At 43.8% G+C, this 144,179-nt stretch overlaps 1 protein-coding gene across 1 annotated transcript; it reads left to right on the forward strand.

Annotated features, from left to right (window-relative positions):
• The first annotated feature begins 39,547 nt into the window (after positions 1–39,547).
• On the forward strand, positions 39,548–114,933 carry ddo (D-aspartate oxidase). The gene is made up of 5 exons (XM_063040768.1): positions 39,548–39,770; positions 55,051–55,225; positions 61,551–61,659; positions 73,801–73,977; positions 113,964–114,933. The coding sequence occupies exons 1-5, from the start codon at positions 39,615–39,617 to the stop codon at positions 114,535–114,537; spliced, it is 1,191 nt and encodes a 396-aa protein (XP_062896838.1). The 5' UTR covers positions 39,548–39,614; the 3' UTR covers positions 114,538–114,933.
• The last annotated feature ends 29,246 nt before the right edge of the window (positions 114,934–144,179 follow it).

Raw genomic sequence — 144,179 nt, forward strand, 5'->3', positions numbered from 1 at the left:
GATAGAGCCGAGAGCTGGACAGGTGATAGGCAAAAGGGGATATGAGAGGATCATGGGACAGGAGGTCCGGGAAGAAAGACAAGGGGGGGGGTGACCCAGAGGATGGGCAAGGGGTATATTCAGAGGGACAGAGGGAGAAAAAGGAGAGTGAGAGAAAGAATGTGTGCATAAAAATGAGTAACAGATGGGGTACGAGGGGGAGGTGGGGCCTAGCGGAAGTTAGAGAAGTCAATGTTCATGCCATCAGGTTGGATGCTACCCAGACGGAATATAAGGTGTTGTTCCTCCAACCTGAGTGTGGCTTCATCTTTACAGTAGAGGAGGCTGTGGATAGACATGTCAGAATGGGAATGGGATGTGGAATTAAAATGTGTGGCCACTGGGAGATCCTGCTTTCTCTGGCGGACAGAGCGTAGATGTTCAGCAAAACGGTCTCCCAGTCTGCGTCGGGTCTCACCAATATATAAAAGGCCACATCGGGAGCACCGGACGCAGTATATCACCCCAGTCGACTCACAGGTGAAGTGATGCCTCACCTGGAAGGACTGTTTGGGGCCCTGAATGGTGGTAAGGGAGGAAGTGTAAGGGCATGTGTAGCACTTGTTCCGCTTACACGGATAAGTGCCAGGAGGGAGATCAGTGGGGAGGGATGGGGGGGACGAATGGACAAGGGAGTTGTGTAGGGAGTGATCCCTGCGGAATGCAGAGAGAGGGGGGGAGGGAAAGATGTGCTTAGAGGTGGGATCCCGTTGGAGGTGGCGGAAGTTACGGAGAATAATATGTCGGACCCGGAGGCTGGTGGGGTGGTAGGTGAGGACCAGGGGAACCCTATTCCTAGTGGGGTGGTGGGAGGATGGAGTGAGAGCAGATGTACGTGAAGTGGGGGAGATGCGTTTAAGAGCAGAGTTGATAGTGGAGGAAGGGAAGCCCCTTTCTTTAAAAAATGAAGACATCTCCCTCGTCCTAGAATGAAAAGCCTCATCCTGAGAGCAGATGCGGCGGAGACGGAGGAATTGCGAGAAGGGGATGGCGTTTTTGCAAGAGACAGGGTGAGAAGAGGAATAGTCCAGATAGCTGTGAGAGTCAGTAGGCTTATAGTAGACATCAGTGGATAAGCTGTCTCCAGAGACAGAGACAGAAAGATCTAGAAAGGGGAGGGAAGTGTCGGAAATGGACCAGGTAAACTTGAGGGCAGGGTGAAAGTTGGAGGCAAAGTTAATAAAGTCAACGAGTTCTGCATGCGTGCAGGAAGCAGCGCCAATGCAGTCGTCGATGTAGCGAAGGAAAAGTGGGGGACAGATACCAGAATAGGCACGGAACATAGATTGTTCCACAAACCCAACAAAAAGGCAGGCATAGCTAGGACCCATACGGGTGCCCATAGCTACACCTTTAGTTTGGAGGAAATGGGAGGAGCAAAAGGAGAAATTATTAAGAGTAAGGACTAATTCTGCTAGACGGAGCAGAGTGGTGGTAGAGGGGAACTGATTAGGTCTGGAATCCAAAAAGAAGCGTATAGCTTTGAGACCTTCCTGATGGGGGATGGAAGTATATAGGGACTGGACATCCATGGTGAAAATAAAGCGGTGGGGGCCAGGGAACTTAAAATTATCGAAAAGTTTAAGAGCGTGAGAAGTGTCACGAACATAGGTCGGAAGGGATTGAACAAGGGGTGATAAAACAGTGTCGAGGTATGCAGAAACGAGTTCGGTGGGGCAGGAGCAAGCTGAGACAATAGGTCGGCCAGGACAGGCAGGTTTGTGGATCTTGGGTAGGAGGTAGAAACGGGAAGTGCGGGGTGTGGGAACTATAAGGTTGGTAGCAGTGGATGGGAGATCCCCTGAGCGGATAAAGTCGTTGATAGTGTGGGAGACAATGGCCTGGTGCTCCTTAGTGGGGTCACGATCGAGGGGTAAATAAGAGGAGGTATCCGCGAGTTGTTGCTGTGCCTCGGCAAGGTAGAGGTCAGTACGCCAGACTACAACAGCACCCCCTTTATCAGCGGGTTTAATAATAATGTTAGGATTAGTGCGGAGGGAGTGGAGAGCAGAGCGTTCCGAAGGAGTGAGGTTGGAATGGGGACAAGGTGCGGTGAAGTCGAGACGGTTGATGTCCCGTCGGCAGTTGGCAATAAAGAGATCCAGAGCAGGTCAGGTGTAGGCAAAGCTTCATTAAATATGGTTTAAAATTTGCAAATACGTTATTTAACACTACTTAATCGAGTCTACAAAACATAATGAAGAACTTGTAAAACAAGGGAACATACTTACTTTTTGCCTTTGGAAGCTCAGAAGTGCATTATTGACTTTGCAGAGTCTGTCCTGATCTGACCTTCAAGGAAATTTGCCAGTAATACCTTCAAATGCTCATATGATGTCAACATTTCAAAAAGTTTTGGATGGGCGTTCCACGTGGCCCAAACCCTCTGGAATCTCCCAAGTTATTACCAAATTAAACTTTGCATTAGTCAATCCGAAATCCTTGAGCCCTAAGTATTTGATCATTTACTTGTTAACAATGAAACAAACCATTAGTAAAACCTGGCCTGGAGTTCTTAAGAGCCAAACTGTTGTGTTTTCCTGGAGACCTTGAAGTGCTTTATTATTTATAACCAGGAATCTAGCCTTAACATATTAGGATCATAAATAAATTTCAGTTGATTAAATAAACTGGAAAAGGAATGGAATTTTAAGTATCCAGTGAGATGGGTCAGATAGATCTCCTCCTTACTGATTGATTATCAACACAGGCGCAAATTCAAGGATGTGTGCTTAGCCCACTGCTCTTCTCTCCTCTACACTCATGATGGCGTGGCTAAACGCAGCTCAAAGATCATCTACAAGTGTGCCCGTGACATCACTATTGTTCGGAGGGCCTCAGGTGGTGACGAGGCGTAAGGGAAATAGATCTGCCAGTCAAGCGGTATCGCAACAACAACCTCGAACTTAGCATTGGCAAGACCAAGGGACTGAGAGTGGACCTCAGGAAGGGGGAACACACATGGTAGTCCTCATCGAGGAGTCAGCAGTGGAAAGGGTGAGCAGCTTCAAGTTCCTGAGTATCAACATTTCTCAGAAATATTTCTGAGACTAATGCATTAATGCAATCACCTCTACTTCATTAGGATTTTGACTAGGTTTGCTAAGTCTTCAAAAACTCTTCCAAATTATGATAAGTACATGGTGAAGAGTATGGTGACTGGTTGCATCAGAACCTGGCATGGAACCTTTAGTGTACAGGATTGCAAGAGGCTGCAGAGGGTTATAACTGACAAATGAGCACATTGATAGAAAGGTAAGATTTACGCTTCTGAGTAATGTGCACCTGTTTCTTTCATTTTGGCAAATGACTGTGAAGAGCTTACAATGGTGGAAATATTGCCTGCCCACGCCCTACTGGGTTTGTGCAGTCCTGAAACTTCAAATTGACAAAAATTGAAACAAATGCTAAAAACATAGTTTTGCATTATCTTCTAGAAAAATCACTAAAAAAACAAACTTTGAAATCAGCCGGTCTTTGTTAGGAGGGGAGGCCTCCTGTTTTATTCTTACGGTGGTATGGGTTTCAGAGGGCTGCAGCTTGCACTGTGCTGCCTCTTTCTTTCACTGATCGTTCTAGTTCCTAAGGTGCCTACAAACCAAATCTTTATATGTTGGCTGTGCCATCTCATCTGCTGTGATTGAGAAAGGGAGAGCTGATTATGGACTTCAGAAAGGGTAAGACGAGGGAACACTCGGCAGTCCTCATCGAGGGATCAGAAGTGGAAAGGGTGAGCAGTTTTAAGTTCCTGGGTGTCAACATCTCTGAGGATCTATCCTGGGCCCATCATATCGATGCAGTTACAAAGAAAGGCACAACAGCAGCAATATTTCATTAGGAGTTTGTGGAGATTTGGTATGTTTCCATAGACACTCGCAAGTTTCTGCAGATGTACCATGGAGAGAATTCTAACTGGCTGCATCACCATCTGGTATGGGTAGGGCAGGGGGAGGGTGCACTGCACAGGATCAAAATAAACTGCAGAAAGTTGTGAACCAACTCAGTTAGCTCCGGTGTGGGCTCCAGCCTCACCAGCATCCAGGACATCTTCAAGGAGTCCCATTAAAGACCCCCATCACCCAAGGTGTGCCCTCTTCTCATTGCTACCATCAGAGCTACCAAAAGGGTACAAGAGCTCAAAAGCACACACTCAATGATTCAGGAATAGCATCTTCCCCTCTGCCAAGAGATCTCTGAATGAACATTGAACCCATGAAACCTACCTCACTACTTATTTAATTTAACTTTTTAGAGTATATTTATACATCTTTTTATTTATTTATTCTTTTATGGGATGTGGGCATCGCCAGCTAAGCCAGCATGTATTGCCCATCCCTAGCTGCCCTTGAGAAGGTGGTGATGAGCTGCCTTCTTGAACCCCTGCAGTCCCTGAGGTGTAGGTACACCCACAGTGCTGTTAGGGAGGGAATTCCATAATTTTAACCCAGTGACAATGAAGATGTGTTTCCAAGTCAGGATGGTGAGTGACTTGGAGGGGGATTTCCAAGTGGTGGTGTTCCCAGGTATCTGCTGTTCTTGTCCTTGTAAATGGTAGTGGTCGTGCGTATGGAAGGTGCAGCCTTAGGAACTTTGGTGTGTTGTTGCAGTGCATTTTGTAGATAGTACACACTGCTACAACTGTTCGCTCATGGTGGAGGAATTGGATGCTTGTGGAAGGGGTACCAATCAAGCGAGCTACCTCATACTGGATGGTGTCTAGCTTCTTGAGTGTTGATGGAGCTGCACTCATCCAGGCGAGTAGCGAGTATTTCATTACGCTCCTGACCTGAGCCTCGTAGATGATGGACAGGCTTTGGGGAGTCAGGAGGTGGGTTACATGCCACAGGATCCTAGCCTTTGACCTGGTCTGGTAGCCATGGTGTTTATACGGCTAGACCAGTTCAGTTTCCTGTCAATGGTAACCCCCAGGATGTTGATAGTAGGGGATTCAGTGATGGTGATGCCACTGAATGTCAAGAGATGATGGTTAGGGCCTCTCTTGTTGGAGATGGTCATTGCCTGGCACTTGCATGGCTCGAATGTTACTTGCCACTTGTCAGCCCAAGCCTGGATATTGTCCAGGTCCTGCTGCGTTTGGTATGAACTGCTTCACTATCTGAGGAGTCACAAATGGTGCAGAACATTGTGCAGTCATCTGCAAACTTCCCCACTTCTGACCTTATGACCGAAGGAAGGTCATTGATGAAGGAGCTGAAGATGGTTGGTCCTAGGACACTTCCCTGAGGAACTCCTGCAGTGATCTCCTGAGGATGAGATGATTGACTCCCAACCACCACAACCATCTTCCTTTGTGTTAAGTATGATTCCAACCAATTAGGTTTTCCTCCTAATTCCCTTTGACTCCATTTTAGCTAGGGTACCTTGATGCCATACACAGTTAAATGTTGCCTTGATGCCGTGCTGTAATTTAAAGTTTTTTTATTATTATGTAATGCAATGTACAAATTTGCTAGTGATATTAAAACTGATTCCAATTTTCTGCAGTAACAGACTATAAATCTATTCCTTTTCCTGTCCTCTATATTTTTATGTTTCTGTCAGCTCCACCTGTATAATTAGTAATATGTCATGGTAAAAAAAAATTAGAACATTGAAAAGCCTCTTAGCTCAGGAAATCTGAGAGAACAACACTATGAAAGAAGCAGGGGCACAAAATAGGAGACTTCCAAGTGTTCAGTGGTCAGTAACATCACTGACTGATATGGCTGAGTCCTGAGGTGCTCAAGGCAGATGCAGAGACTGAATCCCATTTCACAACCTCACCTATCATCATCAACATCAGTATGAGCCATGTTGCACAATGTGGGCAATCATGGTCACGACCACAATTGTACTTGGCGAATTTTTCTAGCAGTCCAGATATCAATCACTTTCTGTGTAAAAAGAATTTCCTCCTCAAAGACGTAATGTAGCTAAGCTCCTGGCCAGTGATGGCAAAGGTCAAGAGGAACAAAGTGATGGTGATGTCATTGAAGAATGCCAGTGAAAATCACTGTTTGAGCCTCAAGCTGCCTGTGGTTTGTATTGTCTAGGATTTACCATGCCAATAATGGGGTGCTGCTAATTCTGCTCTTGTGCTTTTTTTTTGTAATTTTTTTTATTGAAGTTCATCATCAAACAAAACTTTCCATAAGGTGTATTTGGTCACCAAATTACAGGAAGGATATAAATAAGGTTGAAAGAGTGCAGAGAAGGTTTACAAGGATGTTGCCGGGACTTGAAACACTCAGTTACAGGGAAAGGTTGAATAGGTTAGGACTTTATTCCCTGGAGCGTAGAAGAATGAGGGGAGATTTGATGGAGGTATATAAAATTATGATGGGTATAGATAGAGTGAATGCAAGCAGGCTTTTTCCACTGAGGCAAGGGGAGAAAAAAACCAGAGGACATGGGTTAAGGGTGAGGGGGGAAAAGTTTAAAGGGAACATTAGGGGGGGCTTCTTCACACAGAGAGTGGTGGGAGTATGGAATGAGCTGCCAGACGAGGTGGTAAATGCGGGTTCTTTTTTAACATTTAAGAATAAATTGGACAGATACATGGATGGGAGGTGTATGGAGGGATATGGTCCATGTGCAGGTCAGTGGGACTAGGCAGAAAATGGTTCGGCACAGCCAAGAAGGGCCAAAAGGCCTGTTTCTGTGCTGTAGTTTCTATGGTTTCTATGGTTTCAGATACTGTACATAAATATCATATGGTATTTCATTAACAGAGGAATTAATGAACTTTTTAAAGTCCTTTTTAAACTTTATCATTTTTTTTTACACAGCTGGACATCAAAAGCAAGATGAGCATCTCTTGCTCAACCCCACTTGCCCTTGAGAAATGGTGACACCTACGGTCTTGGACAGCTGCAGTGCAAAAAAGCTTTGTGAGGTAGGGAGTTGCAGTAACTGCGGAGGACTGGCAATATACTTCTGAATCGTGAGGGGACCCCACAGGTACATACATAGACCATAGAACAGTACAGCACACAAACAGGCCCTTCAGCCCACGATGTTGTGCAAAACTAACTAAACTAATCCCTTCTGTCTACACAATGTCCTTGTCCCTCCATCCTCCGGTCATTGACACGCCTATCCAAGAATCCTTTAAGCTCCCCATCAGAGGTCAATTAGACTGCGGATGCAGCTGGATCCTGAAGTAAGCAACTGGAAAGTCATTTAGATGGTGACTATATATCTGCAATATGGCACCACTTGGATATCTGCACTGCAAATACATTGTTTGTTTTAATTCCTTGCCTTGTAGGCAAAATGGTTGGCATCATATGCACTTCCCAACCATCCAATCATGTTCGTTAGTGCTGGTTTAATCTTAAGCAAAGTGTTTGGACAAAGATTAGAGTCAAGATCAAAATTTGGGAACAGCAAAGTTGCACTACTGCCAAGCTCCGGATTAATGGATAATTATTCGACAAATTCTAGACCTTTGATTCCATTGGAAATAACATTTCACAATATGTCTTGCAAAACCTTTTCATCATTTTGAATAATTCTTTGTCCCCTTAATTCTCAGAATCAGAATCAGGTTTAATATCACTGGCATATGTCATGAAATTTGTTGTTATGTGGCCATAGTACGTTGCAAGTTATGTAATAAAAAAGACTATAAATTACAATAAGAAATTATATATAATTATATAATATAACTACAATTTTAAATTAAATAACTAGCGCAAAAAGAGAGCAAGAAAGAAGAACAAAAATATTGAGGTAGTGTACATGGTTTCATGATCCGTTCAGAAATTTGATGGTGGAGGGGTAAACTTCCCTTGCTGACTATTGAGTGTACCTCTTCCTTTTCACTTTCCGAGGGGCCAGATCAGGCACTCATCAGGAGAGTGAACCATTGAAGAAAGGGGAGGAGAGCTCTCCTCTCCTATCAGATTCCTTCCTCGCCATCCCTCTATCTTTCCAACCCACTTGGCTTCACCAATCACATTCTAGTTATCCTCTTCCTCCCCCCCCACCCCCCATCTATTTATTCTGGTGTCTTCCTCCTTCCTTTCCAGTACTAAAAGAACGTCCTAGCCTGAAATGTTGACTGTTTATTCATTCGTATAGATGTTGCCTGACTGCTGAGTTCCTTCAGCATTTTGTCTGGGTTTCCAGCATCTGCAGACTTCATGTGTTTATACATTATCAGCTCTTGGTTTATCAATTCAACACATCACTGCCGAAATAAAATAATAATCAGAAAGATTATAAGGTACGCTCCCTTATCTGAATCACGGCCGCAACTGGTAAATTATAATTTGCATACATTTTCAATAAAATCCTGTTTGTGTTTCAAAATAATCCTGGGGTTAAAATGTAAGAACTGTAAAAATCAATGATTTCACAAGATGAGTCAATGGAAAAAACAGTGGCCTTGCTATAACTCGGGTCCAGAGGATTGTGTGTCAATAGAGAAAGCTAGGGAATATAATAATATAATATAATAATGGTTTCTGAATATATAGTGCTGTGCAAAGGTCTTAGGCACATACAGTATATATAGCTAGGGTGCATAAGACTCTTGCATAGTACTGTATTTGCCAACTTGGAGCGGACAGCGAGTTTGTAAATCTGGTGGGAGCAAAGGCTGTTGGGAATGGCGAGGATGGAGCACTGTGAGAGCAGTGTGGGTCAGGAGGCAGGGAAGGAGTGCTGAGGGTGGGGGACACGGGTGTAGACACATCCAGCCCTGAGACACCAGGCAAGGACATTTGATTCCACACAATTGGTTTATTGATCATTATAGAATGTCTCTCTGGTGCCTCTGCCCCCTCCCTTCTCCTTTCCCCTTTTACCATCCACGGATTCCCCTCTCCCTGTCCCCTTCCCACTCTCAGTCCACAATAGAGACCCATATCAAAATCAGATTTATCATCGCTCACGTATGTCATGAAATATGTCACTCCTCCTTCAGTTAGTCCTGACGAAGGGTCTCGGCCTGAAACATCGACTGCGCCTCTTCCTATAGATGCTGCCTGGCCTGCTGCGTTCACCAGCAACTTTGATGTGTGTTGCTTGAATTTCCAGCATCTGCAGAATTCCTGTTGTCATGAAATGTGTTGTTTTTTTGCAGCAGCAGTATGGTGCAATACATGAAGTTACTATGGTACTGTGCAAAAGTCTTAAGCTTCCCAGTTATATACAGTGTATGTATGTGTCAAAGACTTTTGCACAGTACTGTATGTCCCAGGCTTTAGGGTGGCCTTGAGCACAGTGCTGAGCTAGTGCTGTATTGAGAAAGGGCCTACTTGTTAGAAACGATCTTGTTAGTTCTGGAGGATATTAAAGAGAGGAAGCTAAGCCCAGAGCAGCAGGTACTCTGATGGTAAATGAACCTTGCTTCACTCAAAGAGTAAAGGACACAGTTTGTTGCCTAGCTTGTTCACAAATCTCAGTCTGTGTTAGTGTCATTGAAGTGTACAGCACATAAACAACCTCTTCAGTCTTGCCCATCCGTGTTGGCCAAGACGTCTGTCTGAGCTAGTCCCACTTGCCTGTGTTCGGCCCGCATCCCTTCAAGGCCAAGCCTTTACAACCCATGTGCCTATTAAAGACTAATTGCAGTCGTGTTCCCTGGTGACTCTCAACAGCGTCTACTCAGCTCTTTGCTGTCTCACGTGTACAGCAGCCACTTAGCTGTCACTCTATTTCAGAGTCAGTGACTAGACTTTGCTGACAAAACAAAGTAAAAAAAGAAAAGAGTAAGTGCTTGTCTTTCATTTCATACACACAGAACTTAATCTTAATAAGTGTGATGTGATACCTCCCAACCATTATCACAATTTCCACTCTCCCCTCTATCACATCACCCCCTCCAACCCCACCCCTCTCGCCTGGATCTACTGATTGCTTGCCAGCTTTTGCTTCCCCTTTTATGCGAGCCACCTCCTCTCTATCCTTCAGTCTGGGTGTAAGATCTCAACACAGAATATTGACTATCCATTTCCCTCCACGGCAACTGCCTAACCAGCTGGGTTTTTCCAGAACCTTGTGTTTTATTCTAGATTTCAGCATTGAATCTCTTGCGTCCCTCTTGTGGGTTGGAAGTACTCTGAGCTATGAAGGAGCATTAAGGGTCAGAGGGACTTGGGTGCACAAGACCAAAGATAACTGCAGGTCGTAGCACAAGTAGATAAGAGGGGTGAAGATATACAGGACATGTGCCTTCATTTGACAGGGATTATAGAGTATACAAGCAAAGATACAAATTTATAAGGCCACAGCTAGGACATTGTGTGCAGTTCTAGTTTCCACACTGGGACCAGAAGGAGGGATTTAACTGACGTTTACAAAATTATGAGAATCTTAGATAGTAAGAAACTTTTCTTCATAGCAGCAGTGTCTTAGACCAAAAGGTATAGGATTATGGTAGAGAGGAAAAGGTTTAGAGGGGATTTGATGGCTGTTGAAATCTGGGTTGTATATGGTGACATTTATTTATTTTTTGAGATACATTGTGGAATGGGCCCTTCCAGCCCTTTGAGCCACGCCGCCCAGCATTCCCTTGATTTAACCCTGGCCTAGTCACGGGACAATTTACAATAACCAATTAACCTACCAACTGCTACGTCTTTGGACTGTGGTTAGGAACCAAAGCACCCAGAGGAAACCCACACAGTCACGGGGAGGCGTACAAACTCCTTGAAGGCAGTGGTGGGAATTGAGCTCGGTTCACTGGTGCTGAGAAGTGTTGTGCTAACCATTATAGTACCATGCCACCCTGGCACAGAAACTTCTTAAAAGTTCTGAGATACTCTCACTACTTTCAAGAAGCATTTAGATGAGCATTTTAATCACCAAAGTATTGAAGACAATGGACCACGTGCAGGTAAATGGGATTGCAATAAATAAGAGCACAGGACATAGGAGGAGAATGACACCATTCAGCCCATTGAGTCTGCTCCACCATTCCATCATGGCTGAATTGATATCCCTCTCAAGCCCATTCTCCTGCCTCTTCCCGTAATCTTAGAAACCCTTGCTCATCAAGAACCTATTAACCTCCGCTTTAAATATACCGAATGACTTATCCTACACAGTCGCCTGCGGCAATGAATTCTGCAGATTCTCCAACCCCTGGCTAAAGAAATTCCTTCTCATCTCTGTTCTAAAAGGGTGCCTATTTCCTTCTGGTCCTAGACTCTCCCACTATTGAAAACATCCTCTTAAAGTCCACTCTATCTAAGCCTTTCAATATTTTGGTACTTTTCAATAATATTCCCCCCTCATTCTTCTAAACTCCAGCGAGTTCAGGACCAGAGCCATCAAACACTCCTCATATTCCCAAGATAACTCTCATAAACCTTCTCTGGACCTTCTCTAGTGCCAGTACACACTTTCTTAGATAAGGGGCCCTAACTGCTCACTGCAAGAGTGGTCTGATCAATGCCATATAAAGCCTCAGTATTACATCCTTGCTTTAAATTCTACTTCTCTTGAAATGAATAGTTATCTTTGCAATATCATCAAGGCAGCTGAGAGAAAATGATTAAATTATTTCAAAGTCGTTAATATGCTTTGAAGTGGAAAGGGACCTGGCAGGTTTAAATTCACCTGGAACTGAAGAACGGGAAATGTGAGGAGATTTTATGGTTTGTGTTAGACAGTGAACATTACAACCACTCACTCAATTGAGATGTTCGTTCTGCTTGCGTTATCTGACCTTGACTCTCTGTCAGCTTTCCATAAACTCAACTGCCCTTTCAGGTAAACGAGCCAAGGAAAGCTGACTCATTAAATGTTTGCTTAAACAACATGCCACACGGCCTCCCAAAAAAAAAATCCTCTTGCCTGCAGATGGAACACTCTCTACAAATTAGCACAGGACACCAATTCTTACTGAAAGGATCTTCCAGAGCAAATGAGCTGAGAAAAATAGGCGGTGCTGTTGTCCTGCGGAAATGTGCACAGGTCAGAATGTTTCTGCATCTCTGTCGAAGATCAAGGCTCACGTTACTCACACTTTGGGCCACATGACAACAACCTCTTACTCAATGTCAGCAAGACCACGGAGCTGATTATTGACTTCAGGAGGAGGAAACCAGAGGTCCATGAACCAGTCCTCATCAGAGGATCAGAGGTGAAGTGGGTCAGTAACTTCAAATTTCTCTGTGTTATTATTTCAGAGGACCTGCCTGGGCCCGGCATGTAAGTGCAATTGTGAAGAAAGCACAGCAGCGTCTCTACTTCCTTAGGAGTTTGTGGAGATTTGGCATGACATCTAAAACAGACAAACTTCTAAACTTCACAGTCTGGTATGGAAACACCAATGCCCTTGCATGGAGAATCCTACAAAAAGTAGTGGATATGGCCCAGTCCATCAGGGGTAAAGCCCTCTCCACCATTATGCACACCTACATGAAACACAGGAAAGCAGCTTTCACCATCAGGGACCCCATCACCCAGGACACGCTCTCTTCTCTCTACTGCCATATGGAAGAAGGTACAGGATCCTCAAGACCTACACCACCAGGGTCTGGAACAGTTATTGTCCCTCAACCATCAGGCTCTTGAGCCAAACGGGATAACTGGACTCAACTTCACTTGCCACATCATTGAAATCTTCACACAACCAATGGACTCAGTTCAAAGGACTCTTCATCTCATGTTCTCAATATTTATTGCTTATTTATTTACACAGTTTGTTGTTTTCTGCACTTTGGTTGAGCACCCCAGTTGGGCAGTCTTTCATTGATTCTGTTATGGTTATTCTATAGATTTACTGAGGATGTCTACAAGAAAGTGAACCTCAGGGTTGTATATCATGACATATATGTACTTTGATAATAAATTTACTTTGAACTTTGAACTTGCTTATACATTGCTGGTGAAGCCTCAGTGCCTCAACAAATCACACCATCTGTAGAAGAATACTGGAATCAATTGAAGAATGCTATCATCACCTCATGCAAAGAAACAATTGGGTTCAAGACGAAAAAACATCAGGATTGGTTCGAGGATAACCACAAACTACTCCAACAACTCATTGACGTAAAGAGAAAAGCTTTCGTTACCTTACAAAATGACCAACAATCGGCTACCAAAAAGAAACGCAATCAGGAATGCAAGGCTGCAGTCCAGAAGAGCACCCGAAACCTGGTGGAGGAAGGAAGCTCAGGAAATCCAACAACTAGCAGACGCCAATGACACTCGAGGCTTTTTCAATGCAACTAAAGCTATTTTTGGCCCATCCACTCATGGTCAAGCCCCTCTCAAAAGCAAAGATGGTTCAACCATCCTGAAGAGCAATGCTGACATCAATTCTAGATGGAGGGAGCACTTCGAAGATTTTCTAAATCAAACCATCTCACTTGACAGGAATGTGATTAACAACATTCCAAAACAGCCCGTTGATGACTCCCTGAGCAAAATACCATCAAATCCTTGAAAAACAACAAGGCCGTTGGACGCGATGGAATACCAGCTGAGGTCTACAAAATTGGAGGTAACCCGCTTCATTATCAACTGCATCAACTTCTCATCAAGATCTGGATAAATGAAGATGTACCAGCAGACTTTAGAGGCTCAGAAATCGTACCATCTACAAAAGGAAAGGTGATCGATCCGAATGCAGAAACTATCGTGGAATTTCCCTGTTAGCAACAGCGGGAAAGATCCTCACCCGCATCATGAACAACCGGCTCAAACCTTTAGCGGAGAAGATCTTTCCGGAGACACAGGCCCTTCGAGCCTGCACCGCCATTTATTATGATCATGGCTGATCATCCAACTCAGAACCCCGTCCCAGCCTTCCCTCCGTACCCCCTGACCCCCGTAGCCACAAGGGCCATATTTAACTCCCTCTTAAATATAGCCAATGAACTGGCCTCAACTGTTTCCTGTGGCAGAGAATTCCACAGATTCACCACTCTCTGTGTGAAGAAGTTTTTCCTAATCTCGGTCCTAAAAGGCTTCCGCTCTATCCTCAAACGGTGGCCCCTCGTTCTGGACTTCCCCAACATCGGGAACAATCTTCCTGCATCTAGCCTGTCCAATCCCTTTAGGATCTTATACGTTTCAATCAGATCCCCCCTCAATCTTCTAAATTCCAACGAGTACAAGCCCAGTTCATCCAGTTTTTCTTCATATGAAAGTCCTGCCATCCCAGGAATCAATCTGGTGAACCTTCTTTGTACTCCCTTTATGGCAAAGATGTCTTTCCTCAGATTAGGGGACCAAAACTGCACACAATACTCCAGGTGTGGTCTCACCAAGGCCTTGTACAACTGCAGTAGTACCTCCCTGCTCCTGTACTCGAATCCTCTCGCTATAAATGCCAGCATACCATTTGCCTTTTTCACTGCCTGCTGTACCTGCATGCCCACTTTCAATGACTGGTGTATAATGACACCCAGGTCTCGTTGCACCTCCCCTTTTCCTAATCGGCCACGATTCAGATAATAATCTGTTTTCCTATTTTTGCCACCAAAGTGGATAACTTCACATTTATCCACATTAAATTGCAACTGCCATGAATTTGCCCACTCACCCAACCTATCCAAGTCACCCTGCATCCTCTTAGCATCCTCCTCACTGCTAACACTGCCACCCAGCTTCGTGTCATCCGCAAACTTGGAGATGCTGCATTTAATTCCCTCATCCAGGTCATTAATATATATTGTAAACAACTGGGGTCCCAACACTGAGCCTTGCGGTACCCCACTAGTCACCGCCTGCCATTCTGAAAAGGTCCCGTTTATTCCCACTCTTTGCTTCCTGTCTGCTAACCAATTCTCCACCCAGATCAATACCTTACCCCCAATACCGTGTGCTTTAAGTTTTCACACTAATCTCCTGTGTGGGACCTTGTCAAAAGCCTTTTGAAAATCCAAATATACCACATCCACTGGTTCTCCCCTATCCACTCTACTAGTTACATCCTCAAAAAATTCTATGAGATTCGTCAGACATGATTTTCCTTTCACTGATTTGGACCATCTTGTGGAGCAACTGACATGATCTTCACAATGCCACAACTACAAGAGAAATGTTGTGAACAACTTCAACATTTGTACATGGCATTCATCGACCTCACCAAAGCCTTTGACTTGGTATCAAGGGAACTCCTATGGGATGTCCTATCCACCTATGGATGCCCTGAAGTACATTTGAATCCCGAGACTTCTCCACGATGGCATGCTTGCCACAGTCGTGGTCAGCAACAGTAACTGTGAGCCTTTTCAAGGTTAGATCAGGAGTAAAACAGGGATGCGTGATTGCCCCAACTTTGTTCACCATCTTCATTGCGACAATCATCCACATTATCAAGGACGACCTACCCCCAGGAATCAAAATTGTCTACAGAACAGATGGCAGACTTTTCAATCTTGCCCGTTTCAAGTCCAAAACGAAGACATCCACGAGTTCCCTCATCGAGTTCCAATACGCAGATGACAACAGTGTTGCAGCTCTTTCAGAAAACCACCTACAACAGATTCTGACTGCCTTCAACCGTGCATACACGAAACTTGGACTGTTCAAACTTGGAGTGTTCAATTCCATGAACACTCAGATCATCCATCAACCATCACCAATTGAGACAAATCGGATAGAACCATCAATTCAACTTAGCGAAACAACCCTGGAAAACGTGGACCACTTTCCGTATCTTGGAAGTCACCTCTCCTCCAATGTTGACCTTAATGACGAGATCCAACATCATCTTAAATGCGCTGGAACAGATTTTGGACATCTCCGAACAAGAGTCTTTCATGATCATGCCATCCAAACAGATACCAAAATGTTAGTGTACAAGGCAGTGGTAATCCCAACCCTCCTGTATGCATCAGAAACCTGGACAACATACTGACGACATCTGAAGGCACTTGAAAAGTTGCATCAACGCTGTCTTCAAAACATCTTAAGTATCAGCTGGGAAGATAGAAGAACCAATATCAGTGTGCTAAATGAAGCAAAAACAACAAGCATTGAAGCCTTTGTCATCAAGAACCAACTAAGATGGAGCGGTCATGTTGTTCGGATGAAAGACGAATGTCTGCCGAAACCAATCTTCTACTCCCAGCTTAAAGAAGGCAAACGTAAAAGAGGCAGACAACAGAAGAGATTTAAAGACATCTTAAAAGCCAACATGAAGAAATGTAACATCGACATCAACAATTGGGAAACCAATGCCAAGGACAGGAAACTCTGGCAAGCCATCATCCGAGAAGGAACAGCAACTTTCGAAGCCAACAGATGTGCAGAATTAGAAGAAAAGAGAAGAAAATGGAAAGAGAGGCAGCAACAACCAAAACCCGATCTGCCATCTGGAACTACCTGTCCTGAATGTGGAAGAACTTTCAAAGCCAAGATTGGACTCATAAGCCACTTGAGAGCCCACAAGTAGATCAACAGAACGAAGACCATCATCCTCAACCTCGAGGGATAGCCACGACGACATTGCTGGCTCTGGATTTTTATATATTTATGGCCAATTTGGGTGAGGATGGCAAATTTCCTTCCCTGAAGATCAGTAGACTGTTTTTCAAACAACTATCTAGTGGTTTCCTGGTTAACATTAATTAGACCATCTTTAATTCCAGATTTAATTACTCGAATTTAAATTCCCCAGTTGCCAAACTCATGGTCCTGAGCTCTGACTGTTAGGACAGTTATTTAACCAAAATGCCACCTTTATTCTTATATTCTTATTTTTTCTTGTGACTAGCAAGGTGCAAATAATTTGCTGTGTCCAGAGAATTTATTTCATGGTCACTGCCCTTTGCTGGAGGACTCCCTAGTGACATAGTCATCAATTCTCTGCCATTAGTCACTCTTTGAACATTAAGCTCCCACTTATATTTGTAATTAATTATACAGACTTACTGCTAAGCAAAATGTAAACAAAGGCTAAATTCTTGAATACTAGGAATTCTATTCGGCCTTAATGAGGTCTTCCCAAAAGGGAAATGTAACAACATAACATAAAAATAACATATCAAATTCTGAATTCTCCCCCCATTTAGACAATAGTGTATGTCTTTAATCCTTCTAGCAAAATGCATAACCATACACTTCCCTGCACTGTATTCCATCTGTTATTTCTTTGCCCATTCTCCTAATCTGTCCAAGTCCTTCTGCAGACTCCCTGCTTTTTCAAGCCCCTCCACCTGCAAACTTGGCCACAAAGCCATCAATTCCACCAGTTCAGTTTATTAACATAAAACATAAAGAGAGACAGACCCAACATCAACACTGTGGAACATCCCTAGTAACCACCAGTCCAACAGAAAAGGTCCCTTTACCCCAGTCTTTGCCTTCTGACAGTCAGGTCAGCCAAACTCCTGTCCACGCTGGTATCTTTCCTGTAATACCATAGGCTCATACCTTGTTGAGCAGCTTCATGTCTTTTGTCTTTCTCCCTTCTTAAAATGTGGAGTGCATTAGCAATCTTTTAGTCCTCCAGTACTAGTGATTCTTGAAAGATCACTTAATGTCTCCTCAATCTCTTTTGCTACCTCTTTCAGAACTCTGGGCTGTCATCCATCTTGTCCAGGCGACTTATCTACCTTCAGACCTTTCAGCTTCCCAAGCATCTTCTCCTTAGTAATAGTGACTACACTCTCTTCTGCCCCCTGACACTCTCGAATTTCTGGCATGTTGCTGGTGTCTTCTGCAGTGAAGACTAATGCAAAACGCATCTTCAATTCATCCGCCATTTCTTATTTCCCCATTACTACCTCTGCGGCATCATTTTCCAGCAGTCTGATGTCTACTCTCGCCTCTCTTTTACTCTTATTTGCCTGAAAAACATTTGGTATACTCTTTTGTTTTATTGATTACCTTTTCTTCATATTTCATCTTTTCTCTCTTGTTGCTTGTTTAGTTGCCTTCTGTTGTTTTATTAAACTTCCCAATCTTCCAACTTCCCACTAATTTTTGCTTTATTGTATACCCTCTCTTTAGCTTTTAAGCTGACTTTGACTTTGATGTTACCTCATCTTCCCTTCAGTATCCTTCTTCTCTGCAATGAACCAATCCTGCATCTTCTGAATTATTTCCAGACAGTTCAACTATTGCTGTTGTTTATTGCATGCCTACTACAATCTCCCTGTAACTTGTGCCCTACATTCTAGCTACTGTTTGGAGACTATATAACCCGCACCAAGGTATTTTTACCCTGGCAGTTTCTTAACTTTACCTGCAAGAAGTCTTCTGATCTGTTGTCACATCATTCCAAGGACTTGATTTGATTTTTTTTTAACCAACAGATCCACCCATCACCTCTGTCTGCCATGATGGAGCTGACAAATTTAACAAGTTTCTGCAACTTACTTTGATCTTGTGCAGTAACCACACCCCCCCCCCACCCCCGGCCACCACTCCATACCAGACAGTAATGCAGCCAGTCCGAATGCTCTCTACAGTACATTTGAAGATGTTTTCTAGTGTTGACAAATCTAATCTCCTCAAACTCCTAATGAACTATAGTCGCAGCATCGTCTTCTTCATAGTTGCATCAAAATGTTGCGTCCAGATTAGTTCTTCTGAGATATTGACACCCAGGAAGTTGAAGTTGCACACCCTCTCCACTTCTGATCCCTCTTTGAGGATTGGTTTGCAGTTTGTCGCATAGAAAGGTGCACGTTGCCTACACGCACAACCAGGTTCATGCGCTTCTGTAATGTTGTTACAAATTAGATATAGAACCTGTTTAGTCTCAAGGGTGAATTCATCTTGAAGACTTCCTGCAAATGAAACTGGATTGATGATTTATTATTTAGTCTCTCAAATCTGCCAAACTTTGCCGCTCATTGAGGTTTCTTTAAGTAGAAAAGTGGCAGATGGAGTTCAACCCAGATAAGTGTGAGGTGGTTCATTTTGGTAGGTCAAATATGATGACAGAATATAGTATTAATGGTAAGACTCTTGGCAGTGTGGAGGATCAGAGGGATCTTGGGGTCCGAGTCCATAGGACACTCAAAGCTGCTGCACGGGTGTCATAAGGAGGTGGCTAGGAATGGACCCAAGTGCAAGACACAGACACTGAAGTACTAGGGACAGGACTAGGATACAGGGTGAGAGCAAGGACATGACCACAAAACTGGGAACCAGGAACAGGACTGGACAAGAGACCTAGGAGCCCGGGCTTGGACTCCGAGCCAGAGACTGGACAAGGACCCAGTACCTGGGTCTTGCCTCTGGCTCGGACCCCAGAACTAGGCAAGGATGAGGCTTGGCAGGCAGGCAGGATGAGGCTGGAGTCTTCAGGCTTGAGGCTAGAGGCTAGGCTTGGCAGGAGGCAGGAGGCTGGAGTCTTCATGCTTGAGGCTAGAGGCTAGGCTTGGCAGGAGGCAGGAGTCTTCAGGCTTGAGGCTAGGCAGGAGGCTGGAGTCTTCAGGCTTGAGGCTAGGCAGGAGGCTGGAGTCTTCAGGCTTGAGGCTAGGCAGGAGGCTGGAGTCTTCAGGCTTGAGGCTAGGCAGGAGGCTGGAGTCTTCAGGCTTGAGGCTAGGCAGGAGGATGGAGTCTTCAGGCTTGAGGATAGGCAGGAGGCTGGAGTCTTCAGGCTTGAGGCTAGGCAGGCTCCTCCTGGGCAGGGAGCGGTATTCCTGGGCAAGGCACGGATCATCAGCTGACGGAGGCAAGGGACAGGAAGGGACAGAACCAACCGTAGGTAATGGCAAGACGGCCTGGCTTACCTGATGGTGGCAAGGGACAGGAAGGGACAGAACCAACTGCAGGTAACGGCAAGATGGCCTGGCTTACTGGACGGAGGCAAGGGACAGGAAGGGACAGAACCAACTGCAGGTAACAGCAAGACGGCCTGGCTTACCTGACGGAGGCAAGGGACAGGAAGGGAGCTAGGTACGGGGTGACTCCAGGACAAGACAGCAAGACAAGGCAAGGCTGCAGGCAATGCAGGGCAAGACAGAACTTCAGGCGAGGCGAGAGTTACCGGCAAGATAAGGCAGGAATTCAGGCATTGCAGGGCGAAACGAGAACTTCAGGCGAGGTGAGAGTTACCTGCAAGGCTTCAAGCGAGGATCAGAAGGCAGAGGAAGGGATACAAGGAGTGAGGACAAGAACAATCCAGCAGCCACGCCCTGGTCCCTGAAGGTATTTATGCAACCAGCCCCAACGAGCATCAGCTGCCTCAATTAGAGCTCAACAAGAACAGAACAGGGTAGACAGGAAGACCTGGAGCAAGGGTCGATGGACCGGATCGTGAACTGGAATACGGACTTCACGGACCGGACCATGACAGCAGGTTGATTCTGTGGTTAAGAAAGCATACAGTGCATTGGCCTTCATCAATCATAGGATTGAGTTTAGGAGCTAAGAGGTAATGTTGCAGCTATATAGGACCCTGGTCAGACCCCACTTGGAATACTGTACTCTGTTCTGGTCGCCTCACTATGGGAAGGATGTGGAAACCATAGAAAGGGTGCAGAGGAGATTTACAAGGATGTTGCCTGGATTGGGGAGCATGCCTTATGAGAATAGGTTGAGTAAACTCAGCCTTTTCTCCTTGGAGCGACAGAGGATGAGCGGTGACCTGATAGAGGTGTATAAGATAATGAGAGGCATTGATCATGTGGATAGTCAGATGCTTTTTCCCAGGGCTGAAATGGCTAGCGCGAGAAGACACAGTTTTAAGGTGCTTGGAATCAGGTGCAGAGGAGATGTCAGGAGTAAGTTTTTTACGCCGAGAATGGTGAGTGCGTGGAATGGGCGGTCAGTGACAGTGGTGGAGGCAGATCTTTTAAGAGACTCCTGGATGGATACATGGAGATTAGTAAAATAGAGGGCTATGGGTAAGCCTAGGTAGTCCTAAGGTAGGGACATGTTTGGCAGAACTTTGTGGACCGAAAGGCCTGTATTGTGCTGTAGGTTTTCTATGTTTCTATATTTCTATGAACCAACTGGCACAACCCTAATCATTGGTTTAGCAACACAGTGATAACTTTGAATGAAAATTGACTTTTTTCTTGTTGCAATTGTGTTCTTTCTTGTTAAGACTAAATATACTGTGTGCGGATGCAGCTATATGATGCTATGTGCCTGTGATGCTGTCCATGCACCTGTGCGCACACGTACTTGTGCAAATGTACTATGGACATGTGGTCGATGTTTAGAGATCTCGTGCGGGATGTTAGGAATAAATTTGTCCCAGTGAGGAAGATAAAGAATGGTAGGGTGAAGGAACCATGGGTGACAAGTGAGGTGGAAAATCTAGTCAGATGGAAGAAGGCAGGTTACATAGGTTTAGGAAGCAAGGATCAGATGGGTCTATTGAGGAATATAGGGAAGCAAGAAAGGAGCTTAAGAAGGAGCTGAGAAGAGCAAGAAGGGGGCATGAGAAGGCCTTGGCGAGTAGGGTAAAGAAAAACCCCAAGGCATTCTTCAATTATGTGAAGAACAAAATGTTGACGGGGTGAAGGTAGGACCAATTAGAGATAAAGGTGGGAAGATGTGCCTGGAGGCTGTGGAAGTGAGCGAGGTCCTCAATGAATACTTCTCTTCGGTATTCACCAATGAGAGGGAACTTGATGATGGTGAGGACAATATGAGTGAGGTTGATGTTCTGGAGCATGTTGATATTAAGGGAGAGGAGTTGTTGGAGTTGTTAAAATACATTAGGACGGATAAGTTCCCGGGGCCTGACGGAATATTCCCCAGGCTGCTCCACGAGGCGAGGGAAGAGATTGCTGAGCCTCTGGCTAGGATCTTCATGTCCTCGTTGTCCATGGGAATGGTACCGGAGGATTGGAGGGAGGCGAATGTTGTCCCCTTGTTCTAAAAAGGTAGTAGGGATAGTCCGGGTAATTATAGACCAGTGAGCCTTACGTCTGTGGTGGGAAAGTTGTTGGAAAAGATTCTTAGAGATAGGATCCACGGGCATTTAGAGAATCATGGTTTGATCAGGGACAGTCAGCATGGCTTTGTGAAGGGCAGATCGTGTCTAACAAGCCTAATAGAGTTCTTTGAGGAGCTGACCAGGCTGTGACAAAAGAGGGTTACAAAAGTACACATAGACTAAGATGTTAACTGCCCTGTGCTAGCACCAGTGGGATCAACAGTTGATCTGCCACCTGTCTTCAGGAGAGAGAGATAAGTAAGACAATGGAGCAGCATTTGGAAATGTTAATGAAGAGACGAGAGAGTTTAACGGAAGGAGACACCGGTCTGAGTATTGTCAAGACCGGCTGCTTTGAACCCTGAACTGTTTGAAGTCTGATGGACAGGCGATACCCCAGAAGGGGGGATAAAAAGGGACAGGTTCGCTAAGGCAACAGACACCACTCACGACACCACGAGGTAACGAGACCCTGGAAGCGGTGTGCCCCCACAAGTTGGTGGAAGTTTTGGAGGTCTGATCGCAGGACCAGCCATAGACGCACAGGGTGGAAAGATACGGTCGGCGGGAACTTGTTGTGTGTGTCCGCCCTTGCCTGGGTGCCGGGTTCACCGCAGAAGAATGATCGTATCTGCAACGGAGGGGTCACAGTTGGTGACCTCAGAAGACATTACAAAGGGCTTGCCCGAAAGCTAACTGCGAGGAATATCGAAGGTCTGTTTGGAATCCGATTTGAATATTCATTCGTTCTCTCTCTCTTCAACGGCACTACAGCGATTACTGCGAACTGAACTAAATTGAACTCTGTCACTTGTGATTGATCATTTTACCCCTAGACTGCGATAGACCTTGATTGACCCTATTATCCTAGTTCTGTGTACATGTGTGTGTTTATTCATTGCTAACCTGTTGCATTTATATCCTTACTATTAGAGTACTGTGTTGCTTATTTCTTTAATAAAACTTTCTTAGTTCCAGTAATCCAGACTCCAACTGAGTGATCCATTTCTGCTGGTTTGGCAACCCAGTTACGGGGTACATGACAAGGCATATAGATGAGGGTAGTGCAGTGGATGTGATCTACATGGATTTTAGTAAGGCATTTAACAAGGTTTCACATGGTAGGCTTATTCAGAATGTCTGAAGGCTTGGGATCCAGGGAAGTTTGGCTAGATGGATTCAGAATTGGCTCACCTGCAGAAAGCAGAGGGTCGTGGTGGAGGGAGTACATTTGGATTGGAGGGATGTGACTAGTGGTGTCCCACAAGGATCAGTTCTGGGACCTCTACTTTTCGTGATTTTTATTAAAGACCTGGATGTGGGGGTAGAAGGGTGGGTTGGCAAGTTTGCAGACAACACAAAAGTTGGTGGCATTGTGGATAGTGTAGAGGATTGTCAAAGATTGCAGAGAGATATTGATAGGATGCAGAAGTGGGCTGAGAAGTGGCAGATGGAGTTCAACCCCGAGAAGTGTGAGGTGGTACACTTTGGAAGGACAAACTCCAAGGCAGAGTACAAAGTAAATGGCAGGATACTTGGTAGTGTGGAGGAGCAGAGGGATCTCAGGGTACATGTCCACAGATCCCTGAAAGTTGCTTCACAGGTGGATAGGGTAGTTAAGAAAGCTTATGGGGTGTTAGCTTTCATAAGTCAAGGGATAGAGTTTAGGAGTCGCGATGTAATGGTGCAGCTCTATAAAACTCTGGTTAGGCCACACTTGGAGTACTGTGTCCAGTTCTGGTCGCCTCACTATAGGAAGGATGTGGAAGCATTGGAAAGGGTACAGAGGAGATTTAGCAGGATGCTGCCTGGTTTAGAGAGTGTGCATTATGAGCAGAGATTAAGGGAGCTAGGGCTTTACTCTTTGGAGAGAAGGAGGATGAGAGGAGACATGCTAGAGGTGTACAAGATATTAAGAGGAATAGATAGTGGACAGCCAGCGCCTCTTCCCCAGGGCACCACTGCTCAATATAAGAGGACATGGCTTTAAGGTAAGGGGTGGGAAGTTCGAGGGGGATGTTAGAGGAAGGATTTTTACTCAGAGAGTGGTTGGTGCGTGTAATGCACTGCCTGAGTCAGTGGTGGAGGCGGATACACTAGTGAAATTTACGAGGCTGCTAGACAGGTATATGGAGGAATTTAAGGTGGAGGGTTATATGGGAGGCAGGATTTGAGGGTCGGCACAACATTGTGGGCCAAAGGGCCTGTACTGTGCTGTACTATTCTATGTTCTATGTTCTATGACAATAATTTATTTCTATTTGTCTATTTATTTATTTAGTGAGACAACACAGGGTAGGGCCTCCTGGACTTTTGACCCACACCGCACCAGCAACCCCTGACAAACCCAGTTTAACCCTAACCTAATCACAGGGCAATTTGCAATGGCCAGTTAACCTATTCGGTTAACTTGGACTGGACTGTGTGAGGAACCCAGAGCGCACATTCCACGTCCAGAGACTCCTTACCTAAACAGTGCTGGAAATGAACTCCAACCTCCGGAATTCCCCGGGCTCCATTACACCACCATGGTACCCCTCTGACTTTGACTTGGCACCACCGTCGTGTCTCTTCCAGGACGAGGCTTTCTGTCGTCCCTCTTCTTCAAAGCATGGGGGTTTCCCTTCCTCCACCATTGTTGCAGATCTCGCCTGCATCTGCTCCAGTTCCCTGGCATCCGCACTCACCCTATCTTCCCGCCGTATGAACAGGGATAAGGTGCCTCTTGTCCTCACCTACCACCCCGCGAGTCTCCGCAAGCAGCACATCGGTCTCCGCAGCTTCTGCCGGCTTCAATGGGGCCCTGTCACCAAACACACCTTTACCACCCCCCACTCTCTGCTTTCTCCCTCCGTGATTCCCTCGCCCAATGTCCCTCCCCACTAACCTCCCTACTAGCACCTACCCCTGCAAGAGACTGAAATGCTGCACCTACTCATTCACCTCCTCCCTCACCTCCATTCGAGGTCCCAAACAGACCTTGAGGCAACACTTCACCTGCGAATCTGTCAGGGTCTTCTACTGTGTCCAGTGCCCCCAGTATTGCCTCCTCTGTACTGGTGAGACCCGGCGTAAATTGGGGGGCCAATTTGTTGAGCACCTTTGCTTCATCTGCAAGAAGCAGGATTTCCCAATGGCTGACCACTTTAATTCCGGTCCCCATTCCAATTCCTGCATGTCAGTCCATGGCCTTCTCTGCTGCCATGATGAGGCCACTCTCGGGTTGGAGTAGCAACGCCTCCTATTCCATCTGGGTAGCCTCTAACCTGATGGAGTGAACATCAAATTCTACAACTTCCTGTAATTTAACTCCCAGCCCCTTCCTTCTTTTTCAATTCCCCACTCTGCCCCCCTTTGCCTCGTCTCTCCTTACCTGCCTATCATCTTCTCCAGTGCCCCTCCTCCTTCCCTTTCTCCTGTCCTATCAGATTCCTTCTTCTTCAGCCCTTTACCTTTTCCACCAATCACTTCCCAGCTTCTCACTTCATTCCCCCCTCCCCCATTTGCCTGGCTTCACCTATCACCTTCCAACATGCACTCCTCCTCCTCATCCCCACCTTCTTATTCTGGTTTATGCCCCCTTCCTTTCCAGTCCTGAGGAAGGGTCTCATCCCAAAACATCGACTGTTTATTCATATCCATAGGTGCTGCCTGAACACTGAGGTGAGCTCCCTACTAAAAGTCCAGGACGCTGCCTTCAAGCCGTTGAAAGAACAGCTCCTCAAGCAGCCAAAAGAACCCTCAATTTAGGCATTAAGAGGGCAAAGACTGCCAATGCACGCAAGATTCAGGACTGGCTGTCAGATAATGACCTCCTGCGTATGTGGCAGGGCATCAAGGGTATTATTGACTACACAAGGGGAAAACAGCATTGACTGTACCAGCGTTGCTTCCCTCCCCGATGCTCTAAATGACTCTTTTTGCATGCTTTGAGCTCTGCAACACAACACCAGTCACAAAAGCTACTCCCCTCCCCGGTAAGTAGCCAGTATCTGTGACAGCAGCAGAAATGAGAAGGACTTTGCAAGAGTCAATCACCGTAAGGTGGCCGGGCCAGGTTACATCCCAGGCCGAGAACTAAGGGAGTGCGCACACCAGCTCACCGACATCTTCATGAGCATCTTCAACACTTCCCTCATTCAGGTTTTAAATCAACTATCATCATCCCTGTTCCAAAGAACTCTAACACCTTCAGAATGAACTGACTGGAGCTCAGTGGCACTGACGCTAATCATCCTGAAGTGCTTTGAATAGCTGATAATGTCACACATTACAAACTTCATTCCTGCCACACTGGACACTCCAATATGCTTACCGACAGAACCACTCTACGACAGATGCCATGGCATCTGTCACTCACCTGGTCCTGGCACATCTAGAAAACAAGGACAAGTGCCAAAACGCTGTTTCTGGATCTCAGTTCAGAATTCAACACTACCAGCCCACTTACCTTGGTGATCAAACTCCCAGTCCTCGGTCTAAATACACCACAGTGCAATTGGGTGCTGGTCTTTCTAACCGAAAGACTTCAGATAGTCAGGACCCTCAACCGCTCCTCCCTCCCCATCATCCCCAACACGACTGTCCCCCCAGGGCTGTGTGCTGAGCCCACTGCTGTACGCTCTGCTCACCTGTGGCTGGACAGCCAAACACCTGAGCAATCCCATTGCCAAGTTCGTTGATGACACAACAGTGGTGGGCCCCATCACCAACAACGATGAGGTGGCCTACAGAGAGGAGAAGGAAGAGGTTGAGGCCTGGTGCCAGGAAAATTACCTCTTCCTTATTGTCAGCAAGACAAAGGAGATGGTTATGGACTTCAGGAGGACTTGCACCATTCACACCCCACTTTACATTGGCGGCACAACAGTTTCAAACTCCTGGGAGTGAACACCTCACACACAACCTCTCATATTCCCAGAACACAGTTCAGAAAGATCACCAACACCTCTACTTTATAAGGAGGCTGAAGAGAGCTGGACTTTGCACATCCATACTCACGTTATTCTACACCACAGCTTGGTATGGAAACTGCACTGCAGCAGACAGAAGGACTCTCCGACGGGTAGTCAAAACTGCCCAGTGCATCACTGGCACCAGCTTGTCTGCCATCAAGGACAGGTATACAGAAAGGTGCTGGAAAAGGGCCAGTAACATCATAAAGGATCCCACCCACTCTGCTCATTGACTGTTTGTCCCACGCCCTTCAGGGAAGAGGCTAAACAGCGTTCGCACCAAGACCACCAGCCTCAAAAACAGTCACTTTCCCCAAGCAGTAAAGCTGATCAACACCTCCACCTCCAATTTGATATTTCTCATCCGTCACTTTATATAGCACCTGGTGTCTCTATTTGGACATATAATCAATCTTCGTATATAATCTGTCTTAGGTATTTATATTTTTAGTGTGTATTTTGATTGTATTCTTTGTATTGGATCCAGATTAATGATTATTTTGTTCTCCCTTACACTTGTGGATGGGAAATGACATTAAGCAATCCTGAGTCTTCAATCTGCTGAGTTCCTCCGACATTTTGTGTGTGTGTGTGTGTGTGTGTGTGTGTGTGTGTTGCTTTGACTTTGAACATCCCGTGGTGTGATGTGTGGTGAGTTTTGTCATTGTTTTGCAGTTCATCTACAACTAAATGAAAATTTAAAACACAGGAAAGAATCCCTTCATCATATTCTCTGAAAATGCAGTCCAGATCTCCAACATAAATGTACTAAACCTCCCACATTAGCAGAATTTTCACTCCTTTTGTTGTAAATTTCCATGACTCACATTGTCATTTCTGTTCAGATCATTTCAGTCAGAACTGCTACATGTTGGCTTTCAATGTGGCACTGATATCATAAAACATAGTTCAGTACTTCTCAGGAACCTGCCCTTCGACCCTGGATCTTGTGCCAAACTAATTAAGCTAAGGATATTTTATCTTTCTGCTGGTGCTGGGTGCTGGTCTTTCTAACCGAAAGACTTCAGATAGGCAGGACCCTCAACCTCTCCTCCCTCCCCATCATCCCCAACACGACTGTCCCCCCAGGGCTGTGTGCTGAGCCCACTATCCCGCCGCTGTCTGCACATTCATGGGCCTTATCTAAGAGTTTCTAAAATGCACCACTCTTTTCAAACAAAACTTGCCCTACACATCTCCTTTGAACCCCCACCCCCAATCACTTTAAATCAGAATCATGTTTAATATCACCAGCATGTGTCGTGAGATTTGTTAACTTTGCGGCAGCAGTACAATGCAAAACATGATATATAAACCATCAAAACTGAATTAAAGGAAGTATATATACGGATGTATGTTAAATAGTTCAATTAAGATAAGTAGTGCAAAAACAGAAATTACAAAAAAAGTAGAGAGGTAGTGTTCACGAGTTTGATGTTCATTTAGAAATCGGATGTCAGAGGGGAAGAAGCTGTTCCTGAATCACTGAGTGTGTGCCTTCCAATGAGAAGAGGGCATGTCCTGGGTGGTGGGGGTCCTTGTTGATGAAAACCGCTTTTCTGAGGCACCACTCCTTGATGATGTCTTGGATACTACGTAGGCTAGTACGCATGATGGAGCTGATATTTTTACAACTCTCTGCAGCTTACTTCAGTCCTGTGCATTAGACACTCCCCCCCACCCCCATACCAGATGGAGATGCAGCCAGTCAGAATGCTCTCTGAGGTACACCTGTAGAAGTTTTCAAATGTTTTAGGTGACAAATCAAATCTCCTCAAACGTCTAAAGAAATGTAGACACTGCCTTGTCTTCTTTATAGTTGCATCGATATGTTGGGACCAGGTTAGATCCTCAGAGATATTGACACCTGGGAACTTGAAATTGCTCACTCTTTCCACTTCTGATCCCTCTATGAGGACTGGTTTGTTTTCCCTCATCTTACCCTTTCTGAAGCCCACAATCAGCTCTTTGGTCTTGCTGACAATGAGTGCACAGTTGTTGCTGTGACACCACTCCACTAAGTTGGTATAAATCGCTCCTGTACGCCCTCTCGTGTCCGTCTGAAATTCTGTCAACAATCAGAAAATTGATAGATGGCATTTGAGCTATGCCTAGCCACACAGCATGCTCACTTGTATTTGACTCCAGGAAAAGGATACCAGCTATGCTTCTCATAATCCTGTAAATTGTCTATCGGTTCTTCCCTCAGTCTCTGCCTTAGGTTCTGTCCAAAATCTTAAATAAGATGTAAAACTGTAATTTTTACTAAGGATGTGATTGCCTCCTGCTCCTCTGCTTTAATCATCACTTTTTTCATCATAAAACATAGACAAAAGATTAAAATGCTGGAAACACTAAACAGGTTAGTCAGCTTAAAAGGAGAGAAAAATAGGGTTAATATTTTGAGTCTGGGAATTATTCTTCATAACTGGGAAACAAAGAAAACAAGTTTGTTTAAGTAGGGCAAAAAATGAGGGTCTCTCCCACCTAAAAATAACTTTTATTTCACTTAATGGTTCGACAATGCTTGACAATTCCATTGAATATAAAGAGAAGGATTTTCGGAAGTTTCATGATTCCACCCAGGGTATGTTATCTTGTCCAGGCATTTTCCTCCCTGCTGATTAAAACAAACGAAGAATCCAGAAAAAACAATTTCTCAGTCAAAGCCATAAAAAAGAACAGAAAGCAATGATTAGTGACATTGAGTTTGGAATAATATTTTTACAAGAAAGTCAAACAAGTTATATGAATCTATGTTTTGAGGTAACCTTCTACTTGTGAACACTATGAATGTGGCAAAAAGGAGGCATTTTCAGGACATGAAAGGAACTTAAGGGAAGTACTGGCATTAAATTATATTGCCAAAGTGGAGGAAGGGGAGAATACTTCTAACAAAAAGAGAAGGTGTGTGGGAATTCTGATCAAAGGCAGAGATAAATTGCCTCTCAAAGTTCAAAGTAAGTTTATTATGCAAATACATATATGTCACCATTTACAACCCTGAGATTCATTTTCTTGCAGGCATACTCAATAAATCCATAACAGAATAATAACCATAATAGAATCAACCATTGGCTGCATCAAATTGGGCGTTCAACCAGTGTGCAAAAGACAAACTGTGCAAAAAAGAAAGAGATGATAATAGTAATAAAAAATAAATAAATAAGCAATAAATATCGATGGTAAACCTCCTTTGGCAGCCTGCCCGAAAGACTAGGGAGAGGGATAACTTAGATCTAGAATAATAGTAGGTTAGTCAGCCACTGAAATTGTCCCTAGTGTGTAGGTTCTTATAATTTGTAACTCCAAAGCATAAAACTGATCAAAAGAAAGACACGGGAGCTTGGGGATAACGTGATGCTCCACTTATGCTTTAGTGAGCTACACACATTGTGGCGTAATGACGTATGGCATTCACATATAATTGACTTGTAACCCACAATTAATTATCTAAGCAAAAAAATGCTTAATTAAACAATATATTTACAATATTATTCAAATGCTAAATACACAACACTACACCCTGCTTAGCTATGAACTTGAACTCAATGTAGAATGCATCTCAACTTATATATATGGTGTGTGTGTGTGTGTGTATATACGTATATACCGTACACACACAGTATGCTATGTAATACAACTACTATATGGACATCCACAGCATGGTCAATTTTCATTTGTCCCATTTAGGCCTGAAGACATAGTCCCTGTGGAGGATTTCTTACTCTTGTCGGATGACTTATTTTCTGACAGGTGTGGGTGTGGGGGGATCACTCTGTTTGGCAGGTGGGACTTGTGGCTCTGAAACTATCTCAGATTCTGGGACCTCCACCGTGGTGGTTGTGGGAGTTGACTCTGGGACTGGAAGAAGTGCTTCTGACAGCTCTGGACACCCATCTTCTCCAATAATTGACTCCACTCTCCTCAGCTGATCGATGTTTCGTCTCCAGATGACATCAAGTGCAGTCCCCACTGTGTAGGATAGTGGCCCACTTCTGCATTTACCCACTTTTAATCACCTCCGTAGTCCCTTGCCAGGAATGTTTGTCCAAGAATGAAATACAGAACCTCCTTGTTTGAGGAGCCCTTAATTTCTCTCAGTTGCATATTCCTTCTAAGATTGGGTTTGAAAAGATCCCAGTATGAGCTCAAGGGATAATCCAGGAACAGCATAGCTGGTGAGTAGTTGGTTGTGGAGTGTGCTGCATTATGATATACAAGGAGGAAATTGGTGAGCTTCTGATTTGGTGTCATTGTAGTGTGCTCTGCTGACATCCTTGCAATTGTTCTTTAGACTTCAGACAAATCTTTCCACCAAGCCACTTGACGCTGGGTAGTATGGTGCACGTGTAATATGTCTTCTTTCATTCATTTTCAGGAATGACTGAAACTGTTCCCCCACAAACTGCGGTCTATTGTCACTGATTAAATGTCTGTAACACCAGACCTTGAGAAGAGGCTTCTCAGCACATCAGCAGTATGCGAGGCTGTAGTGGAGGTCATTGGGAAGCACTTCTGGCCGTTTTGTAGCTGCATCACCTACTACCTAGAAATTTATGCCCATGGATGGTCTGGCAAAATCCATATGAATCCTCTGCCTCTAGGGGCACTGCTCTTGGCATCTTCTGGACATGCTGGCATCCCAAACAGTGCAGGGCAAGCTGCTTGATCCGTTATCTGTCCCAGGCCACCAGACAAAGCTACAAGCCAACGCTTTCATTTTGACCACGCCTAGATGACTTTCATGTGGCTCCTCCAACACTTTGGCTCTCAGCTTGGATGGTACAACAACTCTCAATCCCCATATAAGGCAACTCCCATCAAGTGCAAGTTCGTCCTGGCACTGGTAAAAATGGAGTAATTGGGATTTCTGCTGCACATTTCAGCCATCTTGGGCTGCTACGTAGACCTGAGACAGTGTGGAGTCTTTCCTAGTTTCCCTTCAGATCGTCTCTGCTGTAACAGGGAGAATTTCGATTTGCGTTAGGGAGAATATGTCAAGAGGAGTGTCCTCTTTTATAAATTTTTCAGGTATTGCCTTTTCCAATGATAAACAGAACACTCCATATAACCATATAACAATTACAGCTTGGAAACAGGCCATCTCCGCCCTTCTAGTCCGTGATGAACTCTTACTCTCACCTAGTCCCACCGACTTGCACTCAGCCCATAACCCTCCATTCCTTTCCTGTTCATATATCTATCCAATTTAACTTTAAACAACACCATGGAACCTGCCTCAACCACTTCTGTTGGAAGCTCGTTCCACACAGCTACCACTCTCTGAGTAAAGAAGTTCACCCTCGTGTTACCCCTAAACTTTTGCCCTTTAACTCTCAACTCATGTCCTCTTGTTTGAATCTCCTCCACTCTCAATGGAAAAAGCCTATCCACGTCAACTCTATCTATCCCCCTCATAATTTTAAATATCTCTATCAAGTCCCCCCTCAACCTTTTACGTTCCAAAGAATAAAGACTCAACTTGTTCAACCTTTCTCTGTAACTTAGGAGATGAAACCCAGGTAACATTCTAGTAAATCTTCTCTGTATTCTCTCTATTTTGTTGACATCTTTCCTATAATTCGGTGACCAAAACTGTACACAATACTCCAAATTTGGCTTCACCAATGCCTTGTACAATTTCAACATTACATCCCAACTCCTATACTCAATGCTCTGATTTATAAAGGCCAGCATACCAAAAGCTTTCTTCACCACCCTATCCACATGAGATTCCACCTTTGGGGAACTATGCACCATTATTCCTAGATCCCCCTGTTCTAAAGCATTCTTTAATGGCCTACCATTTACCATGTATGTCCTATTTTGATTAGTCCTACCAAAATGTAACACCTCACATTTATCAGCATCAAACTCCATCTGCCATCTTTCGGCCCACTCTTCTAACTGGCTTAAATCTCTCTGCAAGCTTTGAAAGCCTACTTAATTATCCACAACTGCACCTATCTTAGTATCATCTGCATACTCACCCATCCAATTTACCACCCCATCATCCAGATCATTAATGTATATGACAAGTAACATTGGACCCATTACAGATCCCTGAGGCACACCACTAGTCACCGACATCCAATCTGACAGTTATCCACCACTACTCTCTGGCATCTCCCATCCAGCCACTGCTGAATCCATTTTACTACTTCAATATTAATACCTAACGATTGAACCTTCCTAACTAACCTTCCATGTGGGACCTTGTCAAAGGCCTTACTGAAGTCCATAGACAACATCCACAGCCTTACTCTCGTCAACTCTCCTAGTAACCTCTTCAAAAAATTCAATAAGATTTGTCATGCATGACCTTCCATGCACAAATCCATGTTGACTGTTCCTAATCAGACCCTGTCTATCCAGATAATTATATATACCATCCCTAAGAATACTTTCCATCAATTTACCCACCACTGACGTCAAACTCACAGGCCGATAATTGCTAGATTTACCCTTAGAACCCTTTTTAAACAATGGAACAACAAGAGCAATACGTCAATCCTCCGGCACCATGCCCATTTCTAATGACATTTGAAATATTTCTGTCAGAGCCCCTGCTATTTCCACACTAATTTCCCTTAAGGTCCCAGGGAATATCCTGTCAGGACCCGGAGACTTATCCACTTTTATATTCCTTAAAAGCTCCAGTACTTCCTCTTCTTTAATCATCATAGTTTCCATAACTTCCCTACCTATTTCCCTTATCTTACACAATTCAATGTCCTTCTCCTTAGTGAATACCGAAGAAAATAAATTGTTCAGAATCTCCCCCATCTCTTTTGGCTCCACATATAGCTGTCCACTCTGATTCTCTAAGGGACCAATCTTATCCTTCACTATCCTTTTGCTGTTAATATAATGGTAGAAACCTTTGGGATTTATTTTCACCTTACTTGCCAAAGCAACCTCATAGCTTCTTTTAGCTTTTTTAATTTCTTTCTTAAGATTCTTTTTACATTCATTATATTCCTCGAGCACCTCATTTACTCCATGCTGCCTATATTTATTGAAGATCCCTCTCTTTTTCCAAACCAAGTTTCCAATATCCCTTGAAAACAATGGCTCTGTCAAACTTTTAACCTTTCCTTTCATCCTAACAGGAACATAAAGATTCTGTACTCTCAAAATTTCACCTTTAAATGACCTCCATTTCTCTATTACATTATTCCCATAAAACAAGTTATCCCAATCCACTCGTTCTAAATCTTTTTGCATCTCCTCAAAGTTAGCCTTTCTCTAATCAGAAATCTCAACCCTGGGTCCAGACCTATCCTTCTCCATAATTATATTGAGAATAATAGCATTGTGATCACTGGACCCGAAGTGCTCTCCAACAAGTATCTCTGTCACCTGCCCTATCTCATTCCCTAACAGGAGATCCAACACTGCCCCTTCTCTAGTTGGTACCTCTATGTATTGCTGCAAAAAACTATCCTGCACACATTTTACAAACTCCAAACCGTCCAGCCCTTTTACAGTATGGGCTTCCCAGTCTATGTGTGGAAAATTAAAATCTCCCACAATCACAACCTTGTGCTTACTACAAATATCTGCTATCTCCTTACAAATTTGCTCCTCCAACTCTTGCTCCCCATTTGGTGGTCTATAATACTACCCCATAAGAGTTATTACACCTTTCCCATTTCTCAGTTCCACCCAAATAGCTTCCCTAGATGAGCCCTCTAATCTATCCTGCCAAACCACCGCTGTAATATTTTCTCTGACAAGCAATGTAACACTTCCCCCTCTTGTCCCTCCGATTCTAACACACCTGAAGCAATTAATTCCAAGAATATTTAGTTGCCAATCACACCTCTCCTGTAACCATGTTTCACTAATAGCTACCACATCATACTTCCAGGTATCAATCCATGCTTTAAGCTCCTCCACCTTTCTTATAATGCTCCTAGCATTAAAATAAATGCATTTAAGAAATTTTCCACCTCTTACTCTCTGTTTATCACTAATGGTGCAAACAAGTTTACTATTTTCTTTTTCTTCCTTCTTCCCTACATCTGTTCCTACACTCTGGTTCCCTTCTCCCCTCGTATCTAGTTTAAATCCACCGGAGCCTCTCTAGCAAATCTACCTGCAAGAATATTTGTCCCCCTCCAGTTCAGATGTAGACTGCCCCGCCGGAACAGATCCCACCTTCCCTGGAAAACTGCCCAATTATCTATAAATCTGAAGCCCTTCCTCCTGCACCATGTCTTCAGCCACGTGTTGGGCTGTGCTATCTTACTATTTCTAAACCTGCCTGCACGTGGCACTGGTAGCAATCCTGAGATTGCTATTCTGGAGGTCCTGTCCCTTAACTTGGCGCCTAACTCCCTAAACTCACCTTTCAGGACCTCCTCACTCTTCCTACCCACGTCATTGGTCCCTACATGGACCACGACATCTGACTGCTCACCCTCCCTCTTGAGAGTACTGAGGACTCGATCCGAGATATCGTGGACCTTGGCACCAGGGAGGCAACAGACCATCTGGGACTCTCGATCTCTTCCACAGAACCTTTTATCTGTCCCCCTAACTATCGAAACCCCTATCACTACTGGTCTCCTCTTTTCCCTCCTTCCCTTCTGAGTTGAGGGTCCCATCTCGGTGCCAGAGACACAACCTCTGCAACTTGTCCCTGGTAGGTCATCCTTATCAACAGTATCCAAAACAATGTACTTATTATTGGTGGGAACGGCCACAGGGGTTCTCTGCTCATTCTGTCTATTCCCCTTCCCTCTCCTGACAGTCACCCAGCTACCTGTCTCCTGACCCTTAGGGGTGACTATCTCCCTGTAACTCCTCCCTATTTCTGCCTCTGCCTCACCCCATCAGCATTCCCATGATTAGTCGTCCTCTTGAATTCCATCTTGTAACTGTGTCCTCCAAGAAACAGAGCCCATCTCTGCATTTGTGCTGTTCAGTTAGCGGGACGCCTTTCTGTGGATTAAAAATGGACACTAGTGATTGATGATCAGTAATGAGGGTAAACTCTCTCCCAGACAAGTACTGGTTGAAATGTTCTACACCCCAAATCAGACTTAAGGCCTCTCTGCAATTCTGTGTGTATTTTTTTCTCTGCATCTGTAAGCCAGTGTCTGCAAAGGCTATGGACCATTCACTTTCATCATGCACAACATGAGACATGACTGCACCATTATCATAAGGTGAGGCATCACAGGCAAGCTTCACTGGATGATGTGGATCATAATGTGTGAGTACAGTCTCTGATATCACCATTTCCTTTCCCTTTTTGAAAACCACCCCACACTGCTTTGTCCATTGCTATTTCTTCCCGATCAGTAGAAATTAGTTCAAGGGGTAGAGTACAGTAGCCAAATTTAGCGGGACAAGTCCTAAAAAGGACTGCAACTGTGACATGTCCTTTGGCCTTGGGGCATCCACCACTGCTTGAATTTTCTCTGCACACTTGTGTAATTCTTGTGCATCAATGGTGTGACCCCAGCAAGTGATGCTTGGTTTACAGGATTCACAATTATTGCATCGTGCTCTAAGGCCACAAGACTTTAATCTTTTTAACACCATCTTGAGATTTTGGAGATGGTCTTTGTCATCCTCATAGGTAACAATGGTAACTGAGCATCTGAGCAACCTTGCAGTACCTGGTCTATAGCTTTCTGCCAGAGGGCAGGTGCAGATTCTGCTCCAAAAAATAAACCTATTATAGCAATAAACCCCTTTGTGAATGTTTATGGTGAGAAGCACTTTGGACTCTTCTTCCATTTCCATCTGTAAGTCCACTCTGCTGAAGTGTTTCCCTTCATAAAAGTTTGCAAAGCTACCCTCTATGCTGGGCAGAGTGTATTGATCTACTCTCAGTACTGGGTTGATGGTGACCTTATAGTCACCACAGAACCCCACAGACCTACTCTTCTTAACTAGTGAGACCACTAGTGTTACCCATGGCCTCCATTCAACCTTGGAAGAAGTTCCTTTCACCTCCATGTGGTCCAGCTCACTGACCACCTTATCAAAGATGGTACAGTATAAGGAACTGGATGGGCTTTGCAGAACTTGGGTGTGGCATTTTCATTTAACTCTATGTTATCCTTGTTGGCTAGAAGAAACTACAGTTTACAAATAGACTGTACTTGATTTGATGACTCAAGGGCAGGGAATGCAGATAAATGTTGGTTGTAACCCTGGACAAGAACCAGTAAGGAGGTGATCCAGCTAGGTCAGGTGGCCTTGAGCCAATAGAATGGCGATCCACCAGTTCAACTGACAGGGAACATGAGAAGAGTCAGCAGCTCCAAATACGTAGGGGCAATAACTCTCCAACAACCAGAGACCAACCATTGCAGATAAGGAGGACCCCACAGACACGTGGAGATCAGGACTACGAGGAATGCCTGGCCAGCATAGACAACTTACCCGAGTAATACCTTTTCTCTTCATTCACTGATCATGGAGGGCCAGAGATTCTAGTGCGGTGCCCAGAGGTAGCTGGTTTGTGAACCCACATGCTTTTAGTTGAGGTAATAAAGGTTCCTTGTTGGTAAATACAGATTCTCTGTGCCTCACTGATCATTATTACTTGGACTGATTCTTATAAGACCCTTAATACATTTGAGTTTTTCAGTGCCAACCTTGGACACTTCTGTGGTTTCATCCAGTCTTTCTTAAGTCACTTTCAGTTGACTCTACTGCAGGGGATGTGATATTTGCATGGATGGATTTCCAATCAAGTTGTAGTTGTCTCTGCAAATCATGGCCCCACATTAGTGGCCCACCTGTTTCTTACCACATACAAGTCCAATGTGACTTGTTGGTTGTTGTATTTCACTGTTATGAATGTCATTCCCACCCACAGGAGTTATCATTTCTTCACTATAAGTTCTCAGTTGGATTTCTGCAGGCTACATACAGTTCAGTATCTTTTGAAATGCCTTTCAAACACATTTTGTGGAATGGCTAAAATAGCTGAACCAGTATCTAGTTCCATTTAAATTAATTTGCCGTTCACTTTTGGTAAACGCTCCTACGTATTGATTGTCTCTTGCTAGTTTTCACATCATAGATCTCAAGGCTACTCAGTCCTGTGTCACTCTCATCATTATCAGATTTTTCATCAGTAGCATGCCAATTAGTGCTCTTTTTGAAACTACATCTTGACTTTTTATCTTTTTCTCTTCCCTGTGCAGTCCATTAATTTTTCTCTGCCTGACATGCTCTATATATGTATCCTACTTTGTTGCATTTTCTGAAAGTTTCACCTTTAAACCTGCAGTGGTCTGGTGTACATGAGCCCCTGCCATGATGGTAACACAATTTCTTCAACCAGGCTGGTTTCTGATTACATGTTGTAGTTTTGTTCACGCTCACTTTCATTCCTGACTGCATCTCACTTTCATCTCTGTCTGCCTTTTCCACTGATACAGCTATCTCAACTGTTCTTTTAAATGTGAGTTGTGCTTCCGTTAGGAGCCATTTTGAATGCTTTCTTGTAAGATTCCATAAACTAAACGATATCTCAGTGCATCATTACTGAACTGACAATGCTCAGACAACTTGTTCAATTCAGACACGTGCACTGGAATGGACTCCTCTTCTTTTTGATTCTGCTTATGAAAGCTAAAGTGCTCTGCCATCAGCAATGGTTCCGGCTCTCAATGTGTCTGTATTACTTGCATGATACCAACAAAGCTCATTTCGGTTGGATTGCTTGGAGTACAGTAGTCAAACTTCTAAGCAAACTGTATGCCTTTCCACTCATTGCACTCAGCAGAACTGGCTCTCATCTTTCTTTAGCTTCAAAATACTGCTCAATTCACTCAGTATACAATATCCAGTTATCTCTTGTGCAATTGAATATGTCTATCTTCCTAATGTAGCTATTTCTACTTTTCTAAAATTTATTATTATTATAAGATATAGGAGTAGAATTAGTCCATTTGGCACATCGAGTCTGCTCTGCCATTTTATCATGGCTGATCCATGTTCCCTATCAGCCTCAGTCTCCTGCCTTCTCCCTGACTAATCTACAGGGGCGCAATTGAGAGCATCCTGACTGGCTGCATCACTGCCTGGTATGAGAACTCTGCAGAGAGTGGTGCGGACAGCCCGGCGTATCTGTAGATGTGAGCTTTCCATGATTCAGGGCATTTTACATGGACAAAGTGTGTAAAAAGGGCCCGAAGGATCATTGGGGACCTGAGTCACCCCAACCACAAACTGTTCCAGCTGCTACCATCCTGGAAATGGTGCCGCAGCATAAAAGCCAGGACCAACAGGCTCCGGGACAGCTTCTTCCACCAGGCCATCAGACGGATTAACTCATGCTGATACAACTGTATTTCCATGTTATATTCACTATCGCGTTGTACATACCATTTATTATAAATTGCACGTTTAGACGGAGACGTAACGTAAAGAGTTTTTACTCCTCGTGTATATGAAGGATGTAAGTAATGACGTCAATTTAAATTCAATTCAATTCAAACAACATAGGTGGGTGGAGAACACTGGAGGGAAGTTGATGGGAGTGTGGGGAGAATAAAATGGGTGTAGTGTAAATAGGTCAGCACACACTAGATGGGCCGAAGGACCTGTATACGTTGCCTGTGAGTGCAAGAGGACTGCGGCGACAGTCAAAGGCACATGACATAGCCGCACACCCGTGCCAGACCTCCAGGAACTATAAATGGGATGAGCTGGGGAGTACTCTGGGGCACAGCGGCGCAGCTTGGCGCTGGGCCGAGATCGGACCATTTCGGCTCAAGGTTCTTGGCGCTGGGCCGGGCCAGGACGGGACCATTTCGGCTCCACGGTTCATGAATGCGTATGCGACAGTGAGCAAAGTAATAAACTGCCGTGGGCGGAAGGTCAGCGAGAGGAACACCGGAACCCGGAAACTTCTGCGGGAGCAAGGATTCATTCGTCCGCGAAGAGAGGCACGTCTGTGGAAGCTTCGACTCTACGGTGCAGAGGTTTGTCTCTCCTGGTTGGCGGGATACTGAGAAGAGTGTGCAATCAGAAATTAACGCATTAGAGGAACTGAGCTAAACTTCTCCGAACTCCACTGTTTACATTATCAATGTCTCACATCGCTTCCTTAATTTGATTAACAATTACTGTATTGTCAAACATCTCTGCGTGTTCATAAAGGCTTATTTGTAACCCGCGTGTTGGGGTCTTCTCAGAGAGGGCGAGGTTTGAGACATCAGGTGTTCAAGGTGCTTTTCCTCTCGGGTAGCAAAGTCCCTAGTGAACTTTGCATCGTTGTTGAGTATGTGGTTTCTCCTATAGCTTTTCTTTTAAAGTTGCGAACTAGTCCAGATAAGGAAACGTCGATCAGAGCAGGAAAACCCCAGAATACTTTATTTTCTTTTAAACAGTTTATTAAAACCTGGCCACGTTGCCACAAACAATATTATACAAATACAAGACGCGCGCACACACACACACCCCTCCGGAGGATCTCAGTTCAATTCTGATGAAGGGTTCCCCTTCTCCCTCCCCCCAGCTCTGGCATCTTCCCTCTTCCTTTCCTGTCCCGAAGAAGGGTCTCGGCCCGAAACGTCGATAGTTTACTCTTTTCCATAGACGCCGCCTGACCTGCTGAGTTCCACCAGCATTTTGTCTAATGTCTTGTGTTGTGCTGCGGAATCTCTAGTGTTTATAAAGACAAGCATTACCAAAGATGTCATGTCATATAAAATTACCGAAGGGAAGGTGTTATATTTTGTTTTGCAAACTATCGTATTTTAATAGGATCTCCGTGTACCTTGCACAAGTTAACACCAAATGATAGCTAGAAACTATAATTGGCCCACCGGTGGCCAATCTAATTTGAAGTTGCCTTTTACCTTTATAGAACACATATCTCAAAAACTAGATAGTTTTAGACAGAACGTGTTACATTGACTGTTCAGGTTATCCTCCAACTTCTTGCAAGGATTCCTCTGCAACACTTCAACCCTTAACTGTATCTGCTTCTCTCTCACTTAATTGTAACTTAAAATTTCAAATGAGGGAATTTAATTAACGTAATCTTTCCCTTTTAATTGAGCCGTCTTCTGTCCTGAATGACTGATAGAAATATTTGCTGTCACAGCAAAGACGTTTTAATAGAGGAACTTTTTAGAAAAAAACTTATCAGCTATCGAAAACTTACGAAATGTTTCTACAAACATACATGTCTGCATGGGTCTGATAAGGACAGAGTAAGCCGCGCTGGAATCGCCCTGTTATTTATGCGATGGCTAGTGTCTTTTGCGACTTTGTCGAACAGTACGGGTCCAGGCAAAAATGCATCAGTATTTTCTTTGCAGTTTTTACAGGCTATTTGGGAAGTTCAGCTCTGACACATGATCCCGGGATAGGAATTTCAGTTAACATTTTGGTCGGTTTTCCATTCTTGCAGCGGACGCTTTACAAAGCTGTGCTTAATGCGGTTTTTAAAAACGGCTTTCAGGGTCTTGTTCCTGCCGTGTTAAATTTTGACTGTTCGTGCGACTTGCAGTATCTGGTATCAATTGAGTTTGCGTGCTTCTCATTCAATATTAGTGTTATCTTGCCGATTTTTTTTTCCTTCCCAGCTTAGCTCTGTCTCAAACAATATATAGGTTGCAGAGCTGGTGCAAAGATAAGACCAAACAGATTATTGTTATGCCAATTGCGAAGTTCATGGTCTAACTACTGTATAGTAACACATTCAAAATGCTGGAAGAACTCAGCAGGTCAGGCAGAATCTGTGGAAGTGAATAAACAGTCGACGTATTGGGCTGAGACCCTTCTTCAGGAGGGGAAAGGAAGGTGCCAGAATAAAATGGTGGGGGGAGGGGAAGGAGGATAGCTGGAAGGTGATGGGTGAAGCCAGGTGGGTAGAGAAGATAAAGAGCTGGAGGAGAAGGAATCTGATAGGAGAGGAGTGTGGACCATAGGAAAAAGGGAATGAGAAGAGGATGGTGGGGGGGGGGTAAAGTAATAGGCAGGTGAGAAGAGTTCAGAGTCCAGAGTGGGGAATAGAAGAAGAGGGGAGGGGGGATTTTTTTTTACTGGCGAGGTGAAATTTATGTTCATGCCATCAGGTTGGAGGGTACCCAGATGGGATACAAGGTGTTGCTCTGGCACCCTGAGGGTGGCCTCATCTTGGCACAAGAGGAGGCCATGGACTGACATGTTGGAATGGGAAAGCGAATTGGAATTAAACTGTTTGGCCACTGGGAAGTTCTGGTTTTGGAGGATGGAGTGGAGGTGCTCAATGAAGCTGTCCCCCAATTTAAGACAAGCCTTCGTGGTCTCACCAATGCAGGGGAGGCTGCACTGGGAGCACCGGACACAATATATAACGCCAGCAGATTCGCAGGTGAAATGTTGCCTCACAGGTAAGGACTGTTTGGGGCCCTCTGAATGGAGCTGAAGGAGGGTGTGAACGGGCAGGTATAGGTGTACTAAGCTCTTCCTTTACTCTCTGTATACCCATGACTGTGTCACCACCCACAGCTCCAATCTGCTAATTAAATTTGCTGATGACACTACACTGATTAGCCTAATCTCAAATAATAATGAGGCAGCCTACAGAGAGGAAGTCATCTCCCTGATACAGTGGTGTCAAGAAAACAACCTTTCCCTCAACTTTGCAAAAACAAAGGAGCTAGTTGTGGACTACAGGAGGAATAGAGACAGGCTAACCACGATTGACATCAATGGATCTGGGGTTGAGAGGGTGAACAGCTTTAAATTCCTCAGCATAAACATCACCGAGGATCTCATGTGGTCTGTACATACTGGCTGTGTGGTGTAAAAGGCACAACAGTGCCTCTTCCATCTTAGACGGTTGAAGAAGTTTGGTATGGGTCCCCAAATCCTAAGAACTTTTTATAGGGGCACAATTGACTGGCTGCATCACTGCCTGGTATGTGAACTGTACTTCTCTCAATCGCAGAACTCTGCAGAGAGTGGTGCAGACAGCCCAGCGCATCCGTAGATGGGAACTTCCCACTATTCAGGACATTACAAAGACTGGTGTGGAAAAAAGGCTCAAATGATCATTGAGGATCCAAATCATCCCAACCACAAACTGTTCCAGCTGCTACCATCTGGAAACAGTACCACAGTATAAAAGCCAGGACCAACAAGCTCCGGGACAGTTTCTTCCACCAGGCCATCAGACTGATTAACTCATGCTGACGCAACTGTATTTCTATGTTATATTGACTATCCAGTTGTACATACTATTTATTGTACACGTTTGTACATTGTACATTTAGGCTGAGATGTGACAAAGATTTTTAGTCCTCATGTATATGAAGGATGTAAATAATAAAGTCAATTCAATTCACTTAGGCTGCTAACAGGGATAATTATCAGGAGTGAGATTAGTGGGGAGGGATGAATGGATAAGGACAGAGGGAGCGAGAGTGGAGGAAGTAAAGACGTGTTTGGTCAGATCCCTTTGGAGACGGTGGAGCTTGTGGAGGGTGATGTGTTGGATGTAGAGGCTCATGGAGTGGTAGGGGAGGGCAAGAGGAACTATCACTGTTAAGGCAGCAGGAAGATGGGGTGAGTGTGGATGTGCGGGAAATGGAATCAGAACCAGCTTTATTATCACCAGCATGTGACCTGAAATTTGTTAACTTGGCAGCAGCAGTTCAATGCAATACATAAGCAGAGAGAAAAAAAATAATAAATAAAACAAAAAATAGTAATAAATAAGTAAATCAATTATGTATGTTGAATAGATTTTAAAAAGTGGAAAAACAGAAATACTGTATATTTTTTTTTAAGTGAGGTAGTACTAAGATGTGGTGGAGGAAGGGAAACCCTTTTCTTTGTAGAAAGGGGACATTTCTGATGTCCTGGTAAGGACAGCCACATCCTGAGAACTGATGCATGGAAATGAAGGAACTGAGAAAAAGTAATTGCATTTTTACAGGAGACAGGACGGGAAGAGGTCTAGTCATGATAACCGTAGGAATCAGTAGGTTTATAAAAGATGTCGGTCGACAGTTTGCCTCCAGAGATGGAGGTAGTGGGATCGAAAAAGGTAAGGGAGGTGTCAGAAATGGGCCAAGTGAATTTCAGCCAATCCATCTGTCTTTGTTTAATATAGGAATAATGTGAATGTAAACCTCTTATCACCCAGTTCTCCCAGTTACCCTGATGGTTTTGCCTTTACTCACTGGAATTTAAAAGAATTGGGGGTGGTGGGGTGGTGGAGTCTCATTGAAACCTATCGAATGTTGAAAGGCCTAGATAGATTGCATGTGGAGAGGATGTGGGAGAGTCTAGGACTAGAGGGTACAACTTCAGAATAGAGGGATGTCCCTTTAGAATGGAGATGAGGAATTTCTTTAGCCACTGAGTAGTGAATCTGTGGAATTCATTGCTAGAGGTAGCAGTGGAGGCCAAGTCGTTAGGTGTACTTAAGGTTGTGACAAAAAACCAAGTTATCAGAAGATTGATGCTGATGAGAGAGATAAGGGAGACAAATGGAGAAATGTTCAAAATGTTAATGAGAGAGGAGAGAGATAACGAAAAGAGACACAATTCAGAGTATTGACAGACCGGTTGCTTTGAAGCTGAACTGTTTGAAGTTTGATGGACAGGTGATACCCCAGCAGGGGGATAAAAAGAACAGGTTTGCTAAGGCACGACACACACCACGAGATCACAAGATAACGAGACCCTGGAAGAGCGGTGTGCCCCCACAAGTTGGTGCGAGTTTGGAGGTCTGGTTCAAGGGAATCGACCATAGACTGACAGGGTGAAAAGGGACGATCGGCGGGAACCTGGTGTGTGTGTCCGCCCTTGCCTGGGTGCCGGGTTCACTGCGGAAGAATGGTCGTATCCGGAACGGAGGGGTCACAGTCGGTGACCACAGTGGGATAGAAGACATAAAAGAGTCCGCCCAAAAGCCAACTGCGAAGAACATCAAAGGTCTGCTTGAATCAAAATTTGCATTTCTCTCTCTCTCTCTCTCTCCAACAGCACAACAGCGATTACTGCGAACTGTACTAAGCTGAACTGATCATTTAACCCCTAGACTGAGATAGAGCTTGCTTGATTCCTATTACCCTAGTTCTGTGCACATGTGTGTTTTATCATTGCTAACCTGTGGCATTTATATCCTTACGATTAGAGTACTGTGTTACTTATAAGTAGGAGATTAGGATTGAGAGGGTAATGAATTGCAAAGGAGGATATATCCTAATTAGAACATAGACCATAGAACATAGAATAGTACAGCACAGTACAGGCCCTTCGGCCCACAATGTTGTGCTGACCCTCAAACCCTGCCTCCCATATAAGCCCCCACCTTAAATTTCTCCATATACCTGTCTAGTAGTCTCTTAAACTTCACTAGTGTATCCGCCTCCACCACTGACTCAGGCAGTGCATTCCATGCACCAACCACTCTCTGATTAAAAAACCTTCCTCTAATATCCCCCTTGAACTTCCCACCCCTTACCTTAAAGCCATGTCCTCTTGTATTGAGCAGTGGTGGCCTGGGGAAGAAGCGTTGACTATCCACTCTATCTATTCCTCTTATTAACTTGTACACCTCTATCATGTCTCCTCTCATCCTCCTTCTCTCCAAAGAGTAAAGCCCTAGCTCCCTCAATCTCTGATCATAATGCATACTTTCTAAACCAGGCAGCATCCTGGTAAATCTCCTCTGTACCCTTTCCAATGCTTCCACATCCTTCCTATAGTGAGGTGACCAGAACTGGACACAGTACTCCAATTGTGGCCTAACCAGAGTTTTATAGAGCTGCATCATTACATTGCGACTCTTAAACTCTATCCCTCAACTTATGAAAGCTAACACCCCATAATCTTTCTTAACTACCCTATCCACCTGTGAGGCAACTTTCAGGGATCATGTACCTCCAGATCCCTCTGCTCCTCCACACTACCAAGTATCCTGCCATTTACTTTGTACTCTGCCTTGGAGTTTGTCCTTCCAAAGTGTACCACCTCACACATCTCGGGGTTGAACTCCATCTGCCACTTCTCAGCCCACTTCTGCATCCTATCAATATCTCTCTGCAATCTTTGACAATCCTTTAAACTATCCACAATGCCACCAACCTTTGTGTTGTCTGCAAACTTGCCAACCCACCCTTCTACCCCCACATCCAGGTCTTTAATAAAAATCACGAAAGGTAGAGGTCCCAGAGCTGATCCTTGTGGGACACCACTAGTCACATCCCTCCAATCCGAATGTACTCTCTCCACCACGACCCTCTGCTTTCTGCAGGTGAGCCAATTCTGAATCCACCTAGCCAAACTTCCCTGGATCCCAAGCCTTCTGACATTCTGAATAAGCCTACCGTGTGGAACCTTGTCAAATGCCTTACTAAGATCCATGTAGATCACATCCACTACACTACCCTCATCTATATGCCTGGTCACCTCCTCAAAGAACTCTATCAGGCTTGTTAGACACGATCTGCCCTTCACAAAGCCATGCTGACTGTCCCTGATCAAACCATGATTCTCTAAATGTCCGTGGATCCTATCTCTAAGAAGCTTTTCCAACAGCTTTCCCACCACAGATGTAAGGCTCACTGGTCTATAATTACCCGGACTATCCCTACTACCTTTTTTGAACAAGGGGACAACATTCGCCTCCCTCCAATCCTCCTGTACCATTCCCGTGGACAACGAGGACATGAAGATCCTAGCCAGAGGCTCAGCAATCTCTTCCCTCGCCTCGTGGAGCAGCCTGAGGAATATTCCGTCAAGCCCTGGGAACTTACCTGTGCTAATGTATCTTAACAACTCCAACACCTCCTCTCCCTTAATATCAACATGCTCCAGAACATCAACCTCACTCATATTGTCCTCACCATCATCAAGTTCCCTCTCATTGGTGAATACCGAGGAGAAGTATTCATTGAGGACCTCGCTCACTTCCACCGCCTCCAGGCACATCTTCCCACCTTTATCTCTAATCAGACCTACCTTCACCCCGTCATCATTTTGTTTTTCACATAATTGAAGAATGCCTTGGGGTTTTCCTTTACCCTACTCGCCAATGCCTTCTCATGTCCCCTTCTTGCTCTTCTCAGCCCCTTCTTAAGCTCCTTTCTTGCTTCCCTATATTCCTCAATAGACCTATCTGATCCTTGCTTCCTAACCCTCATGTATGCTGCCTTCTTCCACCTGACTAGATTCTCCATCTCACTTGTCGCCTATGGTTCCTTCATCCTACCATTCTTTATCTTCCTCACCGGGACAAATTTATCCCTAACATCCTGCACGAGATCTCTAAGCATCGACCACATGCCCATAGTACATTTGCACATGTACGTGTGTGCACAGGTGCATGGACAGCATCACAGGCACATAGCATCATATAGCTGCATCCACACACAGTATATTTAGTCTTAACAAGAAAGAACACAATTGCAACAAGAAAAAAGTCAATTTTCATTCAAAGTTATCACTGTGTTGCTAAACCAGTGATTAGGGTTGTGCCAGTTGGTTCATAGAAATATAGAAACATAGAAAACCTACAGCACAATACAGGCCTTGCGGTCCACAAAGCTGTGCCAAACATGTCCTTACCTTAGGACTACCTAGGCTTACCCATAGCCCTCTATTTTTCTAATCTCCATGTATCCATCCAGGAGTCTCTTAAAAGATCCTGTCATATCTGCCTCCACCACTGTCACTGACCGCCCATTCCACGCACTCACCATTCTCGGCGTAAAAAACTTACTCCTGACATCTCCTCTGTACCTGCTTCCAAGCACCTTAAAACTGTGCCCTCTCGCACTAGCCATTTCAGCCCTGGGAAAAAGTCTTTATCCACACGTTCAAAGCCTCTCATCATCTTATACTGTACACCTCTATCAGGTCACCTCTCATCCTCCGTCGCTCCAAGGAAAAAAGGCTGAGTTCACTCCACCTATTCTCATAAGGCATGCTCCCCAATCCAGGCAACATCCTCGTAAATCTCCTCTGCACCCTTTCTATGGTTTCTACTTCCTTCCCATAGTGAGGCGACCAGAACAGAGTACTGTATTCCAAGTGGGGTCTGACCAGGGTCCTATATAGCTGCAACATTACCTCTTAGCTCCTAAACTCAATCCTACGATTGTTGAAGGCCAATGCACTGTATGCTTTCTTAACCACAGAATCAACCTGCTGTCATGGTCTGGTCCGTGAAGTCCGTATTCTGGTTCACGATCCAGTCCATCGACCCTTGCTCCAGGTTTTCCTGTCTACCCTGTTTCTGTTCTTGTTGAGCTCTAATTGAGGCAGCTGATGCTCATTGGGTCTGGCTGTATAAATACCTTCAGAGACCAGGGCATGGCTGCTGGATTGTTCTTGTCCTTACTCCTTGTATCCCTTCCTCTGCCTTCTGATTCCTCGCCTGAAGCCTTGCCGGTAACTCTCACCTTGCCTGAAGTTCTGTCTTGCCTTGCATTGCCTGAAGCCTTGCCTTGTCTTGCTGTCTTGTCCTGGAGTCACCCCATATCTAGCTCCCTTCCTGTCCCTTGCCTCCGGCAGGTAAGCCAGGCCATCTTGCCATTACCTGCCGTTGGTTCTGTCCCTTCCTGTCCCTTGCCTCCGTCGGGTAACCCAGACCATCTTGCCATTATCTGCGGTTGGCTCTGTCCCTTCCTGTTCCATGCCTCTGTCGGGTGGTGATCCGTGCCCTGCCCAGGGGGAGCCTGCCTAGCCTCAAGCCTGAAGACTCCAGCCTCCTGCCTAGCCTCAAGCCTGAAGACTCCAGCCTCCTGCCTAGCCTCAAGCCTGAAGACTCCAGCCTCCTGCCTAGCTTCAAGCTTCTTTTTTTAATATAATTTTTATTAAATTTTCAAAAAGAAAACATGAAAAGATAAAATCTACCCACCCCCCCTTAACCCTCCCTCCCCCATATATAGTCCTCTAGCCTCAAGCTTGAAGACTCCAGCCTCCTGCCTAGCCTCAAGCCTGAAGACTCCAGCCTCCTGCCTACCCTCAAGCCTGAAGACTCCAGCCTCCTGCCTAGCCTCAAGCCTGAAGACTCCAGCCTCCTGCCTACCCTCAAGCCTGAAGACCAGCTTCCTGCCTAGCCTCAAGCCTGAAGACTCTAGCCTCCTGCCTCCTGCCAAGCCTCGCCTCTAGCCTCCTGCCTAGCCTCAAGCCTGAAGACTGACATCTCCTCTGCACCTGCTTCCAAGCACCTTAAAACTGTGCCCTCTCATGCTAGCCAGTTCAACCCTTGGAAAAAGTCTCTATCCACACGTTCAAAGCCTCTCATCATCTTATACTGTACACCTCTATCAGGTCACCTCTCATCCTCCGTTGCTCCAAGGAAAAAAAGCTGAGTTCTCTCAAACTATTGTCATAAGGCATGCTCCCCAATCCAGGCAACATCCTTATAAATCTTCTCTGCACCCTTTCTATGGTTTCCACTTCCTTCCCATAGTGAGGCGACCAGAACAGAGTACAGTATTCCAAGTGGGGTCTGACCAGGGTCCTATTACCTCTCATTACCTCTCAGCTCCTAAACTCAATCCTACGATTGATGAAGGCCAATGCACTGTATGCTTTCTTAACCACAGAATCAACCTGCTGTCATGGTCCGGTTCATGAAGTCCGTATTCCGGTTCACGATCCGGTCCATCGACCCTTGCTCCAGGTTTTCCTGTCTATCCCATTTCTGTTCTTGTTGAGCTCTAATTGAGGCAGCTGATGCTCGTTGGGGCTGGCTGTATAAATACCTTCAGAGACCATTCTGCTCCTATATTTTATAGTCTTAAGGTCTTTCCTGTTAAACTGCCAGCCTTCCCTTTCATGTAGATCAGGTTTATTCATCCTGCCTTCTCATCTGTTAATGTAGCAAATGCTTCCCTTCTAACTCCTACCCCCGCTTCGAACAATGAAGACAATATGATTGCTAATGTTTCCTAGGCCTGTCACAGGGGTAATCTTTTTCTATTCCCATTACCTCAGGGTTGCTTGTTGACACAGACATCTTTCCTTCCCTTCCTGTTGGCAGTGGCCCTAGACCAGGGGTTCCCAACCTTTTTCATGCCATGGACTCCTACCATTAACTGAGGGGTCCGTGGATCTCAGGTTGAAAACCCTTGGACATCAGTCTCTGGGCAATGAGAGGATTCAAGGAGTTTCAAGTTGAGAGTAAACGTGTTCCCCCAAAGAAAAATGATTGGATTGACAAAACTAGAGCATTTGCATTAGAAGGTGCTCAGAGAGTATCATCAGATATCTTAAAAAAAAACACCAGCTTATACCAGTCACCAAATGCCTAACACTGCAGCAAACATCAAAGTTTAGGAAGTGTAGAGTAGAAAGTACAAATGTAAGAAATAAAATTGGGAAGTAGAGGAAGAATATGAAAAATTACTGTTGTCAAATTACAGCCTCCTGCACAGAATTACAGAACCTGGCCTCCTCTGCACTGAAGAAGACAAATGTAGACTGGGTGATTGTTCCCTGGAGCTCCTTTATGCAGAGCGTAGGAATGACCTTGAACTTGCTGTTGACCTGATCTGATCTTACTATGTCATTTCCTGCACTGCCACACCAACATCCAATGCAAGCTCAAGAAACATCACCTCGAGCCTTCCAGACTTGATATTGAATTTGCTGTAACTTTAGATATGCTCCATCTTTCAGTCTGAATAACAACCAAGATGAGGCAACCCTGTGTCTGGAGGAACCACTCCTTATATTCTGTCGTCTGGGTAGCTTCCAACCTGATGGCATGAATATCAATTTCTCTTCCCACTACAAAAATTCTTCCCTCCCCACTCCTCTTCTATTCCCCACTCTGGCATCCTACCCCTTTTCACCTGCCTATCACCACCCCTGGGCCCCCTCTGCCTTCCCTTTCTCCTATGGTCCACTCTCCTCTCCTATCAGATTCCTTCCTCTCCAGCCCTTTATCTTTCCTACCCACCTGGCTTCACCTATCATCTTCTAGCTAGTCTCCGTTCCCTCCCCCCCACCTTTTCATTCCGGCATTTCCCCCTTCCTTTCCAGCCCTGAAGAGGGGTCTCAGCCCGAAGTGTCAACTGTTTATTCATTTCTATCGATGCTGCCTGACCTGCTGAGTTCCTCCAGCATTTTGCACGTGTTGCTCTGGATTTCCAGCATCTGCAGACTTTCTCATGTATATAGCCACCATATTTTTGTCTGTCTGCCTTCTTTCTTTCCCTCTCTGTGCATGCTCTGGCCTGCTGGACATGTCGCTGTAGACCAGAACCATATTAGCAACATATTACACAGGCCTAGCAGCTTAACTTTATCTCACCTACCTTGGAGAAATTTTACAGGATTTGTGAGCAGGGAAACAGGTTCACCAAATCTGTGCTAACCATCAAGTAATATTTTCGTTAATCCTGCACCAGCCCAATGTTGTTCACCTAGGTCATTCCTACGGTCTGCGTGAAGGAGCTCCAGGGAATGATCACCCAGTCTACATTTGTCTTCTTCAGTGCAGAGGAGGCCATTTTGTGAACACTGAATTATCCTGGGCTGGAAGGAGCACAAGTACATTGCTGTTTTGCCTGGAAGGAGTGTTTGTGTTCTTGGTTTGTGGGGAAAAAAAGAGGTAGAAGGACAAACTTGACCTCTTGTAATTGCATAGAAAATGCCACATATTGATAGGGAGGGATAAGAGCAGATGACAGAGCCATGAACAGAGTGATTCCTGTGAAATTTTGAAAGGGGAAGGGTCTAATAGTGGAATCTTATTGGAGCTTGTGGAAATTGCCAAAGATGACTGTTGAATGCTCAGGCTGTTGGCATTGATGGCAAGTACTAGGGAATCTCTGTCTCCTGTTCTTGTTCTGCCTGAGGGAGAATGGGTGAGAACAAAGTTGGGGGAAATCAACAAGGCTCGGTCAAGGGCTCTGCAGGGGAATGTCATGATTCAGGATGAAGGAAGACAATTCAGAGTCATTTATGTGAAGATTGTTATCATTGGAGCAAGTTTAGCCTGCTTGGACAGTCTGTCTATCTTGCCATTCGCAAGTTGTTACACAGACTAGAAATATGAATGTATCATAGCATGAAAATGGGTCCTTCTGACTAGTCCTGCTCTCCTAATCCTAGTTGCCCATGTTTGGCCCATAACCCTCCAAGCCTCTCTCCTCCGTGCACCTATCCAAACCCCTCTTCAGGGTTGCAATTGAACCTACCTCAACTGCTTCCGCAGGCAGCCCATTCCAGCTACTCACTATTCTCTGTGTAAATAAGTTACACAGAAGTTTGTTTGTTTTTTTGTTGTGTCCTATGCCACTGCTGTAACTTGCCTCGTACACGGTTCCCCACTACGTCAGAAAGGCGTGGAGGGAAATCGTCCACTAACTGGAGAAACTCCGGATGTGACGTACCTTTCCTTTTCCATATGACATGGGCAGTTGTGGTCTTTCCATCACCGTGGTTGTTCTGGCAAATGTTTCTACAGAAGTGGTTTGCCATTCTCTTCTGAGAGAAGTGGAAGGAGTTTTAAATCTCTTTGCTCTTATTTTGTATATGTATCCTGGGGGAAAGACCCCTCATGTTTTTATAACCTTCTGCGGTCATCCCTCATTCTCCTACTCTGCAGAGAATAAAAATCCAACATGGTCAACCTTTCACCGTAACTCGGGCAGAATCGTTGCACGCCTGAATATACTAATACTATCGATGATTCTCATGATCAGTGTTAACCAAGGTAATAAACACAAGTGACATTCCATACCTACACTGTGTAGCCCAGAATGAACTTGTGGTGCAGCGATGACTTAATATCAATAACGATAAACATAATACTTCCTTCAGAATGTTCCTACTAAATGTTTACCAACACTGAGGAAGCTTAAGGCTCACAGATATTGCTGCTTCAAGCGCAAATAAAGAGTGGATGGCGATGGATGTCTTTCTACCGTGTTTGCTCCGAGTCGAAATCCAAAATAATCTGCACGGGAATGCAGTATACAGTGATGTAAACAGCTTATGAATAGAAAGTGATGTTTGTACAAAACTAATGGTGCCTGTAGAGGCAGAATAGTCTATGAGAGCACTACTTTTGATGTAGTGTGTGTGGATTTTAAAAAGGCTTTTAAGGTCCAACATGACAGGTTGCTTAAATAAAATAAAGACCATTGGAGCCGGTGGGGTGTAGCAGATTGGATCCAAAGTTGACTCAGTGACAGGAAGCAAAAGATAATGGTTGACACTTTTTATTACTGCTAGTGAGGTTCCATGGAACTCAGTCCTCAGGCCCTTACATATTATAGATCAGTTGTTTAGCGCGGCAGGCACAGTGACATGATAGAGCAATGACAAGATAAAAGCTTTATACGACAGGGAGACTCAAAGTTCAAAGTATATTTATTATCAAAGTCTGGATGCAGTATACAATCCTGAGATTTATCTTCCTGCAGACAGCCACAAAACGCCATGAAACCCTTTCAAAGAAAACATCAAACACCCACTGCACAAAAAAAAAGAACAAATCATGTAAATGGCAAAAAAAAAAGGGAAAAACACATGGAATATTAAACATCAAACCACAGAGTCCTTGAAACAGTCCAGGATTGTTCAGTTTAGTTCGGTTCAGTTTAGTGCTGTGTCCTTCATTGACTGCAGAGTCAGCCCGCCCTAGAAAATCGCGCAAAATTGCAATAAAAAAAAGAGTAACCAGAAACACATAACATGAACTGCAGAGTCCTGAAAGTACGAGCCCAAACTGAAAACCGTGCCGATTACACCTTCCCCAAGACTCCTGCACCTTCTTCTGGCAGCAGCAAGTGAGAGGGAGAGGGGAGACTGGACAAACGCAGCAAGATGGAGATTCAAAGATTCAGACTGTGCTGAACACCTGCTTGCCTTCTGCTCTCGTCCTCGTTGTTGTCAATCTTGCTCGGCGGGTCGGTCGAGAATTGGAGCCAATCGTGGGTTCATGCTCCGACATTACACCGCACCCTCTGTTCTCAACCTCGCCGAATTCCCTGGGACACAGCGAAAGCGCCAGATTGCTCAGTTGGCCCCAACACACAATGATGAAAGTGTAAATTACAGGTTCCAGTTGCACACAGATTAGTGGTAGAAGTGTATTTAAAAGAAAAAGATGTGGAGAGTTTGGCAGCGGAGTAGCAAATGAGATTTAGTCTGGAGAAGAGAAGTGTGAGTGAGTGAATGCACTGAGGTGCCCAGTGAGGCAATACGTGGAGGAACAGAATGGATGTCCACACATCCTTAGAAGTATCATGGCAGGTTGGAAGGGTGGTTAATGTGAATGCTGGAAGTGTTCAGTTCTATGAGCTGAGATGGCTGAAAGGCTGTGGCAGAACTTGAGGATGCTGAAACAGTTTTCCAATGACCTGCTTTTGTTTGGTGTGTTTGCTGTCATTCAGTGCTTTCATAAATGCACCATAATCAAGTGAATGGTGCTGTTGTTTGAAGTAATTTCACCCCACATTAGGGGCACAGTAAGTTAGTGGGCTAATAGCTATGTGTATTTTGGAGCACGCATTGAGGTTGTTGTGTAATGAAAGGAATGTACCACTTCACAAGCAATCTTTCCACCCAGCACTTGCCCCAACTATGAGGGAGTCTGCGGCGACCATATTGGCTTTATCAATTGCTTCAGAAGGCACAGAATGGAAGCAGGCTGTCCTTGATGCGAAGTGACTGCCCGTGAAGTCGGGCCGATTTCGCTCGCTCTCCCGCTATGTTCGATCCTCCCTCTGCAGCACTGAGGCTGTGAGACTGTCCTGGCTGCTGTGCTTCGTGTCTGCGTGCTTTGTGGCGATTTGACCCACTGATATGATGAACTGAGACCAAGGCTTTGGGCCTGCTCTGGAGTTTTGGATCTAAGGACTCAATTTGTTTCGGAATGCTGTTGCTCACTTCCTTTGCTTGCATGATTTGTGATTTTTCTCTGCACGTCTGCATGGGTCTTTTTTTTTAATTGGGTTCTTTCAGATTTCTTGCTTTGTTGCTGCAAAGCAAACAAATCTCAATGTGTATAATTTATATGTACTTTGATAATAAAAGTAAAAGCACTTTGAAGGAATAACAATACCTTGACCAGTGGTCCAGAACTAAAAATTATTAAATAGATAATTATTAAATAGGGCATTAAATAAAATCTAGTCAGTAACTGGAGCCACAGATCAATTAGATTGTTGAATGAATGAATTCATGTTTCAGATTTGCAATTTATTATTGGATTGCTTTTATTCTTGTTGTAATTCTGATTCTTGCAGGGAATATTTATGCTGTGGTATGCTTTCCCTCTCCCCCCTCCAGGTCATGGATAACATCCAGGTTGCTGTGATTGGAGCCGGTGTAATCGGATTGTCCACTGCTTTGTGTGTTGCCAAGGCTGTGCCTAACTGCTCTGTCACTGTGATTGCAGAGGAGTTCTCTCCATACACGACCAGCGATTTGGCTGCGGGAGTCCTTAACCCTCACTTCTCTCCTGGTGAGTTCACAAGGAATGACTCCAAGCCGCTGGGTTTTGGTGCAAAGTAATTGATGGGAATTAAGAAATGGTAGATTTCTTAGGAACTGAATAAACTGTGTGGTTGCATAAGGGAACAGCAACCACAAATTACATCTGTGTACTACCTTGAACATCTAGAGAAAAAAAAATCCAGAGCAGAAGGGGGCTGCTGAATAAAATTTAACACTAGGCTATCTAAGCAAGTATTAGGAAAGGTGGATCAGGTATATTATCACTGGCATATGTCATGAAATTTGTTATTTTGTGACAGCAGTAGAGTGCAATACATAAAATGAAAACTGAAAATTACAATAGGAAATGTATATTAAAAATTAAATAAGTAGTGTAATAAGACAGCAAAATAACAAAAAAAATTGAGGTCGTGTTCATGGATTCATTGTCCTTTCAGAAATCTGATGGTGGAGGAAGGAAAAAGCTTTTCCTGCAACATTGAGTGTGTGTCTTCAAGTTCCCATACCTCCTCCTTGATGGTAGCATGAGAAGAGGGCATGTACTGGGAGATGGTGGATATCATCTTTTTGAGGCATCACTTTTTGGAGGTGTCCTCGATGCTGAGGAGGCCAGTGTCCATGATGGAGCTGACTGAGTTTGCAACTTCCTGCAGCTTTTTCCAATCTCGTGAAATGGCCCCTCCGTTCCAGACGGTGATGCAACCAGTTAGAATGCTCTCCACTGTACGTCTGTAGAAATTCGCGAGTCTTCGGTGACATACCAAAACTCCTCAGACTCCAAAAGAAATATAGCCGCTGTTGTGCCTTCTTTCTAATTGCATCGTTATATTGGGTGCAGGTTAGATCCTTGGAGATGCTGACATCCAGGAATTTGGAACTGCTGACCCTTTCCACTTCTGATCCCTCAATGAGTTCCTTTGATTTCCACTTCTTGAAGGCCACGATCAATTCCTCGATCTTACTGATTTTGAGGCAAGGCTGATTGGAGAGCCAGTGAGATTGCTGTAGATCCATAGTGGGGATGGGCAAATAGCAGCAGATTCAGGCAGGAGTTGATTCTGGCCATGACCAACCTGTCAAAGCACTTCATCAAAGTAGACATTAGGGCAACTGGGCAATAGTCACTAAGGCATCTTGCCCTTCTCTTCTTGGGCACTGGTACGATTGTCACCCATCTGAAGCAGATAGGAACCTCTGATTGCCGCAGTGAGAGATACAAAATGTAATTGAACACTCCTGCCGGTTGGTTGCAGGGATTCGCACAGGTGTAGTTTTATTCTCAACTTTCAAAATGTGCATAAAAGGCATTGAGCTCATCTGAGAGTGGATCATCACTGCCATTCATGATGTTAAGTTTTGCCTTGTAGGAAGTAATGGCCTGCAAACCCTGTCAGAGTTCATGTGCATCAATTCCGTCTCTAACTTCAATTGGAATTATTTTATTTTTGCCCTTAAGATAGCCTACCATAGGTTGTACCTGGACTTCTTGTAGTTCTGGATTACCAGTATTGAATGCCACAGATCTAAATCCCAGCAGATTCCGAATTTCCTGGTTCATCTACGGCTTTTGTTTTGCGTATGTTGGGTATGTTCTCGGAAGCACGCACTCATCCATACAGGTCTTGATGAAGTTGGTGACATCTGTGGTGTATTCATTCAGATCCAAAGATGAATCCATGAATATTTCCAGTCCACCAAACTCAAAGCAGTTCTGTAAGTGCTGTTCTGCCTGCCTTGACCTTTCACCTCACCACTTGTGCTGCGGTCCTTGGTCTCTGCCTGTACGCTGGGAGCAGAAGTACAGCCATGTGATCAGACTTGGCAAAGTGCCGCCGTGGGATAGCCCGGTAAGCGTTCTTGATGGTGGTGCAACAGTGGTCAAGTGTGTTGGCTCCTCTGGTTGCACAGGTGATACACTGGTGGAAGTTGTTTGGAGACTTCCTCAAGCTAGCCTGCAATGATAAGGGTGGCAGCAGGGGGCGCTGTTTTGTGACTGCTGATCACGGTGCTCAGCTCCTCCAGTGCCTGCCTGGCACTGGCCAGGGATGGAACATACACCGCTACCAGGACGATGGCGGAAAAGACCCTCAGCAGAAAAATGGACGACACTTGACCACTTGGTGTTCCAGGCCGGGTGAGACAGAACCAGCATGTCTGTGCACCACGATGATGGCCTGTCTGTTATCATGACTGGTAGCCTGATTGGGGGTTTCAGAGGCATTGGAACAAAGGTGATATGGGACTGAAATCCCAGAACTTTGGGTCACCACAGCCGAAGGCGTGGGAATGGAAATCAGATTGCTTAAGATGCCAGAATTGATCTCAGAAGATTATTGGAAGGGAGGAGCAGACAAGGCCATGGGAGGGTTAGTCTATATAAACCAGATGACGAGAGAACATGGCCGCTCTGAAAGGAGACATTCGGAAGGGCTGGTGTGTCAGGAGTATGCCACCCAGGAGAGTGTGCCTTGTGGCTGCACGTCACCCGTGGGTGAGCAGCGTCTCTGGCCACCAGGGACAACTTTACAACAGCAAGTGAAGTGCAGAGCCCAAGTAATCACATTTCAGAGTAATTAACTGCCTGGGAAACTTGTCCAGGTTCCGTGGTTTTAAAGAGGACTCATGCTCCTGCAAGCCTCGTGTACCAGATCTACTTCTGACAAGGAAAGGGATAGAACTGGGAAACTGAGCTGATGACAGAAGACAAAGATCGTGTTCTTATATTTTCTCGTGACGTTAGAAGGAGACCATTCAGCCCATCAAGACTGTGCAGCTCTCAGAGCAATCCTATTTCTCCCCTTCCAACACCTATTTCTCTGCTACCTACCCACCACGGTAGCGTGGTGGTTGGTGCGACGCTGTTACAGCTTGGGGCGTTCCAGAGTTTGGAGTTCAATTCCGGTGCTGGTCCGTAGGGAGTCCTCGCGGTGCAATGCGTGGCTTTTCCTCTGGTGCTCCAGTTTCCTCCCACAAGTCCAAAGACGTATCAGGTAGGCTAGTTGGTCATTGTAAATTGTCCTGTGATTAGGTTGGGGTTAATTGGGATAGACAGTCAATGTGCCTGAATTAAATGAAATCATCTGCAATGCAAGGAGGATGTTGTTGCAAAGATACAAGGCAATAATCTAGCAACTTGACTTTAGTTCTAGACCTGTAGATTTTAAGACTATTGGATATTACTCTTATTAACACTCAAGCACACTTTTCTGTTTTTTTTGCATCTTATGCAATAATGCAATTTCCTAGGGAGCTCTGCAAGTTTAAATGGAGTTAGGAAACATGCAAGTTCTTTGGACCCCGACTTTGGCAAACCTATCCACTTTCCTGACACAAGCATTCTGGATCCCATCACTGATTCTGGCTGTACACCTGACCCATAATCGCAACTCCCGTACGCACTGTGAACCCTCAGCTCTCACCACACATCTTGTGTACCTTTCAGACCCCCAGCTGTCATTTATGAGTGATGAGTAAGCTAGCAGGGCTTCTGAACTTTGGATGCCAGATTAATCATGGTTTTATTGTATTGAATAATTCACAAATAACGTTACTGAACAGACTGTTTACAAACATTAAGCCTTAACTTTATTTCTCTGGTCTTATTTGCCTTGCTGGTTTATATCTAACTGTACCTACCATGCACCCAATGAACTTTGCATTCATTTTCGCCTTTCACCCTGTCATAAGATGTTAAAATGAAAATCAGATGCCATTGGCAAGTAAGTTTAGCCAGTCCAAGACATTGCACAATCTAGTGAAAACTGTTGCCTTTTGAAACTTGCATTTCCACTTCTATAGTATTCCAACACAAAGTGGTTAGTTTTACATTCATTAATGAAGAATATCTATTTTTGAAAAGCCTGGGCTTTGTCATGATGGCAAGATGATCAGAATTTGCTGTTTAATATGTTTCTGATAATTCTGCTGTCTGCGTTGGTTTGGGATATAACTGGTTTTCCATTTTAAGGTTATAGAGTACAGAAACAGGCCATTCAGCCCATCGCCCGTGCTGACCAAGATTCCCATTTGCCTATATGCCTCTGAACCATTCCTATCCACGTACCTGTCCAAATGCCTTTTAAACATTGCTAATGTATCTGCCTCTGGCAGCTCATTCCATATACAGGTATCCCCCGCTTTTCGAACGTTCGCTTTACGAAACCTCACTGTTACGAAAGACCTACATTAGTTATCTGTTTTCGCTAACAGAAGGTGCTTTCACTGTTAGGAAAAAGCAGCGCGCGCCCTGAGCAGCCGCTCTCCCCCAGATTCGGAACTGCAATCTCGCCGGCATTGCTTATACATGTGCCTGTGAGCAGCCGTTAGCAAGATGAGTTCTAAGGTATCGGAAAAGCCTAAAAGAGCTCGTAAGGGTGTTACACTTAGCATAAAACTAGACATAATTGAGCATTTTGATTGTGGTGAACGATGTAAGGACAAAGTGCGTTTGGCTTGTGGAAGTTGACGAAGATGATGTTGAAGAGGTTTTGGCATCTCATGACCAAGAACTGATAGATGAAGAGCTGATGCAGTTGGAAGAGGAAAGGATAACAATCGAAACCGAATGCAGTAGCGAAGAGACCAAAAGTGAAGTCATCCAGGAACTGAACGTGAAGCAACTGCATGAGATTTTTGCTGCAATTGACAACGATGATTGCAGAAAAGTACGACTTTTATTTTGAAAGGGTACGTCGGTTTAGGGCATATTTGCAAGATGGTTTGAGTGCTTACAAAGAACTATATGATAGAAAAATGTGTGAGGCTAAGCAGTCAAGCAAGCCTTCCACATCAGCCACAGCAGACGATGAACCTCGACCTTCAACATTGAGGCAGGCAGACATAGAAGATGACCCGCCTGCCCTAATGGAAAGAGACGACGATAAGATGACACCCCAGTGTCTCACCACCCCAGCCCCTGGGCCACGGACCGATACATTGCTGCGGAGAATGCAGCGGTAGCCGGGACGCACCCTGCACATCTTTAAGAAAAAAGCTGAAATAAGCAAGCTAATTAATTAGGTGCCGCCTGGCACGTAAAAGTCGGCCCAGATCAGAGGCAACGCAATCGGCAATCGCCTCTGATCTGGGCTGACATTTACATGCCCGGCGGCACCTAATTAATTAGCTTGTTTATTTCGGCTTTTTTCTTAAAGATGTGTTGGGTGCGTCCCGGCTACCGCTGCATTCTTCGCGGATTGGTATTGGTCGCTGCCCAGAGGGTGGGGGCCACTGCACCACCCCAGCCTCCAACGACTCAGCCTAACATACCATCATCAGTGTGCTCAATGTCTTCCCGATTCCCATAAGTGATATTACACTGTACATACATTATTTCTACGTTATATAGGCTGTGTATTTTTATGTGTTATTTGATATGATTTGGCAGCTTCATAGCTTAAAGGTTACTGGAGAGACAAGAGAGTGTTTCTGCTGAGAGCGCTTGCATGAGATTTTCGCTACGGAGAACAGTGTGGCAATGATTGTAGAGAAGTATTTCTACTTTATATAGGCTGTGTATTTATCATATCATTCCTGCTTTGACTATATGTTACTGTTATTTTAGGTTTTATGTGTTATTTGGAATGATTTGGTAGGTTATTTTTGGGTCTGTGAATGCTCACAAATTTTCTCCATATAAATAAATGGTAATTGCTTCTTCGCTTTACGACATTCCGGCTTACGAACCGTTTCACAGGAACGCTCTACCTTCGGATGGCAGGGGAAACCTGTACCGACCATCTTCTGAGTGGATGACGTCCTGTGGTGAGAACTTCGTAACAAAATGGAGGCAGACACGTCACTGAGAGTGTGCTAGAGCACTTGTAAAAGCCAGCAGAAGAAAGAGCTGATGTGTGGATAAATCAGAGATTCAAAAGTCATAGGGATATTAGGAGGGATCCCCACAATGTGAAAGGGCCAAACAAACTGGTATTTTAAAATATATATCTAACTAAACTTTTAGATGCAGTATGTTGGGTTGAGGGTGGCTAAGTTCCCAGGGCTGATGAGATGAATCCCAGGCTCACGGGAGTGAGAGAGGAAATTGTCAGGCTCTGACAGACTTTTAATCTTTGCTGGCTGCAGGTGAGGTGTCAGATCAACTGTGGTATCTTTATTCAAGAAGGGAAGCAGGGATCTTCACTGAGGTGTGTTGAGTTTTTCACAGTACTGTATTCTCTTCTTTTGGATTATCATAGGCTTTTGTCTACCCTCATAGATCCTGGCCTTTTCCTATGTGACAAGACACATATTTGTGACTGCGGAACATGTAGGCATGCTTGGGTTTGACTGATACTGCTTTTTAAAAATGTTTATTACCTTGTTGACTTCAGAGACACCGATTAGTCGTCAGAGGCGCTGGTTTGAGGACACTTATGCCCACGTCTACTCCATTGCCCAGTCTGAAGAGGCCTCTGAAGTTGGTGTACAGTTTGTGTCTGGGTAAGGAGGCAATTTTCATTACATTAGTAACTTGCTGCAGCTTGAAGCAAGAGGTGCCCTGAAGATGCTGGTGAGCCAGAGGGAGAGGGAGGTGCATGGGGGAGCAAGGGGTGGGAGGTGGAGCTCGTGTGCAGATACTGAATGGGACACTTATTTGTCAGAAGTACTGTTTAAAATTCAATGTTCAGGTCGGATTAATCCAGATAAGTTATTAATGTTAACATAGTCAATTGACAGAAAAGGGAGATTTGCATTTAAACAGCATATTTCAAGTTTATAATTTTGTGAAACGTAGTCCTAATGTCAGAAGGAATTACGGGTAGGTAAGATTCATCCCATCCTTTAAACTTGTGAGGAACATCCTCCAGCAGAAATTGCTGCCTAATTGGGCAGTATGACCAGGGCTTTCTTTCTTTTTAAATCTTTTTATTGAATAAGTATACAAAAAGGTAAGCCATAAAGGCACTAATACATTGTTAGAATATAATAAAATTACAGGAGATATTAATACAAAAAAAATGATACAAACAATGTAATTTAAACATAACATACTAAGGTAACATAATAGTATACTAATTTTATATATATATACCAATAGAGAAAAGGAAAAAAAAAACCCAAAAAAAACCCATCGTGCAACTAAACTAAAAGCAAAGCAAAGCAATGGGCTAACTAGGAACCAAGCAGAGTTAAAAAACTTAAAATCACGTCCTCAATCCCGACCTCCATTAAAAACAGTAAAAAAAAACAAGAAGGGTATATAAATATGGAGCAAAAAAAGAGGAGAAAAAAAATTACATTAAATGAAAATATTGAATAAAAGATCTCCAGGTCTGTTCAAATTTAAGTGAGGAATCATAAAGATTGCTTCTAATTTTCTCCAAATTCAAGCATAATATCGTCTGAGAAAACCAAATAAAGGTAGTTGGAGCATTAAGCTCTTTCCAATGTTGTAAGATACATCTTTTCGCCATTAAAGTAAGAAATGCAATCATTCTACGGGCTGAAGGAGAAAGATTACTGGAAATTTTAGGTAGTCCAAAGATAGCAGTAATAGGGTGAGGAGAGATATCTATATTCAATACCTTGGAGATAATATTAAAAATGTCTCTCCAAAAAGTTTCCAGAGTAGGACAAGACCAGAACATATGAGTTAAAGAGGCTATCTGCCCCGGACATCTATCACAAAAAGGATTAATATGAGAATAAAAGCGAGCTAATTTATCTTTGGACATATGTGCTCTATGAACAACTTTAAATTGAATTAGGGAATGTTTAGCACAAATAGAGGAAGTATTGACTAATTGTAAAATCTGCCCCCAGTCATCCACGGAAATGATAGACCCCAATTCCTGTTCCCAATCTACCCTAATCTTATCAAGTGGAGCTTTCCTAAGTTTCATAATAATATTATAAATCATAGCCGATGCACCTTTCTAACATGGATTAAGGTTAATTATAGTATCTAAAATGTACGTAGGAGGAAGCATTGGAAAAGAAGAATGTATAGTACTTAGGAAATTTCTAACTTGTAGATATCTAAAAAAATGTATTCTTGATAAATTATATTTATTAGATAATTGTTCAAAAGACATAAGGGAACCATCTAAAAATAAATCCAAAAACCGTGAAATACCCTTAATCTTCCAAATTTGAAAAGCACGATCCGTAAAAGAGGGAGGAAAAAATATGTTACCTAAAATAGGAATCGCTAGCCCAAATTGGTTAAGATCAAAAAATTTTCTGAATTGAAACCAAATACGTAAGGTATATTTAACTATCGGGTTAGATACCTGTTTGAGGCGTTTCAAATCAAAAGGAAGAGAGGAACCTAAAATAGAGCCAAGTGTATAGCCCTGAACAGATTGTAATTCCAATGCTACCCATTTAGGAATGGATAGTATATCCTGGTCAAGTAACCAAAATTTCATATGTCGAATATTAATTGCCCAATAATAAAATCTAAAGTTGGGTAATGCTAAACCTCCATCTCTCTTAGCTTTCTGTAAATGTATTTTACCCAGTCTCGGGTTTTTATTTTGCCAAATAAATGAAGAAATTTTTGAGTCAACTTTATCAAAAAAAGATTTTGGAACAAAGATTGGCAATGCCTGAAATATATATAGAAATTTTGGCAAAAAAAAATCTTAACTGCATTAATATGACCAATCAAAGTTAAATATAAAGGAAACCATTTAGATGAAAGTTGAGTAATATGGTCAATTAAGGGTAAAAAGTTAATCTTAAATAAATCTTTGTATTTACAAGTAATTTTAATCCCAAGATATGAAAAATAATTATTAATCAATTTAAATGGAAAGTTATGATATAAGGGAAGTTGTTTATTAATCGGGAAAAGTTCACTCTTACTAAGATTTAATTTATAACCTGAAAAAAGACTAAATTGTGCTAATAAATCTAAAACAGCAGGGATAGATTTTTGAGGATTAGAAATATATAAAAGTAAGTCATCAGCATAGAGTGATATTTTATGGGACTTTAAGCCCCGAGTTATCCCAGTAATATTTGGAGATTCTCGAATGGCAATTGCAAGAGGTTCTAATGCAATATCAAATAATAAAGGACTAAGAGGACAACCTTGTCGAGTTCCTCGAAAAAGAGGGAAAAAAGGTGAGCTTAGAGAGTTAGTACGGACCGAGGCCACAGGAGAATGATATAACAGTTTGATCCAGGATATAAATTTCGAGCTAAAATTAAACATTTCAAGCACCTTAAATAAGTAAAGCCATTCTACTCTATCAAAAGCTTCAGCATCTAAAGAGATAACACACTCAGGAACATTTTGTGAGGGGGTATAAACAATATTTAACAGAGTGCGAATGTTATAAAAAGAGTAACGACCTTTAATAAAACCCGTTTGGTCTTCCGAAATAATAAAAGGAAGTACTTTTTCTAATCTGTTTGCTAATAATTTAGAAAAAACTTTAGAATCAACATTTATTAAAGATATTGGTCTATAAGATGCACATTGAACAGGATCTTTATCCTTCTTTAATATTAGAGAGATTGATGCTCTATTGAAAGATTCGGGAAGTTTACCAAGTTTTAATAAAGCCTCGAAAACCCTACAGAACCAAGGGATTAATGAAGGTGCAAAACATTTATAAAATTCTACGGTAAACCCATCAGGGCCAGGAGCTTTCCCCAAATTCATAGAGGAAATAACATTCTTAATCTCATCAGTAGTAATGGGAGTATCTAACATAGAAGATATATCCTGTGAAATCTCAGGGAAGTCTAGGTTATCTAAAAAATCATTCATATATTTAGTCTCAAGGAGACTCTGATTGATATAAGGAAGAATAAAAATCACAGAAGGTTTGGTTAATCCCCGCATGATCAAGTATCAGTCAGTCATTTTGATTATAAATCTGATTAATTTGAGATTTAGCATAATTAGACTTCAATTGGTTAGCCAAAAGTTTGCCAATTTTGTCACTGTGTACATAAAATCCACTTCTTGTTTTCTTTAATTGGTTTACAATCGAGGACGAAAGTAATAAACTGTGTTCCATTTGAAGTTCAGTTCTTTGTTTATATAACTCGTCAGAGGGAGCTGTAACATATTTCTTATCAATTTCCTTAATCTTGTCCACAATGACCAGCTCCTCCTGCTTCAGCTTCTTCCTCAAAGCAGCAGAATACGAGATAATCTGACCACGAATATAAACTTTAAAAGTATCCCAAAGAATGTTCACAGAAATATCCTCTGTATAGTTGATTGTAAAAAAAAGATCAATCTGTTCATTCATAAAGTTAACAAAGTCCGAGTCCTGAAGCAGCAGCGAATTAAAACACCATTGTCTATTATTTTGTGTATTGGCCTGAATTTTAATAGAAAGCTTAAGTGGAGCATGATCCGAAATGGTTATAGAGTCATAATCACTTTTAATCACTGAAGAAATAAGACGAGAGTCAATAAAGAAATAATCAATTCTTGAATAGGAATGGTGAACATGTGAAAAAAAAGAAAAATCTTTTTCCTGAGGATGCAAAAAACGCCAAATGTCCGTCGACCCAGAATCAGAGAGGAATGAATTAATCAAAGTTGCAGATTTATTAGGTAAGGTCTGTAGAGGAGCCGAACGGTCCAAAGCTGGAGATAAACAGGTATTAAGATCTCCGCCCCAGATCAATGAAAACTCATTCAAATTCGGGAACTGATTGAATAATGATTTATAAAATTCCGGACAGTCCATATTAGGAGCATAAACATTAACCAAAACTACCTTTTTATTAAATAGTAGACCACTAACCAGTAGAAATCTACCATTCGGATCAGAAATAATATCATGTTGTATAAAAGTAACTGAGGAGTCTATAAAAATAGAGACGCCTCGAATCTTAGCATTGGAGTTCGAATGAAACTGTTGTTCCTTCCAGAATTTAAAAAAATCATAGTCTGTCCCCCCTCCGCACATGGGTCTCTTGTAAAAACAAAATTTGTGCTTTAAGTCTCCGGAACACTTTAAAAACTTTTTTCCTTTTAATAGGATGATTAAGACCATTAGTTTTCCAGGAGACATAATTAATAATAGACTCCATAAACCCTAAAGTCAACCCGCAACAAGGAGGATTGACGATAGGCTCGACCCATGAACCCGGAAAGGGAACAGAACAAATAAGAGATACCGGGAAGGAGAACACAACCAATACTTCAATAGTGTACATAGCCCAAGAAGAAAGAAACTAAAACGTGAAGCCCCTCCCACCACCCCCCACCCCATGACCTCAAGGCTAAATCTAACACAGACCAGCCAGAAAGAAGCAAGCACTAAAACTACCCCCATGACTTCCAGTATACGCTCCCTAAAAAAAATGTAAATATAAAAAAGATCAGCTAGTTATCAAACAGTAAAAGAATACAAAAAAGGTAAATCAATTAAAACAAACACTTAATATAACAGAGAAAAAGCCAGAAAATGTAAAAAAAACCGCAACAAACCCCAGACCCTATGAGTAAACAAAAAAAAGAAATGAAATTATTAACATAAACTAGTTATGAAAACCTACAAAAAGAAGTAGATTTAAAAACTACAAAATTTAAGGCCTCAAAGGAAATACGTAGAATGACGGTGAGGGAATAACCACCCAGAATCCCCTGGGAAAAAGAAAGGAATGACGCAGATAGAAAGGAAGTTTAGCAACCATATTAATTAATTCAAAAATAAACTTTTCTGCCCATATAAGGCAAAAAAAAATTAAGACTGACAAATTCACAACCTCCGATCAAACGGAGATAGTTAAAAATTACGATTAAGATGTTGAAGGTGAAAATTGATCCAGATAACTCTGGGCATCCGATGGAGATTCAAAAAAACGGAGGGCTCCATCCAACGTACGAATCCTTAGACCTGCAGGGTAACGCAGCGCTGGTTTTAAATCCATCTTGTAGAGTTCCGACATCACAGATCTATAACGAACCCGTTGATCCTGAATTGGTTTACTGAAATCCTCCGCGAATCGGAACTTAAGATCCAAAAAATCAATGTAACCTTTAGATCGAACGAAACGAAGCAGTTTCTCCTTGTCTTGAAAGTAATGAAAGCGTAAGATGACATGTCGAGGTTTATCTAACTTAGACGAGTATGATGGAACTCTGTGAACGCGATCCAATAACGGTGGTTGGTCAGGAAATACAGTAGGAAATGCATCTTTTAAAAGTTGAGAAAAATACTTCATAGGGTTATCAGATTCAACAGCTTCACACACCCCAATCATTCGAAGATTCTGCCGTCGCATTCTGGATTCTAAGTCAGAGTTTTTAAAGGTCAGAAAGTCAAGTTTCTTCTTCATTACATTAATTGTTTCTTCGATTTTCTCCATCTTAAGTTCATTTTGTTGCGTGGATTTTTGAAGATCAGATATAGCTGACTGATGTTCTGTAATAGATGTTTGTATCTTATCGATTGAATCGGCAATTTTCTGGAAATTAATTGAAATTTCCGCACGAATCAGCTCCGCAACAGAGGTTGAAATTTCCACACGAATCAGCTCTGTAACAGAGGTTGAAATTTCCCTTTGAATTAGATCTGATATAGCTTTCAAAGTCAACGGTGGTTCAGTCGGAGGAAAATCGGTACCTTTCGGTCTAACCGGAGGTTTGCCGTCCTTCCTGTTTTTCCATTCTTAGACATAGCAGACCTAAACGCATCCGATTATCAAAGAGCCCAATTTATTTCAAAATATTGTAAAAGTCGATACCTTAATGGTTAATTAAAATATAGCTGATCATAAGAAGAAAAACTCAGAGGTAATGGAGCGAGTCAAGAACACGACTTCACTCCATGAGCTCTACCGGAAGTCTCCCGACCAGGGCTATAAACTCCATGAAGTGTTTTAAAGTTCAAACTACATTTATTATCAAAGTATGTACAAATTATACACCCTTGAGCTTTGTCTCCTTACAGGCAGCCACAAAACAAGAAACCTTAAAGAACCCATTAAAAAAAGACCAACCAAACACCCAGTGTGCAGAGAGAGAAAGGAAAAAACACAAATCGTTCAAACAATAAAAGCAAACAACAGCATTCGGAATGGAAGTGAGTTCGTGAACACGGAACAGCACTCGGAATGGAAGTGAGCCGACGGACAAGGATCAGCACTCGGAATGGAAGTGAGTCCACGGACAGGGAACAGCACTCGGAATGGAAGTGAGCTCATGGACAGGAATCAGCACTCGGAATGGAAGTGAGCCCACGGACAGGGAACAGCATTCGGAATGGAAGTGAGCTCATGGACAGGGATCAGCACTCGGAATGGAAGTGAGCCCACGGACAGGGAACAGCACTCGGAATGGAAGTGAGCCCATGGACAGGGAACAGCACTCGGAATGGAAGTGAGCCCACGGACAGGGATCAGCACTCGGAATGGAAGTGAGCCCACGGACAGGGAACAGCATTCGGAATGGAAGTGAGCTCATGGACAGGGATCAGCACTCGGAATGGAAGTGAGCCCACGGACAGGGAACAGCACTCGGAATGGAAGTGAGCCCACGGACAGGGAACAGCATTCGGAATGGAAGTGAGCTCACGGACAGGGATCAGCACTCGGAATGGAAGTGAGCCCACGGACAGGGATCAGCACTCGGAATGGAAGTGAGCCCACGGACAGGGAACAGCATTCGGATTGGAAGTGAGTCCATGGACAGGGAACAGCACTCCGAATGGACGTGAGCTCATGGACAGGGATCAGCACTCGGAATGGAAGTGAGCCCATGGACAGGGAACAGCACTCGGAATGGAAGTGAGCCCACGGACAGGGAACAGCATTCGGAATGGAAGTGAGCTCATGGACAGGGAACAGCACTCAGATTGGAAGTGAGTCCACGGACATGGAACAGTACTCGGAATGGAAGTGAGTCCATGGACAGGGATCAGCACTCGGAATGGAAGTGAGCCCATGGACAGGGATCAGCACTCGGAATGGAAGTGAGCTCATGGACACAGAACAGCACTCCGAATGAAAGGGAGCTCATGGACAGGGAACAGCATTCGGAATGGAAGTGAGTCCATGGACAGGGAACAGCACTCGGAATGGAAGTGAGCCCATGGACAGGGATCAGCACTCGGAATGGAAGTGAGCTCATGGACACAGAACAGCACTCCGAATGAAAGGGAGCTCATGGACAGGGAACAGCATTCGGAATGGACGTGAACCCATGGACAGGGAACAGCACTCGGAATGGAAGTGAGTCCACGGACAGGGAACAGCACTCGGAATGGACGTGAGCTCACGGACAGGGATCAGCACTCGGAATGGACGTGAGCTCACGGACAGGGATCAGTACTCGGAATGGAAGTGAGCCCACGGACAGGGAACAGCATTCGGAATGGACGTGAACCCATGGACAGGGAACAGCACTCGGAATGGAAGTGAGTCCACGGACAGGGAACAGCACTCGGAATGGACGTGAGCTCACGGACAGGGATCAGCACTCGGAATGGACGTGAGCTCACGGACAGGGATCAGTACTCAGAATGGAAGTGAGCCCACGGACAGGGAACAGCATTCGGAATGGAAGTGAGTCCATGGACAGGGAACAGCATTCGGAATGGAAGTGGGCCCACGGACAGGGAACAGCACTCGGATTGGAAGCGAGTCCACGGACAGGGAACAGCACTTGGAATGGAAGTGAGCTCATGGACAGGGATCAGCATTTGGAATGGACGTGAGCCCATGGACAGGGAACAGCACTCGGATTGGAAGTGAGTCCACGGACAGGGAACAGCACTTGGAATGGAAGTGAGCTCATGGACAGGGATCAGCATTTGGAATGGACGTGAGCCCATGGACAGGGAACAGCTTTCAGATTGGAAGTGAGTTCGTGAAGACGGAACAGCATTCGGAATGGAAGTGAGCCCACGGACAGGGAACAGCACTCCGAATGAAAGGGAGCTCATGGACACGGAACAGCATTCGGAATGGATGTGAGACCATGGACAGGGAACAGCACTCGGAATGGAAGTGAGTCCACGGACAGGGAACAGCATTCGGAATGGACGTGAGTCCACGGACACGGAACAGCATTCGGAATGGACGTGAGCCCATGGACAGGGAACAGCATTCGGATTGGAAGTGAGCCCATGAACAGGGATCAGCATTCGGAATGGAAGTGAGCTCATGGACACGGAACAGCACTCCAAATGAAAGTGAGTCCGTGGACACGGAACAGCCGGAGCAGGACCACAGCCTCGGCCTCAAGCAGTGGAAGATGGAGCAAACATCACCGAGCAGCAAGCAGAACCAGCCTGAACCTCACTTCCGGTCCCAACACCCTGCCTTTTCAATCCATCTGGCCCAGCATTTAAATCATCTGAACACCGGGTCGTCCCTCACTCTGAGAACCAGGCCCTGTCACATCGATACGCTCTGGGCCTGGGCCCCACTACCAGGTTCCAGCCCGTACCTGACCTATTTAGATTGGCCCTGCACTTAGATCAACCAGGCCTCCTTCTCGGTTCAGGCGGACGGGCTCCGAAACTCCTCTGCTTTGACTTTTCTCCACCACACGCCCTGACTCCATCTTGACCATGTCTCGACTTCACTCCAACCACTTCCCCTCGAACATGCCTCAGCCTCGCTACAACTTTGCATCACATCCACATGCCTCGACCCTCGAGTCAGCCTCAACTTCGCTTGCCTCTTTGTTGTTTGTGGTAATCATTTACCACACTTTTCTACAGAAGTAGTGTTAATAATGGAATATTTAGTTGTATTTCTTGTTTATGAACCACCAGTAAACTGACGCACGTCTTCAGTAGTACCATCTTAGACTGGAAGTGTTGCAGCTGTCCTCATGACCTTTGACAGCAGTTAGAAAAGATAAGACCAGAACTGCAGGCCAGTCAGACTTCAGTAGTGGGGAAGTTACTGGAGGGAATGCTGAGGGACATGAGCTACCAGCATTTGGATAGACCATCTGATTTGGAGGAGACAACTTGGCTTTTTGCATGGAAATCATGCTTGACAAGCCTTTTAGAGTTTTTGAGGAGGTAACTGAAAAGGTAGATGAGGATAGAGCAGTGGTTTTGTCTATTTGGACTATAACAAGGCTTTTGACAAGCTCTTGTCTGGTCGGCTGGTCTTGAAGGTGAGGTCCCATGGAATCCAGGAAGAGCTAGTTAGGTACGTTCACCGTTGGCTCGCTGATAGGAAACAGAGTTGAAGATTTTTCTTGGAATGGGGGCTGGTGACATGATGTTCTGTCGGGGTTTGTGTTGGGTCCATTCATTATTTATATAAATTATTCATTCAATTATTCATTATTTATATAAATGATTTGGATGCAAATGTAGAAGGCAATCAGGAAGTTTGCAGATGACACAAAATTACGAGGTGTATTTGATTGAGAAAGGTTACTTTAGATTACACTGGGATTTGATCAGTTAGGGAAGTGGGCTAAGGAACGGCAAATGGATTTCAATATTGTTCAGTGTTAGGTGAGAGAAAGAACAGCTTCCCCTCTGATATCAGATCTCTGAATGGTCCATGAACAATGAACACCACTTTGTTAGCCCTTTTTTTCTGCACTATTGAGTTTGGTAATTCATAGATTCATCTTTGCACTGTACTGATGCAGCAAATAACAAATTTTACATCAAATGTCAGTAACAATCTGATTCTGATGTATTTTGGAAAGTCAGATCAGTGTAGGATTTGTGCTATGAATGGTAGGGAACTTGAGAATGTAAAGGGACGGAGGGTCTTGGGAGTGCAAGTACATAGCTTGTTGAAAGTAGGGTGACAGGTAGACAGGATGGTGAAACAGTGACCTTCATCAGTCAGAACACCAAATGTAGGAATTGGAACGTTGGTGAGGTTGCACTCGGAGAAATGTGTACAGTTTTGCCCGCCCCGTTATAAGACCGTAAGATATAGGAGCAGAATTGGGCCATATGGCCCGTCAAGTCTGCTCTGCCATTTTATCATGTGTTGGTCTACGACTCGGACTGTAAAATGCTGGAATTACTCACCAGCTTGAGCAACACCTGTCTAGGGGGCGGGGGAGAGATAAGTATTTGGTTCAAAGATCCTTTTCATCAAAAATCTTTAAAGAAGGCAGTGCTGATGTTTGTGACCTGGACTAGATATGGCTGCCTGAATCCTGCTGCCAATGTGCATCCACCGAAAACTCAAGTTAATCCTCCAAGTATTGGTGTCCATTATTAAGGACCCCCAGCACCCAGGGCACGCCCTTTTCTCATTGTTACCATCAGGGAGGAGATACAGGAGCCAGAAGGCACACACTCAGCGATTCAGGAACAGCTTCTTCCCCTCTGCTATCTGATTCCTAAATGGGCATTGAACCCGTGAACACTACCTCACTACTTGAACATACATTATTTCTGTTTTTGCATGATTTTTTAATCTATTCAATATACATGTACTGTAATTGATTCACTTATTTATTTTTCTTCTATATTATGTATTGCATTGAATTGCGGCTGCTATGTTAACAAATTTCACGACACATGCTGGTGATAATAAACCTGATTCTGATCTGTACATTTGTTAAATCCCATAAATTGGCAAATGTATTAAATGAATCATCTTAATAAAATGACAAAATGATGAAGGAATATCTTTTTTATTTATTCATTTACAGGATGTAGGCGTAGCCAGCTAAGCCAGCATTTATTGCCCATCCCTAGCTGCCTTTGAGAAGGTGGTGATGAGCTGCCTTCTTGAGCCGCTGCAGTCCCTGAAGTGTAGGTACACATCTATTGTGACATACAAGATGGGTCTGAGCAGGTCCTTAATAAAGTGAAGATGTTTGCTTAGTGGGTTGGTGTGTGGTCTTTGCAGAATGCTCCCTCTGTACTGGGTGAATCAAATGGTCAAAGGCCAGGCTGGGAAAGGGAGAGGGGCTGTCTTGTCACTGGATAGGACAGAACTGTTTGAGAGCTGTCCCCAGCCTTAGTTTAAGCTCCCTTGTGTAGTACAGTGATCAGTGAACATAACATATGAGATCTGAATGCAGTTAGGGTCCGGCACTGTTTTATTTTGAAAGTATGTTTGTGTTAGATATATGGTACTGGTATTTGAAGAGTTTAGAACTGGGTTCTGCATTGTGAGCCATTTGATGTGCCAAATGGCTCTGCCAAGTAAAAAACTAAGAGCTATGCACCATCGTGTATCAGAATGCAGTGTAGAACCATTTTCATCTGGACTAAAGAATCTAGGATAAGGTGATCACAGAAAGAAAGAAGATTCAGCATCAACTTGGACTAATTGTACTAAGCAACAAGGAAAGAGAAGGGAGAGGGATTGGAATTTTTTTTTCCAAGGGGCCTTTCTCTGTACAGTACAATTCTTATACTGTGATATGAAATCTTACCAATTTAAAACCAAGATTAAGGCAAAGGGAGACAGTGCAAACTAATTCAAGCTAAGGCCATTAGAAGAGTGGGTCCAATACCCAAGCTACAGTTACATACCTGAGCTGAATATGTCCCAAAAGTAGGACGAAATTTGAAACCAGTAACAAAGTATCAGGACAGGCAATTAAAGCTTCATTAAGTTTTTAAGACGTCTAATAACGAGGCATGGTGCCCTAGACTAAGAGAATGAATACATGTGATGTATAATTAAAAGTTCTACTTTCTCTACCCTTTCAAGGTGGGAGCTTTTTAAGGAGCCTCCTGAGGAAAGGATGCCATTTTGGTCTGATATTGTGTTGGCATTTCGTGTTATGACTGATTCTGAGCTGAAGAGATTTCAACAGGCCGCGTTTGGTTGGGCATACACCACTCTGCAGTGTGAAGGTCCTCAGTACCTACCTTGGTTGTGGAAAAGGTAAGTCTTTCAACACCCGTAGAGAGGAACCCTACTGCAGAAGCCGCAAGTCTGTCAATACAGATACAAAGAAACCCTGTATTTCTCTTTTGAGGTTTTGATGGTGTAATGAAAGTTGTCATTTAAGGGTCACTCATGATGATGAATGTACGATCCTCGAGAGGGAGAGAAAAGGCTTCGAACGAGTGTATCTACCTGCAATCCTCTTGCATTTGCTAAGCATGTTTAGATTCAGATTTTTCTGTTCCTGAGTGCTGACATCTGCGGTGCTTCTCATTACGTTAATGAAAAGTCACTACTGTGATAAATTCCACTAAATTTCTTAATGATTGTCCGACTGTATCATCATCAACAGACCATGCAAAGTAATAGAGCGCTATGGAAGCCCTTTGGGCCTTTTTGTGACCATTGGACATGGGGTACTTTCTTGATTAACAAGCCAAGCAAGGTCTCAAGAGCCATTGATTGAACATTTTCAATGGCCTGCTGTCTGTCCTTGACTTGGTTGCATGGATAATTCAGACTGAAAGGTCTTTTTTTTCCCATAACTCTATGACTGTAGTGAACTGCTACCACCTTCATCACCAGGTTAAATGTGTCATCTTCATCTTGAGGCAGGAGTAGCTGTGAGTCCTCACAACATGAGGAGTGCAAATGACATAAATTAGTACTGCTTTTCATGATTAGGCATATAAACTGTTCGTTTTTCAGTACCCCGGTCTTCGAGTTTCCAAATTGGCGTACGAGGCAGTCAGACTGTATTGGATTTGACAGGTTATCGGCTTAGATCATCAAGAAGCCTGCTGCCTAGTGGCACATTGAGGCCTCAGCAATGTATGACAATTTTAGAACCCTTTTAAACTGTAGTACCTTGTCAAAGTTGGAATTCTAAAGTTGGCCCAATAATTTTGAAGACTTGTAGTGAAGTATTAGTGCCATTTTAACAAACCCAAGCATTAATTGAATTTGGCAGCTAGCTGGTAGTGTGTCAGCAGTGATGACGTTGTTAGTCGGGGCTTGTTTGCAGTCGACGCCCCCAGTGTGTGTTTCTCTTTATCCGAAACAGTAACTGAAATTCCCGTGCTCAGTTACTTGTAAAGCTTATTCCGTTTAGTGAATTGGGTCCAGACTCTACACTGCCGTGCCACCCAAGAATATTCATCCCCACTTGGGCCAGGGATTCCGGGGGTCTGTCTGGGTGCTTCACTTTTCCTCTATCAGTCTGACAGAGCTGGAATGGTGTTTGAGGAAGCCGATGTCAGCAGTGCAAACATCAGCTGCATAATGGTGCCAACAAGGGTTTCGGTGCTGAGGAAGTTAGCCTAGGGGTAATTAGTAATTGGTTCATTACTGTCGTGTGTACTGAGATGCAGGGAAAAGCTTTTGTTTGCATGCCATACAATACACAAGTACATTCAGGTAGTATATATATATATAGCATTACTATAGTGTAGGGTTAAATGGGCAAGGGCTGCAATGAAATAGACTGAGCAATCTGCTCTATTATACAAGGTGTCTATTCAAGAGTCTTGCAACGGTGGGATAGAAGCAGTCCTTGCACCTGATGGCAAGTTAGAGAGCTGCAACTGTAAACATGACATGGCCATCTTGAAGAATGTGGATTAACTGTCTGATACCTTGAACCACATTCAGCTCAGATCCATGCAGTGACTGTGACAGCCGGCCAAATCTCTTTTACTTCCTTCTGCGAGCTGCTGAGACCGGAGCACAATGATGATGTGGATATGATATCAGCTCTCTGTCACTGGCTATTGGAGAGAGTGAAGGAATTTTCTTGACAGTAAATGTTATGTTTTGTAACTCCAGGAATTAATCAAAAGAAAAACCAGGGAGCTGGGAAAAACTTGTCTACTTAGTTTTTCTATAGTGAGGACGTGGTGGCATGACGACACATGCCATTCATGTACTTTTTGTGTATAACCCATAGTAAATTGTGTAAATAAATATAAAATGCTTAGTCAAACTATGTATTTACAAAATCAGACAAATGTTACTGAAATATTAAATACACAACTCTCCTCCCTGTCTAGCAATGAACTCCAACTTAATATAGTATGCATCTCAACCCAAATCTGTAAAATATGCTCTCTAGTGATACACATACCATATACTATATAATACAACTATTATATAGACTAATTTTAAATTGTGCCATCCAGGCCTAAAGATTTAATCAGTGTGGAGGATTTCTTACTCTTGTGGGATACCATCTTTCTTGACAAATGGGTCACTCTGCTTAGCAAGTGAGACTTGAGGCTGTGAAATAATCTCAGGTTCTGGGTCCACGTCTGTGCTGCTTGTAGGAGTTGACTGTGAGATTGGAAGGAGTGGTTCTGACAGCTCTGGACATCTTTCTTCTCCAACCATAGAATCTGCTCTCCTCAGCTGATCGATATGTTACCTCCAGATGACAGACACAATCACCACTGTGTAGGAGAGTTCAGTCCTTCATCTTTCCAAGTACCCACTTTTCATCATCTCAGTGGTCCTTCACCTGGACTGCTTGTCCAAGAGTCCTTGTTTGAGGAGCAGTCAGTTTGTCTCAGCTGCTTGTCCTGCATCCTCCTTTTGAGATCAGGTTTCAGGAGATCAAAGTGTGAACGCAAAAGACAACCCAGGAACAGCAGAGCTGGTGAGTCATCGATTGTGGAGTGATCTGCATTACGATATGCAAGGAGGAAACTGGCGAGCTTCTGATTCAGTGTTAGTGTAGTGTGTTCTGCTGACGTCTTTAGACTCAGGACAGACGTTTCTCCCCCTAAGCCATCTGTAGCTGGGTGGTATGGTGCAAGTGTAATATGTCTTATTCCATTCATTTCCAGGAATGACTGAAGCAGTTCTACAGCAAACTGTGGTCCATTGTCACTGACTGAATGTTCTGTAACACCAGTCCTTAAAAAGAAGCTTCTCAAAGTGGAGGCTATTGGGAACAATTCTGGCCAATTTGTAGCTGTGTACACTACTACCAAGAAATTTGTACCCATGAAAGATTTGGCTAAATCCACATTAATCCTCTGCCAAGACAGTGCAAGCCATTCCCCGAGATGGAAAGACACTGCTCTTGGTATTTTCTGGACATGTTGGTATCCCGAACAGTGCATGGCAAGCTGCTTGATCCACTAATCTACCCTAGGCCGTGAGACAAAGCCTCAGGCCAACATTCTCATTTTAACCACCCCTAGATGACCGGCGTGTAGCTCCTCCACACTCTAGCTCTCAGCCTGGACGGTACAACAACTCTCAATCCCCAGATAAAGCAAGCCCCAACAAGGGCAAGTTCATCCCAGCGCCGATAAAAATGAGGGGAGACTGGATTTTCTGCCACTCATTCCAGCCATTTTGGGTTGCCATGTAGATCTGAGACAGTGTGGGCTCTTTTCTAGTTCCTTTTCGATCATCTCTGACGTAAAAGGGAGAAGATTGATTTGCGTTAGGGAGAATGTGTCAAGAGAAGTGTCCTCTTTTGTAAATTTTTCAGTTATTTCCTTTTTCAAGGTTAATGGGACAATCCATCAGCATTTCCATAATTAATTATCCTTTTGAATTCCATCTTGTAGTTGTGACCTCCAAGAAACAGAGCCCATCTCTGCCTTTGTGCTGCTGCTGTCAGTGAAACACCCTTCTGTTGATTGAAAATGGACACTGACGGTTGATGTCAGTAATGAGGGCAAACCCTCTCCCATACAAGTACTGTTTGAAACAATTTACACCTCACACTAGACTCAAGGCCTCTCTTTCAATATGTGTGTAATGTTTCTCTGCATCGGTAAGGGAATGTGTTATAAAGGCTATGGGGTGTTCACTTTCATCACTCGTAACATGTGACATGACTGCACCATTACCATAAGGTGAGGCATCACAGGTAAGCTTCACTGGACGATGTGGATCATAATGTGTGAGTGCAGTCTCTGACATCACCATTTCCTTTGTCTTTTGGAAAACCACCTCACACAACTTCGTCCATTGCCATTTATTCCCAATATGTAGTAATGAGTTCAAGGGGTAGGGTATAGTAGCCAAGCTTAGTGGGAACCTATATAGTAATTGACAAGTCCTAAAATGGACTGCAACTATGACACATCCTTTGGCCTTGGGGCATCCGCCAGTGCTTGAATTTTCTCTGCACATTTGCGTAATCCTTGTGCGTTAATGGTGTGAACACAGCAAGTGATGCTTGGTTTAACAAATTCATACTTGTTTCATGCTCTAAGCCCATAACCTTCTAATCTTTTTGAGATCCTCACTGTCTTGAGATTTTGGAGATGTTCCTTGTCACCCTCACTGGTAACTATGATGTTATCCAGGTAACACTGACTACTTGGGTGGCCATGCAGCACCTGATCCATAGCTTTCTGCCAGAGTGCAGGTGCAGATGTGACTCCAAAAGTAAGCCTATTATAGCGATAAAGCTCTTCATGCTTATGGTGAGAAAGACTTTGGATTCTTCTTCCATCTCCACCTGTAGGTAGGCCTCAGCTAACTCCACTTTGCTGAAGTGTTTCCCTCCAGAAATATTTGCAAAGATGTCCTCTATCCTGGGCAGAGGGTATTGAGCTACTTTCAGTACTGGTTAGATGATGACCTTAAAATTCCCACAGACCCTAACAGGTCAATTCTTGGCTACTGAGACCATTGGCATAGCTCATGGGCTCCACTCAACCTTGGAAAGACTTTTTTCAGCCACCGTGCCACCTAGATCACTGGCTACTTTATCATGGATGGTATAAGGAACCGGATGGGCTATGAGAACTTTAGTTGTGGCATTTTCATTTAACATTATTTTACCCTTTATATGTTTGAGTTTTCCAATGCCATTTGAACACTGCTGTGGCATCATCCAGTACCTTTCTTAATTCACTTTCAGTTGACTCTGTTGCAGTGGATGTGGCATGCAAATGGTGGATGGATCTCCAATCAAGATGTCATTGTCTCAGCCAATCATGACCCCACAACACTGCCTCTCCTGTTTTTACCACTAACAAGCCCAATGTGGCTTGTTGATTAATATATTTCACTGCTATGAATGTCATTCCCACAGGAGTTATCTCCTCTCCAGTACAAGTTCTTAGTTGGATATCTGCAGGCTTCAATTCAGTATCTTTGAAATGCCTCTCCAACTCATTTTGTGGAATGACTGAAATAGCTGAGCCAATGTCCAATTCCATTTTAATTAATTTGCCGTTTACTTTTTGTGCAAGCTATATTGATTGTCTCTTGTCAGTTTTCACATTGTAAATCACAAGGCTATCTAGCACTGTGTCACTCTCAGCATTATCAGATTTTTCACCTACAGCCTGCAGATTAATGCTCTTTTTAAAATTGCAACTTGACTTTTTATCTTTATTTCTTCCCATTTTTGTGTGCTCAACAAGCTCTTTGTATGTGTCCTACTTTATTGCATGTTCTGCAAGTTTCACCTATCAACCTGCATTGGTCTGATGTATGTGAGTTCCTGTTGCAACTGTAACACAATTTGTTTGGTCAGGCAAGATTTTGTTTAGACATTATAATTTTGTTCACACTCACTTTCAATTCTGACTGCAACCCAATTGTGTCCCTGGCTGCTGTTTCCATTGATACAGCAATTACAATTGCTGTTTTTAATTTGAGTTGTGCTTCAGTAATGGCCAGTTTCTTTGAATGCTCTCTTGTAAGATTTGACAAACTAAATGATCTCTCAGTGCATCATTAAGCCCATCACTGATCTGACAATGCTTGGACAACATCTTCAAATCAACCACATAAGCTGAAATGGACTCTCCTTCCTTTTGATTTTGCTTATAAAACCCAGAGAGTTCTGCAGTCAACAATGGTTTTAGTTCTAATTGTTCCTGCATTACATTCATGATATCAGCAAAGCTCGTTTCAGCTGGTTTGGTTGGATCAGTCCAAACTTCTAAGCAAACTACGCTTATCCAGCTATTGCACTCGGTATCACTAGCTATTTTCATTGGCTATTTCATTTGCTTCAAAATACTGCTCAATTTGTCCAGTGTATATCATCCAGTTATGTGTTGTGCAATTGAACACGTCAATCTTTTCAACGTAGCCAGCCATTTCCGCTTCTTTAATATTGATTATTATTATTATTATCATCATCATCACTTGGTACTCACTGTTCATTCACCAATGGATGTTGTCCATTTTCTGCCTTTTTTAAAAACTCTAATGTTTCTCTCTCTCCCCTTCCGAAGTAAACATGCAGTGCTTCAACAGGTAGGTAGTCAGCTTGTAGGTGTTATGCTTTGTAAGGCCAGAAACAAATTGAAAGAAAAACACAGCTACTGGAAAAAATGTGTAGGTTTTCTTTAGTGAGGTGCTTACATATAATGTGGTGGCATAATGATGTATGCCATTAATGTACTACTTGCAAAGAACCCATAAGGAATTATGTAAACAAAGAATGCTTAATCAAACAATATACTTACAATATTACTGAAATATTGAAAGGTTTCCAGTGCTTTTTCCAATTTTGAAGAAATCCAGTGAGGGGTGGGCTATAATATTTATGTTGTTTGGCTGAAGCACTCTGTCTACGAATGGATCAGTGATACTAGCTGGGATAGACCAAGACTAAGATGGTTTGCAGATGTCAGTAAATCCACTAAATAACAAAACCCTTTTTGAGATGCACTGTGTATACAAATGGAGACATAAACTTCAGAAGCTTTCTAAGGGGGTCAGTCTGAGGCCAGCCAGATTCAGTACTGTGCACATGTCTTATAGCTATAATAAAAATAGGCTTTTTGACACTGATCAACAGAAAAAGACTCTTTCATGTCAAAGTGAAAACAGATCTCTACAAAGTGATCTAAGTTAATTACAAATGTAAAACACAAGACAATTAATTACTCACCCACTTCAAGTCAGTTTTTGGTAGATTACCTTTTGGCAGCAATTACAGCCTCGAATCTGTGTGGCAAATTTTGCCTATTCTTCTTTACAAAACTGCTCAAGCTCTGTCAGATTGCATAGGGATCATGAGTGAACAGTCCTTTTCAAGTCCAGCCACAAATTCTCAATTGGATTGAGGTCTGCACTCTAACTTGGCCACTCCAGGACATTAACATTGTTTTTAAGCCATTCCTGTGGTAGTTTTGACTTTATGCTTGGGGTCATAGTCTTGCTGGAAAACAAATCTTCTCCCACATCACAGTTCTCTTGCAGACTGTATCAGGTTTTTCTCTTCCCTGTACTTTGCTGCATTTATTTTACCCTCTACCCTCACAAGCTCTCTAGGGTCTGCTGCAGTGAACCATTCCCACAGCATGATGCAGTCACCACCATGCTTCACGGTAGGAATGGTGTGTTTGTGATTGTGTGCAGTGTTTGGCTTACGTCAAACATAGCGTTTAGTCTGATGGCCAAAAAGCTCAATTTTGGTTTCATCAGACCATAGAACCTTCTTCCAGCTGACTTCAGAGTCTCCCACATGCCTTCTTGCAAACTCTAGCTGAGGTTTCATGTGAGTTTTTTTTTAACAGTGGCTTTCTCTTTGCCACTCTCCCTTAAAGCTGCAACTGGTGAAGCACCCGGGCAACAGTTGTTGTATGCGCAGTCTCTCCCATCTCAGCCACTGAAGCTTGTAACTCCTCCAGAGTTGTCATAGGTCTCTTGGTGGCCTCCCTCACTAGTCCTCTTCTTGCACGGTCACTCAGTTTTTGAGGATGGCCTGCTCTAGGCAGATTTACAGCTGTGCCATATTCTTTCAGTTTCTTGATGATTGACTTTACTGTACTCCAACAGATATTCAGTGACTTGGAAATTTTCTTGTACCCTTCTCCTCATTTGTGTTTTTTGACAACCTTTTTGCAGAGTTGCTTGGAGTGTTCTTTTGCCGTCATTGTGTAGATTTTGCCAGGATGCTGACTCACCAGCCTTTGGACTTCCCAGATACAGATGTATTTTTACTAAAATCAATTAAAACACCTTGACTGCACGCAGGTGATCTCCACTTAACTAATTATGTGACTTCGAAAACCAAGTGGCTGCACCAGTGATGATTTGGTGGGTCATATTAAAGGGTGGGGGGGGGGGTGGTGAATGCCTATGCTATCAATTATTTTGTGTTTTATATTTGTAATTACTTTAGATCACTTTGTAGAGATCTGCTTTCACTTTGGCACAAAAGAGTCTTTTTCTGTTGATCAGTGTCAAAAAAGCCACATTAAATCCACTGTGATTCAACGTTGTAAAATAATAAAGCATGAACGCTTCTAGGGATGGGGGTTTGAATACTTTTTAAAGGCGCTGTATATAGCTAGGGTGCCTAAGACTATTGTACAGTACTGTGCAGTTGTCAATGTGGAGCGGAGAGTGAGTTTGTAAGTCTGGCAGGAGCAAAGGATGTTGGTAATGGTAAGGGTGGAGCACTGCGGAAGGGGTGTGGGACAGGCGGTCGAGAAGGAGTACCGGCAGTGGATGGGGGGGATGGGGGGATGCAGTGCAGACGCAGGCAGCCCTGAGGCACCAGGTAAGGGTGTGTGTATATACACCTAAGACTGCTGCGTAGTACTATATATTTTGAGATTTTTGGTGTACAATTACTGTCATGGTATTGTTGGAGTTTACCAACACTGGGAAATTGCAAGGGAAGCAACACAAATGGTGAAGGAGATTACCGCAAAAATAAACACCTAAGCTATAGCGTGGCTTGCACAGCAGCAAGGTAACCCCAAAGCTCCATGTTAAGACTGAGCAAACATTTCAAAAGAAATTAATCACAAGAAGTCTGTTTAAGTCACCTTTACTTGAGGTGATTGTTGTAGCTCACAACATGACCAATGCTTTCATCCAGTAAATCTCAACTCAACTTGATTAAATAAATATAGTTTGTTCATGGCCCCATTTCTCTAGGTAATGGTTTAGATCAGGGGTTTCCAACCAGAGGTACACGGACCTCTTGGTTAATGGTAAGTGTCCCTGGCATAAAGAAGGTTGGGAACCCCTGGTTTAGATGGAGCAGCTGACTAGAGGGTGGAAAAGGTATATTGATGCTGATCTGGACTCTATATATAAATGGGTTGCTGGATTTAATTAGTTGATGCTCTTAAATAATAACAGCTAATATTGTAGCTGATGCCTCGAGGAATTGTTTTCCAAATGTCCAATTTGTTCCAATTATGATGTTTGAAAATTGTAAGCATGTTTATATAATTAAGAATTGATACAGTTATATTTTCTGGGAAGAATTCTGCCTTTAATAAATCATCATGTTCCCAATGTTTCTATATTTTGGAGTTTCTTTGATTTAGAGGAGGCCAGCTCTGTCAGCCCACAGAGCAATCCCACACCCCACTAATTTTCCCTATAAACTATACAAGGGGTGATTGATAAGTTCATGGCCTAATGTAGAAGGAGTCAATTTTAGAAAACCTAGAACATTTGTTTTTCAACATAGTCCCCTCCTATATCCACACACTTAGTCCAGTGGTCTTTGGAGAAGTGGTCCATAGCAGGGGTGATTGATAAGTTCGTGGCCTAAGGTAGAAGGAGATGAGTTATACAGCTCTTGTTACATGCACGTGCAGTTCAACTCTTTGAGTGAAAATGCAGGAAGTTTGAAGTTAATAACTCATTTCCATGAACTTATCAATCACCCCTTCTGTGGTCCACTTCCTGGAGGTCTAAGACGCCAACTTCTACAAAGAAGGGATCCGTATGCTCCACGACCACTGAACTATAACCAGATAACAATTATAGCACAGAAACAGGCCATCTCGGCCCTTCTAGTCCCCACCGAACGCTTACTCTCAACTAGTCCCACCGACCTGCACTCAGCCCATAACCCTCCATTCCTTTCCTGTCCATACAGCTGTCCAATTTAACTTTAAATGACAATATCGAACCTGTCTCAACCATTTCTGCTGGAAGCTCGTTCCACGCAGCTACCACTCTTTGAGTAAAGAAGTTCCCCTCATGTTACCCCTAAACTTTTTCCCTTTAACTCCCAACTCATGTCCACTTGTTTGAATCTCCCCTACTCTCAATGGAAAAAGCCTATCCACGTCAACTCTATCTATCCCCCTCATCATTTTAAATACCTCTATCAAGTTCCCCCTCAACCTTCTACGCTCCAAAGAATAAAGACCCTACTTGTTCAATCTTTCTCTGTAACTTAGGTGACGAAACCCAGGTAACATTCTAATAAATCTTCTCTATACTCTCTCAATTTTGTTGACATCTTTTCTAAAATTCGGTGACCAGAACTGTACACAATACTCCAAATTTGGCCTTACCAATGCCTTGTACAATTTCAACATTACATCCCAACTCCTATACTCAGTGGTCTGATTTATAAAGGCCAGCATACCAAAAGCTTTCTTCACCACCCTATCCACATGAGATTCCACCTTCAGGGAACTATGCACCATTATTCCTAGATCCCTCTGTTCTACTGCATTCTTCAGTGCCCTACCATTTACCATGTATGTCCTATTTTGATTAGTCCTACCAAAATGTAACACCTCACATTTATCAGCATTAAACTCCATCTGCCATCTTTCAGCCCAATCTTCTAACTGGCCTAAATCTCTCTGCAAGCTTTGAAAACCTACTTCATTATCCACAACTCCACCTATCTTAATATCATCTGCATACTTACTAGTCCAATTTACCACCCCATCATCCAGATCATTAATGTATATGACAAACAACATTGGACCCAGTACAGATCCCTGAGGCACACCACTAGTCACCGGCCTCCAATCTGACAAACAGTTATCCAGCACTACTCTCTGGCATCTCCCATCCAGCCATTGCTGAATCCATTTTACTACTTCAATATTAATACCTAACGATTGAACCTTCCTAACTAACCTTCTGTGTGGAACCTTGTCAAAGGCCTTACTGAAGTCCATATAGACAACATCCACTGCTTTACCCTCGTCAACTTGCCTAGTAACCTCTTCAAAAAATTCGGTAAGTGTGTAAATGTAGGAAAAATAAATGTTTTACTACAAAAAGATAACCTCTCACTAAAGATTAAACAAGATTGGGAGAGAGAACTTATTATGACCTTTGTTAATGAAGATTGGTTGCAAGTTTTGAAAATGATGAATTCTTCGGTATATGCCAAACGCTGTTTAATTCAAATTAAAATTGTCCACCGTTATTATTTAACAAAGGAGAGACTATCCAAAATATTTCCTAACATAGACAATTATTGTGATAGGTGTAAAACTAAGGTAGCCATTTTGTCACATGTATTCTTCATTAAAATCTTTTTGGAAATCTTTATTTTCTACAATTTCTAAAGTTCTGAAAATTAATTTACCACCTAATACATTGACTGTCTTATTTGGAATAGTTCCGCATCATATGTAGGGTATTTCATCTTCAGACCAACATGTAATTGCATTTGTTACTTTGTTGGCAAGAAGGGCTATTCTATTGAAATGGAAAGATACCTCTGTCCCTACATTAATTCAATGGTTTTCCCAAGTAATGTTATGTCTTAGATTGGAAAAAATTAGAAGTAGAACTTTTGATCCTCAATTCAATTTTGAGAGAAGATGGGACTCTTTTGCCAAATATTATCATTTAACTTGAATTAATTTATATGATTTCCTTCCAATCTTATTTTATATAAATGTGAATTGGCGGTTGATGATTTTTCTTCTTTTTATATATCTATAGATGATTGTAAGACGTATTGCTCCGGCAGTTGGTTCCTAATAGTTTTTTTTCTCTCTTTTTTCTTACTTTTTCTTTTCCTTTCTCTTGTAGTTACTGTTTTTTTTCTTTTAGTAGTTGGGGTTTTCTTTTTCCTGCTTTTCTTGATAAAAAAGTTTTTTTTCATTTTCATATATTATTCTTTTTTGGTAAGTTTTTTCTTCAGCTTTATTAACTGTATATATCAATTTGCTGAAATCTTGTACCATTTTAAAGCTGTAGAAGATTATGTATCAATAAAAAGATTTTAAAAATGAAAATGAAATAAATGTGCCTAGGTTTTCTAAAATTGACGCCTTCTACCTTAGGCCACAAACTTATCAATCACCCCTCGTATTTACATCATTTGTAAATACTTTCCCCAGATTCTATGACTCCGATACTTACTAGGGCCATTTTACAGTGGGCAATTAACCTAGCAAGCTACACGTCTTTAAGTTGTGGGAGGAAACAGAGCACACAGGAGAAACACGTGGCGAATGTGCAAACTCCATACCGATGTCATCGGCAGGTTAGGACCGAACCCAGGTTGTGAAGGAGCAGCTGTACTGCCTGCACCAACGTGCAAACCCATTGTCTACGGAAAGCGTGACTGGTAATTCAACAGAAAGCTGGTGCTGTTTTTGAGCAGTCAGATTAAATCACAAAGACATATGTAAATTTCTGGGAAGAAATTCATGCTTCATGTTTATTGGATGGCATTAAATATCTTGAGATCATTAGTTTCTGTGGCTAACTGGGGCCATAAAAAGTAAATGAAATCTTTAGATGCTGCAAGTCAATTAGTGATTTGTATCCTAAACTATGCACTAAAATCATAAATTTTTGATTAAACTTTCCTTTTCTAACAAATCTTTGTTCTGATGGTTATTTTGGATGAGTTGAAATTGCAAACTGATGTGTCAAGATTTCAGCAACTCACTGCTGAGTACTGGTAACTCATAAAATTCAGATATACATTACAGTCATTGCTGAATTAACAAGTTTGATGATTGCAGTGACAGGCTTGATTTTTAATGATGACTATTTAAAGGTTCTGCTGGAGAAAGAGAGATGACATCCTGAATATGGTGGGAGTGGGGTTACTACTGAAAACTCACATTTTGGTGGAATACATGGCCATGATGAGGCTTTGCAGTTGGGAGCCAGTGAGCAGATTGATCTTGGAGTTGATCAGCAAATGGACTTGTGGACTTCAGGTCGATGGATGCAATTGGGTTTGGAATGCTTCTATTGTTTACATGATTTGTGTTTTTTCTCTTTTGCTGCACATTGGTCTTTTTTTAAAAATTGGGTTATTTTGGGTTTCTTTCTTTATGGCTGCCTGTAAGCAGAAAAGTCTCCAAGGTTGTAGAATTTATACATACTTTGATAATAAATAAACTCGGAATCTTTGAATCTTCGTGTACTTGCAGTGTCACTTTTTCGCCACCTGGTGTCGCACTTGTGCCTCACTAATGGCAAAACACACAAACCAGCCACATGCCCTGCCAGCCCTGTGAGCAGTCGGCCCATTGCAGAGAGTCAGAGTGACACAACCTGGCCCTCCGAGTCTGCTCTGACCAAGTACACTACACTAATCACAACTTAGTGCTGGGACCGCAGCTATTTACAATATACATTAATGATTCAGATGAAGGGATTAAAAGTAGTGTATTGAATTTTTTAGATCTACCTAAACTTACAGATTTACAAAATGAAAGTTTATTAGAACCAGTAACTGTCAAAGAACTGAACGTAGCCATCTCTAGGTTAAAGGCTGGAAAGTCCCCGGGTTCTGATGGGTTTACCTCAGAGTGGTACAAGTCCCTGAAGACACAGTTAGCCCCATTACTACTTAACACCTTTAATTGGATCTTGCAGAGAGGAGAAACTCCACCTTCCTGGAGAGAAGCGATTATTTCAGTTATTTCTAAAGAGGGTAAAGATAAACTAAAATGTGGCAATTATCGGCCAATTAGTGTTCTTAATTTAGATTACAAACTATTTACATCTATATTAGCGCGCAGATTGGAAAAGCTTTTACCTGGCCTAATCCATTTAGACCAGACTGGATTTATTCAACAAAGACAAACACAGGACAACATAAGGAGAACTCTGCACATATTAGAACAGGTTAATAAGAACGAGACAGAGACAATGGTAGTAGGATTGGACGCTGAGAAAGCTTTTGATTCGGTTAGTTCGGCATTCCTATACAGAGTGTTAGGAAGTCTCGGCTTTCAAGAAAGGTTTATTAAAGTAATTCAGACTCTGTATGACAGCCCAACAGCCCGAATTAAGATAAATGGGGACCTCTCTGACTCCTTCATTTTAGAGAGAGGCACTAGACAGGGATGCCCAATTTCTCCTCTCCTTTTTGCGCTATATATTGAACCACTTGCCCAACTAATAAGACAGAGCGAAATCGTAAAAGGTATCAAGGTGGCAGGGATTGAACAGAAAGTGGCATTATTCGCAGACGATGTTTTGGTCTATCTGAGTGAACCAGAAAAATCATTTATAGGATTGTTTACACTGTTGGGAAAATATCAGGTTATAAAATAAATGTAAAGAAAACGCAGGTTATGTTCCTAAATTATACACCATCCAAAAAATTGCAGGATACATACGATCTTAAGTGGGAAGCTAAATCATTAAAATATTTAGGAATAACCCTGCCGAAGGATCTTTCAACACTGTCACAGGTAAATTATGGGCCATTAATCTCAGAGATAAAAGCAGATATGCATAGATGGAATCTTATCCCCTTTTTAAGTTTAAATTCAAGGATAAATACTATAAAAATGAATATTCTTCCTCGGTTATTATATCTTTTCCGTACTTTACCAGTGGAGGTGGGACAAATGGATTTCCCGCTTCATTTGGCAAGGAAGGAAACCTAGAATTCGATATAACACCTTACAGTTAGGGAAGGAAAGAGGAGGTATGGTTCTTCCTTGCCTGAGAAATTATTTTTATGCCTCACAGATAAGCCCTCTGTTATATTGGTGTAATAGGGAATATAAGGCTAGATGGAAGGAAATAGAATTTGGATTAGTTGACAGTTTTCCTCTTCAGGCCTCAATAGCTGACAAAGGATTGATGGCCCAGTTGGAAAAATTTAATAATGCTTGGATAAATCTTACATTAAAAGTATGGCAGAAGGTGGTTAATTCATGTGGAATTAATAACATGCTAAAACTCTTTAGATGGTGTGCATATGATACCGAATTCCTTCCCAACAGAGGAGATAAAAGATTTGAGCTATGGATAAAGAAAGGTCTTACAACCTACCTCTCATTTATAGATAAAAGAGTATTACAAAGTTTCCAAATCCTGCAGGACAAACATGGCCTAGAACATAATGACTTTTTTAGGTACCTTCAAATACGAAACTATGTTAACCAGAGTTGTAGATATACAGACCTATCAACAGTAGAATTAGAATTTTTCAAGATTCTGAATTCGACTTGCAGTTTAATACCTAGTAAATCAGTTTCTCGCCTATATAATGCACTCTCCCATGCTAAAAATGTAAATACACTGTATATTAAAGAGAAGTGGGAGAAAGAAGCGGGGTTGGTACTTTCAGAGGAGGCTTGGGGGAAAATCTGCAGCTTTCAATGGTCCTCGACTAATTCTTTGACTTGGAGAGAACATTGTTGGAAAAACATTATAAGATACTTCAAGACCCCATATCAGGAAAAATATAAAGATACAAATGTGATGTGTTGGAGAAGGTGCGGCTCCAAGGAGGCAAATCATTTTCATATTTTCTGGGATTGCCCTAAATTAAGTCTATTTTGGGAAGGTATTCATAGAACATTAGTTAAGGTACTTAGGTCCCAGATACCTCTGAACTTTGAGATGCTCTATTTGGGGCATGTATTGTTCCTTGAACAGAAGGAAGATATAAAGTTGCTGCAGGCCCTCTTAGCGGCAAGTAAGAAATCAATCACTAGAAAATGGCTAAATCCAATACCACCTACATTAGAAGATTGGTACGAAATTATCTTGGAAATATTTAAAATGGAAAAGTTGACCTACTCCCTGAGAACTCAAAAAGAAACATTTTATCAAATCTGGAATAAATGGATTGAATATATAACCCCAATGCGAGCAGACTTTAGATGACTCTCCTAATGATTTATATTGCTCTTCTCATCAACACAGTAATATTGCTAATGTAAGCACCCCTAGTCTAAATGTTTGTTTTTTTTTGGAAAATAGAGAATTAACACAAGTAAAGGGAAAGATTTGGGAAAGGGATAAAAAAAAATGAAAAAATTAAGTAAATAAGTACATAGGGATTGGATAATTATGTCTGCGGGCAGGAACAAGCACGAACAAATTGGGATATAACCACCTACAATGGTTGGTATATAGGCTTGATGGCAACATTTTGGACCAGTGGAAATGGTCCAGAAGGGTTGTATGGAAACTATTATTACCATTTTTCTTAACAACTAATTTCATTACTTAGCCTAATAGGTTAGATTTACCACAGTACATAATTATCTATTTAAATGTTTATTTTGCTTTTATATCATCTCAATGTGTACTTAAGAATGTATAAATAATTGTAGTTTTATACATATAAAAAAATGGAAAAGGTTATATGTGTGAAAAAAGTACATGATAATTGTGAATTCCTTATTCAAATAAAAAGAAAATTTAAAAAAAAAGAAAAAAAAAAGTAACATTAGCAAATTTGAAGATGACACGAAGCTGGGTGACAGTGTGAAGTGTGAGGAGGATGATTTGAGAATACAGGGTGACTTGGACAGGTTGATTGAGTGGGCAGATGCAGTTTAATGTGGATAAATGTGAGGTTATCCACCTTGGTGGCAAGAACAGGAAGGCAGATTACTATCTGAATGGTGTCAAGTTAAGAAAAGGGGAAGTACAACAGGATCTGGGTGTCCTTGTTCATCAGTCACTGAAAGTAAGCATACAGTTACAGCAGGCAGTGAAGAAAGCTAATGGCATGTTGGCCTTCAGAACAAGGGGGGGTTGAGTACAGGAGCAAAGAGGTCCTTCTGCAGCTGTACAGGGCCCTGGTGAGACCCCACCTGGATTATTGTGTGCAGTTTTGGTCTCCAAATTTGAGGAAGGTCATTCTTGCTATGGAGGGAGTGAGCGTAGGTTCACGGGGTTAATTCCAGGGATGATGGGAATGTCATATGTTAAAAGATTGGAGCGACTGGGCTTGTATACACTGGAATTTAGAAGGATGAGAGGGGATCTGATTGAAACATATAAGATTATTAAGGGATTGGACACGCTAGAGGCAAGAAACATGTTCCTGATGTTGGGGGAGTCCAGAACCAGAGGCCACAGTTTAAGAATAAGGGGTAGGCCATTTAGAACGGAGTTGAAGAAAAACTTTTTCACACAGAGGGTTGTGGATCTCTGGAATGCTCTGCCTCAGAAGGCAGTGGAGGCCAATTCTCTGGATGCTTTCAAGAAAGAGTTAGCTAGAGCTCTTAATGAAAGTGGAGTCAAGGGATATGGGGAGAAGGCAGGAAAGGGGTACTGATTGTGGATGATCAGCCATGATCACAGTGAATGGTGGTGCTGGCTCGAAGGGCCAAATGGCCTACTCCTGAACCTATTGTCTATTGTCTCTCCACATTCCTGTCAACTTCGTCCAAGAATCTACCACTCACCTATGCACTGGGGAACGCAATTTACTGTGGCCAATCAACACACCGATTTGTAAGCTTTTTGGGATGTGGGAGGTAACCGGTGCAGTCACAGGGAGAGCACACAGACAGCACGTGAGGTTAGGACTGAAAGCAGGCTGCTGGCACTCTGAGGCAGTAGCTCTACCAGCTGTGCAGACATCCCACCTCTCCCAGCAGTTCTGGGAGTCTCCCGCATATTGATAGCGGCTCCCTGACACCCGGTAATTAAATACAATATCCTGGAAATCGATTTTTTTGAGAGGGTGATGGAGAACGAGAGCGAGAGCGAGCATCCTGATTGGTCTCTCTTCATGCTAAGTAGACCTATCAGTTTTCTCTGTGGGCGGGCTTTACAGTCGCCCTCAAAAATAATGACAGTGTTGCTCGCTGCACTGTTTGCAACAGTGACTTTTCTATTGCCCATGGTGGGTTAAAATGTAAAAGATGTGTTGAGGTGAGTTTAACAGGTGTCATTCATTCATTAGCATAGCTAACGTTATTTAAACTAGCTGGCTAGCTGCTAAGGAGCTACGCTATTGATGTCCTACGTGATGAGGCCAAACTCCCTGTAGACTTGCTTAAAGTTGTAATAGAATAAACATGATAACATAAGTACATATTATAACCCTTCAGTTAGTCCTGACGAAGGGTCTCGGCCTGAAACGTCGACTGCGCCTCTTCCTATAGATGCTGCTTGGCCTGCTGCGTTCACCAGCAACTTTGATGTGTGTTGCTTGAATTTCCAGCATCTGCAGAATTCCTGTTGTTTACATATTTTAATGTCACATTTTCTGCATATATCCAACTTGGTTTACAGATTAGACAAAATCACTAAACAAAGTATTACATACACCCTTGGAGGTCAACCGGGGGGTGGGGGGGGTGGGATGGGGGGGGGGATATGGGGCTGCGTTGGGCGGAGGTGCTACCTCCCTGAAATGAGTTTTTGCAGGGTGGGATGTCTGGCTGTGCCACTGTGCTGCCCTAATGGGTACAAACAACTGTTCCCATGTTTGGCAGTGGTGTTGCTAAACCACTCAAATGACCAAGAACTGTAGCTAATTTCTGAATGTATTTAACATACCAGCATACTTGTGCTGGCTTTCCACTACTGCTGTTTTAAACAAATATAATTTTGTTACGATATTGCTCAGTTTGTTAACTAGAGAGAGAGGGTCTATAACTGGTGATAGAGCAGACTTGGGGGATTATATGGACTTCTCTTACTTGTTACTTTGAGCCTTGTGTAACCGTTATCCTTGGACAATAGTTTATCAGGTAATACTACTTGGGCAGTCGGTAGTTCTCTGTCCAAAGAGAGCTCTAATACTTGCAGTCCGTCATCTGAATTGAAGTGTAGTACTGGATCACGGTGCACCTTCACTTGGCTCTTCCGTGGACAAATGGTTGTGGTGTTGAGTGGGCAGCACAATGGTGAACAAGTAGATCCAATGCCTCACCGTTCCATCCTGATCTCCTGCTCTGCCCGGGTGAAGTTTGCACATTTTCCCTGGGAACACATGGATTTCATCTAGGTGCTAAGGTTTCCTGCACGTCCCTGAAGATGTCCAGGTTGGTACTATAATTGACCGCTATAAATCATCCCAAGTGTGTAGGTGAGTGGTCGAAGGTTTGGGGCTGGGAGATGGCGATGAGGAGATGGGAACATGCGTCCCGGGGAAATTAGTGGGGGAACAGAATTGCTCTGGGAGCCGGCATTTAAAAAGATGGGTTGAAACGGCCTTCTTCCAACTCTTAAGAAAATAATGAAATGAAAGGAATATATCAGTTTCTTCCCGAGCCTTTCGCACAGAGGAAAAGATGACCTACTTCCACTGGATTTCTGAAGAGGCCAATGAGCTCGCTGTGGGATTTGTAGCCCTCAAGCGGGTGGGGCAGCAGATACTTTGTGGGGATAGTGGAGAGTGTCCTGTATACATGGATATACAGTGGATAGTATCCTGACTGGTCCTGTTGTGGTCCGGTATGGAAACACCAACGCCCAAGACCGGAAAAGCCTACGAAAGTTCAAAGTAAATTGATTATCAACGTACATATATGTCACCATTTACAACCCTGAGATTCATTTTCTTGCAGGTGTACTCAATAAATCTAATAATCATAATAGAATCGATGAAAGACTGCTCCGACAACCAGCGTGCAAAAGACAACAAACTGCAAATACAAGAAGAAAGAAGAAATGATAATAATAAATAAATAAGCAATAAATACTGAGAACACGAGGCAAAGTGTCCATGAAAGTGAGACCATAGTTCAGAGATGGGGCAAGCAAAGTTATCCCCTCAGGTTCAAGAGCCTGATGGTTGAGGGGGTAATAACAGTTCCTGAACCTGGTAGTATGAGTCCTGAGGCTCCTGTACCACCTTCCTAATGGCAGTAATGAGAAGAGAGCATTACGTGCGTGGTGGGGGTCCCTGATGGCGGATGCTGCTTTCCCGCAACCATGCTCCATGTCGATGTGCTCAGTCATGGGGATGGCTTTACCCGTGATGGACTGGGCATTGGTGTTTCCATACCAGGCTGTGATGCAGCCAGTCAGTATGTACTTTCCACCACACATCTATAGAAGCTTGTCAAAGTTTGAGATGTCATGCCAAATCTTCGCAAACTTCTAAGGAAGTAGAGGTGCTGTCGTGCTTTCTTCGTAATGGCACTTACATTTTGCCCCCAGGACAGATCCTCTGAAATGATAACACCAAGGAATTTAAAGCTGCTAACCCTCTCCACCTCTGATTCCCCAGTCAGGACTGACGCATAGACTTCGGGTTTCTTCCTCCTGAAGTCAATAATCAGCTCCTTGATCTTACTGACATTAAGTAAGAGTTGTTGTTGTGACACCACTCAGACAGATTTTCAATCCTCCTATTATTGGCTGATTTGTCACCACCTTTGATGTGGCCAGCGACAATGGTGTTGTCAGCAAAACTTAACTACGGCATTGAAGATGTGCTTAGCCACACCGCCATAAGTATAAGGCGAGTAGTGGGCACGTGCCAGTCCATCACAGCCAAAGCCCTCCCCATCACTGAGCCCATCTGCAAGGAGCACTGCCATAAGAAAGCGCCCAGTCGTCAAGGACCCCCACCATCCAGGCCATACTCTCTTCTCGCTGCTGCCATCAGGAAGGGTGTACAGGAGCCTTAGGCCCCACACTACCAGGTTCAGGCGCGGTTATTACCCTACAACCATCAGGCTCCTGGGAAAGTGTGGACAACTTCACTCACCTCAGCTCTTAACTGACCGCACAACCTATGGACTCGCGTTCGAGGACTCTGCAACTCATGTTCTCAGCATTATTTAGTTATTATTATTATTTTGCATTTGCACATTGGTTGTCAGTCTTTGTGTGTAGTTTTTCATTGACTCTGTTGTATTTCTTTGTTCTACCATGAATGCCTGCAAGAAAATGAATCTCAGGGTGTTATATGGTGACAAACACTCAGTGGCTACTTTCCCAGTGGTCACACATTTTAATTCCACATCCCATTCCCATTCTGATATGTCTATCCACGGCCTCCTCTACTGTCAAGATGAAGCCACACTCAGGTTGGAGGAACAACAGCTTATATTCCGTCTGGGTAGCCTCCAACCTGATGGCATGAACATCGACTTCTCTAACTTCCGCTAATGCCCCACCTCCCCCTCGTACCCCATCTGTTATTTATTTATATACACACATTCTTTCTCTCTCTCCTTTTTCTCCCTCTGTCCCTCTGACTATACCCCTTGCCCATCCTCTGGGTTTTCCCCCCCTCCCCCTTTTCCTTCTCCCTGGGCCTCCTGTCCCATGATCCTCTCATATCCCTTTTGCCAATCAACTGTCCAGCTCTTGGCTCCATCCCTCCCCCTCCTGTCTTCTCCTATCATTTTGGATCTCCCCCTCCCACTTTCAAATCTCTTACTCACTCTTCCTTCAGTTTGTCCTGACGAAGGCTCTCGGCCTGAAACATCGACTGTACCTCTTCCTAGAGATGCTGCCTGGCCTGCTGCGTTCACCAGCAACTTTGATGTGTGTTGCATGGCTACTTTAGTAGTTATAGGAATGTAGGTCGTAAAGTGGCCTTGGGAGTAAAAACCGGTGTGGTCTTCTGTCGCTGTAGCCCATCCTCTTCAAAGATTGGTGTGTTGTCTGTTCAGAGATGCTCTGAATAAATATCAGAAAGAATTTATAAAAATTGCATTGGCAGTAGCTAAGAAGACTATAGCAGTTACTTGGAAATCTGATTCGTGTTTAAGTATGAATCGTTGGAATAATGAAATGGCTAGTTCTATTCCACTCGAAAAAATTACTTATAATTTAAGAGATAAGTATGTAACATTTCTGAATATTTGGTGCCCTTATTTACAAAAGATAGGATGGCATATTTAAGTGCTCCGATAAAGATCTTGGTCCCTTGGGGAAAGTAACGAATAAGTATACCAAATTTATTTTGAATTCCATGGAGCATGTAGAAACCTTCCAATACCCAGGCGGTTCTTTTTTTTCTTCTTCTTTTTTAGGTAGGACTATATATAGGGGGGGAGGGTTAAGGGGAGGGGGGAGGGTAGACACTATCTTTTCATGTATTCATTTTGAAAATTCAATAAAAATTATATTTAAAAAAAGAGATGCTCTTCTGCACACCACATGGGTTATTTGAGTTACTGTTGCCTTCCCGTCAGCTTGAAACTAGTCTGACCTCCCTCATTAATGAGGCTTTTTCACCCTCAGAACTGCCACTCACTGGGATTTTTTTTGTTTTTCATACCATTCTCTGTAACCTGTGACAGTCCTCAGAGATCAGCAGTTTCTGAGATACTCGAACCGCCCTGTCTGGCACCAACATGGTCTGAGTCACTTAGATCACGTCTCCCTGTTCTGTCGGAAACATTGCTCTGGTGATACACGGGTTTGCTCAGTGATCATAACTGCTCCATATTCCCAATGTATTTTTACGCAATACAAAATGTGATTTCTACAGTGAACGGACTTGCAGAATGTTCTTTTAAGTGGTGCTCAGGCAAGGTAATGGAAAGACTTTGACAGAATTCAGATGCACGAGGCGAAGAGAAATGGATGAAGTTTCGTGTTGCGAAACCAATTCACACCATGCAGGAAATAGAAGTGCGAGCTTTGGGCCAGATGCTGGAATTATTTTAAGAATAAGGCCGACAGGGAAGACAAGCTGGGACAGATTTATAGCAACGGGGAAAGGAGATTATGGAAATGAATGGGGGAGCTAAACTGGAAAATTAGATCAGCACAACTGAAGGCACTAATAAAAATATTAGACGCGGCTGTTTGTGGGGAAGGAGAGGAAAGAGGCAGTGGTTGTGCTATTGAAAGTTGCTCAGTGGCAAGGAATAGCAGGTAAGTTAATCAAATCCCTCCTATTCGGGATAGAGGATGGGAAAGCTAAAATCCAGCATTCAGTTAAGGTGCATGGCTGGGCTGGGAGGGTAGGAGGAGGTTGTCTTTGCCCCTCCGAACGGCAGTACATGTAGATGACAGTCAGTGCTTTGGGGGGGGGGGCCCCGGGCATGAATGAAACAAAGGAACACTCACAATGTGCTGGAGGAACTCAGCAGGTCAGTCAGCAACAGTTGAAAAGATTAGTCGATGTTTCGGGCCGAAACCCTTCGTCAGGACTGAAGGAAGAACTTTGGGGAGGGTTTGAAGAATGCCAGTAGTTGAAAAAAACAGTAATTTTTAAGACAAAGGGGTGGGGGAGGGGAAGCAGGGAGGTGATTGGCAGGGGAACAATGTGAAGTAGTAGAAGGAGGCGGAACTGTGAGGGAAGTGATGTGAATTAGGGATAGAGGAAGGGAGGGGGAGGGAATTACCAGAAGTTGGAGAATTCTATGTTCATACCAAGGGGCAGGAGACTACCTAGATGGTATATGAGGTGTTGCTCCTCCAACCTGAGTTTAGCCTCATCATGGCAGTAGAGGAGGCCATGTATGGACATATCTGAATGGGAGTGGGAAGCAGAGTTGAAGTAGGTGGCTACTGGGAGATCCTGTCTGTTTTGGCGGACGGAGCGGAGGTGCTCGACGAAGCGGTCCTCCAATCTGCGTCGGGTTTCATTGATGTAGAGGAGGCCGCACCTCACCAATGTAGAGGAGGCCGCACCGGGAGCACCGGATGCAATAGATGACCTCAACAGACTCACAAGTGAAGTGTTGCCTCACCTGGAAGGACTGTTTGGGGCCCTGAATAGTGGCAAGAGAGGAGGTGTAGGGACAGGTGTAGCACTTACGCTTAGAGGGATAAGTGCCAGGTGGGAGATCCGTGGGGAGGGACATGTGGATCAGGGAGTCACAGAGGGATCGATCCCCACGGAAAGCAGAGAGGGGTGGAGAGGGAAAGATGTACTTAGTGGTGGGGTCCTGTTGAAGGTGGCTGAAGTTGTGGAGGATAATGTGCTGGATCCGGAGGCTGGTGGGGTGGTAGGTGAGGACAAGGGGAACGCTGTCCCTGTTGTGGTGGCGGGAGGATGGGGTGAGGGCTGAAGTGCGGGAAATGGAGGAGATGAATTTGATGTTCCTTTGACAACAGCATCTGCAGATTATTTTGTGTTTATGAATGAAACAAAAACAATCATGGTTGAGTCTAATATCGACGGCCGGGAGGATAGATTTTACCAGGTTAGTGGGCTGAGCATTGGCGCTAAAGGGAACCATATCCAAAGTGAGGATGGGCTTAGCAATAGGCAGAGGTACGCCAGGTGTCACCGCATTCCAGTAACAACACAGCATGCCCGCAATTTACTAACTCTAATCTGAACGTCTTTGGGATGTGGGAGGAAACCGGAGCACCCGGGGAAAACCCGCGCGGTCACGGGCAGAACGTACAGACTCCTTACTGGCAGCATTGGGAATTGAAGCCTAACTGCTACACTACTGCGGCATCTTGAAACGTTCGCCACATTCGTTTCTGGAGGATAAATTTGTCCCCGTGTAGTGCAGATGTCCAGCAGCCTTTTAATCCACAGCCACTGTAACTCTGGGTATCTTTCACACAATCGATAATATACAGCAGGATATTCATCTGCTGGCTTCCAGTCAGTTTCACTTCCCTAGTTTTCTCCACAATATTGTGGCTTTCTTCTTCTCTCTTCAGGTATATAATTCAATTTCATTTTTAAATTGCTCTTAGGAAGTCCATTGCAAGTTCCAACAAAATTACATTAAAATAGGCTTTGCTTCTCAGTTTTGCTTTTTGCCATTCATCTCTGGTGTTAACCTGATACCAGAGAAACACGTTTCATTTTTAATCTAAGCACAAGTTATTGGTTTTAACTGTCTCTGCTGTACAGAGTACTATTTCTTCTGTCGTTTCATCTAACTAAATTCTGTCATCCCCGGCACCATTCTCGTGAATCTTACCTGAAGTCCCTCCGAAGCCTTTATCCCCACACGCTGAGTAGATAAGGGAGGGAGGGAATATCGACTCAGTCCATGAGAGGCCTGCGTTAGGCATTTTCATGCCTTACAAGGCGCAGATTGGAAGTCTGTGTGGGGCACCACTCCTTGCGCAGGCTAGAGCAATGTGTGGTTAAGTGCCTTGCTCTAGGGAACAGTCACGCTGCCACAGCTGAGACTCGAACTAGTGACCTTGAGGTAACTAGATGAATGCCTTAACCACTTGGCCACGTGCCAAGTAGATAAGTAGATAAAGGAGTTTGGAATTACCACAATTGGCAATGCTTTAGCCTGTGCCAATAAGAGGGTCAGTGTAACTTTATTTGCATTTTACTCTTATAAAAATCTAAGACATCAGGTACTTCATTAACCAATTCCAACTACTACCTGCAAAGATTTAATAAGAACTATGGCTCAGAAATACCAGGTAGGGTTTCAGGAACAAAAGCCATATAAAGACACCAGATAATATTGGTGTTCTAACTTGCCCTCTCACAAATGCTGAGAGCCATTGCTAATTACTCCTGAACCCACAATAACACACCTTGTAGCCTTGGTTCTCTTCAGGTGAATGTTGATGCCCATCGGGGTACTACCCTCCATAGTATGCAAGACATCTTCAAGGAGCGGTGCCTTAGGAAGGCAGCGTCCATTATTAAGGATCCCCACCATCCAGGACATGCTGTCTTCACACTGTTACCATCAGGAAGGAGGAACAGAAGCCTGAAGGCACACACTCAGTGATTCAGGAACAGCTTCTTCCCCTCTGCCATCCGATTCCTAAATGGACATTGAACCCTTGAACACTACCTCACTACTTTTTTTATTTCTGTTTTTTGCAATACTTATTTTAACTTAACTTTTTTTAGGCATCTGTTAGTCTTGTGAGACAATGGATTTGTGCGTTGTAAGGTTTCCAGGGCGCAGGCCTGGGCAAGGTTGTATGGAAGACCGGCAGTTGCCCGTGCTGCAAGTCTCCCCTCTCCATGCCACTGATGTTGTCCAAGGGAAGGGCACTAGAACCGATACAGCTTGGCACCAGTGTCGTTGCAGAGCAATGTGTGGTTAAGGTTGCTTCAGCTGAGGCTCGAACTAGCGACCTTCAGATCACTAGACCAACGCCTTAACCACTTGGCCACGCGCCAACTATTTAATGGACATATTATACTTAATGTAACTCAGTTTTTATTTGATATTTATTTATTGAGTATTGCATTGTATTGCTGCCATTAAGTTAACAAATATCACGATATATGCCAGTGATATTAATTCTGATTCTGATGGTATCCCATAAAGTACACCATTGCCCTTTCTATCATTATGTAGTAAGGGCAATGGTTTTCTGATGTCTGTCTTGCTACTTTATTTCATCAGTGTAATTGCATTCAGCATATTCCATCAGCCAAGGGCAGCTGTGAAATCCTGAACTGTCTGCCCATTTATTTTGTGAATGATCTTCGGGACTGAAGGATCTGCTATCTATCGCTTTGTTCTGGCAGGGATCTCTTCTGAGTCGGCTTGCAAACAAGTGCTTTTCTGACAAGGTTCATGAGAGAGAGCTGCAGCAGCTAGAATCTGAAATTGGAGCGGGGGCTGCAGATGGCAACCACTGCTCAGTCACCATCTGTAAGGAACCGAGGTGAATACAGGTCCATGAATCCTTCATCAGAACTGAGGACTAACAGCTAAGCATATTACAGTCAAGGTAGAGCTTGAATCCTTTCAATGCTTGGCATGGGAGAATAATTACGGGTTCTCTCCGATTTACCTAGACATTGCTGTCTACTTTGTCTCGGCATTGTGCAGCCTGCACTGTTTAAAGTCCCGAATGCACAGGAGAGAGCCAATTAAGAAAAGTTAAGAGATTTCTGCAGAGTTGGGCTCAGGACAGACAAAGGGCAGACACTGACCAGATTTGGCTGTGACAGCTGTGACTGCAGTCTTGCTTACTGTGTGCGGACCCAGCTAAGTGACAAGGAGGCTGATGTGCTTCCTTTGAAATTGTTCAGCACTCGATTGCACTCTGAGTTGATTCAGTAAGAACAGGCTGCAACCTGTTTAAGGAAGGGATACTAATACATGAGGCTGCAATTCCTTTACCTAACCAAAGGTGGGTTTTAAAAACAGACCAAATAACAACATGCAAGATGCAATGTTGCTTTGTGGTCCTGCAGCCATTCATTCCCAGCGTTGTGTTTGATGACCTGTCTGACAGTCCTTGCTGCCGATAGTGCTTTTTAGCAAGGTTTAAAGAACTGTCTATTTGGATACATGATTCTGAAGGGAATGGAGGGATTTATAGATGATCCACAGGAAGAAGGTGTTTCGTGTAAATTGGATCAAGATCAGCATGGTATACTGGGCTGAGTGGCCTGCCCACTGTTCCACGTTTCTTTATTTTTGCATTGGAAATATTCCACTTGCCTTTAATGTGCTTTTTGCACAGCTGTTAAGTTTGTTGGTTGTGGGCATGTGGCTAAGTGGTTAAGGCATTTGACTAGCGATCTGACGGTTGTGAATTCGAGCCCCAGCTGAGGCAGCGTGTTGTGTCCTTGAGCAAGGCACTTAATCGTGGAGAGGGGAGACTTGCATACAACCTTGCCCAGGCCTGCGCCCTGGAGAGTGAAGACTTTCCAGGCGCAGATTCATGGTCTCACAAGACTAACGGATGCCTTTAATTTAATTTAAGTTCGTTGGGTAGACTCAGGAAGAGCACTTTCGGACCCTCCCCACAGTGTCAAAGTCAAGGTTGAGTTCTATTGTCATATGCACACGTACATGTATTCACGGGTGTGGGGATAACTTCACCCGCCCCATCATTGAAATGCTCCCACAACCAATAAACTCACTTCCAAGGGCTCTTCATCTCATGTTCTGAATATCTATTGCTTATTCATTTATTATTGTTATTCTTTCTTTTTTATATTTGCAGTTTGTTGTCTTTTGTACACTGGTTGAACACCCAAGTTGGTGGGGTCTGTTATTGATTCTGTTATGGTTATTATTCGAATATGGATTTATTCAGTATGCCCACAAGAAAATGAATATCAGAGTTGTATTTGGTGGCATACATGTACTTTGATAATAAATTTACTTTGAATTTGGAAAGACTTACTTGCAGCAGCAAATTAGGCAGATAGCATAATATAAACTTACTTGCAGATAGCATCATATACGCAGCATTTACAAGAAAAACACAAGTTAAATGTGAATTAAACAATCTTTACAAGAAGGAACACGATTAGAACAAAACAAAAAGACCATTTTAGTGCAAAGCAATCAAAGTGGTCATAGAGTTCTAAACTCTAACGATTTGGGTTGTAATTAGAATGTCTCATGAAATGAACAATAACTGGGGTCCATAGCATCTTCCTGGGCAGTCCCTCAGGACTGAGGATCGCTTGCTGCCTCTCTTAAGGTTGTGGGTGTCTGAGGTCGCTGCTGAAGCCAACATGGGAACTGCAGCCACTTCCACTGACGGGGCAGGAAGGGTTTGAAGGGGCTGTGGTGGTGAAGAGGTGCACTTTGGTGCGTTCACTGGGATTCTGTGCTCCACAGACGTGTGGCTTCAGGCATCTCAACATCACCCTAAGTGGGTCTCACCCCACGGTGAACTGTCTTGGGCCAGTGATTCCCAGGGTCACTGGGGGATGCCGCATTTCCTTGAATTTTTTACCTCTGCTAATCTCTTCCCATGACAGAGCTTGGAGTAGAGTAACACACACAAAATGCTGCAGGAACTCAGCAGGCCAGACCCGAAACATTGACTGCACTCTTTTCCCCGGCCTGCTGAGCTCCCCCAGCATTTTATGTGCGTTGCTCGGATTTCCAGCATCTGCAGATTTTTCTCTTGTTTTTTTCCTTGGAGTACAGTGTCCGTTTCGGGAGGCATTTGGCCTGCTCATTGGGATATCAGCTCTCGGCGCACTCGCAGGATATCCTCTGAACCAGTTAAAAAAAAATGCCCCACATAGTTAGAGTGACTACTGAGAGAGCACCAAAGCAGCTATAATAAAATGCAGTGCAACAGACAATCTGCTGGAAGAACTCAGTGAGTCGAATAGCCTCTGTGGAGGGAGAGGAATTGTCAATGCTCCTTGAGTGCTGATACAGGGCTCCCACATCTCTCCCCCACAGATGCTGCTTGTCCACTGAGTTCTCTAGCAGATCCTTCGTTGAACCAGATTCCAATTTTGGACACTTTTTCTGCCTGTATAAAATTCTTCCAGCTCTCCCACATTGCAAATGCGCCTCCCAATCAGAAAGAGCTTTTATTATGTTATAAAGATTGGAGAGCAAGACCATAATAGGACCTAGTCATCAGCAGTAATGCTTTGGGTATACATGCCATCCCTGCAGAGAGCAATGCAGAGAAAAATCTCATTTGAGTCTTAAGAAACATATCACGTCTAAATTTTTCTCCTAAAGGGCATCATCATGTTCAATAGTTTCCATAGTCACCTTCACAGAAATTTAATTCCAATCTTTCACTCTGGGACTTGAATCCCAGACCTGGGCTGCTTGGTTGAGTCACATAATCTCTCTACTACCACACAGCTGAAGATCCATGGGTTAATTGAAACATAACAATAAATCTGTATCACGAGGAAATCTACAGATGCTGGAAATTCAAGCAACACACGCAAAATGCAGGTGGAATGCAGCAGGCCAGGCAGCATCTCTCGGAAGAGGTACAGTCGACGTTTCAGGCCGAGACCCTTCGTCAGGACTGTATCTTTTTGATTTTTCAGTGACATAGAAACGTAACCTTATAAATCAACAATATGTAAGGTGATTTTTTTCCCCAGCACGTGGATGTCATTAAACTAGAGAGAGTGCAGAAAAGATTTACAGGATGTTACCTGGACTGAAGTGCTTGAGTCTTTAGAATAGGTTGAGCAAGCAAGGTCTGTTTTCGCTGGAGTTAAGGAGTTTGGCTGTCTGGTCACCCCTCAGCCTGTTTCCCATGCTAAAACTGGAAAGCAAAGGTTGAATGTGAGAGAGGGGTGTGTTTAAGAGAGGTCTGAGAAGTAAATCTTTCACACAAAGAGTAGTTGGTATCTAGAATGAGCTGCCAGTAGAGTCAGGAACAGTAATGACATTTCATAAGCGTCAGGGGCAGGTACTTGAATGGGCAAGGTATAGAGGGATACATGGGATTGGCATAGATAGGTGGGAAGCCATTCAGCCAACTGCGTGCCAGTCCTCAGATCAATCCCATTAATCCCATTAATCCCAATACCCTCAATCACATGCCTGTTAACTTGCCCTGTATTTTCCTACCACCATTGTATATTGGGGTAATTTACAGTTAACCCACTAATCAGGAAGTCGCTGGGATGTGCGAGGAAACCTGAGGGGTCTGCATGGTTACAGAGAGTACCTGTTCCGGAGGTCAGGATGGGACTTGGGTCATTGAAGCTACGCTCTGTCAGTAAGTCACCCTACTTCATTTGCATATTCAAATCAAAGATAAGTAATTAGAATTCTGCATTGCCCTGTCTTCTTACAGAAGTCCAGTGAGGGCTCAGTGGATAGGTGCACGGTGACACAATTGGTAGAGTTGCAGCCTCTTACTGTACTGTGCAAACGTCTTAGCCACGTATATATAGCTGGGGTCCCTAAGACCTTTGCACAGTACTGTACTTGCCAACATGGGACGGAGAGCGAGTTTGTAAATCTGGCGGGAGCACAGGATGTTGGGAATGGCGAGGGTGGAGTGCTATGGGAGGGGTGGGGGACAGGTGGCAGAGGAGTGCCGGGGCAGCGGAGGTAGCACGGGTACAGACGCACCCACCCCGAGACGCCAGGCAAGGTCACCTGATTCCAAACAATTGGTTTATTGACCATTACAGAATGTCTCTCTGGTGCTTCTCACTCCCTCCCCTCTCCTTTCCCCTTTTCCCAACTCTGATTCCCCTCTCCCTGCCCCCTTCCCACTCAGTCCACAACAGAGCCCCATATTAGAATCCGGTTTATCATCACTCACATACGTCATGAAATTTGATCTTGTTTACAGCAGTTGTACTGTGCAATACATAAAATTACAGTACAGTCCAAAAGTCTTAGGCACCCTAGTTCAATCCTGACCTTGTCTGTTGTCTGTGTAAGAGTTTGCATGTGCTTCCTGTGGTCACATGGGTTTTCCTTGGTGATTTGGTTTCCCTCCACTTCTTAAAGACGTGCTGTTTGATTGGTTAAGTAGCCACTGACCTTCACTTGGTGTGTAGATGAGTGTCAGAATTCGAGTGGAAGTGATGAAAACTGGGTGCGGGTGGTGAATAAAATGGGAGTAGTGTAGGGTTAATTTACAATGTCTATAAAAGGTATCTCCCCCCACCCCAGGTTTCCATGTTTTATTGTTTTACAACATTGAGTCACAGTGGATTTAATTTGTTTTTTTTGACACTGATCAACAGAAAAAGACTCTTTCGTGTCGAAGTGAAAACAGATCTCTACAAAGTGATCTAAATTAAGTACAAATATAAAACACAAAATAATTGATTGCATAAGTATTCACCCCCTTCAATATGGCACACCAAATCATCACTGGTGCAGCCAATTGGTTTTAGAAGTCACATAATTAGATAAATGGAGATCACCTTTATGCAGTCAAGGTGTTTCAATTGATTGTAGTAAAAAATATACCTGTATCTGGAAGGTCCAACTGCCGGTGAGTCAGTATCCTGGCAAAAACTACACCATGAAGACTAAAGAACATTCCAAGCAACTCTGTGAAATGGTAATTGAAAAGCACAATTCAGGAGATGGATACAAGAAAATTTCCAGGTCACTGAATATCCTTTGGAGTACAGTTAAGTCAATCATCAAGAAATGGAAAGAATATGGCACTGTTGTAAATCTGCCTAGAGCAGGAGGGAGTGTGAAAGAAGGGGACTAGTGAGGGAGGCCACTAAGAGACCTGGAGGAGTTACAAGCTTCAGTGGCTGAGATGGGAGTGACTGCACATAACAACTGTTGCCCGGGTGCTTCACCAGTCACGGCTTTGTGGGAGAGTAGCAAAGAGAAAGCCACTGTTGAAAAAGCTCACATGAAATCTCAGCTGGAGTTTGCCAGAAGGCGTGGGAGGCTCTGAAGTCAGCTGGAAGAAGGTGCTATGGTCTGACCAAACCAAAATTGAGTAAGACGAGACCCTGTTTCCATGCTGAATGACCCTAAGATTGCTAATTTATATTACAGTAGTTGGCCAAATAGTACAGGAACATGCTTTGAGTTACTAAGGGGTCCTACATATGGACCCAGTAACCTGGGTCACAATTCCAGGTCACTATTAAGTTCCTCAGTTAAATTATTGGGATAAGTTGTAGACATATTCTCTTCGCACTGTCCAGCTAATGCATTCAGAATTACGATATCTGTGTAGGACTGAATGCATATCTGGTAAAGGGGAGCAATTTTAACAAGAAAAAGATGAGAGTAAATGAGCAGATTCTCTTTGGTACACACTGAAATACAAAGTTTCATTTACGTAAAATTGAGCGGAGTGGAATTAAGTTCCTGCATGTTCATGCTCAATGTCAGCCAATTAGGTCTGTAACCATGGTAACTGCCTCACTGGCACTTCCCTGAGGCAATCCAGAGTGTCTGCAATCTGAAAGGAAATGGACTTGTGACAGGTATTTGTAAGTGGTGCCAGATGAGGGGACAAAGCCGCTTAGGTGGATGTGGAGATGGCCAGGGGAGAGGGCAAACCCAGCGCCAGCAGTAGGTTTAGCCAGAGACGAGAGAGTGGTAAGACAAAAGTTTCTGTGGAATCTGGAATTAAAATGGTGCTCGTGTCACAACTAAGCAGCAGCGAGAATTCAGTGGCTGAGTGAGGTTGGAGGGTGGGGAGAGAGAGGTGAGATGGTCCATTCTGGGATGACAGCTGGGGACATTTTGGAGTGGGGTGTAGGGTAGATTAGAGCTGGGACTACAGTCAGAGATGTTCCTTGAAGGCCTGGGAAATATTTCAGTGGCGGGCTAAACCCATGAGTTTTTATTAGCTCTGTTTCCCTTTTCACAGGCACCGCTTGACCTCCTTTCTGTTTCTGTCTCTATAACATGCAGCTCGTTTGGGGCGTGGGGATGGGATGTTGCTGGTGGGTTTGTTGCAGACACTGTTTGCAAACATCAGTCACTAGGAAAGAGGAATCAAACCAGGTTTATTATCACTGGCATGTGTCATGAAATTTGTTAACTTAGAAGCAGCAGTTCAATGCAATACATGATACAGAAGTAAAAAAACAAAATATAATAAATAAATCAATTGGAGTATATGCATATTGAATAGATTAAAAATCGTGCAAAAACAGAAATAATATATATTAAAGTGAGTTAACGTTCAAGAGTTCAATGTCCATTTAGGAATCGGATGGCAGAGGGGAAGAAGCTGTTCCTGAATCACTGAGTGTGTACCTTCAGGCGTCTGTACCTCCCACCCGATGGTAACAGTGAGAAAAGGGCATGCCCTGGGTGCTGGAGGTCCTTAATAATGGATGCTGCCTTTCTGAGACACCGCTCCTTGAAGATGTCCTGGGTACTTTGTAGACTAGTACCCAAGGTGGAGCTGACTAGATTTACAACTCTCTGCAGGCTCTTTCGGTCCTGTGCAGTAGCCCCTCCATACCAGACAGTGATGCAGCCTGTCAGAATGCTCTCCACTGTACATATATAGAAGTTTTTGAGTATATTTGTTGACATACCAAATCTCTTCAAACTCCTAATAAAGTATAGCCGCTGTCTTGCCTTCTTTATAACTGCATCAATATGTTGGGACTAGGTTAGGTCCTCAAAGATCTTGACACCCAGGAATTTGAAGCTGCTCACTCTCTCCACTTCTGATCCCTCTATGAGGATTGGTATGTGTTCCTTTGTCTTACCCTTCCTGAAGTCCACAATCAGCTCTTTCATCTTACTGACGTTGAGTGTCAGGTTGTTACTGCAGCACCACTCCACTAGTTGGCATATCTCAATCCTGTACGCCCTCTTGTCACCACCTGAGATTCTACCAACAATGGTTGTATCATCAGCAAATTTATAGATGGTATTTGAGCTATGCCTAGCCACACAGTCATGTGTATATAGAGAGTAGAGCAGTGGGCTAAGCACACACCCCTGAGGTGCACCAGTGTTGATCGTCAGTGAGGAGACGTTATCGCCAATCTGCACAGATTGTGGTCTTCCGGTTAGGAAGTCAAGGAGCTAATAGCAGAGGGAGGCACAGAGGCCCAGGTACTGTAACTTCTCAATCAGGATTGTGGGAATGATGGTATTAAATGCTGAGCTGTAGTCAATGAACAGCATCCTGACATAGGTGTTTGTGTTGTCTAGGCGGTCTAAAGCCGTGTGAAGACCCACTGAGATTGCGTCTGCTGTTGACCTATTGTGGCAATAGGCAAATTGCAATGGGTCCAGGTCCTTGCTGAGGCAGGAGTTCAGTCTAGTCATGACCAACCTCTCAAAGCATTTCATCACTGTCAATACTGGGTGATAGTCATTAAGGCAGCTCACGTTATTCTTCTTGGGCACTGGTATAATCGTTGCCTTTTTGAAGCAAGTGGGAACTTCCGCCCATAGCAATGAGAGGTTGAAAATGTCCTTGAATACTCCCGCCAGTTGGTTGGTACAGGTTTTCAGAGCCTTACCAGGTTCTCCATCGGGACTTTCCACCTTGTGAGGGTTCACTCTCTTCAAAGACAGTCTAACATCGGCCTCTGAGACAGAGATCACAGGGTCATCAGGTGCAGCAGTGATCTTCACAGCTGTAGTTGTGTTCTCCCTTTCAAAGCTGGCATAGAAGAGGTTGAGTTCATCTGGTAGTGAAGCATCGCTGCCATTCATGCTATTGGGTTTCGCTTTGTAGGAAATAATGTCTGGCAGACCCTGCCAGAGTTGTTGTACATCTGATGTCGTCTCCAACCTCATTCAGAATTGTCTCTTTGCCCTTGAAATAGCCCTCTGCAAATCATACCTAGTTTTCTGGTACAGACCTGGGTCGCCAAACTTGAATGCCACAGATCTTGCCAGCAGACGACATACCTCCTGGTTCATCCACGGCTTTTGGTTTGGCAATGTACAATAAGTCTCATCCACACAGGTTTTAATGAGTCGGTAACAACTGCAGCATACTCATCCAGATTTGAAGATGAATCCCTGAATATAATCCAGTCCACCGATTCAAAGCAGTCCCATGCTTCCCTTGATTAACACCAATTAACAAAAACCAGGAAATGCTCGAGTGCTTGCTTAACATCTGCCTTTGGTGATTTGTAAACTAAGGTCAGGATCAGGGAGGAAAACTCTCTTGGTAAGTAGAATGGACGGCACTTAATCACTTGACGTTCCAGATCAGGAGAACAAGAGTGTGACAAGACCACTATGTCCTAGCTCCATGAAACACTGACCCCCACCTCTTGCCTTCCCCAAATGTTCTGCTGATCGATCGATCCAGTAGATCAAGAACCCCTTGGGCTGGACCACCATTTCCATCGTGTGTTGAACGAGCAATGTCTTTGTGAAACACAGAATGTAACAATCCCTCATTTCCCTCCATACAGCAATCATGCTTGTTCTCCACTGTCTGTACCTTTGCTAACAAGTTGCTGGGTAGAAGAATTTTAACACCCTGCCGTTTTAGTCTGGCTTGGAGTCCTCCCCGTTGACCTCTCTTCCAGCCATGGCAATGTATCTTTGCCCGCTTAAAGGTGCCGTACCTGCATTCCCGAGAGTTAAATCCACCGAGTCCTGCCCTGCTCATGTCCCATTCCCATCAGGGCAGAGGCTACGTAACATCCACGCCCTGACTACCAGACTCAACCACAGTTACTCTCCCCAAGCAGTAAAGCTGATCAACACCTCCAACCACACCCCCCACCATCACTACTTTATCTTTTTTTCTGCGCTGCATATGATCTGGAGTAACAATTATTTTGTTCTCCTTTACACTTGCGTACTGGAAATGACATGAAATGATCTTGAATCTTGACGGTGGACACAATTGACCCACTGCAATGCTGGGAGAGATTTGACTAGCCTTTCATTGTTGCTATTACCAAATAAAGGTGAGAGAGCCTCTCCTGTGTGATGTGCATTAGAGATGAGGGAGATGGACACTGCATCACAAATAGTAGTAAATGAGCATTGTCACGCATTTTGAAATGGAACATTTCAACCTACTCATAGTTTAGTATTGAGTTAGCCTGTGAATTTGCAATGTGTAATCTGATGAATATGGTCACTCTGATATTGAACTAATGCTTGGCAAATTATGCTGATGTCACTTGTGGCATCTTGGGGTATGTGAAATTAGCCAACTGCATTTTCTACAAACCAGCAGTGATTGTTTCAAAACTCTACATGGCTGTCAAGCATTTTGGAAATGGTGAGATCCAGAAAGGGTGACAGTATGTAAGCACAAGACCCCCCAGCCTGCCATTGTTTGGAGCTGTGGCTGTAAAGTCCATCTTTCTCGTTCTGGGGTGGTTGTGATATGGGTTGAGCTGGTTAATGCTTGCCTGAGCTAAAATGCTCAGGTGCTCAAAGTGTAGGTTCCAACAGCATGGCCAGTGCATTAGATGTTAATGTTTTCTCCTCTTCCCAAATCTAATGGCTGTCACAATATGTTATTGCTATGTTTCCTTTCAGCATCGTCTAATACTAAGGGGTTCATCCAGACAGGGGCTGGATGAGATGAACCTTCCTTATCAAGAGGTTTCTGACTGTAACACATTCTCTACCCAAGAGGGTTTGTGGAGGCTCAGTCACTATATTTAAGGGAAAGATCACAAGATTGATGTATATTAAGGATACCAGGATATAAATAGGAGTTGTTACATGTTGTTGAGGTGAAAGATTAGTTTATTGATGTTATCGAATGGCAAAGCAGGTTAGTGGGTGAATGAATAGCCCACTTCGTCTTTTTCTAATGTTTTTATATTTATAACTTTAGTTCAAAGTTATTTTGTCTTTCTAGTTTCTTTTCTCTCCCTTTTGTTATAGATTTGTAAATGATGGAGGCTTTGACTGCTTTTATTGGTTTTTTTTGTTCACAGTGAAGATTTTATTAAGTTTTCAGTGCTATGTTTATGGCTAAAAAGTGTAGGTTGATAGCATATCCAAGAAAGGCTCATGCATTAATGGACCAGGTACTGAAGATGTATGTTTCGAACATTTAAGCCTCCTTCTCAAGCCTCACTATCTTGCATCTGGCTGAGGCAATAAAAGCAGATGCCTCATTCCAGATCCACTTATCTGACAGAAAGGGGATTGTTGCTTTAAACAGGGAGGAAAGACATGGCTTTATGACCCTGATGAAAATTTATGGGGAACATGGAGAGATGATGTGGAAAGGGCGCTGGAGGAAGCAGTTATTTTGTCTGGTCCCATTGAACTGCACTTGGACCATACCCCTCTCAGCCATGTACTTCTCTTAAATGTTGAAATTGAACCACTTCCACTAGCAGCTCATTCTACACTCTCACACCCTCTGACTGAAGAAGTTTCCCCTCATGTTCCCTTAAATATTTCACCCTTCACCCATGACCCCTAATTCTAGACTCACCCAACCTCAGTGGAAAACGTCTGCTTACATTCTATACCCCTCATAGTTGTGTGTACTTCCATCAAATCTCCCCTCATTCTCCTAGGTTCCAGTTTATAAAGTCCTATTCAATCTTTCCCAATAACTCGGGCAACATCCTTGTAAAATTTCTCTGCACTCTTTCAATCTTATTGATACCTTTGCTGTACACGGTACTCCAAATTGGGCCTCACCAATGTCTTGTATAACATCAGGGTCTAAGCTTGACTCATTTCTGATGATGTGAAGTTCAGATACCTTTTGTCTCCTTTGAGTACCATTACCTTTACCTCCTGCACTTCACTGTGAATGGTTGTGTTTTGTTTTTAATTCAGGCGCAAGTAAATGTGGTATTTAGTGTACAACCCTGTTGTGTTTGAACTAAGGGCTGTTCGGAGTCAACTATACCAGCATGGGTCTGGAGGTCAGAGAGAGGCCAGATGGAGGAAGGAAGGGAGACAGTGAATTAAAATTTAAGTAAATAAATGAATTGAATCATGACATATTCATGCCTGAGTGCCAATTTGGATCCACTCCAGTTTGTCTACTAAAGCAACAGCAGATGCTGTCTCACTGGCTCTTCACACAATCCTGGAATATCTGGATGGCAAAGATTACAGCTCAGCACTTAACACCATAATACCCTTTAAAGTAATCAGTAAACTTCAAGACCTGGGTCTCAATACCCACGTGTGCAATTGGACCCTGGATTTCCTCACCTGTAGACCCCTGTCAGTTTGGATTGGCAAAAACACGTCCAAAATCTTCATCAGCATAGGAGCCCCCTGCTCTAGATGGATGGATGGATAGATAGATAGATGTACTTTATTGATCTCAAAAGAAATTGCAGTGTAATTTTTTTTGATGACACCTACTCACTTTACACCTATGACTGTGTGGCTAAGTACAGCTCCAACATCATATACAAGTTTGCCTATGATACCACTGTTGTGGGCTGTATCGAAGGTGGTGATGAATCAGCATGCAGGAAGGAGACTGAAAATTTGGCTGAGTGGTGTTATAACAACAACCTCTCACTCAATGTCAATAAGACCAAGGAACTGATACTGTAATAGGCTTCAGGGGTCTATGAGCCAGTAATCATTGGAGGATCAGAGGAAGAAAGGATAAGTAACCTTAAATTCCTGGGTAGGGCCTGTCCAGGACCCATCACATAAATGTAATGGCAAAGAAGGCATGATAGCGCCCCTACTTCATCAGGAGTCTGCGGAGATTCGGCATGTCATCAGAAACCTTGGCAAACTTCTATAGATCTGTGGTGGAAAGTTTGCATTACGGCCTGGCGTGGGAACACCAATGCCTTTGAGCAGAAAATGCTACAAAAGGTAGCGGATTTGGCCAAGTACATCATGGGTAAAGCCCTCCCAACCATTCAGCACATCTACATGAAATATTGTCATAGAAAAGCAGCATCCATCCTCAAAGATCCTCACCACCCAGGTCGTGCTCTTTTCTCACTGCTGCCATCAGGTAGAAGATACAGGAGCCTCAGGACTCACATCACCAGGTTCAAGAACAGTTACTAACCCTCAACCCATCAGGCTCTTGAACAAAAGAAGGTAACGACACTCGTTGAAGGACTCTTTGATCTTGTTACTTCCTGCTTGTTATTTATTGCTATTTATTTATTATCTACATTTGCACAATTTGTTTACAGTTACCGTTCTATAGATTTGCTAAGTATGCCCACAGAAAAAGAATCTCAGGGTTGTATGGGGTGACGTGTATGTACTCTGATTATAAATTTTACTTTGAACTTTATTTTTGAGAGACAGACTTGCCTCCCAGATTTAATCATGTGAGTGTGACTGCCCTGCAGCCCTGTGGCAATCAGACTGTCTGTGTATTAATATCCTGCAGCTGGGGCTACTAATAAGTTAACCTCATCTTCCTCATCAAGCACAGAAACAGGCTCTTGGACCCCAGCTGCTCCATGCTGATCAAGATTCCAGTCTAAGCTGCCAGTGTTCGACCCATGTCCCTCCAAACCAGGGGTTCCCAACCTTATTTATGCCTTGGACCAATACTATTAAGCAAGGGGGCCATGGTCCCCATGTTGGGAACTCCCATCCTATCCACGTACCTGCCCAAATATTGTTAATGTACTTACCTCAATCACTTCCCGTTACAACTCATTCCATATACTGACCACCCTCTTGGTAGAAAACGTTGCCCCCTCAGTTATCTTTTAAAACTCTCTCCTCGCACACTAAACCTGCAGAATGTCCTGTAGTTCTTAATGCCCAACCCTGGAGAAAAGGTCCGTCTGTATTGACCCTTTCTCTGCTTCTCCTGATCATCATTGCCCTTTATTCTCTTCCTATGCTCAAATGAATAAAGTCCTGACATGACACAGGAGGCACTAGAGAAAGAGAGATAAGGAGAGGTGGGGAAACAGGATGAGGGAATTGGCAACGGTTTACAAGTGGGAGATAAAATATTTCTCAATGTAAAGCACTAAAGTGGGGAGAGTCACAGATCCTGTCATTAACAGGTCTTGTGGGATGTATATGGAATTGTGATACTCCTTTTTCTAATCAATGTTTCATTGTTCTATAAAAGCTGTGCATTAACAAAGACTTTATTGCTGATTGCAGGTTGAAGGAGGCAGGAGGCCGGATACGGGTGGGGAAGGTCGTGGATTTCTGGGAGCTGGATGGAAAGTATGACGTTGTTGTGAACTGCTCAGGTATTGGAGCCAGGGCACTCACAGGGGATATGGAAATGTATCCAGTAAGGGGCCAGGTCCATAAAGTTCACGCTCCTTGGCTGAAACACTTTGTCCGTACAGATGATGGAACCATTTACATCTACCCAGGAATCAGCAGCGTTACCTTGGGTGGAACGAGACAAAGAGGTGATTGGCGGATGTCAGTTGATCCGTTGGACAGCAAGACCATTTTCGAGAACTGCTGTGCACTTGAGCCGAGTCTCAGATGCTGTCGGAAGCTTTCCGAGGGGGTCGGTCTGAGGCCAACCAGAGACGTTCTGAGACTGGAAAAGGAGACGCTAGAACGAGGCGGCCGCCGGATGTTTGTGGTTCACAACTACGGCCACGGTGGGGCTGGAATTGGTTTCCACTGGGGAACAGCAAAGGAAGCAGCTCAACTGGTGAAGGAGATCATACTGGAAGTAGGACGTCGACCCTTTCACGCTACACCAAAGCTGTGAGACGAGAAGGACTGAAATCTGCAGCATCACTTTCCTGTGCCGCATAGGATAACTGGTCATTGTAAATTGTCCTGTGATTAGGTTAGGGTTAATTGGGTTTGACGGGTGGCGAGGCTCAAAGGATTGGAAGAGCCTGTTCTGCACTATATCACTGAATAAGTAACAGGGTTTAAATGTACAAATCAACTGGTGTATAAGCTTCACAGACTTGTGCCTTATATTGTCTAATTTTCTTAATGATTAATGTTACTGACTGTGATTAGAAGTTGCACATTGCTCATTGGTATTTTCTGCCTCATTATTTTAATCCTTTTCTCCTGGTAAAAGTTGGCAATGTAATGAATGTAATAAACCACCATCTGGAAAGATGAAAATTGGAAGTTACAGCCATGGTCATCTTCGCGGCCTTTTGGTGTTAGCTTCAATGTACCTCAAATCAGGGAGCCTAGAACAGAGATAGCACTGAAGGCTGGCATCCTAATACCCAGCCTCATTGACTGCTGCAGATAGTTCAGTATCGGGCAGTGGAAAAAGCATTGTTTGTATTTACACAAGAAAGTCTGCAGATGCTGGAAATTCAAAGCAACACACCCAAAATTCTGGAGGAACTCAGCAGGCCAGGCAGCACCCATGGAAATGAATAAACAGTCGACGTTTTGGTCCTGAAGTAAGATCTCGGCCCAAAACGTTGACTGTTTGTTAATTTCTATAGATACTGCCTGACCTGCTGAGTTCCTCCAGCATCTTATGTGTGTTTGCTTGATTTTACACCTTTGTATCCGAGTTCAGCACTTCAGGGCATCGAAGAATTTAACGTGAAAACAAAAGAGACAGCATTTGCTGGAGTCTGGAATGATAACGAGACTGAATGCTGGAAATGAGTCGAGTAGCATCTGTGGAGGTGAAAGTTCTAAGTTGATCAGGGTGGAGAGGGAGGCAGGGAGGTCGCCAGAATGTAGTGGAACAAGGAAGAGGCTGGGGCAGAGTCCAGAGGTGATGGATGGAACCCAGTGGAGAGGGGATGATGAGCAAATGAAACCAGGTTGCAGAGGAGATGGGAAAGACGAACTAAGGGAAAAGAAGCCATGATGGATGGATGATTGTGGGTGGGAGGAGAACATTGGCAGTCCAGAGAGGGCAGGTTACCAGAAATTGGAAAAGTCCCTGTTCTTACCAGAATTGAATGCTGTCTTTTTTTTTACACAATATTCCACAATAATAACACTAGAGCCCTGCTGTTGTACTTACCAGCCCTTTTTGGACATGGTTGTTTCCATTTTAATTTAAGGTTGGAACTTCTTTGCCTATTGGCTAAATTAATTAGCTGTAGCTGTAAGTATATGAATCAGGAAGAGGAGCAGGCCACTTGCCCATCAAACCTTGTCTGCCACTTAATATGATCATGCTTAATTAGATTCTAGCCTTTCAACTTTTCACCTTTGTCAAGAATCATCGATGTTTGCCCTAAGAATATTCAAAGCCCTCCAGCCCTGGTCAAGGCTCCACACAGTCATTGCAGCTTGTAGCGTGTCCCCTCATGGAGCTGGTAGGGGAAGACATGCAGCACAATATAGGTAAGGATGTGTCTGGTCTTGAGACAGAAAATTCCTCTGCACAAAGAGCTTTTCATAAAGCATCTGTGATTGGGTCCAGAGCCAAGAACATCCAAGACACAACCGTAGCCCTTGCCAAATAAAGCAGGCTCGCCATTGACTCCCAGAAGTACAATATTACAGCAATATTTACCCACGTTTTAGGCAACCTCTCCTTTACCGAAAGAACATCGGGATATCTTCCAGTATTGGCCCTATCAGTCTTACAGTGAATTCTAGTGGTGTGTTTGATGTGATTGTTTGTAGTTGTTTCACTTGTTGTTGAGTCCTGCCCAGGAGCTCTGTCTCATGTGATTGGGGGAGACAATCACTTTGTTGAGCACCTTCACTATGTTCGCCGTAAAAGGCAGGATCTCCCGGTGGCTACCCGTTTCAATTTGACTTCACGTTCCATTCTGACAAGTCTGTTCACTACTGCCATGAAGAGGCCAAATTCAGGTGTGAGGAACAACTCCTCATGTCCTGTCTGAGTAGCTGCCAACCTGATGTCATGAATATTGATTTTTCCAACTTCCGGTAATTTCTTCCCCCCCCCCTCTTTTTTCCATTCCCTATTCTAGTTACCCTCTTACCCCTTCTCCTCACCTGTCCCATCACCTTCCTCTGGTTTGCCTCCTCCTTCCCTTTTCTCCATGGTCCTCTGTCCTTGGATTCCTTCATCTTCAGCCCCTTAACTCTTCCACCAATTCCCTCCCTCACCTGGTCTTACCTATCCCTGCCTCCTCCCCCCCCACCACCTTATCCCACCCCCTTCTTTTCCAGCCCTCATGGAGGGCCTTGACCCGAAATGTTGACTGTCTTTTCCCCTCCGTAGATGCTGCCTAACTTGCTGAGGTCCCCCAGCATTTTGTGGTTGCTCAAATTTCCAGCATCTGCAGAATCTCCTGTGTTTATGATGAGCTGGAAGGGTAGATGCTGCATTTGATGGGTGACGCTCTATGGCCTTATGAGGAGTCTGCTGAACTGCGATTGTGTTATTTATCTCAAGGAGAGAAATCGGGCAAGATTAGGACCATGGACTGGTTAGGCAAAGTGCTAGTATGACCCACCAGTGATCACAATGGGCCAAGTGGCTTCCTTTAAGATTGTGGTGATCATGTGGCTCCATTTTAGGACTCTGCATACTTCCATATGGCATAAAACGTGACCATTTTCAAACCATTATCCGTGCAGGCTCTCAGGGCTACTGCTGTTCCTCATCTGGGTGCCGTGGTAGTGCAGTGGTTGGTGCGACACTTACAGCTTGGGGTGTTTCGGAGTTTGGAGTTCAATTCCACCGCCATTCTGTAAGGATTCTCATACATCCTCCCCGTGGAACGTGTGGGTTTATACTCCAGGTGCTCCGGTTTCCTCCCACAGTCCAAAGATGTTCCGGGTAGGTTAATTGGTCATTGTAAATGGTCCCATGATTAGGTTAGGGTTAATTGTACAGTATTGCTAAATAAGTAAAATCTGTTGATTCTCAGCATGGTCAGACCTCTGCATGGGAGCTGACCGCTTGAGGGTCTGTAGAGTTGTTTTGTACCGTGACTAACTACTTCTCAAGTGCTGTGGGTTTGGCTAATGCTTCCAGCCCGTACTGGGCCCCCATCACCTCATGAACCCCAGCCATCCATGCTAAAGTTGGGTTTATGACCTCATGAAGGCTTGTCAGAGGAAAATGAAAGTGACTGCATTCTCCACGCTGAACATCAATGCTTTAAACAGCCACACACTGCTGGATAGTGAAAGGTTCTAATCTTCTCCACACATACCCCTGAATTTTTTAAATTTTTCTTGGAGAATTAATGAATCCAAAACAGGGGCTGGTTGAAATATTGGGGCGGGGAAGGGGATTGACTGGTCACATTGACGGGTTTCTCTCCTGCTTACCGATGGTGGTTATTTCACACACTTTCAGACTGCAGTTTGAACCAAAGATGCTGAGGCTGCCAAGGTCTGGATCCTGTCTGTTAGCTGAAACTTATCCTTTTAACCAGCAGGTGGAAGCTCTTCTACTCTCAGTCATGCCAGGAGCTTCTTCTCTGATTGACTGAAGATGTTAGGATTGGAAAGTAAAGATTGAAGCCTAGCCAGGAACGACCTCAAGTCCCACCCACCTATTGCTTGGGTGTTGTTGTTGGGGATGCACCAACCCAAGCATACTTCCAATTGCTTGGGTTAGTGCAGCTCCAACACCAACACCAACACCGCCCAGCACAAAGCTACCTTCTTAATTGGGCCTCAGTCCATCATTCTAAACAATCACTGTCCCTACCCCCCAGTCCGCTGTGGCTGCACTGCTTTACAAAAAGCACCGAGGCAACTTGCCAAGGGTTCTTTAGCAGTTCATCACAAACCCTCCGCCACCAAACATGTAATGAGCCCCTACGAACCTCTGCAGCATAACATAGGAGTGTTGGGCACTAATTATTCTCTTAACTAAAGTTGTTCAGCCCAGGTGCTTTCCGTTTATTGTGACTGGCACGGGATCCCGCTTTCTACGATTATTGAACTCGGACTCTCGATTAGGGCAGTTAGCGGAGTCCTTGTGTTGGTGGAGAATGATACGTCACGCGGGGTCCCGCGGTCAGGCTGCTAATGCTCTGTCGGCCATTCCTCCACACCTGGGTTGAGTCGTTGCCAGTGCTCAACGTGAGAGAGTCTGCGCTCCTCCGCACCTGGGTCCTGTCCTGCCAGCGACCGTCGTGACAACATGTTAAAAAAAAAGAACAAGGGAAAGAAGCTCTTCACCACCTGCAGGTTCCCTTCCAGTGAACCGCATTGTTACTGGATTTCTACCAAACAGCAAATGCACCTTCTCCAGGAGGCCAAGGTGGCTCACCACCACTCTCCCAAGGGTAGTTAGGAAGGGGATATAAATACTGGCCTTCCAAGCGATGCCCAGGTACCAAAAAAATAAGTAAAGCAACAATATTCCACCATGCAAACAACTTCTGTGAGCTTAGATTCGTTCTCTAAGTGAAGCTGGTGTAAAGGTTTATCCGTGTTCTCACCACGGTGAGACACAGTGGTGTAACTAGCAGAGCCGCCTCTCCACAGTGCCTGAGACCCAGGTTCGATCCTGACCTTGGGTGCCATCTGTGCGGACTTTGCATGTTCTCACCGTGGAGTTCCTCTGGGTACTTTGGCTGCACGCCCACAACCCATAGAGTCATAGAGAAGTACAGCACAGAAACAGGCCCAACGGCCCATCTCGTCCATGCTGAAACAAATAATTATGCAGGCAGTGGGAAAAATATCCCTCCGGTGTTTGTCGATCTTACACTGGAGATTCCGTATCACTTCACCCTGTCATTTTGTTTTGGCCCACGTTTTCATTATCCAGGCCACCCCCCAACTTGCCTTTATTGGGATCTTCCTCCTCATTAAATCTATTTTAAAGTTTAAGCTGGTGGGGTTATTACTTATATTCATGTTGGGGGGGGGTTCAATTTAGGGAATGGATGCTGTGATTTTGGAATTGTGTGCCAACTTTTGGGGGTGTGAAAGGAAGAGCCAGGACCGGGGGTAGGGTTCGGCGATGGAGGTGGAGATTTCACAGCAAAGGAGGAGGGGGTTTGGGAACTGACAGTGCGGAGAGGGGCGGTGCGGAACCTTGTGGGGGTGGGGGGAGAGGAGAGAGGAAACGGACTGATGGTGACGTGAGATGAACTTAGCCCCCTGGGGCGACGGCTCGGGTTTATGGGGGTATGTAGGTGGGGTGAAGATGTTAGTGTTAGGAGTGGTGATAGGGAGGCGGGCCTCCCTGTGGGGAGGGAGAGGGGAGGAGGATGGGACCTGGAGTTTGTGGGGGTGTGGCCAGGGCAGTTGGGGTGCAGTCTGGGTTAGTTGGGATGTGTGGGTCTTCCAGATGTTAGGATTAGGGTAAAGAGTAGGGTTGGGGGATGTCTATGTGGGCTTGGGGGAGACAGGGCCGTGGAGTTTAGTGTTGAGAGATCGGTGGATAGTGTCGAACTGGTGATGTGGGGTAAACCTGCCCCGTGTTGGGGAGAGGGCTTGGGTTTAGTGGGTGTGTAGGAGGGGTAGCCCATCGACCTGCATCGAGACCATAGCCCTCCATATCCCTACTATCCATGTACCTATCCAAACTTGTGTTAACCGTTAAAATCAAGCTCCCATGGACCACGTGCTGGTAGCTCGTTCCACACTTTCATGACTCTCTGAGTGAAGAAGTTTCCCCTCATGTTCCCTTTAAACTTCTTACCTTTCACCCTTAACCCATGACCTCTGGGTGAGACTCACCCAACTTCAGTAGGAAAAACCTGCTTGGACTTAATCTATCTATACCCCTCATAATTTTGCATATCTCTATCAAATCTCCTCTAAATCTTCTAAATTCTAAGGAATACAGTCCTAACCTATTCAGTCTTTCTTTATAACTCAGGTCCTCCAGACCCAGCAACATCCTTGTAAATTTTCTCTATACTCTTTCAACCTTGTTTACATCTTTGCTGTAGGTAGGTGACTAAAACTGCACACAATACTACAAATTAGGCCTCACCAACGTCTTAAACAACCTAAACATAACATCTCATCTTCTGTACTCAATATTTTGATTCATGAACGCCAATGTGCCAAAAGCTTTCTTTACGACCCCATATAATTGTGATACCACTTTCAACAAATTATGTGCCTGTATTCTTGTATTCCCAGATCCATTTGTTCTACCAACCAACTAGAGAGCAGGCTATTCTAGACTGGGTATTGAGCAATGAGGAAGGGTTAATTAGCAATCTTGTCGTGAGAGGCCCCTTGGGTAAGAGTGACCATAATATGGTGGAATTCTTCATTAAGATGGAGAGTGACATAGTTAATTCAGAAACAAAGGTTCTGAACTTAAAGAAGGGTAACTTTGAAGGTATGAGACGTGAATTAGCTAAGATAGACTGGCAAATGACACTTAAAGGGTTGACGGTGGATATGCAATGGCAAGCATTTAAAGATCGCATGGATGAACTACAACAATTGTTCATCCCAGTTTGGCAAAAGGATAAATCAAGGAAGGTAGTGCACCCATGGCTGACAAGGGAAATTAGGGATAGTATCAATTCCAAAGAAGAAGCATACAAATTAGCCAGAAAAAGTGGCTCACCTGAGGACTGGGAGAAATTCAGAGTTCAGCAGAGGAGGACAAAGGGCTTAATTAGGAAGGGAAAAAAAGATTATGAGAGAAAACTGGCAGGGAACATAAAAACTGACTGTAAAAGCTTTTATAGATATGTGAAAAGAAAAAGATTGGTTAAGACAAATGTAGGTCCCCTACAGACAGAAACAGGTGAATTGATTATGGGGAGCAAGGACATGGCAGACCAATTGAATAATTACTTTGGTTCTGTCTTCACTAAGGAGGACATAAATAATCTTGCGGAAATAGTAGGGGACAGAGGGTCCAGTGAGATGGAGGAACTGAGGGAAATACATGTTAGTAGGGAAGTGGTGTTAGGTAAATTGAAGGGATTAAAGGCAGATAAATCCCCAGGGCCAGATGGTCTGCATCCCAGAGTGCTTAAGGAAGTAGCCCAAGAAATAATGGATGCATTAGTGATAATTTTTCAAAACTCTTTAGATTCTGGACTAGTTCCTGAGGATTGGAGGGTGGCTAATGTAACCCCACTTTTTAAAAAAGGAGGGAGAGAGAAACCAGGGAATTATAGACCGGTTAGCCTAACATTGGTGGTGGGGAAACTGCTGGAGTCAGTTATCAAGGATGTGATAACAGCACATTTGGAAAGCGGTGAAATCATCGGACAAAGTCAGCATGGATTTGTGAAAGGAAAATCATGTCTGACGAATCTCATAGAATTTTTTGAGGATGTAACTAGTAGAGTGGATAGGGGAGAACCAGTGGATGTGGTATATTTGGATTTTCAAAAGGCTTTTGACAAGGTCCCACACAGGAGATTAGTGTGCAAACTTAAAGCACACAGTATTGGGGGTAAGGTATTGATGTGTATAGAGAATTGGTTGGCAGACAGGAAGCAAAGAGTGGGAATAAACGGGACCTTTTCAGAATGGCAGGCAGTGACTAGTGGGGTACAGCAAGGCTCAGTGCTGGGACCCCAGTTGTTTACAATATATATTAATGACTTGGATGAGGGAATCAAATGCAGCATCTCCAAGTTTGCGGATGACACGAAGCTGGGTGGCAGTGTTAGCTGTGAGGAGGATGCTAAGAGGATGCAGGGTGACTTGGATAGGTTAGGTGAGTGGGCAAATTCATGGCAGATGCAATTTAATGTGGATAAATGTGAAGTTATCCACTTTGGTGGCAAAAACAGGAAAACAGGTTATTATCTGAATAGTGGCCGATTAGGAAAAGGGGAGGTGCAACGAGACCTGGGTGTCATTATACACCAGTCATTGAAAGTGGGCATGCAGGTACAGCAGGCGGTGAAAAAGGCGAATGGTATGCTGGCATTTATAGCAAGAGGATTCGAGTACAGGAGCAGGGAGGTACTACTGCAGTTGTACAAGGCCTTGGTGAGACCACACCTGGAGTATTGTGTGCAGTTTTGGTCCCCTGATCTGAGGAAAGACGTCCTTGCCATAGAGGGAGTACAAAGAAGGTTCACCAGATTGATTCCTGGGATGGCAGGACTTTCATATGATGAAAGACTGGATGAACTAGGCTTATACTCGTTGGAATTTAGAAGATTGAGGGGGGATCTAATTGAAACGTATAAAGTCCTAAAGGGATTGGACAGGCTAGATGCAGGAAGATTGTTCCCAATGTTGGGGAAGTCCAGAATGAGGGGTCACAGTTTGAGGATAAAGGGGAAGCCTTTTAGGACCGAGATTAGGAAAAACTTCTTCACACAGAGAGTGGTGAATCTGTGGAATTCTCTGCCACAGGAAACAGTTGAAGCCAGTTCATTGGCTATATTTAAGAGGGAGTTAGATATGGCCCTTGTGGCTAAAGGGATCAGGGGGTATGGAGGGAAGGCTGGTACAGGGTTCTGAGTTGGATGATCAGCCATGATCATACTGAATGGCGGTGCAGGCTCGAAGGGCCGAATGGCCTACTCCTGCACCTATTTTCTATGTTTCTATGTTTCTACCACACTCCTCGGTGCTCTACCGTTTACTGAGTAAGACCTACCCTGGTTGGTCCTACTGAAGTGCAAAATCTCGCACTTGTCTGCATTAAATTCCATCTGCCATTTTTCAGCCCATTTTCCCAGCTGATGCAGATCTCTCTGCAAGCCATGATAGCCTTCCTTACTGTCCACTACACCCCCAATCTTGGTGTCATCCACAAATTTGCTAATCCAGTTAACCACATTATCATCCAGATCATTGATATAGATGACAAACAACAAAGGACCCAGCACCGATCCCTGCGGTACACCACTAGTCACGGGCCTCCAGTCACAGAGGCAAATCTCTACTACCACTGTCTGGCTTCTCCCACAGAGCCGATGTCTAATCCAATTCACTGCCTCATTCTGAATGCCAAGTGACTGAACCTTCCTGACCAACCTCCAATGTGGGACCTTGTCAAATGCCTTCCTAGGGTTCATGTAGACAACATCCACTGCCCTGCTTTCATCCACGTGCAAGTTGGTAGACTAATTGACTGTGGTGAATTGCCCTATGGTAGAATCTAGGGGGAGTTGATTAGACAGTGGGGAGAATAAACCGGGATTAATGTAGGATCAGTGTACAGGGTGGTTGATGGTCAGTGCTGCCTTTGTGGGCTGAAAGACCTGTCTCCATTATGTATCACGCTATGATTAATGGGGACCATATGGCCACTGCTCTCTCCTGTTATTTTAGGGACAGGATGCAAATAAGTGTGGTTGCTACGAAAGGGTAATCTTTGCACCAGGCGCAGGCCTTGTCACTGAGGCAGCTGGAGAACTCATACTGTAGGTCAATGTACAACGCTGCTAATTCTGGCTTCAAGCCAATGAGAGAGCAGGACGTCACACTTTTCATTTTATAGTGTTGTCTCTCGTCAGGAACTGAACTCCCCGGAGTAGTTTCCCTTTAATGCTTATTAATCAAGTTGTTGAAGCATTTAATGTTTAAGGGCCTGGTAATAAATACATACACAGTCCCTTTGGTCAAATTTGTCCGAGCCAACTAAAGTGCCTATCCATGCTAATCCCATTTTGCCATCATTCCCACCTATGTACCTGTCCAAATGTTTCTTTTTAATGTTGTAATTGTACCTGCCTCTACCACTTTCTCTAGCAGCTTGTCCCATGTATCCACCACACTCTGTGTGGAAGAGATTATCCCCTTTCAGATCCCCTTAAAATTTGTGTCCTCTCACTTTAAACCAATGCTGTCTAGTTTTAAACTTCCCTATCCTGGGACACAGATTCTAACCATCTATCCTATTATATAAACCTCACCACTCAGCCTCCTTCACTCGAGGGAAAACAGTCCCAGCCTACCCAAAACTCCTTATGACTCAATGGAATTAAAATTCAAAGATTCAAAGTATATTTATTATCAAAGTATGTATGCAGTATATAATCCTAAGATTTGTCTTCCTGCAGCCAGCCACAAAACAAAGAAACACCATGGAATCTGTTCAAAGAAAAACTCAGAGTGCAGAAAAAAAGAACAAAACAAAACAAATCAGATGGGAAGCAAAGAGTGGGAATAAACGGGATCTTTTCAGAATGGCAGGCAGTGACTAGTGGGGTACCGCAAGGCTCAGTGCTGGGACCCCAGTTGTTTACAATATATATTAATGACTTGGATGAGGAAATTAAATGCAGCATCTCCAAGTTTGCGGATGACACAAAGCTGGGCGGCAGTGTTAGCTGTGAGGAGGATGCTAAGAGGATGCAGGGTGACTTGGATAGGTTAGTTGAGTGGGGAAATTCATGGCAGATGCAATTTAATGTGGATAAATGTGAGGTTATTCACTGTGATGGCAAAAACAGGAAAACAGATTATTATCTGAATGGTGGCCGATTAGGAAAAGGGGAGGTGCAACGAGACCTGGGTGTCATTATATACCAGTCATTGAAAGTGGGCATGCAGGTACAGCAGGCGGTGAAAAAGGCGAATGGTATGCTGGCATTTATAGCAAGAGGATTCGAGTACAGGAGCAGGGAGGGACTACTGCAGTCGTACAAGGCCTTGGTGAGACCACACCTAGAGTATTGTGTGCAGTTTTGGTCCCCTAATCTGAGGAAAGACATCCTTGCCATAGAGGGAGTACAAAGAATGTTCACCAGATTGATTTCTGGGATGGCAGGACCTTTGTATGAAGAAAGACTGGATCAACTAGGCTTATACTCGCTGGAATTTAGAAGATTGGGGGGGGGATCTTATTGAAACGTATAAGATTCTAAAGGGCTTGGACAGGCTAGATGCAGGAAGATTGTTCCCGATGTTGGGGAAGTCCAGAACGAGGGGTCACAGTTTGAGGATAAAGGGGAAGCCTTTTAGGACCGAGATGCGGAAAAACTTCTTCACACAGAGAGTGGTGAATCTGTGGAATTCTTTGCCACAGGAAACAGTTGAGGCCAGTTCATTGGCTATATTTAAGAGGGAGTTAGATAAGACTAAAGGGATCAGGGGGTATGGAGGGAAGGCTGGTACAGGGTTCTGAGTTGGATGATCAGCCATGATCATACTGAATGGCGGTGCAGGCTCGAAGGGCCGAATGGCCTACTCCTGCACCTATTTTCTATGTTTCTATGTAAACGGGAAAAAATGAGCAAATAACACACAGAATATTAAACAACAAACCGCAGAGTCCTTGAAACAGTCTAGGAATGTTCAGTTCAATTTGACGCTGTGTTGTTCATTAACTGTAGGCCACAGAGTCACTCCACCCTGATCAGAATCGTGCAAAATAACAATAAAAAAGAGCAACCAGGAATGCATATAACATAAACTGCGGAGTCCTCTAAAAACGCATCACATCCCTGCTCTTGTATTCAAAGAATGGGGCACAATGCCTCTCAAATCTACTCCACCTTTCAGTAATTCAAGCCAATACTTTATCCAATGAATATCTCAGCATCCAAAATTCCAGCAGCATTGGCCTTGAAAACAAGCTTCAGTGCCCCCAGAGTTCAGAATACTAAAGATTTGCAATCCTCCCAGTTAAGAGACATATACCAAAAGATGAATGCCATTCATGTTGATGAAGGTACCAACCCAATCCCACCTTCCAGTGCCAGAGGTCCAGCCCTGCAGGTCACAACACTTCAAGTGAGGACTGTTGTTAAGTGTGATGAGGGATTCTGCTTTTGCTGTCCTCTGAGCAACAGACATATCCTCATTTCTCTTTTTATCCTTCTCTAAATCTTGGCTTTTTGACCCGTCTACTGAGGGGTATTGGATGGTGGAGATACACCTCTACCAAAAGAGGTGCAATGTGCTCCCTCCCTCCGCTAGTCAGCAGGTCACCTTTTGGGAAAGGTGTTTAGCCCCTCCCTCCCCCGATCAGGATCACATGAAGCCATGGGAGCAGGCGGTGGCTGGTCCCACATCACAAGTCCTGGTTAATGCGACCACTGTCGCCAGGCAGACAGTCTCTAAAGAGCATTGATAACGGCTTGGGTCGCCTGTCTTGTAAAGACGCTGCCCAGGAGAAGGCAGTGGCAAACCACTTCTGTAGAAAAACTTGCCAAGAGCATTCATGGTAAGTCCGCAATCGTCCATGTCAGACAATGTGGCACATAACAAGTGAACTGAGGGAAATAACTCCTGCATGAATTTAGGCAGTGCTAGGGGAGGGTTGGGGGTGGGGGGAAAGAATAGAATTTTAGGTCAAAACCCTAATGCAGGTCCTTTTCCCCCTATGGATGCTGCTACTAAGTTCCTGTAGCAGATTGCTTGTTGCTGCAGTGAGATTCCAGTATCAACAGTCCCTTGTATTGTCTTTAACTGTTCCCCTTCCGATCCAGTCGTCCCTCAGCTGATCCAATCTTTTCTAAGATTTCTCCTCAGTTCATTGCTAAATGGTAGACTATATTATCCTGGGACTTTGGCACTTCGTTCTAAATGTTCCAGCCATAGGAGGCAAATTCTCATCTCCCCTATCAAGCATCCTCAAAATAATTGTAGGAGCCATCTGTCTATTTTTGTTTTGTTGTCTGTGGGACCCATGTATCGACTTTCCGTGGCGCGTTTATTTTGGTCATCTGTCACGTGGGTTGGGCGCGGTAGAACCAGCGGAGTGTAATTCGGTATTTACGCTTTGTTTTAGTTGTTTAGTCTACAGCAGAGGGAATGGTATTTGTTTACCACTAACTCGATCGATATCCTCAATACTTCGCTAATTGGAATGCTTATTATGCTAATTACGATATTATGCCGCGTAGTATCGCTGTTACATCGCCAATTAGACCGCTTAGTTACGCTAATTTGAACTAAGATCGCTATCTCGCTAATTTTGTTTGGTTAGTTTTTTTTATCACTATACGATCGTTAGACTTTGCTGGTTTCATAATGAAGGATTGAGCCTACTCTTTCAGTTTGGAACGGTTATCTGAAAGGGCGTCAGTCCGCGTTGATGGCATCTTGGTTTGTTGTTTCGAGCAACAGCTACTCTGCTCGATGAGATCACCTCATTGCTCTGAACTCCGTGGGTGTGAATTTCTCTCCACATAACGGTTGAAATCATCCCGAAAGTACTGAATGGAGTGGCGAAAGCGATGTTGAAGGAACGTTCCCATTGAGTAGGAGAGTCGAGGATCTCAGTGCACAGCCTCGGGAAAGAAAAAGAGAGACCCCTTTAGAACTGAGGATGGTGAATCGGTGGAATTTGTTGTCATGGAGGGTTGCAGAGACCAAATCACTGGGTGTATTTAAGGCAGAGATTGATAGGTTTAGCTGTAAAGGTGTAATTATAACAGGGTTGTTGTGGTGGGAGATTTTAATTTCCCAAATATTGATTGGCATCTCCCTAGAGTGAGGGGTTTAGATGGAGTGGAGTTTGTTACGTGTGTTCAGGAAGGTTTCTTGACACAATATGTAGATAAGCCTTCAAGAGAAGTTCTGATATTGGGGAATGAACCTGGTCGGGTGTCAGGTCTCTCAGTAGGAGAGCATTTTGGAGATAGTGATCACAATGCTATCTCCTTTACCATAGCATTGGAGAGGGAGAGGAACAGACAAGTTAGGGAAACATTTAATCGGAGTAAGGGGAAATTTGAGGCTATCAGGCAGGAACTTGGAAGCATAAATTGGAAACAGATGTTCTCAGCAAAATCGTACAGAAGAAATGTGGCAAATGTTCAGGTATATTTGCATGAAGTTCTGCATAGGTATGTTCCAATGAGACAGGGAAAGGATGGTGGGGTACAGGAACCATGGTGTACAAAGGCTGTTGTAAATCTAGTCAAGAAGAAACGAAGAGCTTACAAAAGGTTCAAAAAACTAGGTAATGATAGAGATCTAGAGATTATAAGGCTAGCAGAAAGGAGTTAAGCAGGAAGGATTAAAGGCAGATAAATCCCCAGGGCCAGATGGTCTGCATCCCAGAGTGCTTAAGGAAGTAGCCCAAGAAATAGTGGATGCATTAGTGATAATTTTTCAAAACTCTTTAGATTCTGGACTAGTTCCTGAGGATTGGGGGGTGGCTAATGTAACCCTGCTTTTTAAAAAAGGAGGGAGAGAGAAACCGGGGAATTATAGACCGGTTAGCCTAACATCGGTGGTGGGGAAAATGCTAGAGTCAGTTATCAAAGATGTGATAACAGCACATTTGGAAAGTGGTGAAATCATCGGACTAAGTCAGCATGGATTTGTGAAAGGAAAATCATGTCTGACAAATCTCATAGAATTTTTTGAGGATGTAACTAGTAGAGTGGATAGGGGAGAACCAGTGGATGAGGTACATTTGGATTTTCAAAAGGCTTTTGACAAGGTCCCACACAGGAGATGAGTGTGCAAACTTAAAGCACACGGTATTTGGGGTATGGTATTGATGTGGATAGAGAATTGGTTGGCAGACAGGAAACAAAAAGTGGGAATAAACGGAAACAACAGGAATTCTGCAGATGCTGGAAATTCAAGCAACATACATCAAAGTTGCTGGTGAACGCAGCAGGCCAAGCAGCATCTATAGGAAGAGGCGCAGTTGACGTTTCAGGCCGAGACCCTTCATCAGGACTAACTGAAGGAAGAGTGAGTAAGGGATTTGAAAGCTGGAGGGGGAGGGGGAGATGCAAAATGATAGGAGAAGACAGGAGGGGGAGGGATGGAGCCAAGAGCTGGACAGGTGATAGGTAAAAGGGGATACGAGAGGATCATGGGACAGGAGGTCCGGGAAGAAAGACGGGGGGGGGTGACCCAGAGGATGGGCAAGAGGTATATTCAGAGGGACAGAGGGAGAAAAAGGAGAGTGAGAGAAAGAATGTGTGCATAAAAATGAGTAACAGCTGGGGTATGAGGGGGAGGTGGGGCCTAGCGGAAGTTAGAGAAGTGAATGTTCATGCCATCAGGTTGGAGGCTACCCAGACGGAATATAAGGTGTTGTTCCTCCAACATGAGTGTGGCTTCATCTTTACAGTAGAGGAGGCCGTGGATAGACATGTCAGAATGGGAATGGGACGTGGAATTAAAATGTGTGGCAACTGGGAGATCCTGCTTTCTCTGGCGGACAGAGCGTAGATGTTCAGCAAAGCGGTCTCCCAGTCTGCGTCGGGTCTCACCAATATATAAAAGGCCACATCGGGAGCACCGGACGCAGTATATCACCCCAGTCGACTCACAGGTGAAGTGTTGCCTCACCTGGAAGGACTGTTTGGGGCCCTGAATGGTGGTAAGGGAGGAAGTGTAAGGGCATGTGTAGCACTTGTTCCGCTTACACGGATAAGTGCCAGGAGCGAGATCAGTGGGGAGGGATGGGGGGGGACGAATGGACAAGGGAGTTGTGTAGGGAGCGATCCCTGCGGAATGCAGAGAGAGGGGGGGAGGGAAAGATGTGCTTAGTGGTGGGATCCCGTTGGAGGTGGCGGAAGTTACGGTGAATAATATGTTGGACCCGGAGGCTGGTGGGGTGGTAGGTGAGGACCAGGGGAACCCTATTCCTAGTGGGGTGGTGGGAGGATGGAGTGAGAGCAGATGTACGTGAAATGGAGGAGATGCGTTTAAGAGCAGAGTTGATGGTGGAGGAAGGGAAGCCCCTTTCTTTAAAAAATGAAGACATCTCCCTCGTCCTAGAATGAAAAGCCTCATCCTGAGAGCAGATGCGGCAGAGACGGAGGAATTGCGAGAAGGGGATGGCGTTTTTGCAAGAGACAGGGTGAGAAGAGGAATAGTCCAGATAGCTGTGAGAGTCAGTAGGCTTATAGTAGACATCAGTGGATAAGCTGTCTCCAGAGACAGAGACAGAAAGATCTAGAAAGGGGAGGGAGGTGTCGGAAATAGACCAGGTAAACTTGAGGGCAGGGTGAAAGTTGGAGGCAAAGTTAATAAAGTCAACGAGTTCTGCATGCGTGCAGGAAGCAGCGCCAATGCAGTCGTCGATATAGCGAAGGAAAAGTGGGGGACAGATACCAGAATAGGCACGGAACATAGATTGTTCCACAAACCCAACAAAAAGGCAGGCATAGCACGGGACCTTTTCAGAATGGCAGGCAGTGACTAGTGGGGTACCGCAAGGCTCAGTGCTGGGACCCCAGTTGTTTACAATATATATTAATGACTTAGATGAGGGAATTAAGTGCAGCATCTCCAAGTCTGCGGATGACACGAAGCTGGGCGGCAGTGTTAGCTGTGAGGAGGATGCTAAGAGGATGCAGGGTGACTTGGATAGGTTAGATGAGTGGGGAAATTCATGGCAGATGCAATTTAATGTGGATAAATGTGAGGTTATTCACTGTGATGGCAAAAACAGGAAAACAGATTATTATCTGAATGGTGGCCAATTAGGAAAAGGGGAGGTGCAACGAGACCTGGGTGTCATTATACACCAGTCATTGAAAGTGGGCATGCAGGTACAGCAGGCAGTGAAAAAGGCGAATGATATGCTGGCATTCATAGCAAGAGGATTCGAGTACAGGAGCAGGGAGGTACTACTGCAGTTGTACAAAGCCCTGGTGAGACCACACCTGGAGTATTGTGTGCAGTTTTGGTCCCCTAATCTGAGGAAAGACATTCTTGCCATCGAGCGAGTACAAAGAAGGTTCACCAGATTGATTCCTGGGATGGCAGGACTTTCATATGAAGAAAGACTGGATCGACTAGGCTTATTCTCTCTAGAATTTAGAAGATTGAGGGGGGATCTTATTGAAACGTATAAAATCCTAAAGGGATTGGACAGGCTAGATGCAGGAGGATTGTTCCCAATGTTGGGGAAGTCCAGAACGAGGGGTCACAGTTTGAGGATAAAGGGGAAGCCTTTTAGGACCGAGATGAGGAAAAACTTCTTCACACAGAGAGTGGTGAATCTGTGGAATTCTTTGCCACAGCAAACAGTTGAGGCCAGTTCATTGGCTATATTTAAGAGGGAGTTAGATATGGCCCTTGTGGCTAAAGGGATTGGGGGTATGGAGAGAAGGCAGGTACAGGGTTCTGAGTTGGATGATCGGCCATGATCGTACTAAATGGTGGTGCAGGCTCAAAGGGCCGAATGGCCTACTCCCGCACCTATTTTCTATGTTTCTATGTTTAAGAATGAAACTAGAAGAGCCAGAAGGGGCCATGAGAAGGCCTTGGTGGACAGGATTAAGGAAACCCCCAAGGCCTTCTACAAGTATGGGAAGAGCAAGAGGATAAGACGTGAGAGAATAGGACCAATCAGTTGTGACAGTGGAAAAGTGTGTATGGAATCGGAGATAGCGGAGGTACTTAATGAATACTTTGCTTCAGTATTCACTACAGGAAAGGATCTTGGCGATTGTAGGAATGACTTACAGCAGACTGAAAAGCTTGAGCATGTAGATATTAAGAAAGAGGATGTGCTGGAGCTTTTGGAAAGCATCAAGTGGGATAAGTCACCAGAACCAGACGAGATGTACTCCAGGCTACTGTGGGAAGTGAGAGAGAAGATTGCTGAGCCTCTGGCGATGATCTTTGCATCATCAATGAGGACAGGAGAGGTTCCAGAGGATTGGAGGGTTACAGATGTTGTTCCCTTATTCAAGAAAGGGAGTAGAGATAGCTCAGGAAATTATAGACCAGTGGGTCTTATTTCAGAGGTTGGTAAGTTGATGAAGAAGATCCTGAGAGGCCGGATTTATGAACATTTGGAGAGGCATAATATGATTAGGAATAGTCAGCCTGGCTTTGCGAAAGGCAGGTCGTGCCTTACGAGCCTGATTGAATTTTTTGAGGATGTGACTAAACACATTGATGAAAGTAGAGCCGTGGATGTAGTGTATATAGATTTCAGCAAGGCATTTCACAAAGTACCCGATGCCAGGCTTATTGAGAAAGTAGGGAGGCATGGGATCCGAGGGGACATTGCTTTGTGGATCCAGAACTGGCTTGCCCACAGAAGGCAAAGAGTGGTTGTAGATGGGTCATATTCTGCATGGAGGTCGGTGACCAGTGGTGTGCCTGAGGGAACTGTTCTGGGACCCCTACTCTTCGTGATTTTTATAAATGACCTTGATGAGGAAGTGGAAGGATGGGTTAGTAAATTTGCTGATGACACAAAGGTTGGAGGTGTCGTGGATAGTGTAGAGGGCTGTCAGAGGTTACAGCAGGACATTGATAGGATGTAAAACTGGGCTAAGAAGTGGCAGATGGAGTTCAACCCAGATAAGTGTGAAGCGGTTCATTTTGGTAGGTCAAATATGAAGGCAGAATATAGCATTAATGGTAAGACTTTTGGCAGTGTGGAGGATCAGAGGGTCTGAGTCCATAGGACACTCAAAGCTGCTACACAGGTAGATTCTGTGGTTAAGAAGGCATACGGTGCATTGGCCTTCATCAACCGTGGGATTGAGTTTAAGAGCCAAGAGGTAATGTTGCAGCTATATAGGACCCTGGTCAGACCCCACTTGGAGTACTGTGCTCAGTTCTGGTTGCCTCACTGCAGGAAGGAAGTGGAAACCATAGAAAGGGTGTAGAGGAGATTTACAAGAATGTTGCCTGGATTGGGGAGCATGCCTTATGAGAATAGGTTGAGTGAACTCGGCCTTTTCTCCTTGGAGTGATGGAGGATGAGAGGTGACCTGATAGGGGTGTACAAGATAATGAGAGGCATTGATCGTGTGGATGGTCAGAGGCTTTTTCCCAGGGCTGAAATGGCTAGCATGAGAGGGCATCCTTTTAAGGTGCTTGGAAGTAGGTACAGGGGAGATGTTAAGGGCAAGTCTTTTACACAGAGTGGTGAGTGCGTGGAATGGGCTGCCAGTGACGGTGGTGGAGGCGGAAACGATAGGGTCTTTTAAGAGACTCCTGGATAGGTACATGGAGCTTAGAAAAACAGAGGGCTATGGGTAAGCCTAGATAATTTCTAAGGTAAGAACATGTTCTGCACAGCTTTGTGGGCCGAAGGGCCTGTATTGTGCTGTAGGTTTTCTATGTATCTAAAAAAAAATCAGCTGAACAAACTAGATGGACTGAATGGCCAAATACTCCTATAATATGGTCTTGTTCTTATGGAATATTTTAGTCCCAAGGAAAATCTGGTGAGTTTTAGGTTGTTAAAGTTAACAAAGCAATTCCCAAGCACAACTTCTGCACAAACTTCAGCCTGCAATAAAATAACAGCAAAAATCAAATCAAGTATCAATCCATCTAGATAAACGTAAACATGTAAGATGCTGCCAGACTTGTCTGCACTGCTGGAGACCCCTCATTGTTACCGCGATCAGGAAATGACAAGTGTTATTGCATGGTTTTGATGGATTGGAGCACCTCCACTTAATGAGAGTGGAAATGACTGAGCTGGAAAGACAGAAACCAGAGGCACATCACATCATTAGTCTCACTTTGGTTGCTGAGATGCACTGTCAGGTCAGGTTTGAAGATCTCTAGCCATTGCCAATGCAAGTACATGGAACGGGAGCTCATTTTCAGCTGTGTTAATGCTGCAATGGTGTTTTCCTTCATAAGAAAATGGAGCAGTTGCGATATCCACCAGATTTTCATCATTACCCCAGCTTTCTAAAGTACTGTCAAGCCTTCCGGTGACCACTTTACATCTGTGTAGTTTTACCTGAACCTGAGGCTTCCATCTTATTAGGCTTTCACATTCCTGTGATGTACCGTGGAGAGTATTCTGACTGCCTGTGTCACTGTTTGTTATGGTTTGGGGGGAGGGTGGGTGGCTAGTGCACGGGATTGAAGTAAGTTGCAGAAAGTTGTAGTAAATTATTCAGCTCCATCATGGGTACTAGCCTGTGTAGTATCCAAGACACCTTCAAGGAGTGGTGCCTTAGGAGGGCAGCGCCCCTCATTAAGGACCCCCATCACCCAGGACATGTCCCCTTCTCACAGTTACCATCAGGAAGGAGGTACAGAAGCCTGAAGGCACACACTCAATGACTCGGAGCATCTTCTTCGACTCTCCCATCTGAATTCTAAATGGACATTGAACCCATGAACACCACCTCACTACTTCTTAAAAATTTATTTCTATTTTTGCACTACTTAATTTAACTGAACTATGTAAGATACATATATATAATTGCTGTAATTTAGTTTTATTCCATATTTATCATGTGTTGCATTTTGCTGCTGCCGCAAAGTTATCACAACTTGTGTCAGCGATATTAGACCTGATTCTGATTCTGATTCCATTGTACCTTGGCTCTTAAATTGAGGATCACAAGTTGCAGAGCTCTCCAGAATCAAGGTGGAATTGACAAAGTAATAACAGCTTTGATAGCAAGTTACTGCAGCCAGGAAAATCTTTCCTAAAATCACTAGTAAACTAGTCCCTACCTGAAACGTGTGCTGTTCCTGGCTTCATCTGTCAGGTTCAGACGAGTTGAACTCCACTTTCCCCAGAACCCTCACCTCCCACATTCTGATGGTTTTAATTACTCTGTGCAGTGGGTATATTGGTTTGTGGCTCGTCTTTGGGACTGCATTAGTTCAATGTGGCAGATCATCACTGTGGTCTTAAGGGCAATCTGTAGTCATAGACTATGGGCCGTAAGACCTTCTCTAGGTGTGGAGAGAGAAAAAAAGACAGCAAGATCAAATGTAGGTACCTTATGGACAGAGATGGGAGAATTTATAATGGGGAAAAGGAACTTGCAGGGAAATTAAATAAATATTTTGTGTCTGCTTCATGGAAAAAGAAAATAGTGAGTAAAGTTTGTTGAAACTGAAAGCTGGTAGATTCCAGGATCCCAATATTCTACATCCTAGAGATTTAAAGGAGGTGGATGCTATGGCTATCATTCTAAATATTATAGATTGTGCAATGACTCCTGCAGATTGGAGGGTGACTAATATGACCTCAAGACAGAAGAGTAAGCTGTGAACCAATGACCTAAACAACAGGAATTCTGCAGATGCTGGAAATTCAGGCAACACACATCAAAGTTGCTGGTGAACGCAGCAGGCCAGGCAGCATCTCTAGGAAGAGGTACAGTTGATGTATCAGGCCGAGAACCTTCGCCTGACGTTGCTGCGTTCACCAGCAACTTTGATGTGTGTTGCTTGAACCAATGACCTGTTAGTCTAATGTTAAATCTAATGTTGGAATCTATAATGAAAGATGTGTTTATAAAAGAATATTAGATTGAACTGTCAGCATGGATTATGAAAGGAAGATCATGTTTGAGCTTTGTATTGACATGACGAGTTGATTCATGAGGGGATCCATGGGTGTGGTTTACTTAGATTGTCAGAGAGGTATCATGTTGGCACGTAGCCAAGTGGTTAAGACGTCGGTCTAGTGATCTGAAGGTCGCTAGTTTGAGCCTCAGCTGAGGCAGCATGTTGTGTCCTTGAGCAAGGCACTTAACCACACATTGCTCTGCAATGACACTGGTGCCAAGCTGTATGGGCCCTAGTGTCCTTCCCTTGGACAACATCGGTGGCGTGGAGAGGGGAGACTTGCAGCATGGGCAACTGCCAGTCTTCAATACAACCTTGCCCAGGCCTGCGCCCTGGAAACCTTCCAAGGGGCAAATCCATGGTCTCACTAGACTAATGGATGCCTATCAGATAGGTATGTTGGTCAGTGAGGTTGGACCACCTATACTGATACTGGTACAGAATCAGTTATCAGGCAGAAAACAAAGAGTGGTAATAATGTCTCTTTGTTAGGTTGGCAGGCTGTGACTAGGGGGTGATGTGGGGAATTGGTGCTTGAGTCTGAGTTATTTACTATATTTATGATTTGGCTTATTTCCAAGGTGATACAAAGTTTGACGTGGTTGTGTGTAGGGAGGGTGGGATGTCATGTAAGGGGCTTCAAGACAAGCTAAATAAGTGGGCAGTGAGATCAGAGGTATGATATAATGTGGGATTGTCTACTTTTGTTTACAAATGAAAGGAGAGAATTTGGTAGATGGTGAGGGATTAGATAATTCATGGAGAGATTCAGTAGACTGACACTGCATTCTCTAATTCTTGCAGGTCTCAAAGCTCAAAAAATTTCAAAGTACATACATGTCACCATATGCAGCCCTGAGATTCATTTTCCCATGGGCATACCCAGCAAATCTATAGAATAGTAACTATAACAGGATCAATGAAAGATCAACCAGAGTGCAGAAGAGTGCCGAGCAAGTTTTTTTTTAAACACAGGAGATGGCAGGGCCTGGAATGGGCTGTCAGAGGTTGTGTGGATTTGGGGCAATGTGTGCTGGAAATAGAGGTGACGGTGATGTCGAAGTGTCTTTTAGATAGAGATGCATATGTACAGGGAGTAGAAGGATATGGATCGTATTTCGGCAAAAGAGATCTGGCTAAATCTGGTGGTATATTTGTTATAGACATTGTAGGATGAAGAGTCTATTTCTGTGCTGTGCTGTTCTATGCTCCTATGTTTTGTGTTGACTTAGCCTTTTGAGGGAACTGGGTCGATGAAAGGCGAGGCATGGTAATGTGGTGGTTAGCACAGCTCTTTACAGCATGGGCAACCCCGGTTCAGTTCCGGCCGCTGCTCGTGAAGAGTTTGTACGTCCACCCCGTGACTGTGTGGGTGTCTTCCAGGTGCTCCAGTGTCCTCCCACCGTCCAAAAACATACCTGTTGGCAGGACAATTGGTCACTGTAAATTGTCCCGTGATTAGGCCGATTTAATTTAATCGGGGTATTGCTGGGCAGCGCAGCTCAAAGGGCCAGAAGGGCCTATTCCGTGATTGTCGCAATAAATAAATAAATAAATACTGGTCAATCTGTGGGGCTTGGCAGTGATATAAATGGAGAATCCATTGTCTGTGCAGCAATCATTCCCATAGTGGCAGAGGCTGCAGAAATCCCACCAGCTCCTCTACCTGCTCAGGTCCTCAGAAGGAAACTCAGCATTTCTCCCCCCCTTCCATTAACTGACGAAAACCTTTGGAGACACACCGCAGAAAGCATCCTGTCAAGATGTACGGCAGCTGCTCTGCCCAAGAACTCCAAAGACTGCGGTGAGTTGTGATCCCAGCCCTGTCCATCATCAAGTCCGGCCGCACCCTCATCTGATTTTGTCTACAGTCCCATTTGCCTTGGGAAAGCATCTGACATAAAGAATGGCCCCTCCCTCCACGATAATTTTCTCATCACCCCTGTTTCCGTTGGGCAGGAGCCTGCAAACATACTCTGCCAGGTTCCCGAACACTCCCTGTCCTGCTGTAACAGGACTCTTGTCTGCACCTCTGTTACAATTAAAATCATCTCCTGTTCTGTCAGTTTACCTCATGCACCCCTTGCACCTTATTTGTTTTCCCTGTAACACTATATTCTGCTTTCTGCTATTGCCCTTCCCTTTGTAGTACCTATACGTACTTATGTTATGAAAAGGTCTGTATAGATGGCATGCAAATGACGATTTTCACTGTTTCTCAATACAACGACAATAGCGTTATAGAGTCATAGAGAAGTACAGCACAGAAACAGGCCCATCGGCCCATCTAGTCCATGCTGAAAACATTTAATCTGCCTGCTCTCATCGACCATAGCCTTCCATATCCCTACTATCCATGTATCCACCCAAACTTCGCTTAATTGTTGAAATTTTGCTCACATGCACCACTTTTACTGGCAGCTCATTCCACACTCTCAGGACCCTCTGAGTGAAGAAGTTTCCCCTCGTATTCCCCTTAAACTTCTGACCTTTCACTCTTAAACCTTGACCTCTCGTTGTAGTCCCACCCAACCTCAGTGGAAAAAGCCTGCTGGCATTTACCCTGTCTATAGCTCTCATTATATACACCAATTACCAATGCAGCAAATTAGTTACTTCCCACAACTCTTCCTTTTACAATCTGAACACTCACTTTCAAGAATTTACAACTCATATTCTTGGTATTATTTACTCGTTATACAATTTGTCTTCTTTTACACATTGGTTGTTTATCTTTGTTTATGTACAGTTTTTCATAAATTCTATTGTATTTCTTTATTTTTCTGCAAATGTCAGAAAGAAAATGAATCTCAATGTAGTTTGTGGTAACATGTACATACTTTAATAATAAATGTTGCTTTGACTTTGTCCTCATCCTGGCCTTCTGGTAGCTCTTCACAGTCACTGGCCAAGTCGTGACCAGACTGAGCAGTGGTGATCAGTTGTTGGGCCTCTCCCAGCAGCAGAGGAAAACACTGAACTTCTTTGCGATGTTTCTTGACTTGGCTGCCACATCAGGGCTTTGGTTGGGTCTTGAGTTGACCATTCATTAACAAATTCGAGGCCTGGTTCCAACCACCACTGTCTTGCCACGCTAACTGAGAGAAGTGTTTAGCACATTTTGTGTTGACCACAAACCAGTTCTGTCAAAGATCTTGTTGATTCAAAGTGACTTCAAATGTTCTGTTGAGATTAGTAGCCATTCAATTGGTATTTCTATCTGGAATATGTTATTTAGGTTCCACAACCTTAGGAAGGAGCAGAGAACATAAGCCTGATAATTGGACTCTGGCATTTTTAGGGTTAGTAACTTGTTCCTTCAGCACTGGAGAGTAAGTTTCCAATGGAACAGGAATTTTGATGATTTTTTAATATGAAGATCTTTATCAATGCAAGGTGGACTGGTGTTTCAGCATTCCATTATTGAGGTTTCATGTGGAATATTCATCCACGAGGCAATTCAACTGGTTTTACGATGCTCATTATGATGCTGTATGTGATGTTTGCATCAAAACTTGTTCATTGTGAATTGCAGTTCTTCAAGTGAGCTAGAGACCGATAACTTTCCATCACTACACTGTCCTGCAAGTTTTTTCAGTGTTCTGCTTTATCCCCTTCCATCGTGGTGACAAGCCTATTATACGGTTACCTCATCAAATGGCTTTTGGAAGTCCACATCAACTATATTTCCTGTATCACTCTTCTCAAGGTGTAATACTTGAAATTTTCCTCTCTGCAACAACCTTCAGTGAATCTCTAAATGTCTGAATCTTCAGGACCTCTACAATTTGCTCCCTTCATTCCCTCAGCAACATACAACATATTCCATCTGGCCACAGTGATTTCTCCATTTTTAAGTGGAACTTCCTAATTTCTCCTTTTACCATTTTTTATTCTATTAGGAATCACAATGACCTCTTCCTAAGCTGACTTTCCAGCAGCATCTTCCCACTTGATGCAAAGCAATGAGTGTGTGCCTTCGAGAATATGCCAGACATATCCAAACCAAAAGCCATGGATGAACCAGGAGATTCATAGTCTGCTGAAGGCTAGATTTATGGCTTTCAAAACTGGTGATCTAGAACTATACAAGAAGTCTATATATGACCTATGGAAGACTATGTTAAAAGTGTAAAGGTTCCAGTTGAAGGTAGAGACGGAATCAGACACACGTTAGCTCTGGCAGGGTTTGCCAGCCATTACTTCCTATAGTATGTAACCTAACATTATGAACGGCTATGATGCTTCACTCCAAGTTGAGCTCAATGCCTTTTATGCATCTTTTGAAAGGGTGAATAAAACTACACCTGTGTGAATCCCTGCAGCATCTGGTGATCCTGTGATCTCTGTCTCGGAGGCTGACGTCAGAACATCTTTCGAGTGGGCTCTGATTGCGTACCTGGTAGGGCACTAAAAATCTGTGCCAACCAACTGGTGGGAGGGATTAAGGGCACCTTCAGACTCTCACTGTCGCAGTCAGAGGTTCCCACCTGCTTCAAAAGGGAGACAAACATAACAGTGCCTAAGAAGAACAGGATGAGCTGTCTTAATGAGTAGCTCCCAGTTGCACTCACATCGACTGTGATGAAGTACTTTGAGAGTTTGGTTATGGCCAGAATCAACTCCTACCTAAGCAAAGACCTGGGTCCGCTGCAATTTGCCTATCGCTACAATAGATCTACAGTGGATGCAATCTCACTGGCTCTCCACTCAGCCTCGAATCACCTGGACAATAGCAATACCTATGTCAGACTGCGGTTATTGATTAAAGCTCAGCGTTCAACTCATTCATACCCTCAGTACTAATTAACAAGCTCCAAAACCTGGGGTTCTGTACTTACCTCTGCAGCTGAATCCTTGACTTCCTCATCGGGAGACCACAACCAGAGTGAATCAAAAGTAACACCTCCTTCAATCAGCATTGGAGAAGAAGAAGAGAAATTGCCTTTCAACTCACGAGAGAGCACGGGCCATCAACTTTTTGCTGTTGATGTTTCTGTAGCAGGCAATTTCTTTTTTACGAGGCCAAGTTGCTAGCACGACGCTTGACCCAGCACGGATGGAAAGTGTGCACGGGAGCCGGCTGGATTCGAACTCTGGACCTTTGGCCGCAAAGTCCAGCGCTGATGCCACTACGCCACCAGCCGGCAATCAGCATTGGCGCATACCAAATATGCATGCTTAGCCCAGAGATCTGCAGTGGAACGGGTGAACAGTTTCAAGTTCCTGGGTGTCAACATCTCTGAGGATCTATCCTGGACCCACATATTGATGCAGTTACAATGAAGGCACGCACGGCAGTGGCTATACTTCATTAGGAGTCTGAGGAAATCTGTTTTGTCACCAAAGACTCTCGCAAGTTTCTACTGATGTACCATGGAGAGCATTCTAACTGGTTGCATCAGCATCTGGAATGGAGGGGCCACTGCACAGGATCTGCAGAAAGTTGCAAACTCAGCCAGGTCCATCATGGGCACTAGCCTCCCCAGCATTGAGGACATCTTCAAAAGGTCATACCTCAAAAAGGTGGCATCCATTATTAAGGACCCCCATTACCCAGGATATAGCCTCTTCTCATTGCTCTCATCAAGGAGGATGGACAGGTGCCTGCAGACATGCACTCAATGTTTCAGGAACAGCTTCTTCCTCTCTGCCATCAGATTTCTGAAACTATGTACACTACCTCTATATATATATATATATATATATATATATATATAGTAATTCAATGCACTGCTGCCACAAAACTACAAATTTCACAACATAGCCAGTGATATTAAACCTGATTCTGATTCTGAAGTCATCATTTGCATGCTCTCTATCTCTGGGAGTGTATATTCCTTTTGGTCGATAATCAGTGCCTTCTCTGACAGCCAGCTGGATGTTCACATGCCAATACGACAATTCTGGATACCTTTCTGTTTGCTGTCAGTACTTGTTTTCATGCTCTCTCTTTGCCCCTTTTACGGTCTGGTTTCAATTTTTGTTAACAACTGCCATCTATCCAATGCTACCTTTCCCTGCTCTTTTGTTTTTTTTTGCTTTATCTTTTCTATCATCTAAGGAGCTCTGGCTTTAATTTCCCTTCTGTTTTCCCACACTGCCGGTGTAACATCTCATCTATAAAGGCTGTCATTGTTCACCTAGCTCCAGTTTATTCAATGCCAGATCTGTTCTCATCTCATTGAAACTGGCCCATCACCAATGGACTATTTTTATCTTGGACCGGTCTACCACAGTTCTTTCATGCCTTGCAAAATTTTTCTCACTGTTTGATATGCTTCTCTACTGATGCTAACTCCACTTAACCAGGCTCATGTTCCAGGGTCAAGTCCAACAAAAAGGCCTTCTTTGTTTTTACTGATCAAACTTGTCTTCCTGAGCACACTTAAAGACATCACCCCTCCCCTTTTCCATGTTTGCTATTGCTATCTTAATCTAAAATTCAACAATTGTAGTCCCTCATTATTACTATTCTGCACACCTTTGTAATTTTTCTTCAAATTTTCTCCTCAAAAAATTTAAAGTCCAAATGAGTTAATGTTATACTTATACCATAGGACCATAAGATATAGGAGAAAGATTACGCCATTTTGCCAATCAAGTCTGTTCCATTATTGAATCATGGTAGATAATCATTACAAGCCTGCTCCCAATTAAAAACCTATCTGTTACGTTTTGTAACTCCAAAACATGAAAATAATTGAAAACAAAAACCTGGAGCCAGGAATAACCTGTCTTAGTTTTGGTTCTACGCACATATGATGTGGTGGTGTGAAAACATATGCCATACACGTACTTTGTATATATAACTTGTAATGAATTACTTAAATAACAAAGAATGCTTAAGCAAACAACATATTTACAATATTACTCAAATATTACTGAAATAGTAAATACACAACAGTCCTCCCTGCTGAGCTATAAATTCCAACTCAATATAGAACGCATCTCAACATATTTATAAGTGTGTGTGTGTGTGTGAGTGTGTGTGTGAGTGTGTGTGAGTGTGTGTGTGTGTGTGAGTGTGTGTGTGTGTGTGTGTGTGTGTGTGTGTGTGTGATACCCTGGTTCATAGTATAAATGTTATGCTGCATGTATTTCATTTGGCAGTTCTGTTAGAGCAGCCCTGTTGGGGTTATTGTTGAAGATAAGGAATGTGTGCCATCAATTAGGACAGTAGAATTATGGGGAGGTTATCTTGGTGAGGGACACTAAGGTTGGTCTAGGGTATTTTTTGATTCGGTGAGAAATTAAGGGAGAAGATGCTGGGGAGAACCCTTTGTAGGATATGACCAGGTTGGAGACCCACTTTTTCAAGATGGATGCGAGTGACGTTCGGAAGGTGGTGTGTGCTTTCATGTTGACCGAGGGCCCAGCACGTGAGTGACAGAGAAGTTGAAGCTGAACTCCAACTTGTGCACATTTGACTGTTTAATTAAAACAAGCCCTTTTTGTTATTTTTTACTAACCCTTTAGTTAAGATTCATAGATATAATTCCTTTAATTGTATGCAGTGCACTGTCTGTTATCTCGTGGCACTAATTTGTAACAGGGTAGCAAATTACACAGCATCCACACAAACCGGGGTTTGGGGTGGGACGAGCCGACTCAATCTCACGAGTTTGGCGGGACTTGAGAGTGTCTTCCCAAGGAATTGATACCCAGACTTAATAGTGTTCTGGCCAAGGAATGATCTGGAAGCTCCTGACATCAAGGACCAGAAACTACTAACAATACATGGAGGATTCCGTCCAAAGTCCAATGTCGAGTGACTGTACACCCACGGAATAAAATAGGACGGGGACTTGGAAGTGTCAAGGCCACAGTCCTGGAAGAAATGCGAAACTTCCATAAGTATATCAGGAAGATGGCTCCTAAGTTCGACCTGCGAGGAGAATACCTCAGACAGCAGGCAAGGGACATGGAAATGGAAGTGGGTGAAGCAGAGTCAGAGGACCAGAGGCCATGGCAGGATAAGCCACTGCGTGGGATGTACCATCACCAGATATCAGAGGTGGCCGACATAAGAAAGTCCTGTCAATGGCTGGAAATGGCTGGGCTGAGGAACAGCACAGAGGTGTTGCTCATGCTGCACAAGAACAGACGCTGAGCACAAAAGCAATAGAAGCAGGGGTCTATCACATCGGACAGGACCCAAGATGCAGACTGTGCAAAGAATCTGCTGAAACCATCCAGCACATAGTACCAGGGTGCAAGATACAGGTAGGGACAGCATACACTGAACGGCACAACCAAGTTGCAGGAATTGCGTACGGGAACACCTGCACTGAGTGTGGATTGGGCACTCCCAATCAAAATGGGAAACTCCTGAGAAGGTAGTGAACGATGACAGAACCA

Source organism: Mobula hypostoma, chromosome 2 (assembly GCF_963921235.1).
Source record: "Mobula hypostoma chromosome 2, sMobHyp1.1, whole genome shotgun sequence".
Lineage (NCBI taxonomy): Eukaryota > Metazoa > Chordata > Chondrichthyes > Myliobatiformes > Myliobatidae > Mobula > Mobula hypostoma.

What these genes read in the sequence shown, in the direction of transcription:
- ddo (XM_063040768.1), top strand. Translation starts at nt 39,615, where the DNA reads ATGAATGCGTATGCGACAGTGAGCAAAGTAATAAACTGCCGTGGGCGG. An exon ending in GGTGTACAGTTTGTGTCTGG is followed by an intron (nt 61,660 to 73,800) that starts GTAAGGAGGCAA and finishes TACCCTTTCAAG; the next exon opens with GTGGGAGCTTTTTAAGGAGC. An exon ending in CTACCTTGGTTGTGGAAAAG is followed by an intron (nt 73,978 to 113,963) that starts GTAAGTCTTTCA and finishes TGCTGATTGCAG; the next exon opens with GTTGAAGGAGGCAGGAGGCC.